Here is a 129,787-nt window from a genome sequence, read left to right as displayed (position 1 = left end):
TCAATTTCGAGAATAATATCCATGGTCATTTAGGTCACCAGTTAAGAGTAATCATAATATTCATTGTTGTATTTTGAATAAAAATGTGGACTTCTGGAACCACTGTTTGCTAAGACTGGAGAATAACGGCGTGAAATTCACTCATTCTTGTAGCTAAATAGCATGTTGTTGTTGATTTGTGATGAAAACCCTTACTCCAATTCTTTACACTAATTTGTAACCTTAGTAAGTAGGTGGACATAGTCACTTAAGTATCGTCCATAAATTGTGGTTTCACTAGAATTAACTATTACTTGCTACTTAGTGCAACGAAACAAAACTTCTGTACCGAGACAAAGAGAAAAGTAGGACCGTAGATTTATTTATCAATCACGTATGGAAACATCGAGAATATTGATGTAATATTTATCATTTTAAGTATTTACAAATACATTTGACCGCATTAAACTAGAAGTTAAACAATAATCTTGTAGTGGATGTCGAGTCGAGGACGGACTATGATCACCACTACTAATTCGATTACACGCCCAAAAACGACTTGGTTCCTTTGATAGCTCGTAAATCAGGCTTTATTAATCCAGATCAAGTATATTTATTGGCGATCTCGTGGTATAGGAATAATACCGAGACGTGCCAAAGAGTACAGGCAAAATGAGCAGTGCGTGAGCAAGTTCGAACCAAACAAGGCGAAGAGCGAAACAAGAAGTGAAACTGATACAGTTAAACAAATACAGTAAAACAATCTCTGGTACAATTGGTTACAATAATAATAATTGTTTCCGTTATTCCAATCGTGTTCTTATCGAGACTGGCCGGTCACTACAGGAGCCCCCCGCTAGAAAGGGTTTACTCTTTCGATACGTAGCGGTTTCGTTCGTGGGACTGATTGCGAAACGTGCCATTGTAGGACGAAGGCGTTGGCAGAACAGGAAGTAATCGTTGATCCTCGAGTTGCCACCAAAAGTCCTTGACGTAGAACGGTACCAGAAGGAACGTACTGTGTTGATTGTTTGGATTAGCATGCTACACCAGAGTGGTTTGTATCCAGAATCTGAAGGTTGCGTTCGTAGAGGTCCGGACCAGAAACGCTGCAGACGTAGGACGAAACCAGATTGAGCCAAGGAACCAGATGCGACCAGGATAACCATGTTCGGGACCAAATGTATACTATACGTATTTGGAGCCAGAGAGATCGACTGAGTGCGTTGACTAGAGCGTGGGTGATCAGGCCAGCTTTCGCCAAAGTTGACTGAAGTCGACGATACCGTAACAGCGATGGTCGGAGGCGTAGGCTCGGGGTAAACAAAAAAATGAGAGAGAAAGAGAAAAGTGTAGCATTCGTGTAGTATAGGGTTAGGGTCCTATAATGTATCCGCAGTTGGTTATGAGGTTAGTCGCGAAAGCGTACGGGTAAGCGTACTAGGCGACCGGAACGTGAGACGGTAGTCTCGTTCGAACCTCGTGAGCCTGCAATCTCATCCGCAGTCAAGGGCGGTGTGGTCTGCTGGTCTGGACGTGAGACGGAAGTCTCGTCCGTAGACGGGGCCGATGATACGTGCTGTTGACTGGGACGTGAGAATGGGGTCTCAGGTGCATCTAGCGTGGGGTCCGAAGCAGATGTAGAAATCCCGCTAGAAGCTTTGATGGGTCTTGCATTGGGTCTCGGCTTATCAGGTATAGCACTGTCATCGACGTGTGCTGGCTTGAGACGATCAATGCTGACTATTTCGACGCGGCCATGTCGATCAACTTTGAAAGTCTTTTCGTGACGGGAAATCACGTGAAAAGGTCCTTCGTAAGGCTGTTGTAGAGGTTTGCGTACCGAATCTACTCCTATGAAAACATGTGAACAGGTAGATAACTCTCGAGGGAGCGCGACCTGTCGATGTTGTATGCGAGTTGACACCGGAGTCAGTGTTCGCATGAATGCAGACAGTCGTTGGACGTAGTCTGATTCGCCGAACTTAGTGCTGCTCCGTGGTGTGAAAAATTCCCCAGGCAGACGCAATGTCGTGCCGTAAACAAGTTCAGCGGCGGAACATTGAATATCTGCCTTTAAACTCGTTCTGATTCCCAGGAGGACGAGCGGTAGGGTTTCGTACCAATTGTTGTTTTCGTGTGCTCGAAGAGCACTTTTAAGTTGGCGATGAAACCGTTCAACTAAACCGTTTGATGCTGGATGGTAGGCGGTAGTGCGTATGCGTTCCGTACCAAGCAGTCGTGTTAGTGAGGAGAATAATGCGGACTCAAATTGTTGTCCTCGGTCAGTCGTGACAGTCGAGGGACAACCGTACAGAGCTATCCATCGTTCTACGAAGCGGCGAGCAACTGTCTCCGCCGTAATAGACGTGATGGGAATAGCTTCGGGCCATCTTGTGAAACGATCAATGCACGTGAGTATGTGATCATACCCGTGCGATGGTGGTAATGGTCCTACAATGTCTATGTGAACGTGATCGAAGCGAGCATCAGGCGTAGCGAAAGTGCCAATAGGGGCAGCTACGTGCCTGTGCACTTTTGATCGTTGAGATTGTAAGCATTGCTTTACCCACATACTGACATCTTTATTCATGGACGGCCAGACGTATCGTGCAGCGATGAGATGTAGTGTGGCTGCGATGCCAGGATGAGATAAACCATGAAGGGCATCAAAGACAAGAGGGCGATAAGCGGAGGGTACGATGGGTCGAAGGAGGCCCGTGGAAGTATCGCATAGGATAGTACCTGAGCTAGTAGCTAGGGGTACTTCCCGGCACTGAAGGGACGTAGACTGTTGTGCTTCCGTGCATGAAGTATCGTTTGCTTGGGCGGCGGCCATCGCAGGTAGATCGAGCACTGGCAAAGTAACTGCATTCAGTTGGATACGTGATAAAGCATCAGCAACACAGTTCGACTCGCCTTTGACGTGACGAAGGTCTGTCGTGAACTGGGAGATATAGTCCAAATGTCTGCACTCTCGTGGTGAGTAGCGGTCAGACTTGGTATGCAGAGCATACGTTAAGGGCTTATGGTCGGTGAATAGGATGAAATTACGATCTTCTACAGCGTGCCGGAAATGTTTGATGGCGCAGTAGGCTGCTAGCAGTTCGCGACCAAAAGCGCTATATCTCGTCTCCGTGGGAGTGAGGCGTCGTGAGAAAAATTCGAGGGGCTGCTAACTACCGGAGATATTCTGTTGCATAACGGCTCCTATGGCGAAATCTGATGCATCAACCGCTATACTAAGCGTGGCTGATGGGTCAGGATGCACGAGAAGTGGGGCTTGAGCTAGGGCCGTTTTGATATCTGAAAATGCAGTGCGTGCGGCGTCATTCCATTCCAGTTTGTGTGGATTGCCGCGAAGTAAATCGGTTAACGGTCGTAACTGTTCTGCCGCGTGCGAAATGAAGCGTCGGTAGAAGTTGACTAAACCGAGAAATGCCTTCAGTTCCTTGAGTGTGGACGGTACAGTGTACTCCATTATCGTACATACTTTATCCTCACAAGGTAAAATACCCTCATGCTTAATAACATGACCTAAGAATTTTATTTCCTTCTTCCCGAGTTCACACTTGTCGGGGTTGACTATTATTCCATTATCCGAAAGGCGCTGGAATAGTAGCGTTAGGTGTTGATAATGTTCATCTACGTTTGATGATGCGATCAGCAGGTCATCAATATAGACGTGAACAAAATCTAGGTCTCGTACGATGCTATCGATAAACCTTTGGAAAGTTTGAGCAGCATTCCGTAATCCAAATGGCATTCGTAGGGACTCAAATAAACCGAAAGGAGTCGTGATAGTAGTTTTCTCTATATCTCCAAGAGCGATTGGGATCTGGTGATATGCTCGTACCAGATCGATCTTGGAAAAAATTGTCGTGCCCTTGAGTGATGCCGTGATGTCATGTATGTGGGGGATGGGATAGCTATCGAAACGTGTAGCTGCGTTTAACGCTCGGTAGTCTCCGCATGGTCTCCAACTAACCCCATCCTTTTTTCGAACCATGTGGAGAGGTGAGGCCCAAGGACTGTGAGAAGGACGAATAATACCAGTAGCTAGTAAATTGTCGAACTCACGTTTAGCGAAAGCTAATTTGTCCGGTGCCAGTCGGCGAGGTCTTGTCGTGACTGGTGGTCCGCGAGTGACTATGTGGTGTACCACACGATTGGTCACCGATGGAGTCTCCTCGAGAGGTTTAGTTAATTTGGGGAATTTCTGAAATAAAGCGTGGAATAAATCGTCACGCGAATGAAATACACCTGTGATTCGGTACGCGTTTGTGTGGGCTTTAGAGCCCATAAAGTTGCTGTTCGACGAAGTATCAATTAGCTACAGCCTACGTGAATCGACTAGCAATTCATAGTGCTGTAGGAAATCGATACCGAGTAAAGCTGTGGGAACATCGGCGATGATGAACGTCCACAGATACTGTCGTCGGTTGCTCAGGTTGACCGTAAGTTGTCGTGTACCATAGGTGGGAATGACTGAGCCATTCGCAGCGCGTAGTCGAAGCATAGTGGCTTGAGACTTACTGTTACCGATAGGTACGACAGAAACTTGGGCACCCGTATCCACAAGGTACCTAGCGTTAGTGCGATAATCGTGCACGTAAAATAAACGGCCAACCTGAGGTGAAGTGCCGGCGAGTACGGCCGCATTCACCCGCCAGCTCAGGAGTTTCCCGCCTTTGTGTGAGCAGGGTGCTCGACAATGACGGGCACCGGCCCTGAAGGCACGGTGGAACCAGCACCAACTCCGACTCGCTTCCGAAGCCGCCTTCTGGCGTGGCTTGGAAGATGCCCGCTTGGGGCGAGTCGTTACGGCTTTACGAGATTGTGACCTGGGTCGGGGGACGTAGGGGGCCGGCACATTTGAGCGATCTAGGAAACTGAGACGAGTATGGATACATCTGTCCCTATCCCCATGAACTGAAGGTCATCTAGCATCGAAATCCATGTTTGTACGAGAAGTAGAGGCAACAATATAGTTGTCTTTGGCGCTAGCACGTGCTAGAATTCTGTCTGCTATGAGGGCCACCTTGTACAGTGGGGTGTCCTCGAGCAGGGCCGTAAGAGTTGGTTGGATACTCGCTGGTAATGCCTCGAGCCATAACTCTGACTATTTCGGAGTCGGCTGTCGAGTTTCCTGCAAGGGATTGCAGGCGCGTGAGGTGGTGGCTCGGCTTAGCATCACCCATAGGGTGACGTGCTAAGAGAGTCCTCAATCGTTCCTCTCTTGATGAGAGGAAATGTCGAAGGATGGCATCCTTAAGAAGGTCGTAAACGTTTGGAACGTTGGGATTGAGGACAACCTCACGAACAGTGGTCAAATGATCCCCGGGCAATGATACCAAACCATAGGCGTACTTCTGCCTTTGATTGGTTATGCGGCGGATCTCGAATTGAGATTCCAGTGCCGCGAACCAGACTTCTGGATCATGAGGGATGAAAGGAACCGGTCGAAAATTAATAGCCTGTACCTCGGAGTCTATTATATTTATACTATTCTAATCGTTATCCACCATAGTGAGTTGCCAAGACATTATATATTGAAAATATCAATACGAATATATGCAACAGAAGTGGATAGATACACAGACTCACCGAATTGATCTGGGTTGGAAAAATGGCCAAGTTTGAACTGTGCTCGATAAATTGCGTTACCAGTTTTGGTTCACCAGATATTGTGCGTGTTCCAAATAGGGTTCACCAGTTTGTAGTTCACCGGATATTTTGCGTGTTCCAAAATACGGCTCACCAGTTTGTAGTGGATGTCGAGTCGAGGACGGACTATGATCACCACTACAATTCGATTACACGCCCAAAAACGACTTGGTTCCTTTGATAGCTCGTAAATCAGGCTTTATTAATCCAGATCAAGTATATTTATTGGCGATCTCGTGGTATAGGAATAATACCGAGACGTGCCAAAGAGTACAGGCAAAATGAGCAGTGCGTGAGCAAGTTCGAACCAAACAAGGCGAAGAGCGAAACAAGAAGTGAAACTGATACAGTTAAACAAATACAGTAAAACAATCTCTGGTACAATTGGTTACAATAATAATAATTGTTTCCGTTATTCCAATCGTGTTCTTATCGAGACTGGCCGGTCACTACAATCTAATGTTTGCAACAGTTATTTAAAGTAAATAAATTACCTGTCTTAAATGAACGATCTAACTCGTAACTGAATTATGTATGTTTTCTTGACATTTGTATTATATATTTTCAAAAATTGGATTTATGAACGAACTGGATGAATAGAAACAAGATTGTAACGTTATTAAGTACAAGAAACGTGTGGATATTACTGCAGTTTGTGATGGATCTCAGCAAAAAAGCTTACTCGAGATATAACATTACGCAGTTACTAGTGATATACATTACAAACCTAAGTGTCTGTTTATGAGTAAAGCAAGAAGGTAACAAATAACAATAAAAATAGTAGCAGTTGTTGTGAAATGAATGTTACTTGTAAGCTTCTGAGATGGGTTCAATTGACTAACAGGTGTTCCTTTGCACGTGATAGCACCAACGCCGTAATGAGAAAGATTAAATCCAATAGTATTCAAATAATAGTCTGAGCCAAAACTTCAGCGAAGTGTAGAATGGTACGAAACTGTTATAAACTGACCGTGGCCAATAAAGCAGGTTTCAAGGTCACTCCAAGCTCTTTTAAGTGATCTCACAGATTTCGCAGCTGTAAATTATAAATGGGTTAGCAGAATGACACATGAAGTAATAGCAGGAGAATACATCCTCTGCCACGGCAAGGGCATAATGTATGTTGCTGATACGTCATGTGCGCGATGAGCTTGTCAGCGTCTCCATGACTACATGTTGCCGTGTGGTCATATTTTGTTTGATAACAAGACATTTTAACGTTGTGATTTTTATCAGTTTTGCACAAGTTCATTTATATGGTCATCAACTTGTTTTTACAACCAGGTTGGTAATCGTTACACAATAACGCGAACCAATATTCCTATGTTCCACAGTCACCCAAGACTGCACAGTACATTCGCTGTAAAAACAAGTTGATGGCCATATGAATGAATTTGTATAAAACTGAGAAAAATCACAATGATAAAATAACTGGTTGTTCAGGATCAGTACATATTGCTGGTAAAAGCGAGCCCACATAAATTTCTAAGCAGTCCAGTGATCTCTTATGTAATCAGAGGCCCATGGAAAATGGGAATTCAGGTACTCATACTTCTGAGTAAGTCTGAATGTAGTGCATTATGAGTAGCGAAGCTCACATATCAGATCGTCTGGTCTTTACAAGATTTCACAAGCATTTGCGAACATCAGCATTTCTGAACTACAGCAAATAATTTGTACAGTCAGCCCTTAGCCTCCTGGGAAATATTCTTAAGACATGGAACGAACATAGTACTATGTTGGCATACCTGTGCGTTGACCAATGTGGAAATTGCAGTCACTACCGAATCTATAACGAAAGTGAGTGTGTCATAAGTACTACACATTATGCCTTTGATGTATTCTAGCAGTTTTACGATATCGCGTCGTTCTAACCTGCAAAGACCATATATAACGGTGTGCCCTTGCCCAATACTATCAGTAACCACAAGCTGGAACAGTAGAAAAAACTGAGATAAATCTGTCATTACCGAACTTTGTTGGTCTGATAAGTCGTGTCAATACATACTACCTCTGGAAACGCGTGGTAGATAACTATTTGCTCCCTGAAACTGAAGCAAATCATGGATATGTCCCTATTTTCATCAAATACTTTCACACCGATGTTTGACTGGAAGCGCTGTAAAATCCCGTTGATATGTCTTTAACTTAAACCATTAGAATGTAAATTCAGCAAACTGGATACGAATTTCATTGCATTTCGGCAAGATCGTCCTTGGTAGGCTGTTTATATAACACCCAAAAAACCAGATTTCGAATGCTACGCGTTGGTGTATTAACTGAGGTAATCTTTAGCTCACCATTTACTGCACGGACCAAAATTCTGATTCTGATGCACTGCCTTTACGTCTATATCTACAAACATATCTGACGAAAGAATACTTTAGAGTTGGGTCATCTTTGTTCTTTTAACATACTGACATGACATACTTAGTGTGAGTATATTGTACAAAGAATTATTAATCACGAAAGTTCTATTACCTTTGTACCTCTTTCAAACAGGCCTCAAAATTGTCCCAACTGGTAAATCGTCATGATAACATAATATCATTGAAGACTTAACCTAGACCATGCATCGTTATGATGGCATTAATTTCGTGACTTGAAGGATGTTTGTTATCACACATAATCAGTTTCACGTTGGAAAGGACGAGAGTCTTGTTGGCCTGTGTTTTTCCTGGCAATGAAGGTCTCTTAGTCGATCCAAATTTCTTTTGAAAGAGTCGATGGGTGGAGCCTCAATCACGTGCCGAGGTAATGAATTCCACTCGTTGATGATTCGATGGGAAAGTCGATAGTTCTGGGCTTGTGAACTTTCTTCGACTGTCCTCGTAAATTTTCTGTTTTGGGAGATAAGAAAAATGAAGGCATATCAGGTGCAGATTTATCACTAAGCAATTTGAAAACTGTAATCAAGTCACCTCTAGTTCTTCGATATGGAAACGGGGATAGGTTGAGCTTAGCCAATCGAGCATTATACATGAGCTTCGCTATCTCGTGAATCAGTTTAGTTGCTGTTCTCTGGACCTTTTCCAAAAGCTCACTGTCTTTTCTTAGACCAGGGCTAGTCGCTTGTATGCAGTATTCAAGTTTAGGACGAAAGAACACTGTGTACAAAGTCAAGAACGTTTAAGTGTCAACACGACTAAAAGCTCTATGTGTTGACCATAACGTTTGGCGGCTATTGGACTGCAGTGTGGATTAGTCTTAAAATCTTGGGTAACGATGACTTCTAAGTCATTGTGTGTCTGGTCAAAAGGCAGCTCAATGTTATTTATTGTGTATGACCGATATGCATCACAATACACTCGGAAGTATTTATCGTTAACTGACAGGTTTGAGACCAATTAGATAATTTCTGCAGATAATTTTGAAGTTCTAAGCTATCACCCTTACTTTGTATCGCTCTCCATATTATGACACCTTCAGCATGTAGCAAGACCGATGATGATAGTAGACGAGGAGGACCATTTACATACAAAAGGAATAACACTGGCAGATTTTACCAAATCTTAAATGGTCTTGATATCACCGCTTTTGCAATGCCTTACGGATTGTCGAGGAGGTGCACCAATCGTTCTACGACAACTTGATCTTCAAGTGTTCGACATACCCCAATGATGAACAATACCATCGAACCCTCGCCTGAAGATACGATTGTAGCACGTACCATTAGCGTTTACTTGGAAGCAGGGGCGATCTGAAACAACACAACAGCCAGGACCTGTAAATGCCTCTGAATTAAGAACGCGGCGAATGGGCACAACAAATATATATTTAAAATTGAAAGATACGGTTCCAATACAAGAAGGTAAAACTTATTAAGAAACAGCATTGTCTATCATATTGCAGGTTCAGCTACAATGAAAATGTTACATCTCACCAAAATATTATAGAAATAACGATAGAAATATTGACAACATTGTTTAAATACCGTACGCTAATCAATTACCTGGATAGACAATTCAATAGAATGTCAAATGCTTCATTGAATATGGTTAAATAAACGAGGCCCGGCCGTTGCTGCTACCTTGACGTGATGGTCGAGGTTGCCTATTGCAATGAACCAATCGAGCTATACTGGCTAGAACAATCATTCCTCAATGTTTTACCACGCCAGACAGGTCGGTCGAAGAGCGGTAAAGCTGAAAGCAGCAAACTCAAGGGCGAAGCTGTAGAGCTGACTGAACAGAAGTGTGACGGCAGTAAGGTGTTTCTTTCAGACAACCAGCATAACAGTGATTCTGCCTTCCCACGAGGAAGGTTGGAGTTAGCGAAGATCGATCCTAAAAATGCACCACTCGCCTTATCCTGTAGAAGGATAATTCTCCTATATTTGTCTCCAATAACTAATATACCGTCGATTGAATTTTTAACGCAAGCTAAATCTCATAGTAGAATTATGGATTTACTCGAGAATGCTCAAAAGCCTGAACACCATTTACAGAGATATTTTATTGTTAAAGATTGGTAAAATCCGCAAGTGTACAGATAGCAAGCACACAGGGAAAACAAGTGAGTATGTGTGTGTCAGTGAGTTTTAAAAATCCCCATATATTCATGAGTGTTAATGGATTCTGGATGTACTCCTTGGCACGTCTCGGTATTCTTTTGATATCACGAGACCACCAATAAATATATCTTATCTGGACCAATAACAGCCTTCCGGTTTTCGGCCTATCGAGGGATCCAAGCCGTTATCTGGCGCATAATTTTACTGTAGTGGTGATCATAGTCAATCGCGACTCAACGCTATCTACACTTCTATCAATTAAGAGACGAGTATACTGCGTAGCAGTTCGCTCTGTTCTACTCTACGCTGCGAAACGTGGATACTTGTAAGTTACTAGTATTTGACCACAGATGCCTTAGAAATATTGCTCGCATCAGCTGGGATCACCAGGTAAGTAATAGTGAGGTTAGACGTAGGGTATTGGGGAATGATGGTAAATCAGTTGATGAGGTCATGAATCTTCGTCGATTGAGATGGTTGGGCCACGTGTTACGTATGCCTGAACACCTATTACCACGACGCTTAATGCTGACTAGTATTGGGGATGGCTGAAAGAGAGTTAGAGACAGCCAAACCAAAACATGGTATCAGATCATGAAGTCACTAACTTCTAGTCTGAGCCATGTTGGCAGATGCAGACTACTTGATTGGGATCTGCGTGACTATCGTAACCAATGGTTGGAGACTCTGGGTGACATGGCTCAGAATCGATCACAATGAAGTAAATGTATACACTTTTTGTCTTCTCTTAAACCGTGGGATTAAAATTGCTTCATATTTGTCTTTCTTCCTATCATATATCCTTATATACAATCTTTCTTTTATATATTACTGCCATTGAAGTAACTACTTCTATGAATTTGGTGTTGATCTTGTTGTGCTGATGAGGTTTGGCAACTTGGAATGATGCATATATGTGTGCCTGGTCCTACATTCTAGCTGACCGACTGACCGAGAACAACGAGGTTAGTATGATATGCATTCCAATAAAACACTAGGGGGACATTTTCAGGAGAGACATAGAGGTTTTCAATCGGAAGACTCTAGAGAGATTGCGTGTTGTCTTAGTCTAAACTCATAACACCTCCAAGTGTGAAGGAAAAATGTGTATACTACCTATAATTATCATTAGGCTCAGTACTAAACGTTTCTGTATTTTGCAGCATTCGTCTGTTGCATAGCGAGTCTTGTCGTTTGTTGTCATTGCTACTTGGTTCTTAATCGAACGGTTAGCTTTTTGTGACTGTGTATTAAGTGGTCAGTTGTAGTTTATGTTCTAAGAGTTTGGAAAAAACATTCACAGAATACTTGATAACTTAGGTCATCATCTGATTATCTCTTTCAGCATGTGTAAATAAAGAGCTGTGGATATTCCGTTTCACATCCTGACATCTCAAAACTGTCACAGTTCTGTGAAACTCTTCAAGCTTTTCGCAGCGTTTTCTCAAATTTTATAGGAGACAACGAGAATCGAAGTATTTTCCCCTTAATTTATTCGGTCAGTTTGTTTGTGTCGGCGTTTTTGACTAACTTCCTTATAAATCAAACTGGACTGTGAAAAAAGTACGAAACAGGTGAGAGATTTAAAAATCGATTTGCCGTCAACAAAGTGGCTATAAGTGGCACTATTTTCCTCCTAGCAGGCGTAAACATAAGTGCATGGCTTTTACCAGATAATATTACAGAGAATCAGTCCGATCACATTTGCATCAACAAAAACATCACAACGTCCATTGAATACGTAACAACAAAGACGGAAGCTGTTAAGTTTTAGATCATCAAACTGAGGCTAAAGAAGAACTGAAGAAACAGCATAATAAATGTTTCATACAACCCTCCTTCTAGATACTGAAAATCTCTACGAATGCAAGATAGCTCTCAGTAACGGGTTCTAAATGTTACAAAATCTACTCAAAGAAAAGGACAGTACAATGGAGAACAGCTTGAAAGGGATTAACTTAGATGTGTCAGGAAATTCTAAGTCACAAGAAGCCCCGTCATAAACAATGGATCTCCTTAGATTGTCTGATAGAAACTCAAGAGAAGAAACATAAGAAGACATGAGTCAACTGCTTACGAACAAGTGCAGAGGAAGTGGAATTCGTATCGCTGTGCACACAGACTCTTCGTATCGTGACAATTACCAATGATACTTAGTGCTCCCGAAGAACACATTTATGCTTGGGTTAGAATAATATATTTTATATGAATGGGTATAAATTACACGTCTGCAAGACTAAGACATGCCATCCGACTGAATGAATATTTCCAGGTCCACCACTGCCGACCTTCTCCAGGTGTTACATGTCGAATGTACATCTTTTCAGCCATTATGTGCTTGGCCTCGAATACCATTTGGTTAGGAAACAATGCCACTACAAATATTCATCAGAATACATCGTCACAGTGGAGAAATTTATGCATACAACGTAACATTCTTGCAAAACGTCCAAACTGATGCAGTACTACAAGTTTTCGTAAAAAAACGGGCACGTATAAAGCAAAAACTTAATAGTTTTTTATAATTTTCACAGTTACCCGTTATGATTATCGGTATGTCTCCCCATGAAACTACGAGGGAAACGGGAACGAAAATTGGGCAACATTTTATTGATACATCATTACTACTGGTAGAGAACTAGCAACATCTGATGCGAAAATTCAATTTACAAGTTGGATATATAGTTAAGTTAAAAATACTATTACAGGGAACTTCTTATAGTAAACAGTTCGCAATTCTTTTCGCCTCCAAAAAACAGAACAGAACGCTCTCGACCAAAAATAATCACGAAATTCACACAAACCAGACAAAATTCTCCCCAAAATGGGGAGACTGAGAAGTTACGAAGCAACAATCGGTCCAACGTGTGCACTACAAGGCAGAGAGAGAGAGAGCTAAATCAATGTTCTTCGCGATGATTTTGTGGTTTTGCTGAAGAAAAAGATCGCTTACATATGAGAAAATCTGATATTCGTGCAACTCAAACGACACCTAACAGACCCTCCGCAGTTGAAATACGGAATGACCTCCTCTTGTCAGGCCATTCAAGGTCGTCGAATCGGAACGGCGGGCGACTTTGAAGAGCTCTGACATTTTTACGTGCCTTTTTACAGTGCCATGCGTGGTTAAGGATCGCTTCCCCATCATTTTGATGCAATAACAATGTACTCCTCATCTGTCGTATTTTTCGGTGACAATTTCGATCGCAACCAGTGGAACGGCAAATGCGAGGACACTTGTCATATTGGTTATTCTGGCAAATCAGAGGTATTTATCAAGCTACTGATAGGGTGTTTTGGTATTCTTTATAGGAGTTTATCATTATTCTACCGATTTCAGCAATAATCTGCGCTTAAAATACTAGTCACTGTGATAGAAATAGTCACATCGACGCTTCAAGTCTTGTTTTGCCTTGATTAGCTCAAATTTAGGTCTTACATTAGGGTTTGGATATTTTTAGTTGAAGTTTAGAAGTTCGTTCCTTTTATGTATTTCAGGAAATAGTGGAAATTTTTGAAAACCATCCTAGAGAGCTGGTTGTTCTTTGAAATCCAGTTGCGAATACCTATATTTGACAACAGCTTTTGGCAAAATCGTATTTCAGTAGTGCGACTTTTTAGGCAAATGTTTTTTGGTGAATAGTCTGTTTTTGTTCTGACTTGGAAACACTGTTGTAGTTATCTATTAGTGATAAACCCTTGTGTGATGGCACGATTCTGTCAGTCCACAACATATCAGCACAATTATATGAAATTAGGATGAATAGAAAGAGTTGAAATATTGTTATCAATGAATCATTAGGCAATATTTATCTTGTACAGATACCGTTGTGTGATACTGTCGTCACAATGTGGAGGTAAGCAAACATTGTACTAGATTTATTCAATTTTCATGTCTGACGTAAAAGTTGAAAACAATTAATAGGTCTTTGGGTATACAGTTAACTTGTAAAATGAATAAATAGATAGGGAACTTTCGTCTTCACTGATACTCAAGCATACTGAAGCTTTGGATTTCAGTGAAGAAGTAACCCTTTCTCTTTTTTACCCATTATTTTTTGTCTGTTGCACCAATTAATTTTCGTTTTGATCTGGGCAATCCACTTATCATACTGTTCTATTGTGCAGCGTGGATTATTTCTTTTAATTAGTAATATGATTCAATTATAATAACATTTGATGATTGTAGATTTTGTCTTTGAGAAAACTCTACCTTGTTATCATTACTATTTGACTGTTTCTTTATGTCAGCAATTTGAATCTCAATTGGAGGCTATGAATAGTGGTGAATTGTCTTCAGTCGGAGATTTAGAGTTACAATTAAGTGCTTGCAGTCGAACTGTTTCTCTGTTATGTAATCGTCTTTCAACAGGTCATTTTCAACTAGTACAATTATTAAATAATTTGAACCAGTGTGGTGATTCACTTTCTGTTACTTTGTCAACTTTATCCCAACTTAATCCACATCCTAGTATTTCAGACATATGTTCCAACGTAACATCAACACATGGTCAATTAAAACATATTCAGTCTCTCTTGTTATCCCATGAACATGATGCCTCAGATAATTTGAAAATTATTTATGCATTCCAACAAAAACTAGAAGAGCGCATTAAACAATGCAAAACCAAAGCTCGAAATTCACTTAAAACTGCTAAGCACAATGCTGTTCAGACTGATTTTATATCAAATAATGAACAACTCAATCAGCAGACGTTTTCCAATCCAAAGCCTAATGGATTTAAAAATCCAGGAGAAATTAGATACGAAACTGTAAGAAGTTTTTCTTAACAACCTCATTAATAAATCCTTCTTGATTGTCATATAATTGTTTTTTTCCTGACTTGTTGTTTGCTAATAACTGATTAACTGGTTGAGTTTCTATGTATCATGTTCCTGTGCTCAAATGCGAGGTGATAAATTTGAAACGCTATTGTTTGTTGCCTTTTATACACCTAGTCAAGGTCTGGATCAAAAGGACATGTGTATCTATCCATAATTTGCGTACACCATTCGGTTTTCCATTTGCAACTTCCTAGCCACCCTTAGTTATATGACTTACGTTGCAGGTTAAGAAGCGTATGTGTCTGTATGTGAATCGGATGTCCGCAGGACGTGAAAATGACTTTACAATCATCCTCGGTTTAAAATAATGCGAAGAGTGGTTGGGATTAGAGATGTATCGGAGATCAGAAACACTTGGAACGAATTTTAAAGCAAGGTGGTTATTCCTTATGAGAAAAGCCATAATCATCAGTTTAACATCTTGGATTTTGGTTTCTAAAAGTAATATTTAATACAAGAAAACTTTACTGTCAGTTCTTATGTATTCATAGTCATTTGTTGTTCACCTTTATGAAATTCTTCATGTCACCTAAGTATGGGATGCATCCGACTGGTGACGGATTCACACTCAATCATTATGTATATATTTACGAGTTTATCCATAAAATATTTTGATTCGTTGAATATATAAATCATTTTTCACTATTTAACTTTTAGTTATTAAAATATGGACTGGTTAATCCAAGAAGTGTTCTCAATCGTACATTGAAACATTCTAGTTTTTCTGAATCCGATGAACCAACGAAGTGTGAATTACAAGAAGCTTTATTGAATGCACTTGGTCAAGTGGATCGTTTAAAAAAATATCGTATAAATCAAAGAACACGTATTGATCAGTTACAAGAACGATTAGATCATATAGGAACTGAACTGGATTCCAGTGTAGATACTATTCGTCATCATCAAAAAAATTATGAAGCACAAAAACGTAGAACCTCTATGGAAATTACTCATTTGCGTAATCAATTAGCTAAAACAACTGCTTCATTAGAACAGTTCAAATTATTCTTCAGTAAAACAAATCTAAACACTAGTTCTTTGGACCAAAATATGCGAGGTTTGTGATTTATAAGATTTAAATGTGTTGTAATTTGTTTGTGTCTAGTGACTGGTTTGATCTCGCGCTTATCCATCTCTTGCTTCTGAATTGTTAGTTTGTTGTGTTAATCTATTAGCGTTAGTTTAATGGTATGAAACGTTTGTTATAGTGTTTCCTTACCGACAGATAAATAATACAAGTTGCTTCGTCTTACTTATAAGTGGGCTTGTGCTCTCCTATGTGTTTTTGTAATCCTTCCTCGCACGGTTTACTAATATTTTTTTATTTCACCACTTTAAAATGATTACTTACTGGAACTGTCCCATACGTTAATGCGACACACTTTTTAAAGATTAAAGAAACCGAATAACTATATAATACTCCTTGTATTGGGTTTTAAAATATACACTATAGAAACTCACAGCATTGTGTTCTGACTGCATAGCCTAAGATTTGGACTCAATAGACTATTACGTAAATATAATTAAAAGTTAAGTTTTCGGTTTTCAACCTTAAAAAATGCGTCAAACAGAAAAATAATGGAGTAATTCAACTTAACTATACAATCGTTAGCGTTACGCTTACATTATGTTATAATTACTAATGCTACGTGGGTGAGTCTGGGTCTAATCTGTTGCCTAGTAAATCAAAATTAATTTCTGAAGCTACATCTGTTTCATATAAGATAGAACAACATTCAATCAAATATACAGTTCCAGATGTGTTTAAATACAACCATATGCAATTTTTTTTAAAAAATCAATTGTAAAGTAAATTCGACGGAATTATAGTACTTTTTATTTCAAACAATGTGTTGTAGTACTCAATAAATGATCTATCAACAATTCGTATTTGCTAATACGATAAGGTCTTACTGTAAAGTCCTCTTGTGATCTCAATTATTCGGACGAATATATTAGCTTATTACGCTGAAAATTTGCTTGAAAGTTCAAACGTATAGTACGAAACAAAGCAATTATTATCTTTATGAATAATGTAATTTCAAAACTATGTTTCATCTCTCATAGGTACTCATACGATGCAACTAGAGCGTTGACACCATAGTTGATTAAATACTCGACTAATTTGTTTTATCACTAAGCTTCATATCCCCATAGAACAGTCTGAAACACTGGTGAACTATGCTTATCATTCTTATTAGACTCTGCAGGTATCTTATCAGAGTCAAAAATTATTAAATATGCTAAAATCCTTTCAATGCCAAATGGTGAATAAGCTACTTTTTGATCATTTTAATCACTCCATACTGCCGTATGTCTGTTAGATAGTGCTTTCTGTTTCATTGCTCTGATATCATCATATTCTTTTTGTTGGCGATTCTAATATAAATTAATTAACTCACTCACCAGCTACTTGGGTATGGGCCATACTCAAAGTGTAGGGACTAATGATATTACCCGTTCGCCCAAACCGAAATATGTGGATTGGGATTCAAACGTGTTCATGTTCGACTCAATTTTCATTTCATTATTCGATTTGCGATCTCTCTATTTCGTATATCATATCGATATAAGAAATAAGTGTCAGTAAAACTTCCAATAATGTGAATATTATTATTTTTATTTTTTGTTCATAGTTCTCATTGGGAATTTACTAAAAAGTTTACACACAACTGATGAACTACAAGATATAGATACTTTAAGTATCGACGATTTAAAACTGAAATTATCTATTGCTCAAAATGAGCTTACTCAATTACGATTAGATATGACACGTCAAAGAGAAGATAGTGATCGTGAGGCATCAAGACTTCGGGGTCAGTTAGCTGAAGTAAGTTCAGATGCCAGAGCTCTACGGATGCAGTTAAGTCGCTTTATATCACAAAACATTTCTTCAAGCAAACCTAATGGTTTGGCGAATACAAACTCATCTGATTCCTCAAGCTGTACAAATTGTCAAAAACTCCGACGTCTCAACGATGTTTTACAACGTAAACAATCTAAAATGAACCCGTTTCCTGATTTAATCAATCATCAAAGGAATATAATAAATCATGAAAATTTTGTTTGTGAGAACAGCACCTCTACTAAGAAAGCAATACACAAGCCACACTTTACCGACAGTTCAGTTCAAACAGATTTGTTGAATGCTATTCCCACAACTGATTTTATCCAAAAGGTTGAGATAGCTATTGACCCTATTGATGGGTACGATGGCGTCTCACCACATCTCCCTGTTGAAAATTGTAAATATGTTCAAACAGAATCACTTATCATAGGTAAGTTTTAGACGTTCAATCCTCCCGTTATTTGATTTTTGTCATTTCATTTTACAGACTATATCTTTCATTAATTTCTGCAGTCTGCTCAACTTGAAACATCCTGATCACTATTATAAATGTTCCATAATTAGGGAAATCAGTAGGCGATAATAATTTAGTGATGGAAATGATCGCTTGATCTATGCACTTAGTTGTCATTTTTCTTGTCGATAACTTAGCGGCATTGGAGTTAAGCCTGTTTACATGTATATATATATTCAAACTGGGTATATACTTCAGTTATCATTTATTTGCATTTATCTTTACAAGGGAAAGAAATCAGAATACTTGTGGTGTTTGCTGCTCACGTCAATAGACATAAGTAGTATTAACACTAGTCAGAAGCGGAATGCCTGGCAGCATAAGACTGAGAAGGTCGAATTGAAGAGAACAGAAATGTAAAAAAAGAGTAATTCTAATAAAAACTGGAATAAAGGGACTATAAAGTTTGTAGAAGACAACTGATGGAAGATGTTCAAATGAAGTATTTAATATATGGTTTTCATGTTTTACGAAGATACTCGGTAATTTTTGCATTCAATAATAAATTGATCTTCCCCACCTGACTTCTCGTTAGCTAGAACTAACTAAATAGTATTTGGGTTAGACTCACAGTTGTTACTATTTTAAGAATAATTAATCGATTGTTGTGCTACCTCTCATATTTAGCTGGTATGACGATGAGATTTCTCAGATAAACTGCTTCACTGAAATTTAACCTTTGCTTTATACATAGTTATCATATAGTTATTTATAGTTTTTGTTCTTGTTTGTTTTAACTGGTGGCAGGCAATGACATAACTTCATCCGGTGAAATTTTGGTTGATGAAAGTTTAAAATATGGTAGTGCAAACGAACCACACATCTTAAGTGAGATTCAGTTCAATAATCTTCATGTATCCAATATGTCCACACCAGTATCACTAATGGAAAATAACAATGAAGCAGTAATAAATAGTTATCGAAATTCGATACTTCATTCAATTAGTGAATTAAAGCATGATAACTTCGTCAATCTGAACCAAAGTGTTAGTGAAGATTCGTTACATTCTCAGTTGTTACAGAGAATAAAAGGAGCTGAGGAGGAAGCGTCTATGGCTATGGATCAGTTGAAAGCAAGTAATGCAGAGTTTCTTACTTTGAAAGAACGCTTATCCCATGCAACTGTAGAACGTGCACATTTAAAAGCAACTATTGAAGGATTAGATGAACAGGTCAGTTGAATTTTGTTAAATAGATTTTTATTTGAAGCATTCATTTTATTGGTTGACATAATAAAACAACTTAACATCATTGTACATATATTTTACTCAGGTCGCGTTACTTGAAGACTCTTTGTATGAGCGTACACAGGAACTTCATAAATGTCAAATACTTCTTGTAAAATATTGCCCAATATATCAGAAGCCTGTGACACCATATTCTGTTGGACCTGAAGTACCGTAAGTTCTAATTATATGGTTATTTTATGAAAAACCACTCTTCATTATATCTTATGATTATTTAGATTTTGCGTTCACCATTTAGTTCAATGAATATTAGTTTATGCTATTTCTTTGGATAAAATTCTAGATTTTCAGACAAAGTTTGCCAAACACAAACTTCTGAGAATAACTCCATGTTTAGAAAATTCCTCCTGATAATCTCATTAGTTGTGTTTATATTTGACTTGTATTCTAACTCCTCACTTACTCCTATGTTGACCTGATAAGTGATAAACAAAAATCCCTTGTTAATCCACATGAATTAAGGTGTTTTTAGACGTTCCCAACACACCTAGACATTCTCTTTCTCTATGCATCACGCTTGCTAAATTGAAGTAAGATGTCGAACTTTTAGGAGTTTCATGTGGAATTATCACTGGGTTACTTTTTAAGGGATTCATCAAGCTATAAAACCTAGATTACAATTCTTTTGTCGGTAGTAATTGATGATCATCAACTTCTTGGATGACATAAATTATAATCGACTACGCAGGTTCAAGAACATTTACTCTGATTTTCTCCAAATACTAAGTGTTTTGGGTTCGAATCCCGCGAGTGGGATCGTGGATGCGTACTGCTGAGGAGTCCCATTACCTGGAATAAACGTCCATTCAGTGGTTCCAGGTTTTCCAAGGTGGTCTAGCTTTGATTGACTCATGAATTCAACTATTAAATTACTAAATATCCGAATATCTGGTAACTGTTTTCTTAATTTATTCTACTTCACTTAAGCCAGTCTTAAGATTTCCAATGGATATGAACTCGTGAATTTCAGTAGCAAGTTTAAATTTTTTGTAAGATGTCAACTACCAGTACATTTACACATCTGTATTACGTGTATATTATTGAATATAACTCAGTGGCTTTTTATGTAAGACATTCAAATTTTTGGACTCGAATTGTATCACTGGGGCTTACACTAGGAATGTGAGTTGAAGCCACTTCTCTGAAGAAGAAGTGGCTTATACTGAATCACAAAACATCAGGAAATCTAATTTCTCTACCCATTGGGATATTACAAACATATTATTTTTGTTTATAACAATCTACCCCATGCCCAATTTATTTGAAATTATCAAGTCCAACCTTGGTAATGATAATTGCAATACGTTTATTATTGTGTAGATCATATGAATAGTTTCTTGCTTGTTATTTCTTTGTAGGACATCGGAATTATCTATTAAAATACATGAACCAAATAATAATTATACAAGCGGACCAGCAGTTTTTAATGTGAGAGGTCTTCTTCAGTCTTTTGAACCTAAAGAATCATTTCTACGTTCTCCTTCCATCAAATTCAAATTCTTACATCAATTAAGTAAGATTTTTGATTATACTTGTAATATAACTTGTGTGAATTAGCTTTTATTTGAGTAAATGTAATTTATATAACAGTTGCATTATCAGCAAAGATTATAGATTAATTTTTGTATGTTGTGCATGACTTTTATGTTGAGTGCACTATTATATTATGTTAGAACTATCAGAAAAGTTTCAAAATCAGTGAACTCATTCACTCAGTACTTAGGTATGAACCACACTCCAAGTATGAGAGCTAGTGAGATACCATCCAGTTGTCTGAACCTAAGTACTTGGGGCGCGGGGTTCCAACCTGACACTTAGTGGGTGAAATTCGAATACCTTAACCAATAAACCATTGCTCCACTGAAAAAATTTAAGGTGATTCGATACCGATTAACAAACAGTAAGATTTAAAGAATAAAATCGACTGTTTCACCTCATATTAGTTTCGTGTACGCGTATGCCATTTTATAATATTGTTAAGATGTTTTACTATTATTTTTCACAGTAAATTCGTATAGCCTACTTACTTACGCCTATTACCTTTCGTAGAGGAGCATAGGCAGCTCACCAGCATTCTCCGTTGAACTCTGTCCTGGACAATCCTTTCCAGTTGCTATTCATTCTTTGGATATCTGTTTCCGACTCTCGGTGCAGAGTGCTTTTTTGGTTTTTCTCTTTTCTTTTCCCCTTAAGGATTCCAAGTTCCGGTTCGCCTCGTGATGTAGTCTGTTGATTTCCTCAATTTGAACCATTTTTTTTAAACTAGAATATTGATATAGATCATAATTAACCTTTTATATCATCGTCGAGTGAACAATATTCAGGTTAAATACAGGTTTAGACAATAGGAATAATAGGTTAGTCGATAAAAATCGTTCACTTTCGGGGTCTTAGTTCATCGAAACATTTGTATTACTAGTGTAAAATCATTGTCTACTTCGATATGTTATGTTTACTGAAATAAAATTTATGATATTGAACTTGTCAGGAATTTTACAGCCGTCCATAACAATGATCACACTACCAGTTATAATAAAGGTTTAGCTGCCTATTTTGGTGTTAAAGTTTATTCTCTTCTTAAGATTGTGCGGTTTATGTAACCTTGAATATAACTAAAAGTGGCTATCAGGACTCAGTGGCCGAGTGGATAACGCGATGGCGTTTGAAGCGAGGGTACTGGGTTCGAGTCCCAGATTGAACATCAACTCTGAGATGCGGGTACATCCAGCTGACGAGTCCCAAGTAGGACGAAACGCGCGTCCTGGATTGCACTGCTAGCTACTATCCATCTCTGCTTACCATGCTTGTGAATTAAGGCTATATCGAGGTAATACGCACAGTATGCACATATGCCAATTAGAGACTGACCAGTTGCAATCCTAACACGTCGATGGGAAGATTCAAACAAACAACACTAAATGAATTTAAAAGTTACTTTGTTTACCCAATAATACCATTTAATTTTCATTATCCTTATTGTAGTTAACCAAAAGGATTGGCTATCTGTTTTATTGAAGCTTTTGGTTGTACGTAGTCAACAACTAACATCCAGAATATCTAGTGGTATAAAACATACTTCATTTCGTCTGCAAAGTCAACCTAGACCTAAACCTATTTTTATATTTTTGATCTATTTCTTTTTTGTGCATCTAATGCTACTACATTGTTGGTTATTGTAAGTATCTTTGTATTTTCTTCGTCACTCCCTCTCTTACTCTTTATTCTCTATTTCGCTGTACAATATTTCGCTCCATATATTATTTCTAGTTATCATCTCTCTGACTATTTAATGTGAATTCTTTTTTTGTCAAGAGCCATTGTGATATGTTTGCACTTTTCTATTACAAACTTCGAAACTCTGTCCATTCTATCAATTGTACACATCATTTCTTGACCATTTTTTTTTAAATCCTCGCTGTGAAATCTTGTTTATATTTCTATTCTTCATGATTCAATGTTGCTATTTTGTTTTTCTGCAAACCTGTGTTAATTTTCTTTTTTATAACAAATGAATTTATCAATAAAATAACATACATACTTGTAGTTTGTCTTTTAACTTCCTTTCCTGAGGAATTTGTGTATGCATATTATTTATAAGACATGTGTCTATTGAACTTGTTATGCGTTCATTTTGCATAAGATTAATATTTTTTATAAATGGGTTTAAACACCAAATCATTTGCGATGAATAAAGTTATTAAAATGGCATGTCACTCCAGTTGATGTTACCGTAGTCCTCATAATATTTTATACCAAGCGATCTGAAAATATCAATAATTACTGGTTTCTAATTGTTTGCAGAATGAACGATTAGAGATCAAGCTTGAGAAGTTGATTAATTAATCCTCTTGTGAATACAGTTTCGTCATATCTTCGTAAATTGCTATAATACATAAAATGTGTTGTGTTATACCTTATAATCAAGGAGTTATAATTTATATTATTTGTATAAACCAATGCATAATTTAGAAAAATACTCATCTAATTAGATATTATCATTGTAGTTTAGTGGCTTGGGGTAAGATCACTGAAAAGCGATCAATTCCATGTTTGTCTAGTCCTTTAAGTGTTGATCAAGTTGAATTGTAGCCACTAATTTAGGTGAGCCAACACCGCATGCACTGTGTTGAGATGTTAATTAGTGGTTGGAGGTAGTCAGCAAGAAACTCTAACCATCGAACATCTTTGGACTTTGAATCATACTGCTACAGAATCTTAACAATCCTATTAGATAGTTTACCCTGTTTATAAACAAATATGCTTGAATAATTTAAGTATTTTCATCTAAAACTCTAAGAGTACATGTAATAAGTCGTATTTTTGCTGTTTACTAATCCTTCGTAATAAATAACTATGCATTATATTCTTGAAACAAAATATTGTGGGAACTATTATATTTCCTGTCTACTTATGTTATTGAGTCGTATCAGTTCAGTATAATCATATCAATTCACTCAATCTTTTGAACTTCACTACATCCTGAATATGTTATAAATGTTTTCGAATTCTTCCTGTTAATTACAGTTTTATAAGGCTCATCACTATGCAGTAGGCTCGTAACACATTATCTAATCTATCGGGATGTTCGAAACTAACCATGTAGATCAGACATATATTTTCCTTGCACCCAAATAGAACTATTGTTCTCTGTGAATATAAAGTTCTAATGTATTCTCCTTCAAACTGAAAACATTAAGTAATGTCTTAAGTGTATGATTCGCATGTATAGATTTAGATTTGCTTACGTCTTTACCTAGTAAAATTCAGGTTAAGTGTCTACTTCATCAACTTAATGTGCAGTGATACGATGAAAAATATATCACAATGCATTTAGATTTCTTTTGGAAACGCGAACAAGTGCAAATTACCAGAAATCATAAAAAAAACAATCTGATCCATCGAAATAATATGATGAGATTCTTTCTACTTATTGACAAATTACATTCTAAAAATCTATGTAACAGCTTGAATAATAATATTTAAGTATATCGAATATGTTTTTTGAGTAGAAAAGTTAGTGATCTGTAGTTGATCACATCCAATTAGACCTAAATTACTTAGGAATTTGGTCATCTAACTGTACTGCACATGGTTTGGCTTGGTTAAACAGATTACTTATCAATCTGCGATGACTGTAACTACGGTAGCAGCACTCACTAAATCTGTTGTAAATTTCTTGCATATTTTCCAACAGAATTTATTGTGGAGCGAAAAATTGTAAATTGCATAACCGGACTTTCTGTGTGATTCTCTGAGACTTAAAATATCTATCATCGATAAGTCTCAATCTGTAGACGCTTGGATTAAATGCTTCATGTTGTTAGTTCTCAATCATTCCAATCCAGTACTTTCTCAGCTTTGTAACTATTATGAGAATTCTAAACGTTTATTCGAATTATATAGTCTACCTTCCATCTTGATTTTCTCAATTCTTCCTCAGATATTCTCGAAGTATTTATCTCTTCCCTTAAGCTTACTTTGCTTTCAATCGACTCTGACAGTTTTGTTTTTATTGCGAAAAAGTGATTAGGAATTTAGTGAGTTCAGTTTTATGTTTCATTACTTCCTTATGCTGATATCCATGCATTTTCTGGTCAACTGATCCCAACTTATTCTCAAAATACATCGCATCAATCCGTGACTTCTAGGCTGATGTAAGTAATTGTAGGATTCTTCATGTGATCCTGTGATGTTCACCAAATCAAGTGGGAATCCATTTTTCTAGCCGACAATCTAGAGTACTTTAGTTTGAATGTTTATTTGTTGTAAAAATAATGTTTAATGAGTAGTTTTCATGTATATCGATATTCTATATCAAGGCACATTTGTGATCTCTGAAAAATTCTCACTTTTGTAGGAAATTGAACCTTGCTCCTTTAATATTACAATCAGAGGGATCGGTAATGTAATCAGTTATTCAGTTCATGATTAGTAACTTAAGGTAATCAAGTAGTGGTTGTCAAACGTGGGGATTATAAATCTTACCCATCTATGAACATCCTTTCACTGAAATAGAAGATTCTATATTTCGATTTGTGTTTTCATCTGACTAGTCCCTAATGCTATTGTTTATGTTCTTCTTGATGGGTCTTTTATATTTTCCCAATAGAACTAAGAAACTATGGCACGTCATTACTTGTTCCCTGCTGTAAAATTACTCAAGAAGAAATGTCTTCCATCCCTCAGTGGAATGAAAAGTCAGAATTTTTCCAGTATGCTAATCGACGCAACAGAAGACGCTAACTTCAAACGTTTCGCCCAGCATTGGTGGGACTATGATGGTGAGTGCTGTATAATTTCTCACTGTTTGTCTCCATACTGCTTTTTGTTTACTTGTACATGTTTGAATATTACGTGGAATTTAAGTCACAAGGCTCAATAGGTGATCCTAAAAGTGTTCTTGATCCTGTTTACTGTTGTGTATATTTTTAGAAAGTTATATATTCATTTTATGCTACTTTGCAAATCAGTATTGTTGTCCACTGTTTATGTGGAACACTTACTTAATGGCTAAAGCATTCAACCTCATCAAGAAGTAAGCTCCATGTTCTGATCTCAAACCACTTTGGTTTTACTGGTCATGTAGTATCACTGACGCTCTTTCAAACGTTAAATCTCAAAGTCGAATACTTTAACATCTTGGTAAATAAGGTATATGTTATTCACATATGATGATGTATGTTTTGTGTTTATATTGTGACTCAGTAACTAACATATTTGACGAAATAATAGCCAAACACAAACTTTTTCATAATTTATGAATATATAAACAATCTGGGGAGTGAATTACAGTAAACATGTAGCGTCATAGATTTTATCAACTCAAATATCAGTGAAATACCTATTATTTGCTTACAGCAAACATGGTAGATTTATAAACCTTTTTATTAGCTTTAAGTAATTACTCAATTATATATTCTTCATGAACTGTTGGATTGCGTGTTCCGTCTTTCGCAATTGTTTTCTGCCTTTGAGATCGGTAAATGATATGTGTTTCTGAGAAGGTTCTTTTGATTTTAATGGCGAATTCGTAAATTACTTCAAATTCTCTCTTAAATGTGTTAGTTTACTTGAAGATATTTTCATAAGTTTCTCTCTTCAGTCCATAATATTTCAAGTTAGCTTAACTTTGGCGACATGCCTGAATATCTGGGCTACCTGTTCCTGATATCAACACATCTCGACAAGCTACCTGTCTTTTGCGCGTTTATGAAAAGTTTGCGATCTTTCTCTGTACAACTTACAAAAAAGTACAATCAGAGACATTGTAGTGGATGTCAATATCCATTGAAAGGAGTGATCGTTGTTCAAATGTCGATTCCTGAACTGCTAACATCTAACTGGTGATCACTCAATATTTATCGTCAGGATAGATGAAGAAATAAGGAAAGGAAACTTGTTGAAATACTTTGTGCTGAGTATTCTATATTTTACCAAAAAAAATATAATATTGAATAAAGCCATTAATGATAATAATAATAATAATAATAATAATAATCTTATTTTCTACCTAGATACAAAAGTTGGGCTGGTCTCTTGTGACTACTCTATTAAATGTACCGTTTGTGTCTTAAGGTCCTAGTTAGGTTAGTATAAGATTAGAGTCAGGTAGACCCTTTTGAAATTACAAAGCTGTACTTTTGATTGTGCCAGAATGTGGCAAAAGTTAGGGACTTTTCACGGATAAGTAATTTCTCCAGAGGTTCTGCCTTTCTATAAATAGGAAGAAAGTAATGGTGTGCACTATAATTGGTTTTATGAGACAAGATGGTACATATCAGGAATTCATAAAATATTGGATACATATGTTTCATTGAAATAGGTCATCCTAATCAGTTTTGTTATGTTTGTACATGTTTTTGCAATCTATTGCTTTTATCTGTCTTCACTGTTGGTTGTTCGAATAGTGCAATAACTAACTAACCAAGTAGGCTTTTGGCTTTGAACCACACAGTGTGCTTGTGATACTGTTTGTCTGTCCTCACCGAAGTATGTGAAACAGGATTTAAATCTGTTACCTGCTAGTTGAAAGTTGAGTGCTTTATCGATTACGTCATCTCCAGAGCTTTAGTAAATCACAATCCTTGTTCTCATAATACTACGCATTATTTTATTATTTATGTATTCAAGCACAAACATTGGTACAAGGAGGCACCAAATATATATGCCCCACACTTCTCTATTCGATTTTTGTGAGGGCTAGAATACTGCACGGTCGCAGAAACCGAAGCAGGTGGTTTTCTTAGTAGGCTACTCTCCTAGGCATTAACATAGAGGTCTAATCTATAATGCAGTGGAGCAACGTTAGGAGATGCAGTTACATGATAGCCAGTGACTAAAAATAGGTTTATACACCATTTGCTCCCTCAGGATCTTGGAGCGCATATACACATCCGGGTTTTCCATCTCACCTAGATGTATCCTCTATATCCACCAACCCGGGTAAAGCGCCGGACATTCGCTTTTCATCCCCTGAATTTCGTAAACAACACCCTCGCCTCGAGAAAGCAGTGAATTGGACTTCTCTGAGAGTGTTTGTATACGCGTGGCCATATGAAATCATTTCGAGAGAGGGCTGACTCTCGCCACCCTCGGCCGTACCAGGGCGTTTGGGGGCCTATTACTACTTATATAATCACTGTTGGATTTTAGTTGTAGGGAATAGCATGCACTCTTTAGTACAAAGAGTACAGTGTACTAATTCCTTTTATTAGTTATACATCGTGTCTAGTTATTTAATTAATAAAATAATTGCATGTCTTTACATATTATCTCATTTGTTGATAGATTGTATTCATCTTGGTTTCACTGTTCATTTACTTATATCTAGTATCGTATAAATATGTGATAGTTACATATGATTGTAGTAAACAGATAAAACTACTTTCTACTTATACCATATATTTTATTTTCAAAGGAGATTTACAGCCATTACATACTATGAATCGTTTACGTGTACCATTTATTCAAAATGGTCTTTGTCCTATAACTTTATTATCTACAATGGATTCAGTCTATTTACCTTTGAAAGGTAAAAAGATTTTAGATGTTGGTTGTGGTGGAGGTATCCTAGCGGAAGTGAGTTATTTCTTTTCATGTTTGTATCTATTTATCGATCGTTAATGTATCTGCATAAATTGCATTTATAAAAATGTTTTATATGTATTCAAAGTTTTCACTTTATGAAATATCTAGTCATTCACGTTTTTCTTGCACTATTTAGAAGTGTCCATTTAGTCATTCTTGTGATACTAGAATCAATAAACTGTTGATTATCAACGTAGGTTGATCAACGTGTTCTCATAATAATAATGATTACTTTCTCTGAACCTCGTCAGTCTGTGTTTAGTTTTATTAAGGTTTCACGATGAATTGTAAGTTGACTAAAAGTGGTTATCTTTGAAGCTATCAATTCTGATTCTCTGCCAGCTGAAAGTCATCATCAGGACAATTTTGTAATATCTAGGGATCTAATATGTTCTCTGTCACTTAATGTCACATTCTGAAACGTTACTACTAAGCTATTCAGGTCGTGAATGGCTTCTTAGAGAGCTGAAGTATTTATACCGACTGATCGTTTAGTCACAGTTAATGTCAAGTTATCTAATCTTTAAAGTTGATAAAGTCCCATCGGTCTAAAGATAAAATTAAAGATGTTTTGAGTGGTCAGATCAGAAACTGACATTGGTTCATGTCATTCACTATAGTTCACAGATTTGTACACAAGTGTAAATTCTATCAGGATATAATTTAAACTGATTATTAGAAAGGATCGAGAAATTAATGCAAATTCTATAGTATTAGTCGACACGGTTAATTATTCTCCTTTTGTAGAGTTCCCTTCTGTAAATTGAGTGGTTGTTTTTACAATAGCTTTTAACTAATATCGTTTTAAACGTATATATTTTGCATCTTTCTTCATCTACCAATACATTTGCAAAATTCATTTGTTTTGTTTAAGTTATAATTTCACTGTCACACTTTAAATTCTGGTAACTAAAACGGTTATATCATCATATCAGGCTTCTCCTTTGTTCTGTCTTTTTATTTATCCAATAATTGGAAAAAATCAACTTTTAGTGACCAAAATTAGAGAATGAATGGGATCGTATCATGTATTAGGTTACGTATTTCATTGGTATCTGTCTTCAATCAATGATTCATATCATTTAAGAAAACAAAGCTTTTTGGGTTAAAACACATTGTGTAAGTTAAACTGATTACCAATATCATCTTGATAGTTTATTGTCATCTTCAAAGCAGTTATACAATGTAACTTAACTCTTCAAATAACACATTAATTTCCAAGTTGACAAAATAATCATCTAAATAATCTATTTATTTTTATGGTTATATTGTGAACGTTTGCTGACTAGTTATGAATTCAGCTTTTAAACTGTTAAAGGACAAAACATACATCAAACATTTCAAAAGCCTCATGTAGAGTGCTAAAAGGATTTCATTTTCATAAAAATGTTTACTATACTTACTCTAGGCAAATTATTTTTGTTAATATAACGATGATGTCCACTAGTCTAAGTGACTCGAAACTGTTTGCACTTTGCTTATATACTAGGCGGTTCGAGGTAGCCTTCAGGAGACCTTGGATCATTCATCTCATAGGCGTACCAACAATCTTAATAAAACTGATTCTCCCCCATTGGATTCGGACATACGTTGCTCTGTTACACAATATTAGACGTTACAACTGGGTTTTTCTGACTGTGAATTACCTCCTGCATCACTGCGATATTTACAATTGATTCAAAACGTTTTAGTGGATTCCAGGTACGCCTTTCTGGAGAGTGCCGAATGGGACGAAACTTCAGCCCAAGGTTTCCTGTCGACCGCTTCCGATCACTTAGCATCAAGAACGATCATCATAGCATGCATTTATTAAGTTGCCATACGAATAATTATAATGCAGTTGATTTGTCTACATTTTATCCAGTTACCCATATTTTTTAGCTTCCAAGAGTCCAGTCACTATTGGTCTATTATGCAATTATTCGATATTTTATCTAGTTATTTACTTAGAAGTTAAGTCAGTTGGATAATATTTCTTTCTGTCGAAAAAACTCATCACTTTTTAAGGATGTTTCATAGAAGTAGGTTTAGTTTCTTGAATCGCCTAATTCTTCATTTAATATTTCTTTTAATACTTCTTTCATAATGTTAACCTTGAAATAATTCCGTACTAGGCACTATCTATGTTGGGAGCAGAAGTTTTGGGCATAGACCTAATAGAAGAAGGTATAAAAATCGCACAAGAACATGTTGAAGCTACATCTTATCGCTGGGCTGATCATCCAGATTTATATAAACCTACATATAAACTTACTAGTATACAATCAATTACTCAAGAATATCCATGTCAATTCGATGCAGTTGTTGCGTCTGAAGTATTCGAACACGTTACTGATTGGGAGGATATGTTGAACAATTTAAAACAGTGCTTGAAAGTAAGAAACATTTCATAGGTATTATTCTTTAAGATTTATATAATAGATATTAGTTCTTTAATTCCTGTTATTCATCAAGTTCATATTAACCAGGCAACATTCACGGATAAATTTCTTCACAAACAGCATTAATAGTGTGACGCAATGTTGAAAAAATAAAGTTTCGAATTTGCATACATGATAATAGATGATACCAATGTCAAGGTTGAACGTGATAGTTTCAAATAAAATGAACATAAGGTTGTTATGTCTCGTAGGTTGAACGCTTTATTCGGATCCTAGCTATTCCGATAACCCCAGGACTAGCACTACTCAGCGACTTGAAGACCAGACAGAAGACACGAGTAACGGAGAAGATGCTTTATTGCAAGGTTCATCTTTGTACAGAAAATCGTAGGTATTTATAGATGTTTGCTTAAGTTAAATCAACATCCTAATTCAGTCAATCCACTTAACGACATAAATTGCTACTGACCAATGATAGCGTGCCACGTTGGAACTCCAGAATGTTCTGTCGTGCTCTGATTGGTTGGAGCTCTTTTTGAGCCTCTGGAGGCTCTGTTGGAGTTCTCTGGAGGCCGACCTAACAAAGGTAAAAAGTAAATAACAAATATACTTTTGTGATATCCCAGTTAGTAGAAAATTGCATTACGCCTGTTACTCACAATGAAGCATAGGCCATCAACCAGCATTCTCCAACCCACTCTGTCCTGGGCCTTCTTTTCTAGTTCTATCCAACTTTTGTTCATTCTTCTCATGTCTGTCTCCATTGCTCAGAGTAATGTGTTCTTTGGTCTTCCTCTCCTCTTTTTACCTTCAAGATTCCATGTGAGGGGTTGTCTTGTTACGCAGTTGGGTGATTTCCTCAATGTGTGTCCTATCCACTTCCAACGCTTCTTCCTGGTTTCTTCCTCCGTTGAAATCTGGTTTGTTCTCTCCCACAGTAAGTTGTGTTGATAGTGTCTGGCCAACGGATCCAATGTATCTTGCGTAGACAACTGTTGATAAACACCTGTATCTTCTGGATGATGGCTTTCGTAGTTCTTCACGTCTCCGCCCCATACGGTAGTACTGTCTTGACATTTGTATTGAAAATTCTAACTTTGGTGTTGGTTAACAGATAGTTGTTTTGAGTTCCAGATGTTCTTCAATTGTAGATATGCTGCTTTTGCTTTACCGATCCGCGCCTTCACATCTGCATCAGATACATCGTGTTCATCAATGATGCTGCCCAGATATGTAAAGGTTTTCACATCCATCAAAGCTTCTTCGTCAAATGTAATTCGATTGGTGCATGCCGTATTGTATCGGAGTCTTGCTTTTCCCTTTGTTTATATTGAGACCTACTGCTGCTGAGGCTGCTGCTACACTGGTCGTTTTCTCCTGCATTTGTTGTTGCGTGTGAGATAGAAGAGCCAGGTCATCTGCGAAGTCTAGATCGTCCAGCTGCATCTTAGCTGTCCATTGTATCCCGTGCCTCCCTCCAGATGTTGTCATTTACATGATCCAGTCGCCTTGGCGTTTTCTGCTCTTGTTCAGCTGGTATTGATTGCTGCCTTCTTATTCCTCCTTTCTTCAATCTTATCCAGTGTATCAACAGTTATCCATTCCTTGTGGTGGTGCTTCTTGTGGCCCAGAACCTCATGACATATTGAAGTGATTGCCTCGTTTATCCCTTTCCAGTTGCTCTCCATAGTAGTTCCCTCTCCATTTAGTAGGTCATGAAAGGTCTGGAACCTATTGTAGAGGGCTATCTTGAATTTGTTGAGTTTATCAGCATCCCGAAGAAAAGCCATATCAAACTTTTGTGATTTTGTCCGCCCCGTCTCCCTGTGCTTCTTAAGTTTTAATTTGATCTTGGCGACCAGCAAGGGATGTTCTCATGCCATATCAGCTCCTCTCCTGGTTCTCGCGTCCCCCATCGTCCTCCTAAACTTATTGTCGATGCAGATATAGTCGATTTGGTTCCGTGTAGTGTGATCCGGTGAAGTTCATGTGGTTTTGTGAATGCGTTTATGTAGAAATATAGTGCCGCCTATGACCAGTTTATTGAAGGCACATAGGTTTGCAAATCTCTCACCATTTTCGTTCCTTTTTCCCAGTCCAAGTCTTCTCATGAAGTCTTCGTATCGAGTGTTGTCCATTCCAACCTTGGCATTTAAATCTCCTATTACAATGGTCAGGTTTTTTGTTGGGCACTTCTCGACGATTGATTGCAACCTATCGTAGAATTGATCTTTAACGTCTTCATCGTAGTCGTTGGTAGGCGCATAGCATTGGATGATGTTCATTGTAATGCCCTTTTTCCTTGTTTTGAAGGAGGCTTTGATGATCCTTGGTCCATGAGATTCCCATTCTTTAAGTGCCTTTTGTGATTGTTTGGAAAACATCGATGCAACGCCATGTGTATGTGGGGCATTTTCTTCTTTATGGACGGAGTATGACAGAAACTCCTGAAGCTATTCGTTGTTGTCCAACCTGCGTCCAATGTGTTTCACTGATCCAAAGCACCTCCAGGTTGTATTTCCTCATTTCCACAGCAATTTAGAAGACTCTCCCGGTCTCCCACATTGTCCGGACGTAACATGTACCTATAAAAGTTGTTGCTCTGGTTGCTAGAAGGGGCATCGGCCTTGTGACTTCGAAGAATCTTCGCTTTCATCATGAGGCGTCACAATTCTTCCTTCAACTCCCAGGGCAGAGTTTGAATGGTTTGAATTATTTTTCCTGGTTAGCGTTTTTTAGCGAGTTGATTTTCTACGGGATGGGGTCCCTAAGCTCATGCCCAACCTTCCTCCTTTATCCGTGCTTGGAACTGGTAGTAGCCCCCGGAGGAGCTACAGGTGGAATTTCCGACGTTTCGTAACTTAACGTATGTCTTGATCGGGTATTTGTATACTTCTAAAGAAGTGACTTACATTAAGTCATAAAACATCAGAAATACATTTTTCTACTCATTGAGATATCACAAAAATATATTTATAACTAATAGATTTTGCGTTTTGATACAATAACACTATTCGATAACTTCGATTGTAGCTAGCTTCCCCGTGGTGGTCAAGTTTACTTATCCTAATGACTCGGTCGAGCTATATTTGGGTGAAATAGTTGTTCCTACCATCCCAGGGAGGCCGGTTCGGGGACGTTAAAACTAGAAGCAGAAAACTTAAGGTCCGAGGACAAAGTCGTGCTGCTGATTGTACTGAATTGTGGCGTCAGTAGTGTGTTTCCCTCAGAAGTCAGTATCTGCAGCGACTCTACCTTCTCACAACGAAAGAAATAGTCGACCTCGAAAATTTCACACCTCGCTTGCATACAAATTCTGGTTACGATTACCTCAAATATAATAGAGATTTGCTCGTATTATTTAGCTTTATGGTTGAAAATCTACAAAGGCATATGGCCAAAAGCCGATTAACTTCATGTCAATCAATGTAATACTTTCTCCAATGAAAGATTGCCGTCAATGTAACTGAACTTAAAAATACATGACTCTATATTTTCATACTCTCTTTTCTTTTTTTCATGTCTAAATATACTGATTATATCTGTCAAAAACTTTCCATAATAAACAGTTATATTAAGAACGGAAATACCGAATTGGTAAACCGAAGTTTGTACTGATAAATGTATAAATGATTTTTTTATAGTTTCAATGGGTATTGACGAAGTTACACGACCTTTGAGTGTTGTTAGAGGTATAAGGGCGGTTATTACTTTCCGGTTGCCCACACCGTGGAAAGTTTTTTCTCGAGGTACCTGAAAATGAGATTGGATTAGAGTTGGTCTTAGTGACCTGTGAGTGTGACCTCAATCCTCAGGGGATAACTTCTTGAGGCCGGTCATACATGACATTTTTGAGCAATTTTCGTGTCAGTTCCGTACTTGTTGGGACCTTACCGCCTCAAACGGAAATCGGTAGAATAGGGCGAGTTGTGCATCTTTAGGGTCGACCTTTTCTATCTCCACCCTTCCTTGTGGGAAGGCAGCATCGCTGTTATGCTGGTTGTCTGGAGGAAACACCTTACTGCCGTTACATCTCTGTGCAGTGAGCAGTACAACTTCGCCTTCGGACCTTCAGTTTGCTGCTTTTAGTTTTACCGCTCTTCAACCGACCTGATTGGACTGGTAGGACCTTGAGGAATGATTGTTCTTGTTATATCGATTGAGTACGTGCGCGCCCCGTTTATATACATGACGTGATAATCCCCGCCGATTGCAGAGTAGTGTTTTATCGATCAGATCAATAGTACACAAAGTCGTATGAACAGTCTTGATTACTTATCAGTCCTGCTTTCTGTCTAGCTCAGTCATTTAAGTCTGGAACACCAATAACAGCCTCTGCAATATAAATCATTATTCTCAAACATACTGGGTTTGTATATCAATCAAACTGACCACATCGTACCATAAAATAGAAAATAACATTTGTACAAGATTTGGCCAAATGTGGCTGTGAGTGTGGGGAACAGTAATTAATGGACTAGGAATAACTCAAGAACGGTAAATCGTATAATAATAGTCTATAGTTCAAAATGAAGCTTATAATAAGAGGGACACGAACATGAATAGTTTAGTTACTTAACAATTATATAATAGGAAATATACATATCATATTGGTCCATAAATAGTTCTCAAAGTTACCATTCATAAATCTCCACGGGATATAACAGTTCTAGCCAGTATAGCTCAATTGGTTCATCACGATAGGCAACCTCGACCACCACGTCAAGGTAGCAACAACTGTTGGGTTATACGACCTAACTATTTTGAAATATACTTCAGTTATAATACTTGTTGTAATGAAAATAAATGTATTAAAACATGTTGATTAGTCTCACATGAACTTACAATTTTGTAGTTTATTCATTCAACTAACATTCATTTGCTATTGATGTTTGGCTACAGACTGGCATAGGACTCCAACAACTTGTTTAACACTTACATTTCACGTATATTTCGTCCTTGAATCCATTAAACTGGACACGATCGATGTAGAGTTTGTCACTTGTTATATCTGTGAATATGCTTAACTGACTTGTCCCTAATACTAAAACCCTCAAATCTGATGATGTGCAGTGAACATAGAAAGGCTAGCAATATAGATATATTTAACACCAGAAACAAATCGAAATAATTTTTGAATACACCACTTTTATGATTTATTAACAGTCAGATTTGTGTAATTTGGAACTGAGTAGTATTTAATATCAATTAATCACTAACTCACTATGTGACCAATTCTTTACATCACAATACAATTAAGGGTCTATGACTAACAGGTTTAATCAATTGATTAAGTCATATAATTACCGTTATCAAGATGTGACTGTATGTCATGGACAGTTTGGAAAAAAAATAACTTTATGTGTCACTCCTACCCCCATCGATCTATTCATTACTCACCATATCAGATTGTATTTTAACTTCCACTGTAGTGAATAAGAACACCAGTTGGGGACAATCGAATGTATTTAAGCACAAATTACAAACTATCTTACTATGATCTGATAACCATACAGCAAACAGGCAATTTGCAAAATAACAATCGATTGTCTCAATCTTCACTGTTCCTTCTGTAAATATCAATCTATCTTCTCTAATTTCATTGTTTATGTATTTTCCTACCAATTGCGCTTTATTTCAGTTCTTTCCTTATCGGTCTTCTGCCAAAACTATTCTATGTCTGACCATCACCATATACTACTTAAGAGGATATAAGTGGACCACACCACTACTAAACTGTCAATAAATATTGGTCTCTGTACACTTTCTAATTATTTTGTTGAGTTTTTCGTTCTTTTCCAATTAAATTCTGTTATTTAATTGATGTTATCCATAATCTCTTCTTTCTCAGTTAGACGGAATGTTATTCGTAACCACAATAAATCATACTGCCGCTTCATTACTACTAGGAATTGGTGTAGCTGAATATGTAGCTCGTATTGTTCCACGTGGTACTCATAATTGGAATAAATTCATTGAACCTAGTCGGCTACAGATTGCTTGCATCAAGCGTAAGTTCTAATAGTAGATTTTATTTTATTACACTTTAATTGTTTTGCTTTTAGTTATTTGACTGTCCTTATTTTCATGATACGGAATAATAATCATTATAATCACAATATTTATAAGTTTAAAATTAACCATCATGGTAATAACCACTTTAGGTCGAAGATAATTTAGTTTTTTCGGTAGTCAAACACTAATGTATATTAGTATAAGAGTTTGTGGATATCGGACACAGAACCTTCGGTCTAACACATGAATTTTTAACCTCTAGACCACTAAGCCATTATTCCACGGTGTTGATGTCATTGTGGGCGACCTGCTTGAGTATCTGGGCTACCTGTTTCTGCCATCTAAATATTTCAACAAGTCTGTTTTTTTAATTTGTTTTTACACCTCATGTCCATTGATCGCATAACCTATACAGGCGCATTCATGAAAATCTAGCGTCCTTTCGTTACAAAAATATGCATTAAAAAGAATGGACATTAATCAAATATCGATTTCCGAGCTGCTAAACTCTAATTGCCGATCACTAATTAACAAGGTGGACTATTTCCAATTCCTACTAAGTCAAAACATGTATCGTAATTTTGGTGTCATCACAATTCAAGAATCTTGGTTAACTGATTTACAGGACGATTGCTTTGTATCACTACATGATTTCAATATCTATCGTCAGGATCGATCAAGCAATAAAAAGAGATGTGGCGGCAGTGTAGCTACGTTTGTAAACGTGAACTGGTGTCGATCTACTTTTGCTTGTTTCAAGTTTTCAAATGACTTTATCGACTGTCTAACTTGAAGATGCCGTCCAAAACACCTGAATAAATACAAATACGTTTGTGTTACCGACATTTATATGACTCCAGACTGCAAATCATCTGTTTTCGCTGATAAATTTACTGACTTCGCTGTTACTGCCTTCAGTGGTTCACTTTCAATTGTATGCGGTGATTTCAGTTCATTTGACTGTAGCTTCTTTACATCACTAAGTCACCAAAATGTAGTAGATTTTTCTATTCGTTTGGATGCTCATTTAGACTTCGTTTTCATTAATGATATGGGTATGTATGTGACTCGTGAACATGCTCCATCCTCTAGCTCGGATCATTGTATAATTCGTGTTCTACATAAAGTATATGGAAAACATGGAAAGAGTACACCCTTACACCATACCAAAAACGCCATATACAGGAACTACTCGGAAGAAAATATACAAAATCTGAGAAATATGTTTCGTACGACTAACTGATAGTTATTTACAGATGACTCACTGGGAAACACCACTGATGTTATCACCTGTTATCTTGAAATTCTGTTTTGATATTTGCTGTCCTACTGAAACCATTTTTTTAAGTTTTGATCGGCTTACATCTCCTTAACTAAAACCACTACGGAAGGTAAAAGAAAGAATGTACAAGAAGAAAAACACTTGAAGTTCACAAGCTAAATGGTCTAATAAACCTAGAGATTAGACGTCTCGACTCCGTGTTTACTCAAAAACTCTCCAAGTATGTGGGAACTCTTTAAAGAACTTACAGGGGACAGACAAATTAGAAGCGATAACCAGCTGAATATTTGTAACTTAAATAAGTCCTTTGTACATCAGTCATCTGATGTCATACTCTCTATGTCCACAGGTTTGAAGAATAATTGTGTTCCTAGTTTCACTGAAAAAGATGTCCGAAAATGTCTCCAGTCACTTAATTCATCTCAATGTTTAGGACCTGATGGTATCCCAAACCTTTTAAAAACATGTGCCGACGTTCTATGTTATCCATTCACGAATATTTTTAACAGATCCTTCTCAACTAATCTCATACCGAAAATGTGGAGAAAGATAAAGATAATCCCTATACCTAAAAAAGTGTCTGGTGATAAAAATATGAAATTTAGACCTCTAGCAATAACTTCACCTTCCCTCAAAATAATGGAAAAATCGTTGATACAACCACTTCAACCTGCAATTAAAGAGCACAGTGATCCTTATCAGTTTGCTTACAAATGCAAAAGAAGCACATTAGATGCCGTTGCTGTTCTGCATCACAATATAGTGTTCGGCTTGGAAAAGGGTAGGAAGTATGTTCGATGCGGTTTTCTGGACTACACTTCTGCTTTTGATTCTATCCCAAGGCACCTCTTACTTAACAAGTTGATCAGCATCAATACTGATGGCTAGATAACCAATTGGCTATGTTCCTACCTTTCTGGAATAGAACAGTACACTGTGTCATATATGCCCCTATCCTTATTACTTATTATTATTATTGATCCATTGATCCATTGAACAGATAATGGCGACCGTCTGTTGCAGCTATGCTCAGATAACCACCTATTTCTTGCAAATACTAACTTTAAGCATAAGGAAAAACATCTTTTGACATGGCGACCCCCGAATTCGTCCCAACGTTGGACCCAATTAGATCACATCGCTATCAGCCACCGATGGAGGGGCTCGATAGAAGACTGTCGCTCATTCTGGAGCACATGTTTAGATTCAGATCATGCTCTAGTGCGAGCACGTATCTGTCTGCGTCTTACTGGAAGTAGGAAAGACACTGCAGGGAAGCCTCTAAGGGTTCTACTTAATGATAGGCAAGCTAAGAATATATTTGAGGAACAACTAGAAAAACAGTTAGGCAGCCATGTAAGTTGTGTCCACCCCGAGGCAGCGTGGAATGACATCCGAAAAGCTGTGGAAACAGCAGTGATATCCGCTAGTAAGGTAAACCATAAGGTTAGGGAGAAACAATGGATCTCGGCAGCATCTACCGCACTGATAGATGCTCGTAAACTCATCCCATCTGGCTCTGAACATAACGAAGAGCGGAGTCAACTTAAGCGCAGGCTTATAAGAAGCCTACGTAATGATCGTGAACAGTGGTGGGTAGCGAAAGCAAGAGAGATGGAAAAGGCAGCGGCAATAGGTAACAGTAGGCAGCTATTCAGACTCGTTAAAGAAACCGGTATTAGGAACCCAAATATCAGTGAAACCATCTCAGATAAAGATGGGCATATTATTCATTCTCAATCCAGGAGATTGGATCGATGGGCAGAACACTTTAGGGATCAGTTCAACTGGCCTTCAGCCACACTTCAATTACCCACGATCCCCAGTCGTCCTGAATGGCAAATTGATGTAAGTCCTCCAACCCTCTGCGAGGTTGAAAAAGCTATAGGAAATCTGAAGCGAGGGAGAGCAGCAGGCCCTGACAGGTTTACTCCTGAGATTTTTAAGGATGGTGGTCCAGTACTAGCAGTGAGATTGACTGAGGTCTTAGGTAGAATCTGGGAACTGGACGTAATTCCATCTGACTGGTCCCAATCACTGATTGTGCCAGTCTATAAGAAAGGACAAAAGACCTCCTGTGATAATCACAGAGGGATCAGTTTGACTAATATAGTGTCTAAAATATTAGCTTCAATAATACTAGGTCGCCTAACCAAAGCTCGTGAAGAGCAGACTAGAGAAAACCAGGCTGGTTTTCGACCTGGACGTGGTTGCATAGACCAGATATTCACCCTACGTCAGGTCCTAGAACATGGACATACATTCAGACGTCCCACAATAGTAGTATTTCTTGACCTTAAGGCGGCATTTGACTCCGTTGATCGTGAGGTTCTATGGCAGTGTTTGTCAGTGAAAGGAGTACCAAAGAAGTACATTAACTTCATAAAGGCTCTCTACTCGAACACAACTGGTCGAGTTAGAGCCTATGGCGAACTGTCATCAGAACTGATTACCTCAAGTGGCGTTCGTCAGGGCTGTCCACTCTCCCCATTCTTGTTTAACTTTGTCATCGACATACTTTTAGAGATAGCACTTTCATCAGCTAAACCTCCAGGAGTTGAACTTTTACCGGGAGGCTCACTTGTTGACTTAGAATACGCCGACGACATAGTTTTACTCGGTGAAGACTCTGACAAAATGCAGAGTCTTCTGACCACTATAAGCAACTATGCAGGCATGTTCGGGATGCGATTCTCTCCCTCGAAGTGCAAAATGTTACTTCAGGATTGGGTTGCAGCGACACCTGAACTAATGATAGGGAGTGAAGTAGTTGAGCGTGTAGACCACTTCACTTATCTTGGGAGTCTCATCAGCCCTTGTGGTCTGGTATGTGACGAAATCTCAGCACGGATACAGAAGGCTCGTCTAGCTTTCGCCAACTTGCGTCATTTATGGCGTAGGCGAGATATCCGTCTAGCAACCAAAGGACGGGTTTACTGTACAGCAGTTCGCTCCGTCCTACTTATGGCAGTGAAACATGGCCAATAAGAGTAGAGGATATTCGTAGGCTACTAGTGTTCGATCATAGGTGTCTTCGAAGCATTGCTCGTATATCCTGGGACCACCGGGTAAGTAATGCAGTTGTTAGGAAACGAGTACTAGGTAGGGATGGCAAATCGATTGATGAAGTAGTGAAACTTCATCAGTTGAGATGGCTGGGACATGTGTTACGTATGCCCAACCACCGACTGCCCCGACGTGCAATGTTTCATGGTGTAGGAGTAGGTTGGAAGAAAGCTAGGGGTGGCCAGACCAAAACGTGGCACAAATCAATGAAGTCACTGACAAGTGGACTGAGCCATGTTGGTAGGTGTAGACTACCTGGTTGGGATTAGCGAGATGATAGCAACCGATGGTTAGAGACCTTGAATGACATGGCTCAAAATCGTTTGCAATGGCGAAGGTGCATCCACTCTTTGTGTTCTACCAAATTCTAATCTTCTGAATTCCTCGTGTCTTTATCTTTTTCTCTTTCCAAATTTATTTCACTGTACTATACTCCTTCAATAATTTCTTCAAACCCTAATCTTTTGGATTTCTGATTATACTCCTACTACTTCTACCACTATGGGATTTGAATCGACAACTGCATCTCTGTGCTAATGTGGTATGGCAACTCGAACTGATGTACGTACGTACGAAGTTCTACGTTGTGACTGACTGACTGACCATTGTTCTTTGTTGTTGGATTGTGTCGGGTTTGGGTGTGATAATATATTGACGTTCTAGTCAGGTTAATCACGTGTTCTTGATCTGAGTTGTGTTGAAGTCCTGTAGAATAGACACTGGGAGGGTCAAGAGTAGATATTCGTCCAAGGTAAATTAACGTCCCACATACGTGTAAAAAGTAAAAGGACTGTTATAACACAATCAATCCACAATCTTGCACAAACTTTCATCCATTACTTGCGGTCGATAACTTTCTCAGCCGACACGGAATAAACTCCACTTGTCACCACTTCTCATTAGAACTCCAGAAGTCAGTCACAAGTGAGCTTAGCATTACATTGGTATAGGAGATTTATGGAGACTGTAGTTTTTCCATAGTTGAAATTACTAGCTGATCTTAGCTGTATATAAACTTTTTAATTCTAACCTTACTTTCCAGTTAATTTTTATATTTACTTCTGTAGGTGGTTTTCAACCGCGTCAACTCAGTGGAATGTTATATAACCCATTAAGTCGTCGATGGTGTTGGAGTAGTAATTTATCACTAAATTATGCATTCAGTGCTATGAAAATCGATGAATAAATGAAATGAAGAACGTTAATTATAAATTCATTTGTTCATTGTCAAATGTTTCTTTTTCGAGCTATTCATTTAGTAAAATCAAAGTGTGATCAATTACCACGAATTAATTGGCACATTATTCTCATTGTTTTCGATAACGTTATATTGATGAACTGATAATTATTGTAAAATCTTATCAACTCATTTGATGATTATCAAAAACTTAGGCATTAAACTTTTTCAACTAAATAATTTACGGTATTAGTTTTTATGTATAATTAACTCTATAACAGTTATGAGAGCTAATGTTGTAGAAAATTAGTGTGTTATTGTACCGTAACTAATTTGCATATTGTATACTGCTTTTTTTATTGACCTTTTACTTTGAACCGAATTTTCGTATGTGTTCACTAAATACAATGTTGTTTATCTTTTATCTTATTTTATTCGTACACAATATTCATTAGTACAAGGTTGCCTCATGATGTGAGTAATTTGCCCCCAAATGCCCTGGTACGGCCAAGAGTGGGAAGAGTCCGCTCTCCCTCTCCAAATGCTCTCAAATGGACACGTGTATATCGCCTCTGCTAGGGAAGTCCTACTCACTCCTCGTGGCGGGGATGTTCTTTACGAAATTGAGAGGACAAAAAGTGAATTTCCGGCGCTTTAACCGGGTTGGTGGACACGGAGGGTCCACCTAGGGGAGTTGGAAAACCCTGATCCCAAACCAATGGTGCACATGGGCTCTAGTATCCTGAGGAAACAAATGGAATATGAATCAAACGTTGGTCATCGGTTACCATGGGACTGCATCTCCTCACGATGCTCCACTGCGTTGTGGATCAGATTTTTAGGTGTGGCCCCCTAAGAAAACAACCTGCTTCGGTTTGGGCACCTGAGCAGTATCACAGCCCTCACACAAATCAAGTGAGATTTGTGTGGCGCATATGTATCTGGTGCTTCCTTGTACCAATATTTGTGTTTAAATAACTAAATAAACAACGGGGAACCAAATGCATTTGCGCCACACAATAACAATGAGATTGCAAAGTGCGTACAAGAGAAAGGAGAACAACGAACAGAAATTAGTCTATGAGAGTGAAATAATAATAATGGGAGAAACAGTTCACTTAACAAAAATATAACCAGGAAGAATTCCTTCAATTAAAAAGCGTACTTTCATTTCTTATGAAGAAATTTACGGTAGGGTCGACACTGACTTCTATTCTGAGCCATATCTGACAATGTCTCTAGCAACTGTGCTGTACTATCTCTAGGACCCCAACCAGGGAGTTGTGACGGACCAACAGAAGCCAGTCCTGCACAGCTTTCTTTCACACCACGACATCGTGTCATACACTAACCTCCTCTCCGCTTTTTCCATCCAGTCCCAGCGTCGGCAAATAACGCGTGAAGTGGAATTGGCGTAGGGTGAAGATATGACCAATACATCGTCGACCAGGACGAAAACCGGCCTGCTCCTCATGAGTCGATCTTTCTCGGATTTTAAACAACTTACGAAGTACGTTGTGCTGTGTCTGTTCGATATATAAACCCAGTATGTTGGAAGTAAATGATTCATATTGCAAAGGCTGTTATTGGTGTTCTGTAATTAACTGACCGGGCTAGGCAGAAAGCCGGACCGACAAGTGCTGTAGACTGTTCGTACAGTTTTCGTGTATCATTAGTCCGATCGATAATTCGCTGCTCTCTGATTGGCAGTCTTATCACGTTGAACATTATCAGGGCATCCACTCGGCCACAAGTTATAACATTAGTCGGATGAAGGACATAGTAGATTCAATAAGGATCGGTAGTGCACAGACCGAATTGCGACACTAAGGATGGAAAATTAAATAGTCTATTTCCATTGGAAAGATGTATCAGAGTTAATCTTTGTAACAATAATAAGTAATTTATCAACTGCCACACTGACATAATTATGGACATAATTCCTTTCATGAAATATACAAACCGGTATATTTCGCACAGTTTATTAACATTATATTCTGAGACAATGGGAAACAAAATCTGTTGACAAATGTTTGGGATATGAATGGATTCTTTCAAATTTCACTGACAATTTATTATTGAATTCCGAAACAATTCCTTAAGTAATCATTGAGTATTGAGATAACAAGAGAGCGAAAAGTCATTTAGAATAGATTATTTATAGTTTTAGACGAGGTATATTTAACAGTGGATAACCGACCACTGAACAAACTTGAAATTACTCTACATTTTCCAAAATCCGGAATTCTGTATTGAAATTGTCATTCTAATTTTGACTACATCAAACGAGATTAAACGATCAATCATTGTATGCATGATATATTTTTCAATAAACTTGTTATCCAAGGAATTCCGGTTAGTAATGATTAACTTACAGAAGTATTGGTTCATGCTTAGTGGATATCGTATTTATCCGTTACTTAATGAGGAGCTCATGGCAAGTGAAAGAAAACTACAAGTGTTTCAATATCACCATTCTCAGGTAGTGAGCTATGCAGCGCAAGTGTCGAGTTTATCTACAGGCTTTGAGTAAAAATTGCAACCTGTATTTACCCTGATTATTATTCTTGGCCTAGTTTACAGTTTTGTCCAAGTGTTCTTTTCACGATTACAAATTTCTTTTGTATGGAATAATCCAAAATATACAATCATTATAAAACCAGCCACTGATTTAATTGTTATGATGATTTATTCCCATCAATTTAAGCTGATGTTCACCGGTCACAAACTGTTGAATTTATTCAACACTGAACCACACTTCTTAAGCTTTAGTGAATTACCAAATCTATCGAATGTGAAGTAGTGTAAAAACTGCATGTCAACTAAAAAACTAAGATGTGATATTTACAGTGTTTTATAAATCTATATGACTTACCATCTAATAAGTTATTTTAGAATTCATTCATTGTTCAATGATATAAAAATCTTTAAATGCTTCATTTTCATGAGTACTTCACCACAATGTAGTATTTTTTTAACGACCAATCGGCGAGACTATAATTTATAAACGAACCAATCAGATATGAGATACGAGTTTTGGATTTTGACGAGAAATTTATTTATCCATTTGGTTAAATATCATTTTGGCATTATAGCTGATATCAGTTCATGATGAAAACTCCAAATTTAATTTTTAACCCTAACCATCAATTGTAAATCCTAATTCTAATTCCTCACCTAGGTTTATAACCTTCATTTAGTCCTAGTTAGTAGGTGGACATCCTCAAGGTCACTTTGGCGTCACTCAAAGGTCGTTTATAAATTATAGTCTTACTAATCAATCTTGACTTGTACTTAAATTAAATCTGTTAGGTTTGGTTCCTGAGGCCTATGCTCCTCCACGAAGGGTAACAGGTGTAAGTAACTAAGTAAGTAAGGTTTGGTTCCTCGATTTGTCTTTTTCCATTCTAACCTTGAATGATTTTTAGTTGAAAATATGAACAAATTCATTCATTAATACGAAGTCATTAAATGTATTATTCATGATAACAGGCGTAAACAATTACAATTAACTGACCAAAAATAGTTCTTATAGTTTCAGATAGATAATAGTCTGTTTCTCTGTTAAATAATCCACAACTTGCTATCATTATGCTAGATAATGATGAATTTCCTTCTGGACAATTTGTTTGTATTACATAAACAATTAGTTTATATCGGCCTCCATTTTTAATATCAAACGCTTTCAAATGCATTACAGTCATTTGACGTAGTTGATTGGTTAAATTACATAGCAGCTCGTTCGATTGTGATTCTTGTCTACTTCTCATCTGACTATATTTATCACCATTGTAGTTTGATATAAATTGTTCAAGTACCTTATAGGTGAAATGTTAAAATATATATAATCAATGGTGTAGAAAAAATTTTATCGTATTCATGTAAATTAAACTTAATATGTGTACACTGTTCTAAATAAGTATCCCATAGACATACTTCACATTCTGTGTTGGGAATATATACTCACGACATTCACATTTACTACTTATTAGGAAATAAACAGACTTCAAATAAGTTGCATCGGAATACGTTATTATTTCAGTTGTGGAGTACAATTTAATAACCAATGGTTTCTAAACTTCTCTTTAGTTCTATCTAACCTGTAGTTAGGGTTGTTATACAAATAGTGTACAATTACAAATTTTTGTAATGAAACAGTATTTTTACCACTATAATAATCAAGTGACATGGATGAAATACTAGCATAAAAATTAGAGTCTAAAACATAATATTTAGGAATATAGATTACTGAATAGGTTTTTATGTCCTAGACAAAAGTCTAAGAAGTTGTGATCCCTTTATTAAATCTCAAAGTACTAGTCCTAATTTATTTTGTCTTATGACATCTTTTATCAATAACAGAAGACTCCTAGTTAGTTAATAAAACCATAGATTCGATCTAAGCTAAACCACCTTTGAAACCTGGAAGAACTGGAGTGGGACTTCTCAGCAGTTAGACATTCACACCAAAGACTAAGCGTTCGCACGTGAGGCTGAAGGTCCTGGGTTAAATCGCGAGTGCGAGATGGTGGATGCGCACTGTTGAGGAGTCCCATACTAGGACGAGACGGTTGTCCAGTGCTTTCAGGTTTTCAATTTTAATTTGGCTTAAATCGATTTATAAACCCAACTGTTAAAATTGCTACAATCTCCACAAATCCCCATTCTAACAATACTGAATTCTTTCAAATTCACCTTTTTATCATAAACAATATCCGCTGACTTAAATGTGGTTCTAGTTATTCAGTACCTGTATAAAAAGCCCCATCTTACATAAAACATTATATGTTGCGATGAGCACAATGAAAAAGATTAGGATATGGATTGATCAATAGTGAACGAAACCAAATGTAACGTATCTACTTTCTATTCGTATGGATTTGCAACAAAACGTCTTATTTTACATTTTTCTACCATCAGTATGTATAAAATTCTGAGAGAAATGCTTAATTTCAACCTAGTGTCTATTTTTATTTATATCAGTATAAATATTATTGTATGTTTACCTTATCATTGTATAGTGATCTGTCATTTTTGTTTAGCCCCATAGTACTAGTCGAATTCTATCAAACAAGTTTCCAATATGGCTGCTAACTTGTGCGACTCAATAGTCCGTGCACTGTTTATATGTTAAATGGTCAGCAGAGAACCCTAAGTCTATATTCCATTCTACTTTGCACTCGTGAATAAGAAGTATCATTAATCTTGACAGAGACTGATTCTCCCCGACAAACTCACAACCAAATGATCCAATTTCCCAGCATGAGATGTTACCATTAAGCTATCCGGACCACAACTGACCTGTTGTATGAATTCATCTCAACTACCTCCAACCACTAACATCTTGAATTAAAACTTATCAAATGACTTGTCTGTGACACAATTTTATTCCACTACATATTCAAAGATATATATTTTTAAAGTTTCCTTGACTAGTTATGTCTTACATAAAATACCCACATAAATTAAACATTTCCAACACTGTTAACTAGAATTCCTTAATACTTTTACGTTTAGGAAAACAGTTAATAAGTTCTTACCTGTTTCATAATAATTTTGCAAAGCTTAAAATTAAATTCCCTTCCAGGAAGTGGTTTCAGTTGATAAAAGCTTCTTTCACATATTTGTCTACTAAATTCATCAGATTTGAAACAAGTTAATCCTTTAGTGGACTTAAACAGTTGAGATAACCTGACTTTTTGTTGATTTCTCTTGGTTGAATTTCCAATGTCCATGATAATTCGAATTAGATGTTAGGAAAATACAGTTCCTATCTTTAACTCATACATATATATATATATATATATATCAAGTGGCGTATGAGGTATCCTACTTTAAACAGTCTCCAGGATGTAACTGTTGCCTAGATACAAGGTATATTTTAGTTTACTCTACAACATCACAGTACTCGGAAAGGTTATTTTGAATTATTTACAAATGTTTTCGATAGTATACTTGCATTCATTTACTTCCTGTAATCATCATCATCATTTAGGTAAAGAATAAATTATCGATGAATTAACTTGTTTGGCAAATACAACAGGATTGTTTATCCTATTAAAAAGACATTCTGTTTGATAAATCTATTTAAAATAGTTAAGTTTTATTAGTAAAATAAAAATCGCTCTTTTATTTAACTTAATAGATAATATTGATTAGAACTATGGATCATTTCGGCCTATGCTCCTTTGGGAGTAACAGGCGTATGTAAGTAAGTAAGTAAAGTATGGACTATTTCATGAAGTCAAGTCATATTGATACGTATTAGTAAAAACAAAACGCAGTTCCATCGGCCTACTGATAAAAATAAACAGTGTACTGTAATATCAAGTTATATAGCTTACTAATTGTTGTGTTAGTCTAGTTAACATTATGAATTTTTAAATCTGATTGGATTAGCTGAACTACTAATTCGCTCATAAAACCGATTTCGCCAGTCCCAAATGAAAGAGACTTTAGGAGATAAAAACATTAACTGACGAAGTGGGTGTATATATATATATATATATATATATATATATATATAATTGAAACTACTATTCTATTTTTTGAAAATTCCTAATGATGTACATTAGTACATGAGTTACTTATTAGTTGGACAAGGAACAACCACTGGTCAAAATAAAATTTAAGAGAAAAGCAAACAAGGGATATTCTTTTCCGTCAAACATTTTCCAATGTAACTTTAGTTCAATCAAGGAATTTGACTAACTAAATTCAATTACCAGTGAAAACTAAGAATTAGGATAGAAAATTTCGGCATATATGTATTTTCGGTAATTTCTCATCAGTATTCACGTTTCCAGATAGAAATGTTCATTCAAATCATGATTATTTAAATGTTTTGAAAATGTGTTTATATGTAAATGTAAAGCCTGATAAAAAATGATCGGAAATTCACCAAAAGAAGTTACTTCGACCCCACCTACTTACCAGAGTTTGTCGGATGTTCCAGGCTAGATTTTTATAGTCCCGATATCGGCTACCTACCCTACTGACTTATTAGAATAATTTAAAGGGATAATGAACTGTTAAATTACATGTTTGAGTTTATTTTTTGTTTTGTTGTAGGGCATATTATCGGAAATCGTAAAATATGTCAGAAACACTCTAGTCGTTAGATTTGGATCGACACTGTGAAGAGCTCGTATTATACTAACAGCTTTCTTTAATACGTGATAACTTGGATAAACAGGTGTCGCTACAATAGACCATTGAAATAAACGGGGGTGACATTGGGGAACTTGTATCATTAGTGAGAGTCTGTACGTATCTCTACCGTCTTCATATTTCTTCCGTTTTCAGTTTTATCTTTAACGATAAGGACATTTGTGAACTTAGCAGAGACATCAATTAATCGTTTAGGCCTTTTCAGTCCCTCGACAAGAAAGTACGAATAGAAGAAAAAATATAGGGTGGGAAAACCGTTGACAATTTTTAATAAAATGAATACACTAAAAAGAGCTCTTCAGAAGCTCAGCTACTCACAATACAGAATCTCTAACCGGTTTTAGTAATGTTTCATCAGATATGTTGCACACAGTGACACTAAATCTAGAAATTATACACTTAGTTCCTTCACGAAAGATAAAATTGATGATAGCTATTGTTTTAAGAACATGTTTTAGTTTTAATAAATTCGTGACTTTATTTATATTGGACATGGATTTCCTTTCTGGAATCAAAAACTGTCGAATATGATATAAGTGACTCCATTTTGATATTTATGACACTTAGTTGTTTCCTCAGTCTTATACATCCATTAAATTATTGATGTTATTAATTCTTAGTGCAGATAGGTTGCCGTTAGTAGAAACTGTCTCAGACACTTTACTGAGAGAAGTGAATCAAGGCATGACAACTTCTATTTTATCTGGAATCGCTAGATTTAGGATCATGTGTTTGTTAACAGTGATTAATTAATTTAGTTCGTAGAATCTAAAAGAAACATTTGATTCGAATGGCAATCACACTTCTGAACTATTGGTCGTCACAGTTTTCACTGACCTTTCGAATAGATCATAGTGTTTGCAACCAACCAGTTTTTCCTACTTATTTATTGATAAGTTTCCTGATTGGACGCTAGATTCGGTTCCTATGCTCTTCTAGTAACCTTCAGGCTAGATCAATACAGCGACTTGAATATGATAGGAAAAGCACGAAATATGAAAGGAACGCTTTACTCCAAGGTTCGTTTATGTACAGAAAACCGAGGATACATATAGTATTTTAGATAAGCTTGGGCTTCCAGAAATTTCTGAAACGCTGCTAAACATAGTAACAGTATAGGTAATCGTCCAATCAGAAACGCGACATTAGACTTTGCACATTCTAGATGTTTCCGGCAAAAATTCTATTGAGTACGGATTGGGTAAGATGCTTCTCAACGTTTTCGGAGCCCTTTTGGATTTTTACGAGTTTTCTGGATCTCCACAACATTTATATAAAACATATTCTTATAAATAGTGTCTATTTGATATTCATTATTTCATCGGAATTAATCCTAGAATTACTGAGTTCTTGTTATTTTTTTCTATGCAATCGAGCAGTATAATCAACTAGTCCACTAAAATATTGATAAGAAAAACTAGTCTTTGTTATGTTTAATACTGGCCGATCAGATTGACATTACAGTAAGCATTGTATCAACAGTTAGTGAAATTGATCATTTCAGCATCTTATATTTAGTGGCGCGAGATCTGACTCCAGGCAGATCGTTTGCTGCTTGTTATCAAAAAATATATGTTGCCGATCATAGGATATAACCATCAACTTAAATTCCGTTGGCGAATGACAGAATTTAATAAGTCAAACACGAGAATGAATTCCGAATACGTGTATTTCATCCAATCGTTGATCCAGACAAACGATCGAAGAAATGAAGCAAAATGACGTTCAATGGAGAAGGCGTGTGAGCCAACGCGATTTAACCAAGCGTTAATCGATATTTATAGTCACACAAATACAAGTTACAGACATGTGATAAGATAAGAAACGTACACACATACGCTCACATAAAAATAGTCAAGGTTGATAATCGAATAATTAACAAGGTCAAAATGTAGCTTGAATAGAATAGATAAATTGGTTTGTCCAGAAACTAGAACAAGCTATGTGGACTTAACACAGCAACCGACACTGCAATATCCCTATGTCCTATAGAAATATCATAGCACTAAAACCTGACAAATTACTGAATTAGATTAAAGTTTGACGAAAGTAAGGTTCTTTACATACATTCGAAGCGAATATAAGAATGAGATGGTGGAGAAGATTTGTAGCTCAGGTGGATGATTTTGATGTGGGTTTGTTCCCTGAGCTGAATGGTTTGGTCGTGGAACTTTCATCGTTTATTCCATGTTAAACATGGAACGTATTTGTGAGTGTTGTTGTATCCACACATAACAAACTGACATTTCTCACAAAGAAGAATCCACTTGTAAGTGTCGAATCAACGATTCCAAATAGGTCTAAAATTTTGAATTATTTTGTAGATAATTATCATTTACATTTTTTAGTACATAAGTATTGAATGTTTGGATTAGTTTATTTCTATGTCTGCTTATTTGTAAGTTTTCATCTGACTTACAAACAATTGTTATATTTATGAGCAAAGATGGATAGTGGCTAGCAGTGGAATCCAGGACACACGTTTCGTCCAATTTGGGACTCGTCATCTGAACGTATCTGCATCTCAGAGTTGATGTTCACTCTAGGACTCGAACCCAATGCCTTTCGGTTCAAACGCCATCGCCTTATCCACTCAGCTACTGAGTCCTGATAGCCACTTTCTTGTGAAATAGGGCGAAGTTTGAATTCACTTAGTATTGTTTGTTTGAATCTTCCTATTGATGTTTAGGACTGCAACCTGTCAGTCTCTTATTGACATATGTGCATACTGTGCGTATTGCCTCGATATAGCCTTAACTGAAGCGAAAGTTGCTGGGTTCGAGTCCCAGAGTGAACATCAACTCTGAAATGCTGGTACATCCAGCTGACGACTCCCAAATAGGACGAAACGCGCGTCAAACTGGATTCCACTGCTAGCCATTATCCACCTTTGCTTATAATGCTTGTAAATTAAGGCTATTTCAAGGCAATACGCACAGTATGCATATATGTCAATAAGAGACTGACAGGTTGCAGTCCTAAACATCAATGGGAAGATTCAAACAAACAATACCAAGTGAATTTAATTACTGTATTTCTTAATCTTTCAGATTTATAAATGATTTTTTATTAATATCAGTGTTATGTTTTTGACCTAGGCTGTAGCCAATTGTTATGACTTGACCAAGGTCGTCGCTGATTCGTTATGACCTTACGAATTTAACAAGGACGTAATTCGCGTAAATTTTCCACCAATAGAATACGACTTCTACGACCCCCACACTGTGGCAATGACGTTCGATTAGTATCAGTAATCTAGCGTCCTTATTGATCCTTATCCGCCCAACCCGTCCACTTGAGTCCAAAACACCAATATCAGCCTCGGCAATACGAATCGTTTATTTCAAGCATACTTTGTTTATATATCAGACAGACAGGCCACATCATACCATAAAATAGAAAATAATATTTGTACAAAATCAAGCCAAACGTGGCTGGAAGCGTGGGAGACAGTACTCAATAAACCGAGTATAATTTAGGAACAATAAATCATATAATAATAATCAATAGGTCAAAATGAAGCTAATAATAAGATGAATATAGACATAGATAATCCAGTTACCGAATAGTTATACCATAGGAATATAAATAGAATAATAGTCTAATAAGAGGTCCCGTAGGTTATCAGTACTTACTTTTTCCTAGTATATAACAATCAGAAGAGTGTTTTTGTGGATATTATAGTAATTTTAATAGTTGAGATCATCGGTGTCTAGCTTCAATCGATTCATGATCTCAACTATTAAGATTTTTTATTACTCTATTGTTCTATTTTTGTACTAATAATGACTGAGTTATGAATATTTGCTTATGCATATTTGTGTTACTTGCTCACATGTGTTTGAGGTATGTAGTTGTATGATTTTTGATTCATGAAATAATAGAGTATAAAATAGAAAGTAAATCTATTTGTTACCTCCATCCTCTGACTGTAAGGAGCTAGTGGACCAGTAAGCATTCAGATTATCTTGTCATAATTCATGGTCACTGGGTTATTGGTTAAGAGGTCGCTTTGTTATCGGATAAAGAGGTCCTGATGCTACAGGGCAATATAGGCAAATTAGTCAACAATTAAACTCGACAATACAACAGCTCCCATAACAAATGGTCTGTTCACACGGGCTTTGATAAGATCAAATTTCTTTTTGTTTCTGGAGGTAAAACGAGTTTCTAACTTTATCAATAAAAGAATTTATTGATAAATGTGTCTTTGCATTTTCAAAAGAGCTAACATATTTCTATGAATTCATCCAAATGTTATAAAATTGTAACTTTTTATTCTAACTAATATAGATTTATACAGACTTAATCAAGACACATGTTTTAATCACTAAGAGATATGCCATATAGTAGGAATTCTTGTAAGCACATTATCCTGCTATCCGACATTTTCATAGACAAAATTTATTGAGAAACCATTTTTTTTAATACCTTATCATTTATATGATACCATTTCCAAATTTGCTTGTAATGTTTTACTGGATTGTTTACATTTTGTTTGTGTTATATCCCGTGGAGATTTATGAATGGTAACTTTTAAGAACTATTTGTGGACCAATGTGATATGTATATTTCCTATTATATAATTGTTAACGGACTAAACTATTCATATTCATGTCCCTCTTATTATAAGCTTTATTTTGACTTATGAACTATTATTATACAATTTACCGTTCTTGAGTTATTCCTAGTCAATTAATTACTGTTCCCCACATTCACATTCACATTTGGCCAAATCTTGTACCAATGTTATTTTCTATTTTATGGTACGATGTGGTCTATGTGCTTGATATATGAACCCAGTATGTTTGAGAATAATGATTGATATTGCAGAGACTGTTATTGGTGTTCTGGACTTTACTGATTGGGCTAGGCAGGAAGCATGACTGATAAGTGTTCAAGACTGCTCATACGGCTTTTGTGTATTCTTAATTGGATCGATAATTCACTCCTCTTCAATTGGCGGTCTTATCACTCATATATAAACAAGGCATGTACTCACTTACTCACTCGATATAACAGTTTGTTACAAAATAAATAAAACGAAATCAATATTATTTATTGATTTATTAGAGATTATATATAGATAGATAGACACATTACTGTAATCTATTTGAAGAAATAATTGTTTTTCCAAAGATAAATTATACTTTCCTTTCATCATTTCTATCCCTTTCAATGGTATGACTTTCGAAGTTCCTTATTTAATCTTTTCTCATTATCTAATAGTTCTTTTGCATAAATTTTATAGGCATCAAAATCCTATAAATAAATTTAAGAAATTTAGTGAGGTACATTTAAATCATTTGAAAGTAACTAAATATTGAACAAATTTGTTAATATACTACTACCTTAATACATTATATTAATGAGCATTTATGACATTAATGAAAACCTGGAGAACTACGAAAGCCATCATCCAGAAGATACATGTGTCTACACAAAATACTTCGGATCCGTTGGCCAGACACTATCAGCAACAACCTACTGTGGGAGGGAACAAACCGGATTCCTGCGGAGGAAGAAATCAGGAAGAAGCGTTGGAAGTGGATAGGACACACATTGAGGAAATCACCCAACTGCGTCACAAAGTAATCCCTCACATGAAATCTTGAAGGTCAAAGGAGGAGAAGAAGACCAAAGAACACATTACTCTGAGAAATGGAGACAGACATGAGGAGAATGAACAAAATTTGGATAGAACTAGAAAAGAAGGCGCAGAACTGAGTGGGTTGGAGAATGCTGGTTGGCGGCCTATGCTCCATTGGGGGTAACAGGCGTAAGTAAGTAAACATTATGATTAAATTGCGTAAAGTTTCTGTTTATTAATCAGTATGTACATATATATATATATATGTCTGTTAAATATGTGAATATTGTTTGACATAAACAAACAAGTTACAAGATATTAAAATAGTCTTCATATCGTAATTAATCTGAGGTAGGTATGGTAAGGTCAATGTAAATATATTACATAAATTGTTAGAGGATTTCCTCCATATGTTGGTCATTTATCTTAAATACAAGATTGATAAAGGTACGAATTATACCTTTACTGATCTTCAAGACTCAATTAAGATCAGTCTTTGTTGACATATAGGCATCTTGTATGAATTGTTAACTAACCATCTAAACTCAGTAGCTCAGTAAATAACATATTGGTGTTTAATACCAAAGATATTAGGTCCAAGTTCAAATGTGAAATCCAACACTCGGATGCAATTACATCAAGCTAAAGAACTCCAGATAGAAGTAAACATGCGTTCTATAAATCGTTTTGCTAGTCATAATCCATCTGTTCTTTTAAATTAAATTTTCTTATTTTATGTTATACTTTTTTATTTCAATTGTCACATGTATCCATGATGTTTTTAAGAGATTCAATCAAAATGAACTCTGAATTCCAAAAGGTTTTTGAATGGCACAGGTATTAATTTCTTATAAAACTATTTTATGTTTACGTAATTATGTAATCAAATTTCATACTCGTTAGAAAATGTCCTAATTTATGTATTATTCATATCAGATCTACAACTTTTAATTCTGAATCCCTAAAACTATTAAGATCATGACTTAAATGTACCCTAAAACCAACGATAGTGAATAGGTATCACCCTATATATCCTCTTTATCGTAATACTATTGGCGTATATTTGTTAAGAGAAAACTTTACACTCAACAAGAAAAAACAATTTCCGAAGTTTTTATCTATCTCATGAATAAATTAAAGTTATATTCAGTGACTACTGTTAAGAAATAAAAGTAGTTAAGATAACCTTGAACATATAAGAACTTTCATCTAAATTAGAGCGAATAGTTTCACAGTATTTGGGCGCCGAGTTGATGTAAGACATTAAGTAGGAATAATATATTTGTAATATCTCAGCGAATGAATTTGAAGTAAACTCAACGTTTTACCTGGCAATCTGGTCCAAACTTTTTCAACGAAATATATTATTCCTATTTAATAGCCTTGAACAGTTAATATATTACACAACACATTTGTTATTTAATAATAAAGTTCGACAGACGAACGTATGTTATTCAGTAATTTTTTCATCAATAACTAGTGATGCATATACAAGTCATTATGTTATTTTGATAGAAGACATATGATAAATTTAGTTTTAAACCTAAAGAATGAAATACTGATGAATCCTACCTCGTGAAATATACCACGATTAACAATATCTTTCAGTATCTTAGATTTTCAACGACATTAAAAGAATAATGACAACAATTACAACGGTACATCGAGATACATTGACGACATGCAAAACATTCAGAATATTAACAAATCCAAAAATCTAAACTTACCATTGCTCAATAAACTTAAAGATGAACAAGAATAAATCAAAAGGTAATCATCATTTAGTTTTACATATGGAATACAGTTCATTTCATTATGGATTGTCAAAAACAGCTTTTGTTTTACTGATACAAATTTATCTGATTATTTCAGTGAGAATATTTATATCATTTTTTCAAGGTTTGAATATATATTGATAAAGAATGTCAAGAGAAATAAGTTTCTTGTTTGTCGAAACTGATATATCCCATGGAGATTTATGAATTGTAACTTGGAGGGCTATTTATGGACCAAAATGATATGTATATTTCCTATTGTATAATTGTTCAGTAACTAAACTGTTCATATTCATGTTCCTTTTATTATAAGCTTCATTTTGACCCATAGATTATTACTATACGACTTACCATTCTTTAGTTATGCCTAGTCAATTAATTACGGTTCCCCACATTCACAGTCACATTTGGCCAAATCTTGTACCAATGTTATTTTCTATTTTGTGGTACGATGTGGTCTGTTTAATTGGTATATAAACCCAGTATGCTGGAAATAAATGATTCATATTGTAGAGGCTGTTATTGGTGTTCTTGACTTAACTGACTGGGCTAGGTAGGAAGCAGGACTGATAAGTACTCAAGACTGCTCGTACGGTTTTTCGTATGTCATTGCTCTGATCGATAATTCACTCCTCACTAATTGGAGGGGATCATCACGTCATATATTAACAGGGCACACTTAAGCAATCGATATAACAGAAATATATCAACAAAACATATTGAACTTGGATTTAATGCATTCTGAGTTAGATTCACCAATTGTTTGAGACATGAATCAATTCTATCATACTGAACCAAATACATTAATTATTCTGCTTGGTTTACAAATTTGTTTACACTTTTTAAACTAATTTTATAATTTAACCCCAAGAATTTTGACATTCAATCAAGATACATGGATACACAAGTCTCGAAAATTAACGTTTACATTTTTTTTTATGTCTTATAGAATCTAAATATTACTATGGACTGAACAACGTGGTAATAATTGCTACCTATTGGTCCTTCGATGCGTTAGGTCTCCAAAAAATTATTTTAAAGAAAAATACTATGTTGTAAGTTTGTTTATCAATTTACTTCTAGTCATAATCAAGGTACAACACTGGCAAAAAGTCCAACAATATAAAAAACACTTTGATAGAAGACTACAGTAAATTTGTACTGTAAGTGGTATTAAATTAAAACGTAGTCCACTATACCATTCTACGTTGAATTATTAGAAAAGATGAAGTTTCGAACGCCCGCAATCGTTCTTTTTCCAACATTATAAATAATCCACAAGTATATTTATTCTTAGTTTAACTTTCTTAACAAAGCAATCTCACTAGTTTTTTATAGGTTTTATATCCTCCTATTTGGTTGGTATTCATGGCTTAGTTCTGTTAGACTGGAGTGGATATTTGTGAAAGACTAGACTTTTAAAATTATTGTACGGTAAATTATTATATCTTTTTGATATGTAATTATGAAATAATTAGTTTATGATATTGTCCAAATGTTCTAAAGTCATTAATTAATTATTCACTTACTGATCAGTTTTCGTATCATTTATAATTTATAATCAGAAAGGGGTTTTGTGGATATTATAGTAATTTAATAGTTGAATTCATGAGTCAATTAAAGCTAGACTGCCATGAAAAACCTGGAAGCAGTGGACAGGATAGTGGATGCACACTGTTGAGGAGTCCCATACTAGGACGAAACGGCTGTTCAGTGTTTCCAGGTTTTCCATTGTGGTCTAGCTTTAATTGACTCCTGAATTTAATTATTACATTACTTATAAGTTAGTTAAGTACAAATTACAACTTCTAATTTTTCATGTGTAGTCATATAATTAATGCATATTATCCTGTGGGTTTTATATTAAAATAAAAGAAGGTTCATCAAGTTGTTGTATTTGTTTTTTGATAAGTTATTGGAGATAGAACAGTTTCATCAAACCAATAGGATTTAGGACTTTCGTGGTTATTCCTCACGGTCATTCATGTTATTGATTCAGGTGAAGGTCATTGGTCTGGTATACTGGAAGCGTATTCATAATTAAGGTACTTTTTATCATGATTTAGCGTATATATGAATGTACAAAAGTCACTACATATCTCATCAGCACTTTTGTGCTAAGGCAAAATAATTTATATGTCAATATTTAATGTCTGTATTGTAACATACCCAAACAAAATCATTGATTAGTTAAGCTGTTATAACTTGTAGCCTGCGTGGCCTGTTTAATATATTACGCTACGATGCCGCCAATTAGAGAGCAGCGAATTATCGATCGGAACAGTGACACACGAAACCCGTACGAGCAGTCTAGAGCACTTGTTGGTCCTGCCTTCTGCCTAACCCAGTCAGTTAAGTCCGAAACACCAATAACAGCTTCTGAAATATGAATCATTATTCTCAAACATATTGGGTTTATATACCAAACAAACTGACCATATCGTTTCAATAAAATAGAAAATAACATTTGTACAAGATTTGGCCAAATGTGACTGTGAATGTGGGGAACAGTAATTAATAGACTGGGGATAACTCAAGAACGGTAAATCGTATAGTAATAATCTATGGGTCAAAATGAAGCTTATAATAAGAGGGACGTGAATATGAATAGTTTAGTTAGTTAAAAATTATACAGTAAAATATGCACATAGTATTGGTCCATAAATAGTTCTCAAAAGTTGTCATTCATAATTCTCATCGGGATATAACAAAAGCTGTACTACAACAAAGTTTTTTTTCCACCTAATTACTCCAAATTTATTGATAGGTTGTTGCTTGAAAACTGTTGTCATAAGAGTGCAAAAATAATGTGTATGTGTGTGTAATGTCATCATTTAAAACGTTCGTGTCTAATCTAATCTGTACATAGTTTAGCACAGCAATCGCGACTTTTGCTTATGATCTATAAACCATTGAAAAAATAAATTTTAAAGCAAATAAATTTATACCTGTCTTATTTGTTCCGTTTGAAGTTTAGAAATGTCAAGTTCTTCCTTTAAACGCTTTATTTCCTTATTAGCATTAAATTCTTTCATTTCATTTCTATGGTTAAAGAGAAAAGGCATAAAAACTAAAAAGGGAAATGAATCTAATCAAAAAATTTCAACTACGATGTGGTGAACAAGAATTAATAATGTTACTTCTTGACAAAATTATAAATTATTGCTACTAATCTGGCTGTTAATTATATCTGTTTGTTACGTGTTCAAAGAAACAAGACTAAAATAATTCAAAGTAATGAAGAGACAGGAATGTCAGATTTATTTTATTTAAACACGTAAATATTGGTACAATGAAGCACCAGATACATATGCGCCTCACAAATCTCATTCGATTTGTGTGAAGGCTATGATACTGCCCGGGTGCCCAAATCAAAGCAGGTGGTTTCCTTAGGGGGCCACACCCCAAGCCTTTGACTTAAAGGTCTGATCCACAAGGCAGTGGAGCATGGTGAGGAGATGCATTCCCATGGTAGCTGGTGACCAACGATTGATTCATACTCCATTTGTTTCCTCAGGATACTGGAACCCATGTGCATCATTGGTTTGAAATCAGGGTTTTCCAACTCCCCGAGGTGGACTTTCCGTGCCCACAACCCGGTTAAGGCGCCGGATATTCGCTTTTCGTCCTCTCAATTTCGTAAAGAACACCCGTGGCACGAAAAGGCAGTGAGTAGGACTTCCCTGGGAGAGGCTATATACGCGTGGCCATATGAGAGCATTTCGAGAGGGAGAGTGGACTCTCCCCACTCTCGACCGTACCAGGGCATTTGGGGGCTCTTGATGTGGGAATGTGAGATAAAGATTTATTTGTAAGTAAACTACTGATTAAAACGACACCTAAAATAATAATGAAATATGTTTCATTTTAGATGTTCGTTCAGTAAAAGAAAAAAAAATTTTAATGCATTGGACTGTCAGTTAATCAATAATTTAGTTACCGTATATAACTTAGAAAACTATTAGATCAAAATGCTTTAACTAGCAAATTTAATAAAAATTATCGAGTTATGTTTCGCCTCTTCCTGATAATCAAACTTAAAACTCAAGTCTTAAGTGATTAGAAAGTGAATGACTTTCAAGAATGATTCCCTTCCATCATCCCTGATATTTCATCATGTTATCTTATGTCATTTTATGACATAATATCTATTCTGCCAGATGGTGGTTCTAGGCTTTATTTCAAATCATTCGTGACGTCATGTCAATAACTAGGTCAAGCAATCAGCCATCACTTGACCACACTGCATTACTGAATATCATTGACCAATCAGTATTCTACTTATTAATTTTGACAGTTGAAAATTTGCTCATAAAATCGTACTATATAAAAAAAGCTTTTCGTTGAAAAAAACGCACAAATTAAAAGAACCACGTTGACATTCAAGCCATAAACAATCGAATTTCGACATCTCAGATGTTTTGGTCAAGTTAGTAAATCACATACTTATATATTAGAGACAACTCAGAATGTATTCAAGTAGACTGATGAACGGATCGAAATGATTTTATGGAGTGAACATAAGAAACATTTGATGAATTAATGGCCTAAATTATGTACATGTTTTTCATAAATATGATTCTTGTTGACGATAACTTTCGTAATTACAAGTCCAAATTCAGTAACTCAAAGTAATAAACAACCTTAAAGTAAATACATCTTTGAAAATTAAAGCAATATGAACTCAAGGATTGTTTGTAAAATGAAACTGCTAGTGTCTAAATGTAAACTTGACTAGGTTTATGCACGTTAGATCGATTAGTGTTAGAAAAATTTACACTTTTTATGTTTCTGAATACTTTTCAATGTAGCTAAGCAAGCACATCTAGATCAACCGAATCACACTATCGACATAAATCAATCGTTTTCAGTTGTTTATTATGATAGAAATCATCCACCAATATATGTTAGATTCGAAGTCCTTCCAATTGCAGAATAAATAGCCATACAGATCAAAAGTTCGGAGCTTTGCGTGTACGAAATATATTCAGCCTCTTTGCTTACCTTGGTCAACCTTAGGCCAAAATTTCATTCACCTAAATTATTAGACAATCTAATTTGGCTAATACATACATAAATTTTTCTCGTATATTTACATAACTTAAATTTATCCTATTCAAATATTATTATTATTATTCACATACCCTTATACTCAGCAGTAATACAGTTCTAAATGATTTCCACATATTGTATGATAAACGAAAGCTAATGATTGCAGGAAAGCAACTAAACTTATACCTTTCTACTAAGTAATATTCATATAATATAGTCATTTTATTCTTTAATCAATGCTGATTATGTAGTTAGGCATTAATATGCAAAAGATTTATGAATTTAATTCAAGAGTAACACTATGATTTTCTTTCCTAGTTTCCGAACAGCCTACCATCAAAAGTGTCTTGTTATTAAGGAGTCTCCATTGAATTAATAGCAAAAAAACAATATTCATTCATCCATATAACAACTTACTCCCTTTGTTCTTTTAATTTGTTTATGATGTTTCCTAATTTTTTCTTATCTGCTTCCATGGTATTTAGTTTATTACGAATTTCCTGAAAGAAAAGATAATGAACTTAGGATTACCGAGTTCGTTATTGTCGAAATTAGTTGGTTTTTATTAAAATTTATTAATGAAACCTGATTTCTTTCTAGTTTGAATGTAAATTTCATTACCACTGGACATTATCTGAATTATATGTGTAGATCCTTCGATACTTGAGAGATATTCATCATTCTTACTTCAGGACTTTATCGTTACGCCTATTTATAGTAACATCGAGAAGAAAACCTTGGACTATTAGTCTCTGTGATAGAAACTGTTAATAGAATATTACATTTCACTATTATGATTTGCGTTACATTCCAAACTTCTCAACAAGAAATGAAACAAGTCAGTCAAGAGTTAATTTGTTTTTTATGAAGCCAAGCTGGAGAAATGGTTCGCACGATTTTCTAAGAACATAAAGATTAGGTTTGTTGGTAAGGAGCCCCATGGTTTCAGTTATACCCAAAGATATACATGGAAACCATGCTGAAAACTTTGTGATACACAAAAGATAACGTAAAGATATTTGTTTAATTTTACTTGATGTCTTGCGTTAATCAACTAAGTATGGAGCTTTTATTCAACATTCATTTTCCTTTACTTAGCCAGATGAGATGGTATTCGGAAATTTGATGGTATAATTTTCATAAACAATTGTGAATTAGTAATAGTTTGATGTAACAAATCACCACAAACCATCTTTTTTGAAAAAAATAATATCACTTGAAGATAATTTACAACAAAATGCTTCCGAACGACATTTGTTGCGACAAGCGTATTGACCATTATAACTCCTCCTAATGATTGTATTTTTTTGCCTCTGAATGACATGGATTTATCTACTACCGGATATTTTTTTGTAGAGCAGATGTTTTGATATTTATTTACCTAAGTCAATAAATATCCACAATTTTACTGTTTAAAAAAATCCTTAAATGCAAATGTTTAATCAACTTGCATCTGAATTTCGTATGAATCTTCAACAGTACTGCTCGACTGTAAGTGAAACAATTGGGAGTAAATTGATTTATTTGGTTTACATTCATGTGATTAGTGATTTGATTCAGCGATCACAGATATATCTACGTACTAACCTGTTAGCTAGTTCAGATGTTAGCAGTCTAATTATACTAACTAAATGTCCTCAATAAAGTGTAATTAGTTTATATTGAGTTTGACACTGTGTGGCTAAATTCAGGTTGTCTTTATCTCTAAATGATATTTCAATCTATTTTAATCTGCGTAATTTGTTTCGTTTGGATACTGTACAGCTTAAACCACTAAATATGTCTGTTTTCCCAAATTCAGTTTCTCGATTTATATTTTACAACCATTGTTTTATCGGCATTTCATTAACTTAAGCGTAAACATGCTCTTATTTATCCCAAAAACTTTGAACCTTTGAATCAGGTAGCATTTTTCATGAAGAGTGACTTCCAGAATTTAATTCAGTTCTAGAAATTCAAGTACACGAATGATTTGTTGTCATACTATCTCTAACCACTAAGTAACCTTTGAGTGATATTTCGAAGTGATCAATAAAGTCTCGTAACTGAGTAATCAAATGGGAAATTCATACCTTCCTGAATTTCAGACAACTAAGCCGAAATTATGTAGAATTTTGGTGATTTCAATCAAACAGTCAAATCAACTACATCAACCACACAACAAGGATATCTTTCAAGCCGTCAAAGCAATTTTTAACAAAAAATTACCTACTTCAGTTAAATGCTTTTCATTCTCTAGCTGTGAAGATAAGTTTTGTCTTTCATTCCTCCAATTGATATCATCATTATGATAGGCTTGATTTACTTTCAAATAAAAACTACAAACTGTCGAGATTAAGTCTGTCAAGCAATTCAAATGGTTTTGAATTGTTTTGAAATTTTGTGTATATATTGATCTCATCCCATTTATCAACTGTAAAAGTTTACTATTCTCCTTTTTAACTCCCTTTAAATACAGAAAAAACAGTACTATATATTCCTTGCAACTTATACTGTGGTTATGCATCATATGACTCAAATTACCCAAATGTATAAAAGCCATTACAAAAGCATTGTAGACGAGTTGCATATCTCTTTAATTTCTTTTATGTACGGTAAGAGCCACTAGATATCGAGAAAAAGAAGTAGATGACCAGGAAAAGTAAACTAACAAAAGCCTATGTTGTTGATCTCGTTGTCATGAAAATATTTTCACAAAATCCTAAAAACAATACTTCAGGCATTGAAATAATGAGGATTCAAATGAATGCCTGTATACTTAGATTAACGTTAGGTTATTTAACTAGCTAAGTATCCATCCTGAAAACGATTAATCTGTCTGTTTCATTTCTGTCACTGTTTTGTCAAGACAATTATTTCATCATAAGACAATACAAAAATGATTTGAATAGGAGAAAAGTAAGGTTATGGCAGAATTCAAACAACTGACCATATAGTTAATAACATAATGTTTTTCGAAACTTTACTACCATCTGAATGTTTCTCTTATAAACAGAACTTCGCCGTTTTGATTAATAAGTATTCTATACAAACGCTTGCTTGTGATATCATTTTCTTAAATGATATTTTAACTTCACCTAAACAGATAAATTTATATGCCATTTATTTTCAGGAAAATTTATATAGTTTTAAGATTTAGACTTCTTAAACATTCTGAAATCTAAGTTATCGTAATGAACAAGTAAAAGTAAAAACAATCAGTAGACGGCAAGAATGCGGCTAAACGTTCTGAACTTAAAGGATTCAGAGTGTGTAGATTGATTCTATTTCAAAAAATTTTCAAAAGAAGGCAAAATTAAGGTGTCTAAAGTCTAAACTTGTTTAAACAACATATCAATAACTAACTGCATATATTTTTAGTCCAGGTTTAAAAACATAGCAACTAGTGCATTTCAAAAATGTGGAGTAATTCCCTGAACATTTTAGTTGATGAATATATCGTTTTGTCATATAATGAGAATTTGTGTCACCAGTGCATTATATTTATACCATTAAACCAACAGCGAATTAAATTTTGATGCTAGTAAATTTCAAGACCAAGTTGGAGGCAATAACTAGCTAAGTATCTGACATATGAATACATTATTCAGAGGATCTAAAACAGTGACTGCCAGGGTAATATTTGACGAACATGACTGATGGAACCCTAATAAAGTATTTTGTCTTGATACCGTTCATAAAACCAACTTAACGTAAGTGAATACTCAATTGTACGTATAAAGCGGAGGTCTAAATCTTTTTAGAACATGCTAACAAGTCATTATTGAGCGTCACAACGTCTTAATAATGTGGTCATTTCACTGAAGAAAATCAAACCTGTGATATGCTTCCTTCTGCAATACCACCTGCCCACTAAAATTTGTTTAAATTGACTCAGATCAGAACACAATAAGTCCAAGGGAAAGGTGTATTTCAACCGAAAAGATTAGTAATGAAAATAAAATTTATATGAAATTCAAATAAGGAAACGTTCGATTCGCTTAACAATCTTAATTTTTTCCATTTTGGTAAGTCAGAGTATTCGAGTTTGAGTACGCATTGAGCATGCAGTCTACAAACGCAATAATCTTTACTGGAAGCACCTACCATAGAAAGTTATTTCAGTGACTTCGTTTAAGTTGACTGTTTGGTAGAAAACACATTATAATCCCAATCATTAACATTTTATTGTCTCCAGATTAATAGCTCATCTGATATCAGTGTCTTGTGCAGTCAAATCTAAGATCTACTTAGTTCATTATTAATGGAACCTTTTGACAAGACCATTCAAAATCCACCCGTTACTATTTTGGAACTTATTGATGGGCTATATTGTGAGTTCTTCTTCGATGTACTATATCCTAATGGAGCATTTTACCTGATTGACAGCAGAACCCTATGTTTTTTGTCCAGATATGATGGATCTTGCACTGATGGATATTTCCGTCAACACTTATTGAAACCTTTTGTATTCATTAAAAGACAGCCAGATGTTTCTGAACAAGATAGGTTGAAATTTAGTGAGCAAGCTATAGGGGAAGACTAATTCTGTTTTTTACTGTGGTCACTAGACGAAAGAAGTTCATCTGTCAATAGAAAGAAAAGATACCAAATCTGCATTGAAACAAAATAAAGTCAGTGTAGTCGATAAACACTGTTCTATCCCCAAACAAACAAACCGAGCAATTTTTTGGTATATCTCAAAACGCTTTGGGGGAATTATAACTGGAAGAGAATCACAAGTTCCTACAAAGGTTCCTACAAATATATCGTACCACATAGTTCCGTGTATATTTTTCAACTTTATTGTTCTAGCTCCAGCTCATGAGTCCCAAAGGAACGGATTTACTTGAAAACTATTCCAACAATACCTTAGAGCACAAAATGATAACTTATTTTTAGTCATATATTGTGTATACGCAACTACCGTCTTTCTAGATGCACAACGATGGTTGTATAGCAGGTTTTGACAAAGCCATCAAAATCCATTCCAAAACAAATAAATTAACGGCCTAACTCTTGTTTTTTAATTACTACGCAAACTGTTACTATTTCTATTACTCTGACATTTGCCCACATAATATCTTCTTGTACGTCTTAGATGGTTTATCAACTTGAACCGATAGATAGATTTGTCAGTTTCTGTGTCTATGAATAAATAACTTCAGGTCAATAAACACTAGTTATAAACCCCTTAAAGAAATAAACGATTGAATTTTGCATAGAAGTGGTAGCATAATCTACGATGTGTCTGTTAGTTACTCAATTTGATTACATGTTAACTGATTTAAAGCGTTTGTATTCCCAGCAGTTCGAACAACTACAGAATGACGTTTAACATTTAATTACATACCTGTGGGATTTAAACACCAGAGAAAATCAAATCAGGTTCACTGGACATAAAGAAAGTAGCAATGGATTAGCTATCGAGATAGACAGATCAGAAACACAAACTAATCAAACTGATACCAATGGATTTCAGCGAGAAATCCGAAGGGGTACATGCCTAATGTAAGCTCATCTGCATACTCTGACTTACCAAAATGGAAAAAATTAAGATTGTTAAGCGAATCGAACGTTTCCTTATTTGAATTTCATATAAATTTTATTTTCATTACTAATCTTTTCGGTTGAAATACACCTTTCCCTTGGACTTATTGTGTTCTGATCTGAGTCAACTTAAATAAATTTTATTGAGCAGATAATAATACAATAGAAGGGATGTAACACATAATCTTGGTCTTTTTAAGATAAGCAGAATTATCATTGTCAGCTGTCTTAACAATATACTGTAGTATTATAACTGCGGCAAACCTGAACTTCCATAAATATTCTTTAGAACTTCTTCTATTTGATTCCTCAACTGAAACTACTTTACTTCGACAAAATTCGTTTCCAGTTTGAACAGACGTATCTCTTCTCGGTAAATCAGTGTTTGAATTCTTAGTTAGCGTTTGGCTTAAAAGTTCATAACTTATATCATTTAATGTAGATCGCAATACACGATTATTGACTTCAGCATCGGAAACTCTGTAAATAGTAAACATGATGTTATTATTACAATTACTAGCCTTTGTTGGCATTCCAAAAGCTGCTGCTGAAGATCGTGATTTTTGTTCAATTCATTTAATAATTTACATTCAGCTTGCTTGCGACGTTCCATCTCAGAATCAGCTCTTAACTTTAGAGTCATTATCAGTTCAGACTGCTCATGCAACCTGGAAGTCACATCAACAGTCATTTTTATAACCGTGGCTAACTACAAGTAAAAAGTACCTACATCATTGAGATGTAAAAACAAGTTGCTGACTTCATTTCTCAATTGACAACTGTAGAACAAAATCAGTCTTATTCCGACTTATTCCATGACTTTTAAGCATAGATAATAATATTACGGTTACGACTTCGCTCCAAGCTTTTATTCACCTAACATACTTGTTTTTCAACATCTATAGATCGGTACAAATGGTTGTGGATGGGATATATGCCTTCTCTTAACAGGCCCCCATATCCAGTAGCAATGGATGATCAATGCCATCATATGGGGACCTGGGTATATTTAACGGTGAAAAGAGAAAAAGTATTGGCAAATTAGTGCGAGATAATGTCCTTCGTCCTTGAGAATACGTCAAGTTCCCTCGTGAAGGACTCCTAGGAGGTCGTTTGAACTAGCCCAGCCAGCAGCGAATTCCAATATTTGACTACTTTTGAGGAGTAGAAGTTGTGCCTACTGTCCGTTCTCTTATGTCGCGTCTCCAGTTTCTGGATGTTACTCCTACGGTTTGTGTTGGGACTGAGCTTATGGAGGAACTTAAAAGGATATTCATGAGTGTGCGGGATGCTGTAAGTCATTAGATCACCTCTGAGACTCCTGTACTGTGATGGCCAATTTGTCAGTGATTCGAGGAGCTCGTTCTAAGTTCGAATACCCGAACTTGTCTCGTGGCTTGCCTTTGGATACGTTCCAGTGTATTCTTATGCTTTTTGGGTGGTGGAGGATACGCTATATTACAATACTCTAAATGAGGTCGAATAAAACTGTTAGAAATCAAGTGGAAAGTTCTGTCATCAAACTGGCCCGAAAGTCGCTTCATTATTACCAGTACAAGGTTTTCCCATAGGCATTTTGTCGCAGTCAGCGTAAGACTTCAAATCATAAGGTACAAACACATCGGATCTTTTCCAACTTGTGATATCTATAGAGAGGAGTTGCCTAAGCCGTGTGAGTAGTCTGCCACATGTCTAAGATGAACTACTTTGCAGCTTGTAGCACTAAAAGTAAGTCTTCTGTCACTCGCTTAACTTCAAATTCGATTCAGGTTCTTCTGAAATGCCAACTTGTCATCATGGTTGAAAACTTCTCTCCAGAGTCTCACATATTCTGAGAAAAACAATAAGTCAGACGATACTTGCTGAGAAAGGTTGTTTATATAAACTAAGAACTGACGACGACCTAGTGCTAAAAACTTGAGGACTCCACTAAAACATCCGCTATCCTGATAAAATGTGGGTTTCACCATGACTCTAAAACGTCGTTTATTTAGATAGAAAGTAATCCATTCTATTTACGGTGATTTGACACCAAGTAGTTTGAGTCTATTGATGAGACATTTATGGTTGACCCTATCAGAGGCTTTTGCAAAATCAAGGTGTGTAACATCAACCTCCCCTTTGTGATCAAGGATTGTTGTCTATCTGTCCACTCTGGTCAGCTGATTGGTTATACAAGACCGACTCTTCCTAAAACCGTTCTGTTGGGGTGGAAAGAAGTTCACGGATAATAAACAGTCACGTAGACCATAGTATATAAGGGACTCCTGGAGGTATTGAGAGAAATGTTACCGGTCGGTAGCTTGAAGGTGTAGTGGTAAATAAATCCCCAAAATAAATAGTTTTGTAAGTCCTTGGCACTTGATGTTGACGTCATTAGTTTTCCTGGACATGTTTAGCTGAAGGCATCTCGTCACACATCCGCACCGGATCACAGGTGGGTACCCCGTGCTACGCATCCGCTGAAACCGTTAGCCAGCTTAAACAAAACTCTTCCCGGTATATTGATAGTCTTCCGAATATATCCTCGAACCACTTCATTTCTGACTTCTGATTTGGCTGGGTTGGTATATTTCGATTATGAAGGTGTTATGTGTAAAGACGTTGTCAAAATCCGGATACCTGTGACACCTTTGAAGGTTCACTGCATCAGCCTTCTTTGAAAATTGGTTTAATGTGCTCCACCTTCCAATTTCCTGGAATCGTACCTCAATTTAGCGAATGCGAGAACATCACACCAAGTGGTTTTGCCAAGAATAAAGATGTTTCTCTCAGTATACCAAAATGAACCACATCCAGATCAGGAGATGTTCTTGTTTAGATGCTGCAGTTCCTGATACACTAATTCAGGCTTACTTCTGGGGGTCTTTTTGAGTTGTAGGTGAAGCTCTCGTCGACGTCGTTTGTATGTGACAGTTTAAACGTTTAAAGATAATGTTCCGTCTAGAGCTCGTTGTTGGCTGATTCATTAAAACCTGACAATGAGTGTTGTGACATGTAGTGTCCAAAAACTGATAGTGATACACGGTTTGATATGCTCTAACCCCAAACTGACTATTTGAGCGAGAACACAAGAGTAGGCGAGAATGTCTATTAGGCTACCGAATGAAATACACAAATCTCATTTATATATATGCCACTCTATCTTTAGGAAATTGACCCACTGACCCCAACATAATGCGCTTGACCTCCAAGTCACCTCTGGTTGCCATCGACTGACTCTTTGTTACTTCTCATTTGTTCACTCTACCAATAAGGCAACTCCGATTTTCGCTTATTGAAGGGATGTCGTATGATGGGATAAACTTTTCCGAGTGGAGAAGAACTTATCGATTAGCTTCACCTTATACTGAAGTCTGTCTTCTCTTATTGCTTTTGTGCATTGTTTCCTTCCTTGTTTGAAATGTTTATATGTGGTGTGGTCACTACTTCGCTTGCCTTCCTTTTGCACCTTAGCATTCGCAGAGTGCAATTCTTTATGACTGTATGTTGCTTTCAACTTTTGGGCATTGTCTGTGAGACAGACTCTTTTGTAGTACATAATATCGCGTGCAGTAAGAAATCCTAATGAGTGTCCACATCAAGTTGGGTAGGGCGTCCACGTCCACCTGTTGTAGATTGACTGTAAAGTTGATATATTCAATCGTTTGTAATTCAAACTCCTTTAGTTAGTAAGATACTTTAACTCAGTCTCGCTGACAAAACCAACGGCATAATCACTTATTCCTAGGGGAGCTAAAATTGAGAGGTTATCAAATGTAAATTCATCGTCCGTAAGAATGCAGTCTAGGCATGGCAGCGTCTTAGTGTTACGCAACCGAGCTGTTAACTTCAAGTTTTCGAATAATCCCAGATCTTCAATGAGGTTGGATAACCGAGCTCCAGTAGAACTGTCAGCTTTACGTGTGCTCAACAAAATTGACTTCAGGACATGTATGTATCCGAGACAAAAAGGGAGGGATAATCCTGACATATGACTGTCTTACTTAATGCTGGCAGTGGGCTCCCTTCAGATTACTCCAAATCTTGGATGTTAAATTGATGTTCCACCAGGCAAGACCTCAAGTAAAGGCCTTCTGTGCCCCACGTTCCTGTTTATATGGATGAGCCTTATGTTAATGGACAGACAACCCATGTACAAAAGGTTTTACAAGCCGGTAGTTCTTTTCCCTTATACGTGGATTCCTTATCCTTGATGGTCCATAAGCGGAACGACCAATTACAATCTCCATTTTTGCTTGATCCTCGCACCATGTGACTTGTCCGAATGTACATGGATTCTAGTTGTCGACCGTCCTCTGCTGACGCGAAATGCTCAGAGAGTGAGGCCGACATCTGAGAAGATATGGAGGTTTTCTCCCTTGGTTGATGTCTAGAATCCCCGTCCATTTTGGATAATCACATCGTCTGTCGGGTTAGTACGTTATTAAGCTTCAAGGACTGCTCTATGAACTTCCACTTTAAAATATCATAGTCTGTAAATTCAGGGTCCGTATTTTCCGAAACATCTTGCTCAATGATATTTCTTCTTTGATGGGATTGTGCTTAGAATTTGGTATATCAATCAGTATCATAACATCTGCGGATTTTGGCAAACGACTGACCAGTCAAACATTCTCCACGTCAACACAGTTTGTAAACGTTACATGAGGGAGTATTGGATGATTTTGATGTCTGGTATCCTTCCCTCGGGTAAGCTGGGTAACTGTTTATGGCTCAATTTCATAAAGTTTTAACTTGCTGTCCAACTCTTCTCTCCAGATTATCCAGTGGTTTCTATCATACAGAGTGATCGAAAGGTCAGGGTTGTTATCAAAATCCATGGTTATGAGAGAATCATCGTGAACTGAGATCGTTTTTCTAGGTTTTTGAGTACCTTGGTGGAGTCCTTTCCCGCAGTTATACTGCGATCTGGATTTCTCTGCTTTTTGTTGACTCTTTGGACAATCCTGAGGGTGGATATCACGGTTGATTTCTTAGATGATTTTTGTACAAATCCTCGGGAGTTCCAATGGTGACGTTTAGTCTGTTTAAGCTCTGTTGACGAGGAACCAGCTGTCTACAACGGAAGTTTGGGGAACAACAGTCGCAAACGGAGAGTCCGTGCCGGGAGGCAAAGTTCATTGAGTCTAACACCGTCAATGTTATGGTGATTTGGAGTTCCAGAATACCCTCACTAGTGTTGATGCATACCAATTTTGTTGAAGACCCTCTCCTTTACCTAAGTGAACCCCCCTGTTTACTTATCTGTTTTCGAGCTGCTTCTTATCAGGGTTGTTGACAATTGTTTCTCTGGACCCACTGAGAAAATAACCATGCTGCTCAGCAAATCCCTCACATTCATATCGTATATGTCACATACCCACTTGTGATCTGACTTACCAAGACTGTTGTAAGCAATTACTGTAAGGTCTGTGAATGCTTATTGAAGCTCACACTGCATATCAAAGGTGAAAGCAAAACAGCATATAAGAATTGAATGGAAAACGAAGATAATGATAAGCGAAATAGGAAGTATTTACTAACGTATCGTAGTGATAACAGCAGGCAAGTTACAAGACATTCATCAGGCATAGCTGATCCAAGCAGGAGATAGGAAAACGTGGGCGAATACGTGTTTGACAAATCTCCTCTTGAAGCTGTCCAGTGAGAAGGCTATGGTCATTTCGACTCAGGCAGCGTTCCAAGTGGGGATGACTCTTAAAAAGAAAAAGTAGGAGCGGGCCTTGGTTTTCACTCTTTGATATACATTCTTTCGTAGGTTGCCTCGAGTAGCATGGTGATGTTCTGGTGTAATGCTCGTGTTGTGGTGACTTGGCGTGCCTAATGTGTTTTTGAGTTTGGAAGAATTCTGGGGTTATCGAATTAAGTTGTCTTCCCATGAATTGGAGAGTTGTGTTTGTTTTGGCTAGTGTAAAATGTCCATCATATGATATTTTGACAGGCTAAGTTTTACCTATTGCTTACTATCACCCTTTTATTGTTTTAAGGTCCCTGTAAAACTCAATCGAGTATTTTTTGGATTTTACCACATCTTCGTAACTTACATGCGTGAGGAGATTTTAGTTTTTTTACTACTAACCTGTGAGTTAGTCGAATATTCCCCAGAACACCAGATTACACTCTTGTAGGTTTTTAGACTCGCTAGTCGATGAAGTGATTGAAGATTTCTTCTATCTTTAGGTCAGTAAGATCATTGTCGGTTAGCTCTTTAAGAACAGAGATCCTCTGGTATTTAGGTTTCTTTTTAGTCAGAAATCTGTAGAGATATTTAGGGTTACCTTACACTTTGGCTTTACCTAAGAATACCTATCGCTTAGAACTTGAGCGTTGTATCTGTTTCTCAATACTAAGTAAGCTCTACAATTAGGATCATTTAGGGAGACGTTCCACCTGTGTCAAGCTTTCCTATTTGTAAATAGCCAGCGTTCTGTACATCACTTAACTCGGAATCTTTCTCACCAGTCGTGTGCTTGAAGTATATTGTGTAGGATAGATGTTCCTCATTACTTTCCAGTGGTCATCCACCGTTAGCTTTCACCCCGATAGTGGCCATCAAGTGTATTGTGTAATTTGCTCTGCTGTAGCTAAGGTAGGGACCATTCTTATCATTCCAAAGCACTTTGTTTATGACTACGTTAAAAAAGACTATGCTGTGGTTACTGCTCCCTATAGGCGCGTGGACATGGACATTCATGACCAGAAGCTTATCATTTGTCAGTAAATAATCTACGTCCGAGGGCTCCTGTCCTTGTTCCATTTCGTCGCGCCATCTAAATGTCCTGTCGGTCCTGAAATTCTGATGGCTGTGACAAGCCACCTATGGAATAAACTCTTGGTTAAATTTGGTCGACCAGTTCTGTGTGAACTTTCCTCTACGTCCTTCCTATCCTGTATAGTCCGTCTATTGAGAGGGACAATAATCTCCGTCCTGTGTTGTAGGTTATTGATCGAGGTTGAACAACACTGATAGGTGTTTTATTTGGCTTTTCTTCCGTCGCCTTACCTATCTAGATCGGCTTCTGCAACGTATAATGTGGCTAGAGGGGTCACTCTTCGAGCTTTTTTTGGGTCCGAAGCGCCCCAGTTTGGTTCTCTTGGTTACTGAAATTCACAGCCATCAGATAAGAAGACAAAACGGTCGAAAGTGTGACGGATGAGATAGTCAGAATACGCCAACAACCATGATGGTGGGAAGCCCAACGCTACGTGATAGCCATCGCCATTGTTGGACATCGTGTCCTTGAGTCTCGGCTTGATAACTGCCCGCCAGTTCAAGCACTACGTGGACCACCATACTGGTTGGTTCTTGGTTGCTTATTGATCTGCTAGTGACATCACTTACGCTCAACGGTTTCTCGTGTCCAACTAGAATTAATGTGAACCGTTCGAAAGATGGTTTCTGATGTGTTAGTAGGATTTCTTCTGTAGCATGCGCTGAGTCTCAAATCAATTAATGGAGAGAGTTTACTTTTCTCCATGTTTTGGGCCTTACGGGGAGACTAAGTTTGTTTGGACTGGTACTCGCTCCATGCGTTGTATACTATTTGTTCGGCTTTTTCTTCCCAAAGGCTCCTCTGCTCTCTAGCTTGTTACCCTCCGACATTGGAGCACTAAATAAAATCACAGTTTTATCTAATATCTTTCTCCCCGATTTTTAGCTGTATGATACTGAAGCTTAAAAATTAGCCGTATAACATAATGTCTTTGAATTTAGGCTCAAACTGGGGATTTTAGTATTCTTTTCAAATATGGAATGAGAGTTAAGTTCTTTCCATCTTAGTTAAATCCTTCTAGATGTTTAAGTTATTGGCCGTTACAACAGACATTGTAAACATTTAATTATAAACGATGACTAGCCGCTGCTTCTTCACGTCTGCATCTTTGGTTTCAAGACATTGTAAAGGCTCCTTTTTTCCTAAATTACTTACTATATGCGGTACGGGAACAAGATTCTTGTCTTCATTTAAGAGTATGACTTGAATGTATTGACCAATAATCATTAATCAGTGCACAATGAGAAATTTGTAAAACATCGAATTACAAAATTCCATCCTTGAAGTCCATTTTATTTATCATCTTTTGACCTCAATAGAGTTGTTGACCCGTATTACTGAAAAATGAAATATTTACAATGAAGATACCACAGGTATTGTAGTTTGACAACACTTTACCAATAACACCTTTAATGAAATCGCGCCCACCCAGTGAAATCAAAAGACAAAAGCGAGGAGGTTGGAAGATATATTTGATAAATTAACAATACTACAATACTACAGTACAATTTATTTACCGCTACAACAACTATGTTTGCTTTCATTTTAGTGAGCAAAACCCCCCCTATTTGTGTTTACATTAAATTTATTAACCATGGAAAATAAATTGTTAAGCGAAAGATTTATATGTTTCAATTACAGTCTTCTGATATTCCTCGATAACCTTAACATTGATAATTGATCCTATTGTATCACCTAGCGGGATCCAAAGTAATTAGCGTTATGTTTTTTGATGACCAATCTCGGACATTCTACCTGCATTAAATTAGTCGACCAGACTGCAAAACCTATGTTCGAAAAAATATTTAGTTGTTCCAACTCATGTGCTTCACATTCAGTCAAGAGAATTCTATCTGCAGCAGAGAAACGCAGTCGATACTTCCGCCGACTGTTTCATGTTAGACACATGGATTTTGAATACGCTTTATGGCAGATGTGGCAACTCTTTGTTGGACCGCAACGTGTGTTCAGGAATTTCAATTATCGCAAATGTACGTACATAGTTTATAATATGTAAAATCTCCAGGTTCACGACAGCAATGGGCAAGAGATGATCCTGCATTTTTAGTCCTGATGATGGTTTTCTTGATCTGTAAGTCTCAATAAATTTACCCTAAGTTCTTTACTTCCGTCTCAAATACTGTGCGTTTTGTTGGAATTCATAATTTTTAAAAAGTCGCGAAACCAGTTATACGTATCGTCAGAATTCTGACATTAATGTATTCATTCCTAATCAAGATAGTAAATTATGCTTAACATGAGATAGACAGTGCGAGAAAAGCAGTTGCATTTTACGTCCTACCACTGTGGTGGCCTATTACATCAACTGCACCGAATATATTCCCACGTATTTCTTGACACTGATAACTTCGGTTTAACAGTGAAACTGAAATAAGCTCTTTTGAGTAATAACTAATATTACCGTCCGGTCTCTCTAACTGTAGTGATTGAAGCAAGGTTTAAACAGGTTATTTAGTGACTAAAGACCGTCTTCTTTGACGGTTGTCCCGGTGTTCTACTGGATTGTGAATGATGTAAAAACATTTGTTTATGTTAGGATTCCAACTTTACTCGGCTGATTAGAAACGATTGAAAGGACGCGTATCTGAACTTGAGAATGCATTTTTTAGTGCCCGAATAACGAGCTGAGTCTCCATGTCACAGATGTGTCATTCAGACTTTTGTGATTGAATCAATTCCAGGTAGTTTATTTAATTTATGTACTCATGTATTCAGTTATCGCTTTTTGTTTTACAGAAGAAACTTGTTGAAAACTCTATATCGTAACAAAAATATAATGTTGGACAAAGCTATTAGTACTAATAATAAATACAAGTCTAGATTCCCTAAAGATTACTTTGAATACTCCTTAGACCCCCAGGTTATAGTATGAAAACCTAATGACCTGAAACCACTCGACTTGATAACTAGTACATAATAAACTGTTATCTATGCCAGCTTTATTTCGGGTTAGCCTTCTTTAGCTCAGCTACTTGTGTAATACGCTGTATTCCATAGCATTAGGGTGTGGCGCATGTGTATCTGGTGCCCTTTTGTACCAATATATGTGTTTAAATAATAATAATAATAAGTAATAGCCTAAGGACGCTCACTTCGATTCCGAGTGAACACCTGATTTCATCATTTTCTACTGAAATAGTTTCAAATCATTCGTTATTTTTATCTATTTCCACATGGTATACTAGCTAGGTTCGAAATAGATTAGAGAAAATAATTCGGTGCTGGTCCAAGGTCTGATATTAATTTGTACGGCTCGTAGCTATTTACATGGGTTGGTGGAGTCTCGTTCCCTGTGATTATTTTGTAATACATCTGCGGCTTTCTCAGAGAATTGAAACGTCATATACCTCCGTATCTTATTCCACATTTTATTCGTCACATTTAGCCTTCAAATGACGAGTGTTATCTCATATTCCTACTTCCCCTAACTTGCTATTGACCAAAAAATCTATTGACAAAATCTGTCATTGAGGGCGTTCGGAGACAATAAGTCGGTGTAATAAAGCCTTTTCACCTGAATACCGTTGGCAGTCAATTTTTGCTGCAAACCACCTTGCTAATAGCGTTCTCCGGGGGTACAAACTTTGCCTATATATATATATATATATATATATATATATATATATGTTTGCTCATCAATTTGAATTAAACCGTGGATCAGATGTACTTCGTCAAATCCCAGGACATAATCACACATAACATCCAATAGTGGTGGTATTTTTTTACTCTGTTGGTAGCTAGGTTTTGTGCGACTGTTTATCACTAACAGAAAACCCCTTATAAACACCCTTGACTCGAATACTGCTGGTTGAGTTAGAGATTATGGTGAATTGTTATCAGAATTGGTAGTGTTCGTCAAGGCTGTACAGTTATTTTCACTTGATTTTGTCAAACACAAACTTTTGGAAAAAACACTTCTTACTTTTCTGAGATCGGACTCTTGCTGGGAGTTTCACTTATAGAATTAGAATACAAATAGTTCTATCTCTTAAAAACAAGATAGAGTTCTGTGATTGCCTTGACAATAATTCGAGCATTTATTGGGTCCGTTTTTCTCAATTTAATTGTAAGATACTGCTTCAAGACTGGTCTGTCTCAACACAAAATAGTGACGGGGGTTAAGTTAGTTAAGGGCATCAACCACTTCATTTTCTTCGGACTCCATGTCAGCTCTGATAAATTGACGTCTGATGACATCATACAGTTTCTACAAGCCCTCCTTTCAATTGTTAACTTGTGGCATGGACGAAATGTTTATCTTTGAAACAACATGGGACTATGCTCCGTGAACTCTATTTTACTTCACTGTTGTGAAGCTTGATCTTTTCGTGTAAGGGAAATATAATGGTAACAGGTGTCAAATCATAGGTGCCTTCGAAGCATTGCTATTGAATGTTAATACCTTTCAGTATGCAATACTAGTGTTAGACACAGGGTACCAGGCACACGTAACAAATCATTTGATACAAGTATGAATCTCCCTTAACTGTAATGGTTGGGATACGTATTTCGTATGGCCAGCTACCGCCTATCTCATTGCCCAATATTCACGAGAGTAGGAGCAGGTTGTACGTAAGCTAGGGACAGGCAAACCAAGAAGTACTACCAGCCCATAAGGTCATTGCCTAGCGATCCCAGACGTGTTTCTAAGTAAAGATTACCTGGTTGAGGTTCCCGCGATAAATGTTATCAGTTGTTGAAAATGTTGTGACGTGGCTCAGGATCAGTTGCAGAGGGTTCACTTATGTCACCATTTTTCTGATATTCAGTTTGTTAACTACACCTTGCTGTGCTGATATGATGTTGAAACTTGAGCCAATGCACCTATACCAGGTTCTATGTTGACTATGACTAATCACCCTTAGCCATAGATTGTTATAGTTAGTAATTTGGATTGGATGTCACAATACAGTTATCATACTCAGATTCCTTAAGTTAGGTACAAATAGGATATTTCAAGCATATGATTTCACTTAGGTTACACGTCCACTAACGTGTTTGGAAGTGTGAAAACGTGATTTATTCCTGAAATCATGGGGTGAATACTGTGTACTAAACTAAGGTTTTCAAAAACAATAATGACAAAATTATTTAAAATGTAACTTGTTTATGCAAGAAAATGCAACTAAAATAACTTTTAGTTGTTCAGACTTCAAATGCGGTCAGTTGTTTGACTTTATTTTTGACCCAATTCTGTAACGAGTTAGACATTGTATAGATTCTACCTTAATTCTTATAGATAGGTAGCATTGTGTTTAAATAATCCTTTCATTCAAAGATTTAAACTCGATGGTCGTTTTTGATACAAAGTCAGACTCTGAAAGTTATTACTCATTAACACCTGTTTTATTAAAGCTTTAATCCCACTGTTTCGACTTCCAAATAAGTACTTTGTCAACCATTATTCATGAAATACATATTTATACATACATATTTATCTAAAGTTTATCTGTTTTCTCAGTGAACCCTTGTAAGCTATTAACGCTAAAATTCTTCTAGCAAATCTAAATAGTTACTTCATTTCTCATTACACTGTAGTTACTTCATTGGGGTTTGCCTTTTGTATGTCGTTAAACGCAATCCAGTCAGTTGAGTTCGTCCTGTGGGTCGTATTCGTCGACTTCATTGGAATTAGTCTTCTCCAGGCAACATTCTTCTGGATCATTACAAATCATTTCTTCGTCGATTCATCCAAAAGTCGTTCACAACTCAACACATTGGGACGTTTTGTTGAAACTAATCCGGAAGTGGAATGGGGATACGCCTTTGATGTTCATTTAAATGGATTTTTCCCAGCACTGTGCATTTTGCACTTGTTACAGTTACCTTTTCTGTACAGTAGGTTTGCTTACTTCGAAATTTCTTTTGACTTTATTGGTTCCTAATATGCAATTTCTCAACACTATACATATCTAATCAGACCACTATATATACTTATAATTAGTTTTTGAGATTAAAACCAAAGCTTGATTGCATCACGCCATATCAACAATCGATTATTGCTGTTTTTGTTTAGTCATTCTCAACCCTCTTAACATACTGCTTTGTTAGCCGAAATTCTACATTATAGTAAAAATCAGATGTGAGTCCGAACAGTCTAACTGCTTCATTTGATAAAGGCTTAGTTTAATCAACCAATTATTTTTATCTTGTACTTTATCGTTCGCACTAATTACTTGATTACATCATACTCAGGTGGTGCTTAAAAGATATTTAAAATCAAATAGTAGTAATTTGTACGTGCTCTCCATTACGAAAGGGCATCTTGCACAACCACAAAGTATTACATAGTTGACTAATTTAAAATACTATTTGTACTCACTTTTCCGGCTTAGTAACTTGTAAATAATCGTACATAACAGATTATTTCATATTTCGTTGTATAGAAATGCCACAAATGCATGTATGTATCAGAATTCATAATAATCGAAACATTGTCCTGTTGATAAGTATACGTGCGCATACACCATACAATATTAACACAAAGAGCAAGTAGCTATACCTTACGACCATTTCAACTTCTTCAACAGATTAGAAAATAAATCGTTGTCACATTTTTTTCAATATTCTTGACTGTTATATCGATTTTTCCTTAAATCTTTAGTTATTCTCCAAAACTGGTTCATTGGGAGGTTACTGGGTAATACTTTTTGGTTGATGAGTTTCACCTACTACACCTATATCACATTCTTGGGTTACCGTAGTAAGTTTACATCACGTTTTAACTTGTATTTAGCCAGTAATTTCTTGATATTTTTTAATCAAAACTGTATGCAACTACCGTAAAAAAATAAAATAACTGTTATATTTCATTTTATTGTAATTGATAATCGTGTAGTTATCCGTGGTCGGTTAGGTGGACTAATCATTATTCATGATAGAATATACAAAAAATTTACAAGTAAAAAATGCTTTGACTAGTCAGTATGCGTACGTGACTTCCAACCACTCGATATAGATCGTTATAGTTTTCAAAAAAAGTGGAAACAGCAGAACAAAGCTATCATTAAGATAAATAGGGAGAAGAATAGAAGTAAACAAGTTGGAGATGAGATGTTCAAATCTTAACTGGTTAGATATACTGTGGTTAACTTTGAAATTATTAATATAGACAGTGAATAATAGACATTTGATAAAGTTCGTTAGTTGTTGAGTCTCATACGGTAAATATCTAAAATGACCTTAAGCATACTTGCCCCCATCCAGATGTTTATTGAAGATTGTTCAAGATATCATGTTTGACACAAAATATCAGATCTCGAGATTTTATCAGGTATTGGATGTTACAGTTATACATGGCCAATAATAAACAACATACTTTGTTTGTTATATTTCAGCTTTACCGTTTCTCAAGCGTACAACAGTTCTATTGTGGCCAGTAACAGCTGCTGCCATAATTTATGTGATATCGCTTATCATGAAATGGAATTTCACACTTTTCTTATGCCATTTTTACCAGTTCCGTTTATTTTAATGAATGACTGCAAATATGTTAACTGTGATACAAATTAAAGAGAAATATTATGTTCTCTGATTGTAAATATTCTTAAAAAGTGATTGAGCTATAATTCAAGTTGTTACAATACTTGATATATGATTATGTATAGTTCATCGTTGTTTGCTATTAATATTCATTCACGCGTATCTGGACTAGATACTTTTGTATAATTTATTTTAACATTGCAAAGATACTGAATTAAAAAATATTTATTAATGACCATGCAGTATTTTTCTTCTTAATTTCTGACAAAAAATAAGCAGTTAAATAGTGATTTATAGGCAAATCCTAACAAAGTTAATAATAACAAAATGCTCTGTAACTCAAAAATCCGAAGGTTGAAGATTGACTTGAAAGAAGTATATTAAGTTTACGCGAAGTGATTGCTAGATGATACGTAGTGATTAGTTATCAGCATTAATTTAAGAATGTTTCCTAATAAAAGTAGTAAAGCTAAGAAGGCAGAAAAGTTTCTTTTCAAGTCGGAGTGTAATTAGAGAGTTTTACAAAACACCAGTGTTGTTGGGAAATCAACGTAAAGTAATTTGGCAGCAAAAATCAGAAATCGTAGTTGTAAGAGAAAATATGCAAAGCACGTTTCCAATTGGACCTCATTTTTTCGTTGGCTACATTGTTCGCAGTGTGTACACACAGATGGGGACATTTAAGCTAGATATTCCATACCTCTAAATAACGTCGAGTGGACTTTTTAAAAAGTTGGAATACCTAGGGGAAACGACACTTGGGAATTGAGTTTCTACTTGTTAAATGTTTTGTTTTATTGATATACACACCAAAATGACATATTCAATTCTAGCGTTCTCAGCATCTGTGGTAAGGAGGGTCCTAGTGTAAGTTCCACCTGTGTTTTAAAGAACTGATTATCATGGAATCAAGTGCATACATACTAGCATAAGTATTGAAAAGCTCACTTCGTCAAACGTCGAATGGTTACATTTCTTCCGAAAAACAGTGCATAATTAGGTAACTTTTAAAAAACCAGGCCAAATGCACAACTAAATTTTACATGTAAGTTCACGCAGTAAATGGGTCTGCTCCTTGAGAATGGATGGAAAGATGCATTTCCTGTTTCTGTTCACGCTCCATATTTTCTCATTGCTTGAAGATCTATATATTATTTCTTGGCATATCGACCTGTTTTATCTATGATACTATTTTAAAGCACGTCCGTTTTACTACTAAGGTAACAACACTAACTTTCCTGTTTTTATACAAATAGTGACAGAGGCTATGTGCATTTACCTAATTACAGCAAATCAATACAATTTAAGCAAATTACATGAACTTCGAGAGAAAACTATCGAATTCTCTATTTGCATTAACACTTCAAAATAACTGTAATTAAGTCTTGATAACCTTGTTAATAACGCAACAACTCTGTATTTAATTATGCACTACAATGTATAAAATGATTATAAATACGTTTGTACGGCATTAGTAAATGGCATCGTCGAGAAAGGCCTTTTCATTGAATCGTTCTAAGCTTGTTTAGTGGTTTCTTTGATTCTAATACAGTTTAGTTTAAAATCAGATTATATCAGTAGACAAGTATACATCTTCCGAACGTCATTTGTTACACTTTCACCTAATCCAAGCTGCCTATTAACTCATCTATTTTTTAGGTTAGTATACTTTGTAGTGATGAGCTCAACTTTTGTCTGTCTATTCATGACGCGTTACAGGCAAATTAGACATTAAGTTGATTGATGACTATACAATTCAATGATCAACTACAGAACAGTATACTTGATATCTTCTAAGACAATTTTGTGTGAGAACTAGTGATATTGCCTGGCTGCTCAGTTTGAAATAGATAGGGCGGAACTCAAATTTGCGACTTAGTAACTGGAAGACCAAGTCAACCATTAATATCCTTTTAATCTCACCTAAACTGTATAAATATTGTCACTAGGAGTTCCTTCAATGTACGATCTCGTAGATGCGTACGTCAAATTGATAGTTTTCTTTACTTTTTGTTAGAACAATATCCAACACTAGCATGATAAGCAAAGATGGATAGTGGCTAGCAGTGGAATCCAGGATGCGCGTTTCGTCCTATTTGGGACTCGTCAGCTGGATGTACCTGCATCTCAGAGTTGATGTTCACACATCGATGGGAAGATTCAAACAAACAATACTAAGTGAATATCCAACATTGTTTCTTTTGTTAATTCTATTATTCGTGTGACCGATTCAGTGATTTTGTTATATCCTCACTCCTTGAGACTTCGCAGATAGTGACATATCTAACTAAAATTGAATAGTTAGTCCGAGGCAAAGAAAGAATGAATATTTAACAAAAGAACAACTTTATATACAGTCGCCAATTGTTTTACTAGAATCAATGTGGTGCTCTATTTGACTTGAGATCCAGTAACTTTACGGGTGTCACCAGTTCAGCTACCATGTTAACTTCAGATTTGTTTTGAGTATTTTCAACCTTTGAACATTTACATCCCAAATATTGGAAAAATTGAGTTAACCTAAGAGACAAAAAATAAATCCCCATAAAAGTGAATAATTAAATACTTAGATATAACAGAGATAAACGTGATAACAAGAATGACATCTTGCACATCACTCAACGATTTCCAACAAGAATCATAAAACAATTTGAAACCAAATAGCACTAGTAAACAATGGAGATGACTTTATTCGCAAACATAATGTGTATCTAGAAAATAAATTGTAAGTACTGGGAACTACGCTGTAAAACGAGAAACCTGGCCTTTTAATTGCCCCTCAAATTCTTGCCTACAACAGGAGAATGAAGTGTGATATTACTCATGAACCAATCTGAAACCGTCAACACTTTTATCAAACCAATGACTTTTAAGTAATATTGTTCGCGAAGTTAAAACACTGGAATGAAATGTAGCAGTCATTCATGATGAGAAGACTAGTCGATGAAGCTATCTATGACTGTAAAGGAAAACTGAAGTGAGAACTATTATTTATCATCATTACATGAATATCTAATGTAGAGCACTGGATGCAAAGAAATGAAGTAAACAACAGTCCTCAGAGAAGTAAATCGGATGTGTATTGTACGGACAAATTCGGATTTACTTATTTTTTTATTATCATTAACTTTATTCAATATTATATTTTTGGTACAACATAGAATTCTCAGCACAAAGTATTTCAACAAGCTTCCGTTTCTTACTTCTTGGTTGATCCTGACGACAAATGTTGAGTGATCGACATGTAAATAATGTACATTCTTTTCGCTGTATATTACCAGCAACCACAATATCTCTGATTGGGCCTTTTTTAACTTGTACAACGAAAAGTTGTACACTTTTCAGAAACGCACCTCAATAGGTTATACGAATAATAGCCGTAATGATGTATCAAAACAAACAAAATTAGATAACTTGTTAAAATATCTGTATGAGAGGAACAGGTTGCCCAGATGTTCAAGCAGGCCGCCTTAAAATTTTCGATCTAAGTTGACTGACATGATACACTAGCGAAAAGTGGGATATAGTGAGGAAGGGATCTAAATTATCGCCCCACAGCAAAACGGAAAAAAATGCAATGACCATTTCTCACGTCTCACTACATTTATTAGATAGTCGACTTATGAGATATATCTCATCTGTCACAATTGATAAACTCTATACAAAATGAACCACCTAGTGTCGAAGGAAAGTAGTCTTTATCCGTAAAAGGTATCTTAGGATCTCAAGTATATAATAGGCTAAAAGTTAACTAAGCCTTATACTATAAAGATAGTTATGGGTTAAGGTTACCATCTAAAAACAAGGTTTGACTTGATAGCACTAAATTTCTTCATTATTTTCGCACTTAATATCTTCATACTGCCGATGGAATGTGGTATACCTGGTGAAAACTCCACGTGTACGGAGTCTGAGAAAAACGGTGAAGAGATGAGCTATCATAAGGATAGTGGATTACGTGTTTCATTAGCTGACTTGCATGATACAAATACATAGCAATCATGTGAATAATATGAAAAACAATTCACTCACATGTGTATAATAGTGAAATGTAATACTCACCTTTCACGTCCAATTTTGAAGTCTACAGTTAAACTATCAACCGTCGTCTTAAAATTGTCACAATGAAGTATCAGGACTAACATGTAAGTAATCAATTTATCACGAAGCATTGGTGACATTGCGCTAAATTATTACAAACAAAATCAGAATTCATAAATGACAAACAATAATGAAGTGAATGGCTACAACTAGAATGTAGCACCCAAAAGTCCATTTATTTTTGTATTCGTTGTTTGGACCTCGGTTTAGAACAATCACAGATCAATGTTACAATATTTGAATCAGTTGGCCAAACATTTGAGAGAAAAATTATCAACTTCATACCGTGGATGAGGTTATCTTAATTACTGCTAGGTCTCCAAAAGAGATAGGCACACATCCGTTGGTATAGTGATTAATAGTGGTGTTAATAATGAATTGACCGGGGCTTTTTCTACTGTTGGTAGTGAACCCCGGTGAATAAATTGGTTTATCGGAATAAAGGGCTGTCTAAAACTCTGGGGAATGTACAGGGGGTCGGCCTAGTTTCAAAAAGAAAACAAGAGATATTTCTGTAGAATGAAATGAATTTTATGTATTTGACAGGTCGGGGTACAGATGCTGGCACTTTTTCAATCTGGCGTTAGAAAATTTTTTATCTTCTGTGTTATATGGAAGTAGAGATAAATAATAAAATAGAACTTTGGCAAACTATTAATGACCACTGTTAGGGTCTTTGAAGTCGTAAAAGGTAGTATTCATTTTATTTAAACACATAAACATCAGTACAAGAAGACACCAAATACATATGTGCCACACGAATTATTCGATTTGTGTGAGGGCGGAAATACTTCCCGGTCACCCAAACAGAAGCAGATGGTTTCTTCAGGGGGACACTCCCCGAACCTTTGACCCAGAGGTCTAGTACACAAGGCAGTGGGGCAACGTAAAGAGATGAGGTCCCATGGTAGCCGGTGACCAACAATAGGCTTGTACACCATTTGCTTCTTCAGGATCCTGGAGCCCATGTGCACCACTTGTTTGGAATCAGGGTTTTCCAACTCCCCTAGGTGGATCCTCCATAGTAATAGTCTTCAATCAAAAGTTTTTCAAAGAAATGAGAATTATTCACGATATTGCTTACAGGAAGGATTCCTTACCAAAAGTTTTTGCCGAAATACATTTTTAGACATACAAACAAATGTTGGAGGATTTCCCATGGGCAAACTTAAGTTTACATGCACTTCATTATATTTGTAGTAGTTTAAATACCGTACAACAAAGTTAATTAACATTGAACTGTCACGATTTGATTAAAAACTATGCATTTTGAAACAGTTAACGAATGTGAATCATTAAAGCAGTGAGGAAAATATACATACCGTACTTTTAGACGTCCCATACCATTTCGACTAACTGATGCTGTAAACTGGGTAAGGAGATATTTGCTAACAGTATTTGGTGTGTCTGGAAGTGGGACCTTGCGCATCAGGTCCCGGTTAGGCAAATGAAACAAAGCAAACATATGACTGAGAAACACCAAACTGGTAACATGTTTTATATAACCTTCAGGCTTAGTTGTACACAAGTTGCACAGCTTATTTCTTATCCACTGAGGATAAATACTTTTGTTTATTACAGCATCAATTGAATCGACATCAACAGATATAATATGTTGTATCTCCGAATTTAAGGCTTCTGAAATTCTAGGAGGAACTAATTTTTCATAAGGATAAACATCCTCAGGACAAGAAGCTTTCAGGACTATTGGTGGAAGAAGGCGGAAACGTTCATCAGTTTGAGAGTTAGAGCAATCCATTTCGTTGTCAGCTAAATAAATTTACAAAAATAGAGTGTAAAGCATTAAGGTTAAGTAACAATGAACTTACAGAAGCCTTTATATGTGTATTTTATTATATGAGGTAAATGTATAGATTTCACCAAAGTAATTTTTATGTTACTGTTATAACTTGTGGCCTTGTGCCCCTACCAGCATATCACGTGACGATACCGCCAAGTAGAGAACTGTGATTTATCGACCGGACCAATGACGTGTAAAACCCGTGCGAGCAGTCTAGAGTCTTTATCGGTCCTTATTCCTGACTAACCCAGCCTGTTAAGTCCAGAACACCGATCTCAGCTTATGAGATATGAATCACATGTTTCAGACACACTGAGTTTGCATACAAACCAAACAGACCACATCGTACCACAAAATAGAAAGTAACATTTGTACGAGATTTAGCCAAAAGTGGCTGTGAATGTAGGAGATTGTGATGAATAGACTGGACAGAACTCAAGAACGGTAAATTGTATAATAATAGTCTATGGGTCAAAATGAAGCTTATAATAAGAGGAATATGAATACGCATAGTTTAGCCACTTAACAATTATATAATATGTGTAGTATTAATCCAGAAATATACTCCAACAGTTACCATTCATTATTCTCATCGGGGTATAACAGTTACGTTACCCTTTCTAAGTCGAGGAGGGAATAAACATAGGGTGAGAGTCAGAATAATCAGAACTAATACTTTTTAAATGTTGGTAAACTTCAGATATATAAACAAGATAATTGTAAGAAGGGAAAGACATATAATAAAGGTGAATTTAAATGACATAACATATTTTATTATTGTCAACAAATAGCATCTTAAGAAAAATGAGTAATCCAATTTCTGATATGAAATGCACTTCGCTTTTTCAGACAGTAGTCTAATTAGTAAGTAAATAGGATCAATCAAAAAAATTAACAAGGAGCATTACATCACATTGGATGACTCATTACTCTATTCAGAAACCACATGAATAGCGTAGTCAAAAGATAGAGGGCGACTGGAACATGTAAACCAATCCTGATTAAAACCTGATTTTTTTTAGCCACTAAACCATTACTCCAGGCTGAAGATAAAGAACCGTTCATTCAAAACATGTTTGAAAGTAAAAGGTAAAATCAACTATTTTCATGGCATCTAGGAAAGACTCATCAAAAATCAATAGGTTTTCGCTCTCGCCACTCACAACGTAAATATATATGTTAGCGATTGTAGCTAAAGCTTATTGAAAAATTCACGTACAGCTAGATGGTTACGAAAATTGAACCGAGAGATTTTAATCAAGTTAAGTAATCCTATAATAATGACGTAACTTACTCACTAGTTGCAAAATCTTATATTTAGCTTCAGACTTTAAACAATAAGTGTAAGCTTATTCCTGAATTCAGTTAGAATACTAAATTCAGCACTACCATCAAATAAAAAGTTTCGTAAATATATAACTGAAAATAATTATAAAATCTAATTTGACAGGAAATAATAGAAGTCTTACGATTATTCGAATTGGCTTCGTTATCACATTTTAATTTGGTTTGACCATGCATAGCTCGATCGATCACCTGAGCATTGGTCACCGAATTCTTTTGAGTTTTATTTCTTTCCATCTCACGTAAAGCACGTTGCTTTTTGACAGAACCGAAAGCATTAATGAGAGTAGCTCTCTGCAAAGAAAAATGATAGTAGCATAGTTAAACCGAGGTTTGATCCATATAAAGTAGAAGAACCCAATTTTAACTGACAATTCAAAATCCGGAGGATATATAAAAGCGATTCTGTGTTCTTAACCTACTAATTATATTCACTGACTTATAAGCATTTCTTGAAGTAATGCACGCAATTTAACTGATAGCTTCAATCAATTCTATACATTTACTGGATATAATATTTTAGACTACATTGATTTGCACATAATTTTCCAATATCAATACACTTTAGCAGAGCAAGATGAAAATTTAGACTAATTACGAGAAGAAAGTCAAAGAATGAATTCGAATTCATTGTCAAATACATCTCCGTATGCCAAGCTGAAGGTAGCATCTTCCAAGTTAAAACTAGTTAAATTACTTGATAATTGAAATATGAAAAGAATAAACGAGTTTTGACTTACATCAGCATTCACTGCATTTGGGACTTCAATCACGTCATCTGAAAGTACTATCAGTAAAAACTACAACATACCATCGAAACAAGGCTCAAGAAACTCCGGCTTTTTGTGAATAACTTCAACGCTTTTTGTTCGTTTGTTGTAAATTATAGTAGCATAACTACATAAAGAAATAAATTTCCTCGTTACTCAAGTAAACTTAAATCATACGAAGTATAAGAGCAATTGTTAAGTTTGAGATACTTTAAGTAGATTCTGAAGATCAACTCTGTCAAATATGGCAGTCAGTTCAGTTTTCACTCCTAAATATTCACCATGAAAATTATCATACATTATTAGATAGTAGGATTAATCCCTGAATGACCTAATTAAAATGTAGATTAAAGATACTGTACTTCTCACTATGGAACATTTTGAAACAGCAACATCAAAGTTATAAATACTGTCGCAAGAAAAATAAGGAAAGAGAGAGAATTAACAGTAATATAATATTATATTCGTTTAAAAACAAATGCCTATACTCTAGAATCATAATTGGTAGGTAGTAATGCAGGGGACCCAAACTCTTTCACTTCTGTAAATTCAGAATGTCAAGTTACATTTGATCGAACGTAAAACGTTAATGTTTCCTAACTTTAACGAATAGCATTAAGTTTGCTAATTTCTGGGTAACATAGTAAAACACGGAAATACACTGTACACAAAAATATGTGATAAATTAACGTACGCAATCGGATGGATGATTAGGCATAAACTTATCATTTTGTTCACACAAAGGGGAAACTTGGTAAAACGGGATACCGAGGAACGTATCATAAAGAAGGAACATCAGGTTTTTAAACTAGGTTTCTAAATAAGGAGTGTCATTGAAAATAGTTAGTAATCTTTAGTCTTAAACTAAGTATGTGCATGGATTTCGAAACTTTGAAAGAACGAATGATGTGCAAATCTACAAAAGTCGCCTATCACTATAATAATAAATCTGACCTGGTCCTGATGCTCTCCAAACAAGATTTTTGCACTAAACGATCACAGGCAACCCACTAACAAAGCCACTTACATCCCTTTGGAATCAAAACAAAACGTACGAACAATTTATTAAAGCCTGATAATTTAGGAGTATAAACACTGATCGAAAACACGATAACTACCATTAACCTCAAAACTATTACAAACGCAAGACGATACAAGATTAAAATACAATTGCGATATATAATGAAAAAACTCATACTTAGAATCCCTCAAAGGAGACTTTAACTTGCTACTGTAGAGCACATTACCGATTTGACAGCTCTAAAAATCCAACTAGAGTTAATATTAATTGAATAAGTACCACAATGGACTTTTCGACATTCTGGGGACACACATCAACATGTGCTGGTAAAACATCTGCAACTGTCATATTGCTTGTTCCTAGTGAAAAAGGTGCTTTTAAATGTTAGGAAAAACACTATACTCTTACCTGGGAAGAAATTCATTTCTTCCATTTATAGTACTTTATAATGCTCTGAAGACAATACAACCTAATAAAAGTATCAGACAGGTCAAAAGTAAGACAGTTTGTCCCACAAACAAAAATAGAACTGTATTCCCTTCAATACAGTATGTGATATTTAGTAGCTAATGTTATAGTAATAGTTGCTGTCCTAATTTCATTACATCAATATCCTAAAAGCAATAACAGAGATGTATTTGTATATCCCGTTGATTTTCAACAAGTCTTATCAAAAACCTAAAGTATTGGAGTGATTATAGCATTGTGAAGAGCATTTGGTAAAGCTAATATTAGGAACCAAAGTTGAGAAACAAGCTAGTGGTTGTGAATAAACTGAAAACTGAAGTCTTGGCCAGGTCACTCATATTCGAATCTTTGTAGCAACCAACTGGATTTTAAAAATCAAGTTTAGCTTGAGCTTATAAAATACATAAACCAGATCTCATACATCATAAGTTGTCCTTTATGACATCACGCAGTTATAAAACCTTCGGGGTACTGTGGCTCATACAGAAAGTTGTTTATTTGAACTTCTTTCTAGATTGAAAACTTCTCAGTAAGAAACGTTTCTCGTTACCGAGACATCTATATCTCGAGTGTTAAACTCTATAAACTGAGTATTCGAAGAGCCTGGGAACTGGGCTTGACTAAAGTTATAAAATAACCTTGAAAGTATCATCACTCATTCCAAAAATGGGATCTCTAATGAAAAGGTACGAATTAGGCATATAGTTCTGATGAAATTTCAACGCTACTTAAGTAAAGATCGCGAGTGGCGTTAACAGTTGTTGAAGGAGGTATGTGAGTGGAAGAGAAAATAACACCAAACACATGGATTTATAGGTTTTCTTGCATGCATACGAGAAAACATCACAATAAGTACGAATAAGCTAACCACGAGTTTTTATTACAGTAACGCAGTAGCCAAATAACGCGCCTGTAAGTGTGTGATAGGACTAAGATTTGTGTACTGAGGACAGAAGACCGACAGCATGTTTTGGTCCTTCTCCAGTAATTTTCCGTGTCTTTTCTACTGCTTAATTATTCCCCGCTCTGATTTCATTCTACTGCTTTGATCGTTAATTACTCATCAAGACTGCTGTTTTCACTTCCATTGAATTTATTTTAGTTGAAGTAATCTTCAAGTTTATCGTTCCTTTTCGAAAGCAATATTTCATCTGTTTTTTTTAGTACACGAGGCATCTTGAATTTGTTTGCGCTTTTGGATTCAATGGTTTACAGATTTTCACTTTTTTTTAGTCATCATTTACTTTGTCTTTGGGTATTGTTCATGTTTTTAAGACCTCCGATTGATGACAGGGCAGTGCAAAAAAGGTAATTGCCATCTTTCAGGTTGTCGGTACCCTGTGGAAAGTGGAATACAGTGAGACGAATATAAAGGATGGTGCCTCGAAGTTTGTACGAATTTGAAGCCTGCAGCTTCAAAACGGTTCGGTGAAAATAGTTACGATTGTCTGTCAGTAATGTCCCTCGGACGCTAACAGCTTTCTGCTAAGAAGAATACTGACAAGCGTAATCGAGACATATCAAACAGTACTGTAGTGGTTGTAGGGTCACTGAATATCGAACAGATCATTGATCCCTGTCAAAGTCAAGGATAGTCAACGCGCATCAATCAATGATATGCCATGGACTGGCCCACGCGGCAGTGGTTGTTCTTTCACTTCTGTAATTTCGTGGTTGTGCCTTAACTAATATATTCTTGTAATAACGTCTTTTGTGTTGTACAGTCTCCATAGCGTCCATGATCCTTTGATGCGTCGATGGTTCGATCCACGTAAGGGCTGGTCGCGAGGTGTGACTTCAGCATTAGTTGGTTCGTCACCATTCTCGTCTAACTATAGTAGGCCCCCAATCATTTCGACATAGAACATCAACGTAGATGGTCTACACTGGTGAGCAAGACTTCGAATAACGCAACCTATCACTACGATTTTTTCTATTGTACTCTATACTTATTATTTTTCCTTTTTTACGTCTCCTATGTTAGTCAGTTGCTCCGAACATTCGTTGCTTCATATCCTTGTTGATTAGTATTTCAACTGAAATAATTGGTTCAATCGATAGAACTAACCAATCAACTACGGCTATAATCGACTATCATGGTTCTTTAACAAGCATTAGCAGCATGTAAATGCTCCTGTGTAATATGTCTGTTAAAATATCAACCACTCGTAAGTATAGCCTTAAGGCAACACGAACGCATATCTGTTTGCAACCTATCCACTTGTATAACCAATACAGGATAAACTGTCGATTATAAATTCATCTTTCTGCTTAATCACTATCAACTAACTACTATCAGAAACTATCTACTAGAATGTTTTACTTTCTTGACCACTGCCTGCCTAATTTCCGATTGCTGAGTTCCATGGCGAATCAGAGGATACAAATGCTAGAAATTTACGGTGAGTTTGAACTATAGATTTCCTGCAATGTTAGATCTTGTTTAGACTGTCTCGCCAGGCAATGCTACGTGATCTGTTCGATATTCAGTGACCCTACATGGTAAATAAGTCCCCAAAATCAATAGCTTTGTAATTGTTCGACATTGGATGCTGACCACATTAGTTTTAATGGACTCACCTAGCTGAAGACTCTCGGTCATGCAACCGCACCAGATCATGAGTGGAAATGCCGTGCTCAACCTCTCCTACGATCACTAGCCAGTTTAGATCAATCACTACTCAATATATTGATAGTCTATCAAATATATCTTCCAAACTCCTCACTTCTGAATTTTGATTTTACTGGGTGGGCGCGATTCAATCGTTATTGAATAATACACATGTCGTCTATCCTCGTATATAATTATCGACTTAACTCGCGTTAGCAAATAACGGAATTAAATAATTTTTGCATTTTTGAAGAAACCCGAAATGGTTTCTTCACAGCACTTATGTACCCATAAGGTGTTTGTGAATAATAATAATAATCTAAATACGAGAATGGATTTCGAATATGTATACTACATGCACTCAGTGATTTAAACAGGCAATCAAGAAGACGAAACAATGAGAGGAGAGCGAAGCGGATCGGAGAGGGCAAGTGAGCGAACTTGATTTAATCAAGTCTTAATCAATATTTATAGCCAGATAAAAATAGGCTACAGATATGTGATGAGTAGGATAAAATGTGCACACATAAACGCTCACCTAAAAACAGTCAGAATAAATGAGCCAACAAGTGACAAGGTCAAAATGTGGTTTAAGAAGAATGTATTGGCTTTTCCAAAAGCCAGAATAAACTATGTGGATTTAATTAAGCGCATGATGTTACATTGTTTCCTACAGAGATCTATTCGCAATAGGGGCCTTTTATACAACTTATTATTTACATGTATTGTTATACGCAGGATACTTTGGGCAGAATTTTTAGTGACGATTCTTCATCAACTCTACCAAAGCCGTTTAAATCTGTCAAGAGATAATTCTTTTTAAGTATGTGAAGGACAGTATGAACAGCCAGATATGAAGTTGGAATGCGCCAGTACTTTAATCATCTTTAATGACCACTAACGTTTTCAAACGTTATCCTCAATCGTATTGAGTGATACAGATTAGTAACACTGAAATTATACAAAATTCATAAAACGATTAATTCTCGGTCGTGTTCTGTCCGAAACGGATCACGACTATTCCTTGTAGCTCCAAAACTAAAGCAGTTTGGAATTAGGAACAACTGTTTAGGTTAGTTGAGATACTCACTACCGTGAAGTCGAAACCAAAATAAGGCGATTGTGGAAATGACCGTTCTAGATTTCGTTATAAATTTAAATATACATTATTATCGAAACAAATATTACCACCTGGTTACTGAACTATGAATTTGAAATAATATGACAAAATAGAACTAATCCCAATAAGTCTAGAACGTCAGCAAGACAAAATCAATAAATCGAATTTGAAGTACTCAGTATGATATTGCATTGTATTATTATGATTGACTTAAACACAACATGAAATATTTGACTGTGCATTAAATGTATTGGTTATTCACCACATCATTTAATAACTGTTCAGTCAGTAGTCAAATCTAAATTACATTTAGTGAATAAGTTGATAAAGGATATAAGAGGATTATCAGGTGCAACAAATAAATTCACCTATCAATACAGGAATGTTATTCTCTTCTTTCCGGGTAGATCATGTACAGATTGTCCGAATGGTAATATTTAATTTTATAAAAATATCAAGAATTACTTATTATAACGCTGAGTATCTTCATTTCTGGAAAAGTGTGTCAATTTATAATTAGAAATGCAAAACTCCGGTCAATTCAATCAACATAATCAAAAAAGAGAGCGGATTAATATGGCAACCTCCATAACCGAATATCAAATAAAACAACATAGACGCAGTAATAAATACATTTTTTGTTATATCCCAATGAGTAGGAAAATTATATCACTAACTTAATGCAAACCACTTCTTCAGAGTAAATAAATAACTAAATTAAACTAACATAAGTTTAACTAGTACAAAGGGAAAAATGCAGAATATTTTAGGTACAATCAAAATCACATTTGGTCTGAATATGTTAACATCAAGTTATTCTTGGTCAAGGTAAATCTGTACTACCTGTCACTGTATTAATTCGTGTTAGAGTGTGGATATGAAAAAAAGTATGCATTTGTAAAATCAAGTAGTGGGTTTGAAATTAGGTGTGTTTGTGTGTAGATTGTGTGGAAATCAAATAGGATTAGTTGTGGTTGTTCGTATAAATAGTCCAAGTTGAATGAATATTCAGACTTTCTTTCCTAATGATGGCAGAGGAATTTAGCGTAATGTGAAACACTTCAGCTACTCGCATCTCTTTATAGTTGGAAAAGTCTTTCAGAATTATTTTGATATGTTTAATATCGGTTTGGTGATTATTGAAAATAGCATGTACTGATATCGTTGATTTAACCTGTAAGTTTTCCAATTCTACAGGATTATTAGGTCTTTCTGTGTAACGTAAGTGTTTCTTGGCCTGAGTCGAGATCTCCAATATGGAACGCATCACAACCGACACAACCTAGTCTGTAAACACAATTTTGTTTGGAAGTGAACGGAATCGGATCTCTCATTCTAACTAAAGCGTTTCTTGGAGTGTTAGTTGTCTTATAGAAAGCTTTAATTTTGCACATTTTCAATATCTCTTATAGTTCTTCTGTCGTATCTTGGCGGTAATGTAAAACCACAGCACCGATCCGAGATATTTCATTAGGATTGTTATTTACAGATGGACAGTTTTAGTTTAATAAGTTTCTAATAATATTCTTAGGAAAATGATTAAAATGTAAGATGTTTATTATAGTGTCTTTTCTCTAATTTTGTCTTCTGAAGTCACAAAACGTCAGAATTACAACTTTTCTACTCACTGGGATATAACGAAAAATATATTTATTACTAACTTCCTACCCAGTGCTCAATTTATTTGAAACTATCAAGTCCGACTTCGGCATCGATACCTATAAACATATATGTAGTTGAAAAAAAACAGAAATTCGGTGAAAACATAAGATAAACAAAAACTACAATAAAATATAAATAGTACCATCTCAACTGGGATCAAAAGACGTCCATCTGAAGGAATCGAGAAGAATCAATAACAACAGGACGTACATGGAGTGATTTCCATAGACGAAACTCTCAAAAAGAATCTTAGACTCTTCTCCACTTATATGTGTCCATATGTACATTCAAATTGGCAAACACAGTGGAACGTGACGCAAACGTTTTCATTAATTTTATTTTTCCTGTGAAGCATAGACTTTACTTTTTCCCTGATGATGACCTTCTCTGAGTAATACGTTTTGCTGATAAGTGAATAAAGCCTTTGGTTTAATATAAAGCTATTTGACTCACCTCTGAACGGTAGGATGATGTAGACAAGCCTTTTTATGCTGAAGATGTTAGTTTTCTTTTTAATTCATTTTAGCTATCTTCTTAATATACAAATAAATGCTGAAGGAATGAGCATTTTACGCAGTAAGAAGGATATCAATTTTCACTTTTATGACTAAGACTAGTTTTATTAATGCTTGTAATAAAGACTAGACTAAGCCAACTACTGAAGTAATTCGATTCCTCTTGGTTATAAAAAATATATAGAATTACTTTGTAATTTATTTGGAATCGAATGTTTAATAGAAAATCTTTGGCCTTTATATTTAATGAATAACAATGAGACTGAAAGAGATCATTCATAGACTCAAATAATTTTTTACCCAATATATATTATAGTTGATAAATACTATGATAAATACTAAATCTCCACAAAACCCCTTCTAATAATCAATATATATTAATAATGTGGCTGAAGATAGCTCATTTTATACTCACTTTTACTGTTGTGGTCTGATCGAGATCAACTTTATTTGGTCTGTACTAAATGTTATCTCGATATATGTGAGTGGTAAATATTAAGATGACTGCACTACCTAAAACTATTGAATGTTAAAAACAACTGAGACAAACTATTTGGAAGACAAGAGATTTTTCAATTTCATTCGTTTCATACTCAGTATTCATTTAAGTAGATATTTACCGTTCTAAAATTCCGAAACCAAACTTATAGGGAACCTAGTGAATAATCGGATATAAAAATCTTTCAGTAACTTTTAAATTTCTAAAATACCTTCAACACGTACTACTTTCCTTACATTTCGGTCAAATTAATAGATACTACGAATTACTGAGCCTTTCGACTAAAGTTTATACATACTGGTCAAATATTACACAGTCAAATAAAACCCTGTTGATCATCAGTGATATTTACTTCAGTGTATAGATTTCACTCAATATGATACACTTATTCCGCATTATTCTGAGAAAACTGTTACCAGTGTAAAAATAAATAAACGTTTAAATTATCATAAATACATTTTAATCAGATGAATTTCAAAAGGCTTCATATCCTCACTTTTGGTGGCCGTAAGAGTCAAATCCTTCCGAAAGTTTGAAAGTCCAACTTCATAATGTCTGTTTGTAGACTAATGTACACTAGATAAGATTTTGAGCACAAAATTAAAGCTTTACCTTTCAGATGAATTTCTACAAATCTTCCGATTTATTTAACAGACACAAACGGAACTAGAACAATACACTAGGTTGGGTGAACTGAAATTACATTTTCTGAAGTATATACGTGTTGTGACATGCGGTGTTCAAAATCTAGTACTGATACACGGCATGCTATGTGTCAATCCCCAAGGTGAGTACTTGAGTGAGAATACAAGAGTGAGTAAGAAAGCGTATTGGACTACCGAATAAAATACGCAAATGCTCATTCATATATATACCAGTCTATCCTTAGTAAAATGACCCATTGACCCCAATGAAATGCACTTGACCTTTAGTTCACTTCTGATTGCTATCGATCGACCTTTCGCTACTTCTGATTTGCTATCCATATCAGTACTGATGTTTATCTACTTACAAGCAATAATCATTTGGAAGTAAACGGCTGCATTGTAAATATAGATGATAGTTGAAAATAAAGTGCTTTTTTCAAATAGTTTAAGTAAGAATCACTAGATTAAAAGTGGTATGATCACGATGTATGTAGACACTCAGTTAAATGAAATCAAATATTCTATTCTGATCAGAAATCTATCAATGACTATAATGTTTTGGTAACACAGGAGTGAATAATGTCATTAGTACTGCAAATTAAAAACACTGAATTCTTTCTAGACACATATAATGACGTAAGAATACGTATTATTCAGTATTCATTAAATTAGCATATAAATTTGTCTTTCTTTTCTAATGTTGGTTTGAATAATTTTCTGGTAAGCGTTTTATTAGCGAGTTGGTTTTCTTCGGGATGGGGTCGCTAACCCCATGCCCAACCCTCTTCCTTTACCCGGGCTTGGGACCGGCAGTAGCCCCCGGAGGAGCTGCAGGAGGAGTTCTTTTCTAATGTTATCACATCTCACTTAGTTGATTAATGAAAATAATAATAGTGCACAATCTCACGTCGAATACAAATAATTTTTCAGCTCTGTTTATAATCGGATTGATAAATATAAACACAGTGAATTAAACTATTTACAATCGTTAGTCGTCAATCAATGACCTGACTCAAACTGATCATTAGTGCAAAAATAATTAATTTATTTATTGATATATACATTTCTACACAGTAAGTAGTTCATACAACTCAGTTACTGGTTAATAATCAATATCATGTTGTCTGATTTCCAGTACTTACGGAATTCTGTTTGCCAAGTTTTACAATGTGGACAGTAATCTGAGTGAATCGACGCCACAATGTAAGTTGTTTGGTGGCAGATAGTAAAAATGTAACCGTCTCAAGTTAAATGAGTAGATAAAATAAACTAAGTGGGAAATGAAGATTTGATATTCCAGTAAGAAATACTACCGAATGACGTGAATGATGGTGAGCTATATATTATCAAACATTCCACTTCTAGTTTATTAATTGACCTAATAAATAAATATACATACATATATGTTATCGAATAACTATTTCCTGAGTCCAATATCGTAGGATATTATTTCGTAGTTAAATTATTGACAGAATTACAGAAGCATAAGTTCTGAACGTTCAAAGCGGATGAGCCTAATCGACACTGAAGAGAAATCCTGCTGATAATTATTCAAACATGAGACATAAAATTCAGGTAAATAATTTCATTTAAACTATTTCCACCCTGTTCAACTCATGAATATATAAACAACACAAAGCAACAAAAGAAAATCATGGAGTTTAAGTGTATTTCAATAGCTCTCCATTTCTTTATAAATACAGCTAAACCAATACAGATATTATCGAGAGAGAGGGAGAGAGATAGAGAAGAGACTGTCATGGTAAATTAATAAACCAGGGTATAAGTGAAGACCAGGTAAAATACACATATACAAACAAAATAGAGAAATATATATAGAAAATGAATATACATTTCTCAACTATTTTGTAAATCTTTACATGCTTATTTGTGTTTTAAGAAAAAAATTGCTATTACTGACATATATCATAATATTTATAATACAGTTAATCACATAAGCATTACAAAAACAGGCTAGTAGGCACGTATGCACGCAGACACACATAAAGATGGGCATATTTATCTAACTACTGAGTTACAATACACTTGGAAAAGTTTATCAATAAGATTAAGGAAGCCAGATACAATTTTGAAGAGTATTAAGATTGTGACCTTGGTTATTATTATTACCATTATTATTATTATTATTAAAGTTCTGCGCACCAAGAATGTATGATGCACCAAGTATTGATTGCAAAGATGATGGACATGCTCCTAACAAAGGAGTTGAATTACATAAGTTCAAATGTCCAATGTTTGTAAATGTTGAATTAGGAAGTAAAAAAGGATATGATAAGAAACCATTTTGAATATTATTACTATTGTTGGAATTATTTAAAATTGGATTTCCAGAAGGCATTAATAATGATGTAGTATCATAACCTACAGGGATATTTCCAGTTAATTTGGAAATGTTTGAATTTGATGGGAAGTTTGTACATTGCCAATGATGAATTTGATTTCCACTATTGAAGACGGTTGATAATACTGCTGGTGATGATGAAGACGATACTAGTGAGAACTGAGTAGTTGGAACGAGCGATGGAGGTAGAGACAGGTGCATAGGAGTAGGAAAAGATGAATAAAGTTGACTACTCAATTGCATTTTATTTAAATTTTGCAAAAACTGTTTAGAATTTAAATCATTTAAAGGACTAGGATTACATAATGTTGAATATTGTAAAGGATTTGTAGCCAATCCCATTACATTAGTATTCATATTTTGTTTTAGGTAGGCATCAGCAGGCAAATGAACAACTGAATCGATTGGAATAGTTGTGGAATTCGATGTTATATGATAAGGCAAATGGTTTGTGACTAGTGTTTGTGGAATTCCTTGAGTGCTGCAAATAGAATTACCCGATCCAATGACTGGGAATTGTTGAAACTTTTGATTATTAATAGCAGAAGGAAGTTGAGGAGGATGTTGAAATGGAACACGTTTAGTATTAAACAGTTTTGTTGGAGGATCTGGAGCTGGCAAAGGGTTGGATAAACGACTCCACATGGTAACAGGGTTAACTAAAATTATAAGTAGAGGATAAACAAGTAACAGATATAATCCCCGAATCATTACTAAAATTAAAGATTGTCAGTGGCTTAGGAATCGAAACCTTCTCACATATGTGCGTACAGTTTATCTGCAGTGATAAATAAATAGAATTTTATCACGTTCTCTACTTTTTAAACTTTTTAAAACTCTGATGTCACTGAACAATGCTTAGGATGATAAAAAATTAAATTGCTGAACATATACAGATATTAACAATGTTTTGAACAAGCATCATGACAGAGAATATATGTCAGAAAATTCCTGAAATCCAAGTATCCCAGTGGTAACGTCTCGGACTGGAAAACTTGTTAGCTCGGATTTGAATCCCAAACGCTTCATCAGTTCTCACAAAATTTTAGGCATGCCTTCCCGATAAGTGTTAATTACCACTAAGTCCAGGGTTTTCTCTCGACTAACTCAAAGCAATCGAAATCTGAACATAATAAATATGCACAAATTAGACAAATACAACAATGGTCACTACTGTGTGGTTATATTTAAACTAAGATCCGCAGAGAAGTACCACAAAAACAGCAAAACAGGTTTCCTAAATAGAAAGTATCAATTTAAATTCATTCCCAAGCAAAACGTAAATCCGAAAACCAATAAACATGTAAGTATAGATTAGAAATCATATTGGATAATAGTTAATATTTTCCCAAATTTATAGCTCAGCAAACGTAATTTAGTAAGTTGTACGGATCGTCCGCTAAGCGATCTGAATCATTCTATCTGATTAAAACAGATTTGGTCAGACTGAAAACTTTCGAGACATCGCAATAATAAAGAGGTTTTGTTTCCTCTAGAAGTAAATAAGTAAACAAACAAACCAAGAGAAAGCAATTCAGTTAGCGACGATGAGAAAATTGTTAATAATAACAGCGGGGACAAAAGTAACGTTAGTTCTAGAACAATAATCCACTAGTTGAAGTGATCATAAATTTACAAACACCTTAATAAAAATCTGTTAAGAAGAGATAGACTGAGATGAAAAAACTATAATCAACATTCGTGAGGGACTATGAGATAATGAACAGAAAATAATTTAAGTAAGGAGAACAAAAAGTTTTATGGCAATAATAGCAACAATAATAATAATATCAGCTTCATTCACTACTGTAAACCTAATCACAGTAAGTAATTCTCTGCATCCATTGTACAGTATTAAATCAATTTCCTATTTTACATACATCTAAATTGGAATATTCAGAAATATATTCCACACATGTCGCTTCAATAGTCAATATCAACAATCTCTACAACCTTATACTGAAAGTGGAATTTCTTGCATAATCATATAAAATGTAAAGTATTGCAGATGAAAAGAAAGATAGGCTAATTTTTTCATAGGAAACTGGAAAAATAACTAAAACTTACTTGGAGATAAATGTGAAATATTTTGATGCTGACTAGTGAAATTTGTGGAATGACCACAGGAGGTTTGATTAGGTATGCTTGGTGTTATTGTTAACGCATAAGAAGGATTAGCGGGTGTATTCTATGGGAGTGAGACGGAAAAAGAGAAATGGAGTGAATTAGTATGGCTGAGTATAAAAAAGTAACAATACAAAAGCAATCGAATAGTCGTCGTCAAAAGTGAAAAAATGTTATGAGAAAATGTATATGAACAAAAATGGTTAACAATATTCATCAATGTAATCAAAGTCAAATATAGTGTTTATTGTGAAATAACTATTAAGGGTATGTAAATGGTATTCGTCACAGGTTGATCTTATTTGGGATGTTATTGAAAATCAGAGGGGGTTGAACATTTATTTCATCCTATTATAGGACTCCTTAGTAGTGGTTACCCACGATCCCACCAAGGATCGGACTTACCAACTCCACTTCTCACAGTAAACGTTTAACCATTAGAATCACTAGGGTTGGTGTCCAGTGGTACAGTTCTAACTTAAATCGATCTGCGCATAGCTTGACGATCATTCAATTTCATTGATGATAACTGCTATTTTTGGTTAATTCACACAAAGTAATCGATCAATTAGATACAAACACTATTAACTATCCTTTTTCGTTTGAAACACTGACTAATTAACTCAGATAATAGGGAAGCCAAATGTGACTACTGTTTTTTTGTACATTATAATCCTTCCTCTATCGAAATGATATCCGGGAAAAGCGTCACAACGAAATAAAAAGAAGGAATCATGTTTTCATTGCTTTTAACATGGATGCTCATTATGTTTGATAGAATTCGGTCATTTCACTAATGAAGAGAATAATTACCCCTATGTGCTCAACTTCATTATATAGTAATTATATTGCCAGTACTTTGAGTGAATAAACTGGGTAATATAAGCTAAGATACTGTTAGAAATACTAGTGTAAATTCCGGTTGAGAAAAAATTCACATTTTACAGTTAGGTGATATTAACAAGTTGAATGAAAACCGGAAACATATTGATATTCCAGTGAGACTAGAAAGGACCTTCACTATCTCACCTCTGATCGTAACGAATTGTAGATTGTTATTAACAAAGGTTATTTTGAAAACTACACTTTTCTCATCTTAAATGATGTATTAACAGAATTATTTGATCAATCAGAATTCGATGATTAAAAACACCAAATTAATTGAATAAGGATAAACTTTGAAAGTCTAATTCTAACATCAACTGACGATTAATTTAAATATTGCAACTTACTATTCATTTCTTTGTAAAATTCATATCAAACCTGACTTTTGTATGTTAAAATATAAGTACCCTGTGAAGCAGATATGGATGGTGGCTAGTAGTGGAATCTAACTCTGCTTCAAATGTTTATAACCTACTGGCAATATTGAGGCAATCTGCACGGGATAAACACATACCAAAAAAAAGACTGATTAATTGCAGTTCTAAAATATCAGTGGAAAGATCCAAACAACCATCATATATGAATTAAAACTAAGTACCCGATATTTTAAAAAAATATCTGGATCTAATCTTAACAGTTGACATTCCCAGCTTTAAACGAACAAAGGTAGAATGAAAACTTATTCCCTACTGTTTTAATTGTGTTATACTTATTTTAAACCATTCAAAGTTTATCGACATACTAGTCTGATTTTAAATAAGTTAATGATATACCTTAGAACAAAGACCAACAAACTTCAACTATGAAAAATTATCCCTGGCTGAAAAATCTCTCCATTAGGGAAGGCAAAATAAAAACTATGATGTAAAGATTAAGAATATTAAACCAAACTATATTTTTTTAAATTATATAAACAGGTTTAAAAAGAAACATTGTTTACTTACATGTACTACAGATTGTACAAATCCTAATGCAGTGGAATTATCAGTCAAACTACTAATAGGGAAATGAAAAGAAAAAAGCAATAAACAACTTAGATAGTAAAATAAGAACTTCTACCAGGTCTATCAACACAATGAAATAGACTTTTTAGTAGAAAAAAAAAACGGATGAATAAGCAAACTAACTAAATAACTACTCACCTTGTAAACTATCAGCAATCACTAAAAAGAAGTAATTGAAAGATTAATTTGTGTGTATACTGTTAGATCGATATGAATAACTGGGACTTTCGGAACTATTCTACGGAGATTTGTCATTATATATATATATATATATATATATATATATTGCGTTATAGCCATGTAATTGTTTTACGTAATCCTGTGAGTTTGCAAGTAAGTGCTGAACAATACATAAACAGAAGGTAAATCTACTTGCTGTTTTCGTCTTCTAATTGGGCACCAAGGACAAAAGGATCTACATGGACCAATAGGTGTTAAAATATCTAGTCGTTTTTTTTATGATCATTATGTTACTAGAGAAAATTATTGGTCTGATCAGTATAAAGTGAACTAGACACTAGGGGACTCTATAATCTGGTGACTATAATAAATGTGAGCATACAAGAATTAATTTCGTAGCATACTTAATTTCTAGATTATCCAACAATTAATAAGTATGACAATGTATTGTTAATCTAAGTTTTAATCAATCAACCTATCGTAATATCACTCAATTTGCATTCATATCAATACTTCAGGGTACAAAAATTGGAAGATTCCAGTTCCTCTATTAGACATTATCTAGTTGAGGACTGAAGATATAAATACTAAGATATGATTGCTTTCAATAGTTTAAAAGAATTGGAGTAAAGTAATCTTACAAGATGATAATGACCATGACGATAGGCAATTCACAGATAAATATCAAAATCTAAGACAAATCTACTCAAATATCATTATACCTGTGAAAATTTCTTACTATAGACATATTAGGTGCCTGTGGTCCATGGCACTTCAAGATTAAGCAGTAGGTGGGAGATTACAAACGAGAAATTCTATTGAAGGAAGTTGATTATGCACCACCTACTCAAGATCTCAGCCAATATACCTTTTGATGGGTAGAAAAGTCAATATTGGCACCCTTGATTTGAGTCTGGTAATTAGACTTTCTCATCAATTTTATTCTCCTTATTTTCATAGTGAGTTTGATGTATCGTATGAAGGGCATATAGTAGTTAAATTGAATCGTAAAACACAATGTCTTCCTTTCTCGATTTCGTTTATTTCTTATGACCTATATTTCTTACATTTACCTTTCCCAGATTCAATTATACCCCTTCGTTTGTTTCGCATTTCATTGATTTTCTCTCTTTCTGAGTTTGTACAAGATGTAGTAAATTAGGAGATCTATATGCATTATTACCAGGATTTTTTAAACAAAGAAGACAATGTACAAAAATCACGCAACCAAAATTGTTTGATCCTTCCAATAGGATTATACCTGTAATTTTTTTAGCCTTATTTCTTAACCAGAATAAATCGTTTTCAGCATATCAGAGAACCAAAAAATATATACCAAGTAAAATCTAGTAGCAGTAATATCGTGACAAAATAAAACCGCAAAATCAAATTGCAAAAACAAAATTAAAGTTTATGGACCCATACAGGTTAAACAAGAACAAAACCAAGAAAATTTTCATGTATTTAAATTAAAACCATCCACAGTTTCAATCAGTGACAAAAACTCCAAGTTATTCATAGTGTGGGGTAAATAACCTAACATAGGACTGGAGTATTTACACTAATCGATTATTGTATTGTAACTAATGTTATACTTCCTGATTTCAAATCTTGACTCCATCTCATCAATTGAACATGAAATGTTGTCATTAATCTAAATAATGCTGTTTTCCGAAATTTCATTGACTAAAAAATAATGAGTCAATTGAAGCTAGACCACCATGGAAAACCTGGAAGCACTGGACGGCCGTTTCGTTCTATTATGGGACTTCTCAGCAGTGCGCATCCACGATCCCGCACTCACGAGATTCCAACCCAGAACCTACCAGTCTCGCGCCAGAACACTTAACCTATAGACCACTGAGCCGGCATTCACTAGTGACTGACTTCAAGAGATATTTCCTTGAGTTCTAGTGGGAAGCAGTGACCAGTGGAGTTCTACCAAGTCCGTCCAGTGCTTCCAGGTTTTCCATGGTGGTCTAGCTTCAATTGACTCATGATTTCAACTATAAGAATACTAAATTCTCCACAAAATCCCTTCTGATCTAAAAAATAATGAGTGACATAAATTTACTATCATTTGTGACAGGATTTTGACGTACTGAGATGAGACAGGCGGCTAAAATGATATAGACACTTTTATTTTGCTCAAGAAATAAAATATTAAACAGTTTCAAAAAATCATTTATTCAAAGCTAATGTAAAAATTAAGTTATTATCAGAATGGGGGGTTGTGGAGATTAAAGTGATTTTTAATAGTTAAATTCATGTGTTATTCTTATCTAAACCATCATTGAAAACCTGGAAGCACTAGACGACCGTTCCGTCCTAGCGTGGGACTTATCAACAGTGCGCATCCACGACCCCGCACGTGGGATTTTAACTCAGGACCTTTGATCTCGAGTGCGAACGCTTAATCTCTAGACCATTGGGCACACATCCAATGTTGTTAATGTCTAACTTCAATCGACCCACGATCTTGCGCAACCATTCATCAATTGTCCGAGGTAGATACTTGTCTCTACACTACACGGATTGGACCCCATTGGTCACGGATTTTCTCTAGAACTCCAAGAAATCCATCTTGAAGCCAGTGACTAATGAGCATATGATGATTACACAAAGAACTAATTAAGAACAAGATGAATTTCATTCAGTTCCATAGGAATATATACGACTAACTTTCGATAAAACGAATCCTATCTAAACATATTTTGAAATGAGGAAAACTTATAGCTAAACTGAATGCTTTTGGCAATGTTGTGTTTTCTAAGATGAATAGTTTAATCATGAATCTTACACTTTTATTAGGATATAAAGCTACCCAGAATGACAATAAGAGCTTACTAATTAAATTATTCACCTGAAGGAATACAACACATCATGAAAATATATTTAGACATATATTTCGCATAAACGAAAATGTGTGTATCAGTATAAAAAATTACCTGGTGGATTTCGGAATTTCCCACTGTGTTACTTGCTCAGGCGACACTGACGATAGGTTTGTTGAATCTGTAGTAGATTTATTCGATACAACACAATCCACAACAGGTGTATATTCATAATTTGTTGTAGATGTAGAATGTTCCTCATCAGTTTTGATAGATCCTGTGGCAGTTGTTGCCATTTGTTCAAGGTTATCTACCGAGCTAATAACCGTTCTAGAGCTGTGCTTTAATTCATCAATATTAATATTATCTACATCATTGGAATCCTGTAAAACTTCCGAATTGATCTGAGAAATCTTATTTACTATTCTGTCATTATTCAAACAATTTGCTCGCTGTTTATTATCAGATTTCCGCTTTAAAGATTTACATATTGTAACCTTAGATGATGTTGATGATGACGATAATGACGACGGACTAATTATCGCCTGACAGCTATTTAGAACTGAATTATCGATATTACTATTACTCATACTAGTAGCCATTCTGTTGTTAGTAGTAGTTTTACGATCACATATTTCAGGAAACTTGCCAGTGTTCTCTTCACGATTTTCAACTACATTAAATTCACCAACACTATTTTTAGCTAAAGTAAGTTTTGGCAATGGAAGACGTGATAGGTTGTCATTCATCAGTCGATCACCATTTTCATTCAAATCATTAATTACGGAATCATCTGAAATAATGCGTGAGTGAGTTGAAACAGAACTACTGTCTGTTGAATTAGGAATGGGAGATTTTCCACTAGACTTATGTCTTTGGCCTTTCTACAAAGAAGAAAAACAGAGATAGATAACAGATAAAATATAAATCATTCAGGAGTTCTAAAAGCACACGAATAAAATATTCAGTTATTGTCAAAAGTGACAAATATATAATCTTTAAACAAAATGTTGATAGTTCCTATAAAAATGTTAGACTTTCAATCCAAGGATTAAGTTTTTAGGTACCTTACCGTAATTTCAAATTATGAACGATTCGGATGATCTGCTGAAAATAAATTGTATTTATGCCAGTTCAACAGAGCACATGAAAAACACACAACAATTCAACAATAATCCCCAACACGATGAAATATACAGAGAAGATAGGAGATCAGAAAAACAGAATTTTTCTACGTTCCAGTATTTGTACCCTTTATGAAATCTTTATCCAGCTATTCAGTTTGTGTGGATTAACATACAATAACTGCTGATTAGTAAAAACATGTACATATATATTCAAGGAGTCTTTTGTATTCACTTACTTGCTCGAGAATTAATGTACACAATTAATGGGGAAATACACTATAGTATTTCAACCGTGACAGTGACCTATGCAGTTTAAACTTTCAATTTTAAATCAATACAGTCGGAACTGGGCATCGAATGGTCTAGATTTTCAGTATGGATAAAAAAGAAACCCATTAGGTAGTATTTTACAAATTCTTCGAAATGATATATATATATATACTCTCACTTAATTCAGTTAATCGTAGACCAGAGTAAGACAACTATTCTGAATTCACTCATCAGTTAGTATCAAAATAACTTGGTGGGATTTTGTTAAAGACTGAATATAATTCATATGAAAATAAGTTTAACAGTTTCTTATTTCAAATGGTTTACTGATTATTGAATGTTTGAAACATGCAATTTGTGAACTAAGTCGATAGAATTTTAAGATGAAAGAATTTAAGGAAGCTTATAAAACTCGGCTGACAAAAAGGAATCACTTACAACATTACTAGCCTTGGATTTCTGACGACGTGAATTAGTAAATGTTTTGTGACGTTTTCTTTTTGAACGTAAGACTGCTTTTGTTCGACGCACAAGGTTTTTATTTGTTGAATCCCTGTTCCCAGTATGTTGGCTATTTAACCGCACTGTATAAGCCAAAGATTTCTTGATTGAACGATTGTGATAATTTTTATTAGATGACTGCATTGTGCAATCACTAAGACTCTAAAAATGCATAAAAAACTCCTCACGTAAATTCTTTTGAAATTACGTCAGCAGCAACTAATTGTAATAAATTTATCGAGCTAGACAATGATATAAAAGTAGCTAATGAGAAATGTAGAAATTATACAGGATGCCACACACTGACGACATCAACATACAACCTGACACAGTCGTCCGTCGGCCTTAGTTGCCCTACCTGATTATCTCGACTAGATGAAAGAAACAAAAGTGACCGAGATAATGTAACAGCAACGAAGCTAATGACTTGCATATTTGTGCAAAATTGAGTAAATGGGAGGGCTAGTTGGTTTATGGGGTATGTAAGAGACTCAACGATATACAACCAGATAATTGGTATTCGTTTTTAAATATTTGCACAAACACCAAAGTTTTCTCTACATTAGGTAAAAATCCCCCCATTATATTACCTAGAGTCACCAATGAAAGTACTGTATCATTCAGTTCGCGTCAATAACAAATGTTGGTTGAGTTCGGACAGTAAAGTTTGCCCATATGAATATTTCAACGATGTTATAGCCGTGATGGATCATATCAGTTAATAGATTGTAAGATATAGGTGTTGGGGATACTAAATTCCCAAATACAACGCTCAGGGAGAAATCGCATTTAAAATTTACATATTAACTTAAAGTGAATTCTGTTCGTTATTTTCAATGTATTTTCATTTGTGTTGATTCAGTGCATACGAAGTTAGTTTATTGAGTTCTTAAGAATGGGATTGTATTTTTTTACTTATATTTTTCATGAATGTAATGACTAGTTATTTGATAAATTCGGTAAATAAAAACCACTGAAATTAATTGATATATTATTAAATTAGCGTAGGTGTGAATTTATTCTTCCTAAGTCTTGCAATCAATCTTAACACGATTTGTCTTTTGGAGTATCTGGGGCTTGTGGAGAAGAAAGCTGTTGAACACAGTACAGTAGTTATTGTTGGAGTTATCTCTGGTTATTCCTCTCCGTAGCAATAGCTTTGCATAAAATCATCACTTTAAATTTTGAAACAGGACAGATGAAACCGTAAGAGTACTATGATTTTCTCGAAACTATCTCTATATTCGTATCATACAACTTTAAATCTCAATATACGGATGGTTAGTTTGATTAATAATAAGTATATGAATTTACGGAGAAATATGTCTTGGGTCCCTGTATAATACACTACCACCGTCAATGATAATCACAATCTTAACGAGAGAGTAATGAAAATTAAAAAGTATTGAACATTTGTTCCATTCTGGTTATATACTAAATGTATTGATTTTTGTAGTACTTTCCACTGCACACTTCTATACCAGTATTATATCGTGATTGGGAAATAGCTTAATAGTTGAATTTGGATTTAAACCTCATTCTATCTACTTTTTCCTGGCCAGACACATGTAGTAATATCATAGCAGTTATAACATTAACCAACCACCCCATAATCTTGACAATATATAGCCAAAATCTTTCACAATCAATTTTCCATGGGATGCTTGCTACAGAACCCAAAGTTTTCATACCTAACTATGGATAAACTAGAGTGCGTTAGTATAACTAAAAAGTAATAAAGTAGGACGTTTTAGTGTTCCATATAGTATACAATTAGTTTCCAACTATAACTACTACTAACAATCGTAAGCTGATCAAACCACCCGCCCAAAAGCGCTCAACTGAAGTTTGAAGCTTCTTTACCGTTCCCCATCTTCTTAAAAAGAAACTGTATTTCATCTATCACGGATAATTTAAACAATAAAACATCAAATAATACCAGGATAGAAAACGATTACACAATATTTTTTATTTAAAATAGGGAAAACAGAAAATAAAATAGTAGATCTTACCCTTTTCAGAGCTAATTCCAAATCTTGATTGGCTAAATCCAAACGTTTCGGTGGTATTCTAGGTCTGGGATGTAGAATTATCTTATCTAAATCATGTTGACAAGTTCTAAGCATCACTGTTGACGATAATGATGGGAATAAAAAATTTTTATCTGTATTAAATTCATTTGTAAATTGATTCAATTCTTTTGTATTCGATTCAGAATCACATTGATGATTTACAGGATAATTTGTTTGTATATTGTCATTGGTGTCATGAAAATTTGTAAGAGAATTAGATAACAATGTTAAATTTGCTCCCCATTTCACTCGAGACGCAATAGATGATGTGGTCAGTGTAGTTGGAGATAATAGACGGTTATTATGGTGATAATGATGAGGATGATTCTGATAACTATCATAACATGTATTCCTGGGATAATAATTTGACGAATAATTAAGAGGTGAAGTTAAAATACATAAAATTTTATTTTGATCACAGCGCATACGTTTTTCAGTACTATTATTGTGACTATTATTACTACTACTATCACTACTAACACTCGTGTTAGCAGTAGTAATGGTAGAAGTAGTATTGGTAGTCATAAAAATAGTATTAGGATTGAAAAATTTATCACAGTTTGACTGTTCATTATATTGCACAATAGAATTAGGAACTAATTCGCTAGGATAATAATTTCTTGAAAGGTTGTGCCTTTTGAATTTAATAACTAAGCTATCCGTCCCACGAAGTCGTGATCTACGCAGTTTAGCAGCTGTAAAGGAAATTGGTTAATTTGAAAGAGAAAAAAATCAGTTTTTAAAATGAAATAGAATTAATTTCATCAAAATAAACTATTTTCTTTAAAAAAACGGATTTTGTTCAAGACCTAATTACTGCTCATAATAAACTGACATCGAAAGTTATGTATTTCACACATCGATTCATCCTCATCTTTACTATCCCTCTTCGTTATTATACCTGACAACTTGAACTAACCTGTTCATGGTTTTACATTGGTCTGCCTGTCAATGAATATAACAGTCGAAATTTCAGACTACTGTTCGTCTAATTAAATACTTGCCTATTAAGTTCACTTTATCTCTTTTAAATTTCGGACACTCAAAATTCAAACCATGGCATGGCGTCAGTCCATGAAGTCACTGACAGTTGAACTAAGCTATGTTGGTAGATTAAGACTATGTGATTAAGCCCAGCGCAATCACTGTAACCAACAGTCGGAAACGTTGGAGGATATGGTTGAGAATTGGTCTCAATAGTGTCAATGAATTTACTCCTTGTCTTCTCTTATATCTTAATTTTTAAAATTATTTCATGCATTTTATTACACAGATTCACTCTTCCTTCTCCAACCATTCCGTCTATGCCTAATCTTTCCAATTACCACTGATATTGTTACTACTTATAACCACTCAGGGATAATTTTACGTCGTTATGCTAATATAGTGTGGTAACTTAAACTGATGAAGATGCTTAGCAGGTTCTACGTTATGTATGGCTGGATGACTAAAGCGTAGGAGTTAATACATGCCTCAAAACTATGATTTACACAATCATGCTGTTTTAAGATACTCTTTTGAATATCTATGATAAATCTTCAGATGACAAAAATATATTCAACTGTAAAATTGTTCTATTACTCCTGGTCGATACAAAAAACTAAACAGTTACTACACTTCGCAAAATAAGTGAGCTGTCGAGGCAATGCATCATTATTATATTATTAACAAACAAATCAAGAGAAAAATTATTTCAATTTCGCACAAGACAATTTCACCACAGAATTATATACTACTATTACTATCTTCAGTAGTTAAGATATCGATAAAGAGATTACCATACAAATAATGAGTCAACAATTTGTACACAAAGTTCCTTCTATTATCCAGAATAAAGGAAGAATAAAAATCCAAGCAGAATAACATGGATTCGTCTTATTTCGTTGAATCCTCTTCGGTTGTTTACGGAACTTTTGATATTTAAAAATCAATCAAATATTACAGTCTGTAAGCAACTGACGAAGATCTGGCTGAATAAAGTAAATTCATTTCATTCTGCTTAAAATTTTGTTCTTAGTATCTCTTCAAGTAAAAAATCTTCCTACATTGTTTTTATTACTCACGTGAATATTTATTTTGAAGAAAACACGAATCTATTGCATTACCGCATTCAGATGACTCACGACGAACAAAAGCAATTCGAATACTATTCATTATATTATTATTATTGTTATTATTATTATTATTATTATTATTATTATTAATCGAGATTGAATGATCATTTGGTTTCATCATAAGTGACGAACGTTCTGTAGCAGATGGATAAGCTCCAATATTGGAATTATCATTACCATTAACAGAAGATGACAATGTTGACAATGATGATGACGATGTGTTATTCAGTGTCTTATTCATTGTTGAACAGTTCACATGAACATAATTTTCATAATTGTGATTACCATCGCCGTCATGATCAGAAATCGACAGTCCAACCCAATTTCTTAGATAACCATTACAGAAATTATTGTTAATGACTTTGTTATGATTATCAGCTCTGTTTTGGTTAGAATTATGGATAATATTCTCATCATTATGTTTATCATCACTATTAGTCAATAACTCTTTATGAAGAGAGGATATAGAACGATTGGTTTTATTAGTTAGTTGTGATGATGAGGAATTTGTTAAATTATTAAAATCGATAAATTTCTGATTTAATGAAGAATTTTTACGGTTATTAATCAAACCTAATGACCATTGAATACGTTTTGGCATTATTATCATTTTTTCTGTACTTTGTATTTGAATCAGTGCATTCAGTCGACTGTAAATACCACGATTGACAATTATAAAACGACTCTCTTGTGGTGATGTAGATTCTATAGTTTTGGAAAAAACAGAAAATAAATAATACTTTAAAAATTTTTATATCAAGTCAAAAGAACATGGTTAGTATAAGGGGTTTATGAAGATTATTGAATCTTACAATTTTGATCACGGACTTAATTAAATGACCACTAAATTCAGAGAGTATTGAATAGTTGCTTTTTCTTGGTACGGAACTCCTCATCAGTGCGTATCTACTACCTCCCATCCGGAAATCAAAGCCAGGACTTTCGATCTCGCGAGTGAACGCCTAACCTCTGGTACACTGAAGTGGCATACAATAGTGTACATGTATAACTCCGATCAATTCTGGGTGTTGCACAACCAACTTCTAATACGATTGGAAGGCAAATGCCTAACAACTGACATAGTTGAACTCCATCGGTCATGGCTTTACATCTCAGAGAATTACTACCAAGTTAGTCACTAATGAGTACATAATTATTATTACTAGTATGAGGTATTTGTGGAATCGATACTTGAATTTTATGGTTCATACCAAACGAATAACTTTCTCTCATTACGATTTGAATAAATTCGGGGAAAAAATATTGAAAGTTGGATGTTAAAGTGTAACTAATCTTCCTAATAAATTATCCACTTCAAAAGCAAAATATGAGAAAAATCGATCTATACTATGGAAAGAAATAAACGCTAAGATACAAACGAGTCCATTGTTCTTTTCAAAAATTCACGAATAACAATTTTTTCCCAAGATTTCATACAATGTCCTCAATACTTAACCAATACAATACTTGTAAATTAATGACTGTCAATAAGTCAACTATAATTTTCTCACATTTCACCTAATGTTTTTAAGTAGACGATATTATTTCATAACCAAACTGAATTTGACCGGTATATGGTGTTTCCATCTATAATCTTAAGTATACTTAAGGGGGTTTCATAGAAATAATTTAATTTTACAGTTCACATTACGAACTGATGTTGGTTTGAAAATTAATAAAAACCAAGAAGCACTGGGTGTTTTTAGCACTGTACAGTTGTTTCTTCCGAGTATGGAACTGAAAGCATTATATATTCACATCCGCATGGATTGAAATAACTGTCTAATGAAGATCAGTCTGTGATGTAAACTATGAAAATCCTAAAAATTGATAGACAAGTAGATCCAACGTTAAAACTCAATGAAACCACTAGTTAATTTGTTTATTGATAAAAATAAAATAAATATCAGAAATTCCCGCGAAAAATCACTCTTTTTTCTACCTTTTTTTAATTAAACATGACCAGGCAAACTAAAGTTTCTGCATCTTTCTCTTATCCCCACCGAAAGAATGGTAATAAGCTTGCGTGCATAGATGGATGGTGGCTAGCAATAGAATCTGTGACGCGCTATCAATCACAGTCCTAAACATTAATGGGATTCAAACAACTAATACAGACGAATTAATAGTTAGATTACACGATAATATGGTATTTTGTTTTTTTGCTGTAAATCATTCATTAATTACATGGTATTCGCACAGATTTTGGACAATTTTGAGATTGAGTTTTCTTCAAAAAACGAAACCTCATTTACAAGAGATCAATCTTCTTTCTTTATTATATGGAGCTGTTAAGAATTATTTTGGAGTTACTTTCCGTCCACTATAATAATCAGGTATCTAAAATAACAGTCCTATATTCATACCCTTCATATTAGTAACGTCTTAGCTATTTATCATCACCTCCAGTGCATAAAGTGACAAGGATAGAATATAAATAACATTTGATGATCATTAATTAGTAATTATTTACTTTTATTGACACCCACATAAAATTTCATTGAAGAAAAGGCATGTCCGACTGTTTTCTGTTATATAATCAGACTACTTATTAGTAGGCTAAGTCGAAATTTTAATGTGTTTTATTTCAAGACTATTGTCATTAGATTATGACAGTCGAAGTTGAAATCGACATTGATGCCAAAATTAGGCAATGGATTTAAGTAGGATATATTTTAATAAACCAAAAGTGGCGATTTCATAAAAAATACTATTTATAAACGAATACCTGTTGCATATAACATAAAACTCATAGACCACTAGAGATCGAAACACTATGTGGTAAATCCGAGTTGGAATATATGTTGCAATAGTAGTTCAAATGTTAAACCTACCTAATAGATCAGCCTCTTACAAGAAATACTATGCCTTTAGAATTACAGACGAGAATGGCCGTATATGTGCAAATGACTTTTTTTCATTTCCCTCCTTCATCTGACACACAGATATATATAAGTCTACAAAGTTTCGAGTATATATCTCATTAACTCTTCAGGTATTCGCATAACAAACTTCAAACCTGGCCTAAAGTTATGACAGTGAAAGGCAAGAGTACTTCTCAATAACCTCAGGTCCAAATAAGTTTATATATATATATATATATATGTTTGCGGAAACCGCATTCAGGAAAATATAAACTTCAACAGCTAACAAATAAAATTCATGATTTCTACTTAATTTTTATGAACTGAATATCTTGAGCACTTCTGTATATCAAAAATCTATGTACTCATTTGGAAATTTAACACCATATTATTATGCATCTCGCTGTCTCAGACAACGTGTAGTGTAGCTAGTTGTACGCTCAGTTTGTTCAGAAACTGTTACCACCACAAATTTGTTACTGACGTAAAAATACTAGCTTAATATTGAATTCATATTGAGTGTTCCTCTAACTAATCATTTGATTTTTTCTAACTATTAATTATTGAGGCGCCTAATTTATATCAAACATGCTTCTTATTCTCAAGCTTAAGCTAAATATTCTCTAATCATAAAGAATAAATTACGGTTAGCTTTACAGAGAATCCTAGGCCTATTTATCACCTTTCTTGTATAGTCATTAATTCAACAGAACCAACTGTAAAAATCTATCAAATTGTTGTGCTACAACTTATTTGTCAGTAATTGATAGGTTATTGTCATATTTTCAAAACTGAGTCTTATCGATCGACTTTTCAACGTAGACACCAAATTACGTCAACGCAATTACAAAAATATTGTAGATAGGAATTCAAGCATCTTTGAGGATAACAATGTATTAGAGGTTGCAAGTACACTCAATGAATAATTCTGAGTCAGCAAACTAATGATGGTCTAACTAAGATCAGTTTATGATTTGGGCTATGAAAATAATAATCCGATTGACTAATAAGACAAGTTAGATATTCCTTGGAGTTATGAAATAGTGTCCCTAGTAATGTATTTTAATGTCATATTATGAAAATGCAACAAAAACAACAAATTTTACAAATTCGTGGATCTAGTGAACCCAGGACTAATTCAAAAGTAGTCGGTTTTATATTTCAACTAACTTCATTTATTTCCAGGCGAATAACAGAGAGAGAGAGAGAAAGATAGAATAGATATTTGGACTAAAATAAACGAATGAATTTGACAAAATTGAAATTATACACCCACTGTTAAGCTAATTTAGCCCAAGGCTAAAAATGATAAGATAAATTCTTATTAATAGCATTTATTCATATTTATTAGGTTTCTCGAATGACGTAAAGAGGGAGATTTAAAACTAGGTCAAATGAATTACAACCTAATAAATTTTTTTACACACTAATATGATTCTTATGTTGAACAAATACATACATACATATATACATGCAACAAATTGAGTGGAAAGTACACAAATAGTTCAAAATGATAACTAAAGTAGCAAAATCAAACGTTAAAACTGTACAATCCTTATTCACTTAATCGTTTGTATCAGTATAGGGTTGTAGAGATTGTTGAATTTTTTTAAATTGAGATCATGATCGGTTCAGTTCAAAAAAATTAATCTCTACAACCCTATACTGATTATATCATGTGTATATTAGCGAATAGCTTCAAGAGGCCATTCTCGAAATTCCAGTGAGAAGCCGTGACCAGTAGAGTTCAACCGTGTCGGGTGTGAGACAGTTAACCACCGAAAACAATAGAAAATGGTTGCGTAATATCGTGAATTAGTTGAATTTAGACAAACACGGTCGGATGCCGGCATAGTGGTCTAGAGATTAAGTGTCAGAACGTGACCTAAGGTCCTGGGTTAAAGTCCCGCGTGGGGACTGTGGATGTACCTTGCTGATGAGTCCCATACTAGGGTGAAACAGTCGTCCAGTGCTTCCAGGTTTTCAGTGGTGGTCTAACATTGATCAGTTTAATATCTCAATTAATCATTTTTGATTTATCATTCATACACATTGATTTAAGAAATATACTATTTACAAATGGTTGATGTTCGCAAAAAGAATGCTTCTACCGGTGAATGTGCACACACAAACACACATTAGTTCAACAAATGTATTGAAACATTTTTATTGTCCTGATGTCGTTTGGCTAGCAGATTCATGCCTTCTCATCTTACCTCACTGAATCTTGTTACTATTTCAATTATGACAAATTCACTAATTCAAAATATTTGTGATGGAACCAAGTACATTAGGACAATCATACATTTTCTGTCTAATATTTTTTACTTTATAGATGAGATTGACACAGAAATGTTTAAACTATTTATCATATAGCTGGGTTGATAGTTACTTTAAATCTATTTAGTTAGTTTTACAAAATGTTGACTAATCTGACCCTGTTGCATTTTTCACAGCTAAATAGTTTAATGTTAAAACTTTCACATTATACTTTCAAGCAATATGAATAACAGTACAAAATGTCATGAAAATCATTCAACTGTATTACAAAGGATCACTGTGAACCGCTTAAAATGTTTAAGCTACCATTTGAAAAAGAAAACGAGAGACCAATATACTGGAAATCATACATTCAATATCTAACGGATGAGATGGAAATAAGGTGAGACTATAATTTATGGACGACCTTTGAGTGGTGCTGAAGTAACCTTGAGAATGTTCACCTACCTACAATAGCTAAATGGTTATAAAACAGTGTGAAGAATAGGGATTATGATTTACAATTTATGGTTAGGATCAGGAGTTAGATTTATAGTTTTCATCACGAACTGACATCAGCTAAAGTGCCAAAACGTTATTTAGACAAATGGGTGAATGAATTTCGCGCCAAAATCCGAGACACGTTGTACTAAACATGATTGGCTTGTCCATAAATTATAGTCTCGCCTGTAGCATCTGAATTAATAGTATACTCTTGCGACTGGAAGATAGTGACTATTGGAAAGATAATATGTGGAATATAATTTCTGAATAATTCCAATTTAGATGTATGTAAAATAGAAAGTTGATTTAATACTGTACAATGGATGCAGAGAATTACTTACTGTGATTAGGTTTACCGAAGTGAACGAAGCTGTTTTTACTTTATTATTATTATTATTATTATTATTACTAGTTAATATTATTTAACAACCGAGAAAATACTAATAAAACTAAATTTAGCAGAATGTATAACCATAGATTAAAGAGAAGAGATAAAAACTATACTAATCGATCATTATATGACACACTAAATGAAATCAAACTGAAAAATGAACGAAATAATCGCGCACGCACGTAAAAATAAACTTACCATTATTTTCATCGGATTTTGGGACTTTATTACCATTCTCATTATCATTGTCGTTAGTGTTATGCACAGTTCCATGTGCTGTTAAGTGATTCTTTTGGAATATGTACAATTCTTTTGGTACTGACAGAGTATATTGTATCAATGAGTGTACCATCGATAAACCTTTTAAAATACACGTACTCAGTTGATCTATGGGCAGTGTTAATAATTCGGGATATGCGACGAATTCATGTAAATGCTAAAACAAAGAAATAATTACAATAAAATTAAAAGCATAAATGATTACATATAATTTACGAACTCGCATGGCTTAAATACACCCAAAAATTCTTACTATGACTCTCGACTGCAGCTGTTACCTAGATGTGGTGGTCGAACTTGGATATCGTGTTGACTTAACTGAGTTGTACTAGTTGGAACACTCATTATTTAAGGTCCCGTCATGTCGAATAAGTTAGTTGGGGAATGGAATGACCAAATGCAGTAAACTTATAATCTGAAAAAGCTTTTGTAATACCGACTGTACAGGGATTTAGCAATAATAAGGTGTTTGCTTCCGACGACCTGAATCTTCAGAGATGACGACTCCATACAGCGAATAGAAATGGTTAGAAAAGGTCGGGACTAAAAGTACCACAGCTTGCCCTACCTTGCACCTAGAACTGAAGTTAGAGTCTGAGAAGCTACTTCATCTGTGACTACTCAAAGTAAGACCAAGTGACCGTCTTCAAGAAACGGTCTCTCGGGCATTGTAGTCCCAATCCCAAGTTATCAAGTCCACTCTTAATCCAGTTTCCTTTCCAAACACCACAAAAAAGTATTATTCCATAGTGTGGGCAACCAGGAAATGATAACTCTCCTCGTACTTATAACAGAACTTGACTATTAGTGTGACTATGATTTCAACAAATATAAATTTTAAGTTAATTTTTCATCAAGAGATGACATATTATTTGGGTGTTTCAATAAAAATCCAATAGAAATAAACACCAGTTCAATCATACTTTAAAGATTTTAAATCTACATGACTAAAGATATTAGGAAGTTGAGAAAAAAAAGATGAAAAATAAAAGAAAAGCTACCCACCAATCGTTTGCCTAAATAATGTTGACAAGTATTCTTATATTTAAAGTGACCGTTTACTAGTCATATCATTACAAAATTACAATGTATTTCAACTTGTGAAACACTACTTACAATCATAATAAATTATCAGTAGTATCTACCAGCTTCTGATAGTGTAATTAGTTTAACCATAAAAACAATCGATAAAATAACATCATGTACAAATCAATTTTCAATACTGCACTGCTTTTATGATGAAATGAAAATGCTTTTAAGTTTCCATTCTCATATCATGAACTGATACTAAATAAAAGAAGTCATCAAAAATAACTAAGAACCCTGAATAGATATTTATAATTCTAGTATTGTACTACTCAGCAATGTGTACACTAATCACTTCAAATGACTGATAACTGAGTGGTAACCAATGAATGAAGGAACAATGAAGCTTGTATGAGACAGTTCAAAGATGTGCAAATTATGTAGTTAATGTATGATTTTCACACTTTATGAAAGTACCCTGTAGTAATAAATTGGTCTTCCCCACCCGAGCGTTCGCTCACTACACATTCAGTAAGCCCTACATTATTACTTTGATCATTTAATATCATTTGTGAGGTACCTGGGTCAATTTCAACTAGACATGATTCCGCTGGTCACTACTGAATGGACGATAAGTATTTTCATTCACGTTTAAATTGAAAGGGATTTCAACTGCAACAAACTGAAATTCAGTGTTTTAATAGCTACTGATTAGTAAACAAAACATTTAATCACTTTACACTCAAATTATTGTCGAATAACATCATTCTTCGAACTTTAAGTCACCAAGACAGTAAGAATTATAAATGTGTAGGTTGCACCTCTTGGAAATTTTGTTATTAGGTGAAACCAATAACCATTGATACACATTTTTACTGATGAATTAGTTTGATTATGAACCTATTACTTATTATATATACGTATATATATTTAGCCCCCAAATGCCCTAGTACGGCCGAGAGTGAGGAGAGTCCACTCTACCTCTCGAAATGCTCTCACATGGCCACGCGTATATAGCCTATCCCAGGGAAGTCCTACTCACTGCCTTCTCGTGACGGGGGTGTTGTTCAAGAAATTCAGAGGACGAAAAGCGAATGTCCGGCGCTTTAACCGGGTTGGTGGACACGGAGGGTCCACCTAGGGGAGTTGGAAAACCCTCATTCCAAACCAATGGTGCACATGGGCTCCAGTATCCTGATGGAACGAATGGCGAATGAACCTGCTGTTGGTCACCGGCTACCATAGGACTGCATCTCCTTACGATGCTCCACTGCCTTGTGGATCAGACCTTTAGGTCAAAGGCTCGGGGTGTGGCTCCCTAAGAAAACCACCTGCTTCAGTTTGGGTACCCGGGCACTATCATAGCCCTCACACAAATCAAATGAGATTTGTGTGGCTCATATGTATCTGGTGCCTCCTTGTACCAATATTTATGTGTTTAAATAAATAAATAATAATAAAACACCACAATTGAATCATACCATCAGTGAGTGTTTATCATCAGGCTGAAGCTGTTCAGAAGAACTGCGAGTAATTCTTTGAGAAATATTTCACTAACTGTCACAACTAGATTTTAGAATGACTTTTTTAGAATTGGTGAAATATCTTTTAAACTGCTTTACTGAATAAAAGATTACTTGTTTGCTTCGAGACTGAGTTTTTTCAGTTTAAGAATTCAAGTCGAAAAATAAGCGAAAAAACAATTGAGAAAAGATAGAATCTAAATCTTAAATCTAAATGTCTTCAATATTTTGTTCAATTTTCAATAAATCACTCAATACAAAAGAAACTACTTTAATTTTATTCCACTAGTTAATTGATGTGTTCATGGGGGAATACTCTCGTAACTGTATCACGAACAAGTTCTATCTTAAAGATACTGACCACGTACAAAGTCTTTTAGCAGATTACTGTCCAATATCAACACTAATTTAACTATTAATCTTTCAGTATGTACCGCATATATGCGCCTTTAGGTCAAAGGCTCGGGGTGTGGCCCCCTAAGAAAACCACCTGCTTCAGTTTGGGCACCCGGGCAGTATCACAGCCCACACACACAAATAAATGAAATGATGAATTCTATTGACGATACTATTCTCCCTCATACTAGAAGCAAGACAATTTACACTATTATTATTATTACCATTATTATTATTATTATCATTGTTATTATTATTACTATTATTTACTACGTCGCTTTTTCACTCCCTTTATTCCCAAATTGTGTATCCTTCCTTTCCAACTTATGCAGTAGCTCGTCCATGGTGGAAACTCTGTCCTATCTAAACGACCTCCAGTCACTGTCTGGTTGAAAGTGAATGCTTCCACCGATTACGAATACTGAAGCAGTCTTTCTGAAACCACGTACGCCGTTCAAGCTGGCTCCCTTCAACGTTCGCACACTAATGCAGATCAGACAACAGATGGGGCTGGCTATGTCTTTAGAAAGTCTTAATGTTGATGTTTGCTGTCTATCCGAGACCCGTATTCAAGACTCTAGTGAAGTACTACAAATCCGCTCTCCATCTGTCGCCTCGAAAAGCTTGTTCCGCGTGCGCTTATCCGGGGACCCTGTGGCATATTCGTCTGGTCTTGCTGGCGTTGGTGTCGCACTAAGCGCTAGGGCTGAGGCAGAACTAATCGATTGGATCCCCATTAACAGTCGGTTATGTGCTGTTAGATTAGAAAGTTCCATCAAAGTGAGAAGAAATCGGCGTGAGAAACGGTGTCTTTTCGTCATCTCCGCCTATGCCCCGACAGATTGCAGCCCGGATGCAATCAAGGATGAGTTTTACCACCAGTTAACAGTTCTTCTCCAGAAAGCGCGTCCGACAGATATTGTAGTATTAGCCGGAGACTTGAATGCTCAGGTCGGGCGTCTAGGCACAGAAGAGAGTCGTTTAGGTGGCCGATGGGGACTTGTTGGTCGCAGGACAGATAACGGGTACCATTTGCTGCAAAAGTGCACAGACCACAACCTGTTTCTGGCTAGCACTAACTTCCGGCACAGTCATCGCCGGTGTGCCACCTGGCGTCCTCCCTCTGCATCTCAAGCCTGGACTCAGATTGATCACATCGCGATCAGCTACCGCTGGCGTGGTTGTGTACAAGACTGCCGCTCCTTTTGGAGTACCTATCTGGAGTCTGATCATGCCCTGGTCTGCGCCAATCTCTCCTTATTTTTCAGTGGCCGAAGGACTGACCACCACCAACGGATCGATGTTAGTAAACTGGCTGCAACATCTGTTGCAAGTAAGTATCGAGCGGAGTTAGCCTCTAGGCTAGCTACCATCCCACCGAGAAGTATAGATGAGCATTGGTTGCATCTTCACGACGCCATGAAAATGACGAATAAAGAAGCTTGCGGCTTCGCGAAACGTCCCGCTTACAAGCACTGGGTTTCTTCTGGCTCCTTACAACTGATCGAAGCCCGTCGGTCTACTCTGGGTGACCGTGAGCTTGACCACAAACGAAGGCTGTTACGTAATGAAATCGGGCAAAGCTTGCGTAAGGACCGGGAAGCCTGGTGGTCGGAGCGTGCTGATGAGATGGAAGCAGCAGCTGCATCTGGTAACTACCGGAAGCTCTTCCAACTCATCCGAGCCACTGGCAGCAAGAAGTCTGGTGTGAGTGAAACAATCTACGAGGATGACGGGATGCCAATCACTAACATCTCTCGACGTCTTGTACGATGGGCGGAATTTTTCGAAGGGCGGTTCAACTGGCCTGCTGCTCCGACAACATCAACCAGCTTGTCCTGCCCCCCATGGCCGGTGACGACTGATCCACCAAACGAGGCGGAAGTCCGCAAGGAACTCCAACTCTTGAAGCGCTACAAATCACCGGGCCCAGATGACTTACCTCCGGCTCTTTTTAAAGATGGTGGTGACTTTCTGGCTAAGGAACTGACGGTGTTGTTTGCAAGGGTTTGGGAGCAAGAAAGTGTTCCAACATCATGGAATGAGTCAACAGTCGTCCCTATCTTTAAAAAGGGTTCACGTTGTTCCTGTAACAACTATCGGGGGATAAGTCTACTTCCGATTGCGTCTAAACTATTGGCTTCTATCATTCTTCGTAGGTTGTTTAAAACCCGAGAACGATTGACTCGCGAGGAGCAGGCTGGTTTTCGTTCTGGTCGAGGATGCATTGATCACATCTTCACTCTCCGCCAAATGTTAGAACACCGTCATACTTATCGCAGGCCAACAATCGTAGTGTTTCTTGATATCAGGGCGGCCTTCGATTCGTTGGACAGGACTGTTCTCTGGGATTGTCTATTGAAGAAGGGTGTGCCTGAGAAGTTCATTAACATCTCAAAGGCCCTGTACACGAACACCTCAGGCAGAGTGAGGGCATACAACCACCTTTCTCCCTTGTTCCATTCGAGCAGTGGGGTTAGGCAGGGTTGCCCGATCTCACCATTCCTCTTCAACTTTGCCATCGACGACATCCTGGAAACAGCTCTGATGGATGTAAGTAATGGCGGTGTGGATATGTTGCCTGGAGAACGACTTCTCGACCTTGAGTATGCGGATGATATTGTCTTACTGTGCGATAATGCCCAAGGCATGCAATCCGCACTTAATCAGTTGGCAATCAGTGTCCGCAGGTACGGCATGTGCTTTGCACCCTCCAAGTGCAAAGTACTCCTACAAGACTGGCAGGATTCTCATCCTGTACTCACCCTGGATGGTGAGCAGATCGAAGTAGTTGAGAAGTTCGTGTATCTAGGTAGCTATATAAGTGCTGGTGGTGGCGTGAGTGATGAGATTGATGCACGTATAAGGAAAGCCAGAGCAGCTTATGCCAATCTGGGCCATCTTTGGCGCCTTCGTGATGTTAGTCTGGCTGTAAAAGGTCGGATCTACAACGCGTCGGTGAGAGCAGTTTTCCTCTATGTTTGTGAAACCTGGCCTCTCCGAGTTGAGGATGTTAGACGTCTCTCTGTGTTCGATCATCGTTGTCTCCGAAGGATTGCTGACATACAGTGGCAACACCATGTTAGTAATGCAGAGGTTCGGTACCGTGTGTTCGGGCGCCGAGACGATAATTCAATTGGTGTCACCATCTTGAAACACCGACTTCGGTGGCTTCGACATGTTTTACGAATGTCGTCCCAGAGACTTCCACGTCGTGCATTATTTGCCGACTCTGGGACTGGTTGGAAAAAGCGGAGAGGAGGTCAGTGTATGACATGGTATCGTGGCATGAAAGAAAGCTGCAAAGGGCTAGCTTCTGTTGGTCCTTCACGACTCCCTGGCTGGGGTCCGAGAGATAGTGCAACACAGTGGCTAGAGACGTTATCGGATATGGCTCAGAATAGAAGCCAGTGGCGATCCTGCTGCAACCTTCTTTTACTTTCTACATAAAGAGTGGCTCTAACTTTCTTAACTGAAAGAGTCTTCTGGTTGTACATTTTAGTCCGCCTTATCTTTTCATCCCTTCTCTTCCTACTTTCATTATTTTGTGTGGCGCATATGTATCTGGTGCCCTTTTGTACCAATATATATGTGTTTAAATAAATAAATAAATATATATATTAGGAGAGGTTAAAAAAACATATTTCTAACAAAGACTGAGCTCCTCTGATGATAAATACAAAAAAGCCAGGTAACACGAAGTGTAGAACTTATTCATTGTAACCGTTAAGTAAATTATTTTTTAAAAATGTATTTCTCAATCTCTCAAAGATTTTGGCATACATTTCTTACAAGATTGATAAACAGACATACAATAATATTTGTACATACGCATGCATAAGAGTACGTTGTACACACATACGCACATTTGTAGAATATTCGTAAGTATAAATAATTAACTTTTATGTACAGCAACGAAATGAACAAAGGGCGCTTCGTGTAAAAGTTTTACAACTAAGCAAAAATTTATACTAGCTATTAATATATGAGAAAAACATATGAAAAAGTTAGTATAGACAGTATAATAAAGAGAAGCGTAGACAAAGTGAGCGAGAGAAAAAAAGAATGAACTATCCTTATTTACCCTTGATGACATATATAATTGACTACATAAAGGAATAAACGGGAGAGACTTTTAATGAAAATTATTTACTTCCGGAAAAGTGACCCCGTATATTAAAAATAGATAGGATATGTTGAGTATTTTTTTTACCCTAAATAAATAATGAGTATTATAACAAATTGTGCAGACTAGTGAATTTTTTTATTATTGTAACAGCTTTGTGTTCTCTGCACCGGACGGTTTAATTGGGAAGTGTGCATCTTATTCTAATGAAAATCATTAGTGCCTACTTCAAATATACATTAAATTAATCATTTCTAGTATTAGGAAAAATCTATATTTGCTTTAAACATCATTCTTGTACAAATATCATTTTGTCATGAAACACTAATATAGATAACGTAATTAATATTAGATCTTTTTTTCTATACCTTATCTGATAGGTTAGAACGAACATATGTATAAATTCACTTAGTATTGTTTGTTTGAATCTTCTCATTGATGTTTAGGACTGCAACTGGTCAGTCTCTTATTAGTATATGTGCATACTGTGCGTATTCCCTCGATATAGCCTTAATTCACAAGCATTGTAAGCAAAGATAGATAGTGGCTAGCAGTGGAATCTAGGACACGCGTTTCGTCCTGTTTGGGACTCGTCGGCTTGATGTACCTGCATCTTAGAGTTGATGTTCACTCTGGTACTCGAAACTAGTACCTTTCGCTTCAAACACCATCGCGTTATCCATTCAGTTACTGAGTCCTGATAGCCACTTGCTTGTATAGTCTACTGAATAGTTGAATAAGCTGAAATGCGGACTGATGGATATATCTCATTCATATTATCAGGGCAAAATTGAAATTCAGTAAGTATTAAAAATAGAGCAATAGCAACAGTTGTTGTAAAGTAATATGTATTCATTTTATCTCATGCATTCTCTTATCAGCTTTTTGCAACCGTATTCACAATATAAAACAAAAGACACTAGTAACTGAACAAATTAAAATAACAATGATTACCAGTACTATTTACTGATAGCCATTGAAATATATCCATTCCTATATCTTAATCTTTCTTTTTAAAAAAATGGTAGACATTGGATTATATTCATTGAAATCTTCAATTTCCCCTTCTTTCATGCATCACGTTGACTAAATGAATAAATATGTGATAAACGAACCTGAGTCTATATCCTCATAATTGGATGAATAACAACAGTTTTCTTACCAGAAGTATTATTTATTCAACTTATTAAAAATAAACAATCTGTGATGAAATTATATTAATCTACGGTGTCTTGTAACTAGATAGACCATAGCTTTTTTATAATATACAATTTGTACAACCATAAGACCAATGAATTGAAATAATCATATTTTTCTTACATTATCGTAAATGAAGTATTCATTAAAATTTACAATTATTTTAAACCTTCTTTCTGTTTCACACACACACACACTCATGCGAAGTTATATTTGTAAATACGTATGTACATAATAATTTCAGAAACCCGGACTTCGCTTTCATTCAAGACATTGAGCTTTTAAATCATTGATTTACTAAAACTATACACAAAACTAGTCTCTATAACTGCATGTATGTATCTTTATTTATAATGTACCATAATGTTTGGATGTACACAGATGAATGAATATGTGTATAGATGGGATAATACAGTAAATGAAATAAAGTGATAGACAAACAGATGCAGACTAACTAACAATTGATAATAAAAACTTAAAAGTGGTTGACGAAGTGTTTGAAAACAACAAAACAATGTTACAGATTGTTATCTCCCCTTGTAAAAATACAAAATTAATAAAGGTCAAATTGTTTAAACAAGTGTCCATGAAATACATTTATTTTCATTAAAATTTCCGAATCTCGTATTCTGTTGACAGCATTTATAATAAATGATATTCACTTCATTACAAAGAACTAACTTTTATTACATGTTCGAGTGATTTCAAAAGTTTAAATAAAAAATATCAATTACTAAGATTTTATCATCTCTTCAATAACGTGCCTCCCTCATCATAAGAATATTTCCGTTACATGGTAAACATGTTCACATTTGAATATTTCAACTTTATTCATTTCGTCATATAGTGCACCACAACTACCCCCAAATGCCCTGGTACGGCCGAGAGTGCGGAGAGTCCACTCTCCCTCTCGAAATGCTCTCACATGGCCACGCGTATATAGCCTATCCCAGGGAAGTCCTACTCACTGCCTTCTCGTGACGGGGCTGTTGTTCAAGAAATTCAGAGGACGAAAAGCGAATGTCCGGCGCTTTAACCGGGTTGGTGGACACGGAGGGTCCACCTAGGGGAGTTGGAAAACCCTCATTCCAAACCAATGGTGCACATGGGCTCCAGTATCCTGATGGAACGAATGGCGAATGAACCTGCTGTTGGTCACCGGCTACCATAGGAC

At 35.4% G+C, this 129,787-nt stretch overlaps 7 protein-coding genes across 7 annotated transcripts; 3 read left to right on the top strand and 4 right to left on the bottom strand.

Moving 5' to 3' along the window:
• The first annotated feature begins 13,231 nt into the window (after positions 1–13,231).
• Positions 13,232–21,007, top strand: Smp_029070 (hypothetical protein). Its single transcript, XM_018798987.1, has 5 exons — positions 13,232–13,427; positions 14,411–14,932; positions 15,662–16,061; positions 19,114–19,538; positions 20,972–21,007. Exons 1-5 carry the CDS (start codon positions 13,323–13,325, stop codon positions 20,990–20,992), a joined length of 1,473 nt encoding a protein of 490 aa, XP_018650821.1. The 5' UTR covers positions 13,232–13,322; the 3' UTR covers positions 20,993–21,007.
• A 4,714-nt stretch (positions 21,008–25,721) lies between these two features.
• Positions 25,722–43,011, top strand: Smp_029060 (putative hexaprenyldihydroxybenzoate methyltransferase). Its single transcript, XM_018798985.1, has 5 exons — positions 25,722–25,894; positions 28,531–28,691; positions 30,815–31,075; positions 36,933–37,092; positions 42,512–43,011. The coding sequence occupies exons 1-5, from the start codon at positions 25,735–25,737 to the stop codon at positions 42,628–42,630; spliced, it is 861 nt and encodes a 286-aa protein (XP_018650820.1). The 5' UTR covers positions 25,722–25,734; the 3' UTR covers positions 42,631–43,011.
• Positions 43,012–46,097: 3,086 nt separating this feature from the next.
• On the bottom strand, positions 46,098–48,356 carry Smp_137860 (hypothetical protein; the record flags this gene model as incomplete). The annotated part of the gene is made up of 2 exons (XM_018798984.1): positions 46,098–46,439; positions 48,162–48,356. The coding sequence occupies 2 exons, from the start codon at positions 48,354–48,356 to the stop codon at positions 46,098–46,100; spliced, it is 537 nt and encodes a 178-aa protein (XP_018650819.1).
• Positions 48,357–48,608: 252 nt separating this feature from the next.
• Positions 48,609–53,713, bottom strand: Smp_137850 (hypothetical protein; the record flags this gene model as incomplete). Its single annotated transcript, XM_018798983.1, has 3 exons — positions 48,609–48,704; positions 49,662–49,787; positions 53,708–53,713. 3 exons carry the CDS (start codon positions 53,711–53,713, stop codon positions 48,609–48,611), a joined length of 228 nt encoding a protein of 75 aa, XP_018650818.1.
• Positions 53,714–53,851: 138 nt separating this feature from the next.
• Smp_137840 (hypothetical protein) lies at positions 53,852–68,428 on the bottom strand (the record flags this gene model as incomplete). The annotated part of the gene is made up of 6 exons (XM_018798982.1): positions 53,852–53,965; positions 60,105–60,198; positions 62,626–62,708; positions 64,421–64,634; positions 68,002–68,284; positions 68,326–68,428. 6 exons carry the CDS (start codon positions 68,426–68,428, stop codon positions 53,852–53,854), a joined length of 891 nt encoding a protein of 296 aa, XP_018650817.1.
• Positions 68,429–76,213: 7,785 nt separating this feature from the next.
• Smp_029040 (hypothetical protein) lies at positions 76,214–82,252 on the top strand. Its single transcript, XM_018798981.1, has 5 exons — positions 76,214–76,504; positions 76,540–76,605; positions 80,073–80,372; positions 81,139–81,237; positions 81,872–82,252. Exons 1-5 carry the CDS (start codon positions 76,246–76,248, stop codon positions 82,006–82,008), a joined length of 861 nt encoding a protein of 286 aa, XP_018650816.1. The 5' UTR covers positions 76,214–76,245; the 3' UTR covers positions 82,009–82,252.
• A 2,142-nt stretch (positions 82,253–84,394) lies between these two features.
• Smp_137830 (hypothetical protein) lies at positions 84,395–121,467 on the bottom strand (the record flags this gene model as incomplete). The annotated part of the gene is made up of 13 exons (XM_018798980.1): positions 84,395–84,536; positions 86,079–86,201; positions 87,440–87,887; positions 89,388–89,556; positions 90,003–90,049; positions 100,739–101,596; positions 107,813–107,976; positions 108,079–108,848; positions 109,800–110,024; positions 111,875–112,629; positions 113,998–114,753; positions 120,265–120,502; positions 121,462–121,467. The coding sequence occupies 13 exons, from the start codon at positions 121,465–121,467 to the stop codon at positions 84,395–84,397; spliced, it is 4,701 nt and encodes a 1,566-aa protein (XP_018650815.1).
• Between the last annotated feature and the right edge of the window lie 8,320 nt (positions 121,468–129,787).

This window comes from Schistosoma mansoni, chromosome 3 (assembly GCF_000237925.1).
Source record: "Schistosoma mansoni strain Puerto Rico chromosome 3, complete genome".
NCBI classification, from domain to species: Eukaryota; Metazoa; Platyhelminthes; class Trematoda; order Strigeidida; family Schistosomatidae; genus Schistosoma; species Schistosoma mansoni.
Note: the sequence above shows the minus strand (reverse complement) of the source record. Positions and strands in the feature narration are given on the sequence as shown.

Coding starts and splice junctions, on each gene's coding strand:
- Smp_029040 (XM_018798981.1), top strand. CDS start 76,246: ATGACCAATCTCGGACATTCTACCTGCATTAAATTAGTCGACCAGACT. Junction 80,373..81,138: donor ACAGTTACCTTTTCTGTACA/GTAGGTTTGCTT, acceptor TTAAATCTTTAG/TTATTCTCCAAAACTGGTTC. Junction 81,238..81,871: donor CACATTCTTGGGTTACCGTA/GTAAGTTTACAT, acceptor GTTATATTTCAG/CTTTACCGTTTCTCAAGCGT.
- Smp_029060 (XM_018798985.1), top strand. CDS start 25,735: ATGGCACGTCATTACTTGTTCCCTGCTGTAAAATTACTCAAGAAGAAA. Junction 25,895..28,530: donor GCATTGGTGGGACTATGATG/GTGAGTGCTGTA, acceptor TTATTTTCAAAG/GAGATTTACAGCCATTACAT. Junction 28,692..30,814: donor GTGGAGGTATCCTAGCGGAA/GTGAGTTATTTC, acceptor ATTCCGTACTAG/GCACTATCTATGTTGGGAGC.
- Smp_029070 (XM_018798987.1), top strand. CDS start 13,323: ATGTACTCCTCATCTGTCGTATTTTTCGGTGACAATTTCGATCGCAAC. Junction 13,428..14,410: donor GTTATTCTGGCAAATCAGAG/GTATTTATCAAG, acceptor TCTTTATGTCAG/CAATTTGAATCTCAATTGGA. Junction 19,539..20,971: donor TTGAAGGATTAGATGAACAG/GTCAGTTGAATT, acceptor ATTTCTTTGTAG/GACATCGGAATTATCTATTA.